This window comes from Ostrinia furnacalis, unplaced genomic scaffold, assembly GCF_004193835.3.
Source record: "Ostrinia furnacalis isolate ACB-3 unplaced genomic scaffold, ASM419383v2 OfSCF4337, whole genome shotgun sequence".
NCBI classification, from domain to species: domain Eukaryota; kingdom Metazoa; phylum Arthropoda; class Insecta; order Lepidoptera; family Crambidae; genus Ostrinia; species Ostrinia furnacalis.
Genome location: NW_021134576.1, coordinates 49,333 through 193,511, shown reverse-complemented (window position 1 = coordinate 193,511; position 144,179 = coordinate 49,333). Strand labels below are relative to the sequence as shown.

Genomic DNA, 144,179 nt, shown 5'->3' with positions numbered 1-144,179 from the left:
TACCAATAATTTCATTAAGTCATGAAAGCATATGGTGAAGATCGCGAGAATCACCTAAAAAAGGTCAGCGCAATACCATACGAAATCCCAGGCCTTTATCCAGCAGTGGACATCTTGGTTGCAATATACCAGTAAAATGTCCAGTAAGGTATTTGTGACATTAAACCGACCAGTGCTTACATTAGCTCAACAAGCAAAGTCATTATAATAGTAATTTTAAGTGCAAAAGTAACAATAATATATAGGGCAGAATAGCAAGATTTGTGGGTCTCCTGCAATCACTGACATCATTTGTCTCATATCACTATTGTACACTGTGCTATAATCTATCTAAAGCATCCTCACCAGAAAAAGGCTCAGCGCAGCACGGGTAGTACTCCTCATTCCTGGTAGCAGGCACCTCCAAGATGTCCCACTCGACCGATAGGTAGAACTCGCTGAGGTCAATGCCCACGTGGACCAGGCTGCTGCCGGGCGACTGGTCCATGTGCTTGAGGTCCACCTGGGCGATGGGATATTTTTAATGCGACTTTTGGTTTCAGTTAATTAACAAATGGATAGAATTATCTAGGTGTTAAACCTAACAGCTAAACGAGCACATTGACCACCGCGGATTTACTAGCTACATGAACTATGTATGCTTAACTTTTCGTTTTGTTTTAATAATTTCCTTGTGTGCTCCAAAAATTAGCATACCTACCTATATTGTAAAACGACCAATTAGAATTCAAACAATTATAAACTGAGAAAATGTAGAGTTTGAATAGGTATAGTTTTAAGCTTTGTAATACGAGCATTAGTTTTCCATTCAAAACAATAACAGTGAGCTCAAACAGCTCGATTTCGTCAATTTTTTCTCGGGAAATTTTCAGTCCTGAAAACTTTTAGATATATTATTTAAGGAAAAGACAATCATGCCATATTTTTTCTCAAACTGTCCTTTAATGCTCATAGCAGTACTGATTTTAAATAGCGTTTTAATACAGAATTTTAGTGTTAAATAATAAAAGAATACCTGAGCTCCATTATAAGTCCACGAGCCGAACTTCATGAAGCAGGTCTGCTCGTCAAAGGGGAAGTACTCCACGTTGATCTCGCAGGACGACTTGTATATCGCCGGTGGCTTCCAGTTCACTTCTCCAGTATACTTGAGGGTAGCTTTGGTCATCAGGGTCACCTGGAAAAATGTATAGTTTATCATTGTAATGACCACTCTAAAATAGACATGATAACAGAAAAGATAGCCAGTTCCTCTGTAGTTGAGGATTCCAGGTGAATCGCGCTTCCGCCTCTGAATTTAAAAGCAAATAAATATTTCTGATTTCTGATTTCTGGCTTGATCATCACTTTACATCAGGTGAAAAGCTTCCTCGTTGTGGATAAAAAAGTATATAAGCTTTTTGGAGTGTGAATGAGACAAACTATAAATATTAAGTCAATTTTTGAGTAAAAAGCGTACCTACCCCATGATTTGTTTCAAACTGCTTTATGACCCTTCATATAAAAATGTATAAATGACACATAAAACGCGTCTCCTCTATTACGTTAGGTCTTTAATTACTTTTAGCTCCGTGGTTTCAAACTTTCACAGAACCCCAAAACCTTTGGTACGAGTAAATTGTATAAAATATGACGATACCTCGTAGTTTCCATCCCAGTTGTTGTACAACACTATGTCCGGCAGCCAGATGTGTTCAGAAGGCACGTACAGCATTTCAACGCCGCCGTAGTCGTCCGGGTTCCAGGTCAGCTTGTAGTCGAACCATTTCTGAAAAATCGTAAAGGAGGCCTTTGAAGATAAGATTGGGAAATGAAAACAAAAAATAAGTCGTTACGGAAAATCGTTTCGAAATAAAAATAAGAAAAAAAAACAACAGCAAAAGTTGCTGATCCCTGGTAAGATAATTAAAATGGCTCTAAAATCATGTTATGATGATTAAAATATCAATGCTGTGATTTCTAATCACTTAACTTACTATCCAGAAAACAATAACGCCTATGAAACGTGTAAGTTATGGCAAAAAGTCCTTGATGACTATAAAATCACAACTGAGTAAAAAAACTGCTGCTCCAAAACTCTACCGAGGTTTGAAATTATACTGAGACATGTAAAATAGCTAAATTTTACGTCCTTATTTCAAATAATCAAGACTTTTTAATATTGATTTTACAACCGTATCATATTTTTAAAACTCCGTGAGTTCGATTCTCACTTAGGCAGTTGACCTTAATCTCATATCAAAGAACTGACCTGCTCCACCCAAAGATTCGTGGTCATGACCTGGTTCTTCAGGTTGACCTCCATCAGCTGAGACAGCTTGAGCCCTAACCGGACGGTCAGGATATCGCTCACGTTGGTAACCGGACGGATCAGCCGGTTGTAGTTGCTGAGCAGGTCATCGTAAAGACGCTTGACGTCCGGGTTCGCTTCTAGGAGCTTTACACCTGAAAACATTATTAATTATCTACTTACTAAGTATTCAATAATTTTAACTATTAAGAAAGAAGGAAAGAAAGAAAGAAAATAACTTTATTTTGGCAACAAAGACACGCACAAAAAACGAACAAAGTTGCCATAAAAGATCAACCATTCAGTAACATCTTGACAGTGTCAAGACACTGATTTTTTATTAATACCTACTCTTTGTATTAATTTCTGTATGCACCGCCTACTCTAATTTTGGCCTTAATTATTTATAGATTTACACAAACCACTACAAAAGAATCAATGTCAAACAATCATAATGTGATTTAGCTTCATTTGTTATAAGAAATACCAGTTTCTGTTGGTGCGGATTTTAAATTCTGTGATATACTTAATACCAAATACTCGTATTCATTATTTATTATAAGTACTTACTATGATAATACTGAACGAATATAATACTCTTTACTCAACTTTTAAAACTTTTTTGTAGTGTAAATTAAAAATTACTTTAAGGTACTTTTACGAGTATATTTCAATTGTAAACAAATCCAACGATTATAATTAAAATATTTCGTAAAACTTTCAGAACTTGCTATGAATACTCGTAAATTTTAGAACAGTCACTTCGCAAAACGTGTCAGTGTGAATATGGTACTTTTTAACAACGGCATAAGAGCTACGAATATGCATAAGTATCCCGAGAATTTAGGATACATTAAAATTACTTACCCAGACAATATCTAGCGTAGGTGAACAAAATCCACACGATTCCGACCCGCATCTTCACAAGTTATAATTTAAAACTTATTTTCACTGGCACATGTTTACAAATTCGGGACCATTCGGGACCTTGTCTCAGTAGGTCGCGCAAGCGCGATCAATACTACGAGCTACGAAACGCCCTGTCGTAGTTGCTCGTAGCAAATCGTAGCCGCTATAGTGGCGCCGCTACGGCCACAGTGCGGTGGCGTTACGGAGCACTAATGTTTTTTTCGTAGTCGACGCTAGCGCTGCTACAAGATGCGCGTAGCTGAACTACGAACTAGTACTGGTGTCAAGCGATAGATGGCTCTGTAAGTCTTAAAATTCGCATTATTTTTAACCGACTTAGACAAAAGAAGGTTTCTCAATTCAGTTGGGGTTTTCTTTTTTCTTCTTTTTTTCTTAAAAACGTGTGCCAACTATGCACGTCAATCAAACTTAGGGTCCGTGCACACCGAGCTTTATTCAGGGACGGCACATGCACATAATAACGCAATGTGTACGCTATGTTATCGCAATCAATGCAGCAAATAAATATAATTTATTATAGCAGAGCAACATTATTTTCTGGGTAGTAAAAATAAAATGTAACACATTTGCAATAATAACATTCATTTATTAACCACATACAAATGTTAAATTCTATTGAATGATTATTAACGTATCTATGTTCTAGACTAGACTTATCAAAAATACAAAAACATGGCAATGTTCCGTACCCTTCTTTATCCACATTGTTATTCGGCATAGTTTATCGATTATTCTATCAAATGTTACGTAATAAAGAGGACTTTCATAAGCAATCATCATCATCATTTCAGCTACAAGACGTCCACTCACTATGAACATAAGCCTCATGAGCTATGAATTTCTAATAAGGTTCTGTCACTCATATAGGCAAGCAACAAAAGGTACCCATACCAACTTGACTATTAATAGACTAGCTGTGCCCGCGACTTCGTATGCGTGAAAATGGTTAAAATAATATTTCCCGTTTTTGCAATATTTTTCTTTACTGCTCCGCCCCTATTGGCTGTCGCGTGTTGTGATATAGCCTAAAGCCTTTCAAATCGGACCAGTAGTTCCTGAGATTAGTGCGTTCAAACAAACTCTTCAGCTTTAATATTGTATAGATTTCAAAATGACTAAAATGTTTAATTACGGTTAAAGCGTAAATAGCCTACATTTGTCTTAATTCAAGTAGGTATACCTTCACCCCAACTTTAGGGTGGCTCATCCCACCACCTCAGGTCATATCCTACCACACGGGTAGATTTTTTTTATCCACAACGAGGAAGCTCTTGGCCTGTATCTTACCTGATGGTAAGTGATGATCAGGTCGAAGGTGGAAGCGAGCTTCACTCGGAATCCTCAACCACAGAGGAACTGGCTATCTTACCTCTAAACTGCTGGAACACAACAATGCTGTTGACATTGTTGTTATGACGACAGACTTAAGTAAGATGGTGGTAGCTAGCCAGGCGGACTTAGAACAAGCCCTACCTACCACCAACCAAACCGAACAGAAAAATCTGCCCCCTCTGGGAATCGAACCCGGAACCTCTGCGTCTGAAGCAGGTGGTCTTACCACTAGACCACAGAGGCGGTGGCGGTGAGAATAGGCTTTATTTTACCCTTTATCGAAAGCTTATAACACTTTTATAACCTGCTTAAATAGTCGGTTGGTGGGCATTCAATATAAATTTATTTACGAATACAAAGTACCACTAATTAAATCTAATGTATAATCTAAAACAACATGAGTCTCTGTTTCGTCGACCCAGCTTTAGAATTTCACAAATAATTTTAAAATTAACAAATCAAATAAAAAACGTTACAAAACAATCACATGGTTCGAATTATGAGCCAATTATTGAGATTCGTCGAAAATAGCAAATACTTTTACTTCGTTTATCTTTTCTTCCGGTGTAAGGTCCTCAACAGCCTCTTGTTTTTGAAGACCTCTGGCGGTTCTTCTACCTCGCTCGCTGGTCGATCTAAAAGATTAAATAATTTATAGAGTACACAACACTATCCATAAAAGTGACCTACACCATAGCCATGGGAGTCAATTTAGATTTTTTGATTATTCTGACTAATTTTAATACCATCATCATCATTTCAGCCATAGGACGTCCACTGCTGAACAAAGGCCTCCCCTAATATTTGGAATGCTGTGGAATTTTGATATAAATGTCAAGAATTTATACTCGACCGACCGATAATGGTAATGGTAAATACAAAGAAAATTAGAATTAACATTCCTTCATAACAGTGTGTTGCAGAAGTAACTACTAGTTCAGTTTCCTAAAATTTTATAGATTTTAGTCATATCATAAACATGGAAAATGTTTTACTAATATAATAAAATAGTTCCTGGAAATATTGCAGACGCTCTAATAGTATTCGGAATATACCTTTGAAAGATAGTTACTAACCTTTTAGCGGGTACTTTGGCATTGGCCACAGGCTAAAAGGGTAGAAGTACGCGATTGGCACCCTTTTCACGGCTATGATCCTCTCTTGTGGAACCATCTTGGTTTCTGAAATGAAGCAAATTCAACTGTTATTTACCCAAAGGATGATACTACGGCAAATAATATCCTGCCAGTCAAGGTAATAAAGAGATAAAAAGATATATTTGCTGTAAAGAGGGGTGGGAGGTGATTTTAAAATATTCAGTTTTTTTATGTAATTAGTTAATATCAAATCGCCCAAAGACTTTAGGTAATGTAGTTCGTTCATTTCAGCCAAATGACGTCCACTGCTGGACAAAGGCTTCCCCCAAGGCTTTCCATAATGAACAGATCTGCGCTGCTTATCCAGGTTCTTCCCGCGATCTTTACCATCGTCTCGATCGTCGGTCCACCTAGTAGGAGGCACACGCTACGCTACGGGCCGGTATTGTAGTAAAGGAATCAATCATTTGCAATGTGAACTTTGATAAAATCTAAAAAAAAGTTCTTACGCTATATACTCTCTGTTACTTACAGAGAGTATAGCGCCATATCTGTAGCCAAAAAAGTAGGTCTCTAACCGTTTTGTCGATCACTGTCTAACCAAAACGTCTACAAGTCAACAACCCGTGTGGATTACATCACTCCAAGCCAAGTGCATTATCAATCCATTTATTGCTGACGATTGGACCGGGAAGTATAGGACAGATGGCAGCAACCAGTATCTTCCTAGGAAGCCGTCAATGCCACACTTAATAGAGCAGAGAAAAATCTTCCATTGGTTCGTTATTCTAATACCTAGCACAAAAGTTTTTGAGGTAAATTTAAGTTACAACAGTTATAACAGCTGCACCTATCTCACAACACAAATTCATAATAATATGTAATATCGAGTGCAAGACCGAGTAATCTGGCAAAAGATTTAATTTTACGGTAAGGCATTTCCTTTACTATTTGCAAATTATCTTTCCTGTCACCAAAAAAGTCGTATCGTGCGTGGCACGTTTTCAACATAATTATGTAGTTAAATTGGTAAATTATCTCGTTTTATATAGGTTCGTAAAGACGTCTATAATTTAAAGAAGTTATTACCTCTTCACTCTTTCTTTTGGATCGCGATTGGCCATTTCTATGCTCTTTTAACATAGATCTGAAACATCGGATACCCAAAGTTGAAAGCAGCTCTATTGTTTTCCTTGACGTCACGTCTCGTGTCATATGTACCTATACACGTCACCAGTTAATCAAATGTTGCGATTGTCCTATTCCCGCGACTTCCCTGTGGAGTGGGAAACTATTTTCCACTTAAGGCGCGATGAAAATGATCCGTTACGTGACGATTTGCAATAATCTGCGCGGTAGTGTCGTGTTGCTGCAACGTGCTCGGTTAGGTGCAAATGCGCAGATTACATGCGCAGTGATTTGATAAAGGATTTACGCCCGTAATCACAAACAATACTATGAGGTCTCACAGGGCGCGTGGATGCACAGGGTCACACACGAACCAATCACAGAGCTCTATTCAACGCTGTGCGTTCGATCTACTGCTTTGCTTAAGCAAGCATCGTTTGGGAATACGGGTGTGAATTTCTTCCGTCACTTCTTCTCAGTGCCAGGCGAAGATGTAAGTCTACATAGTAATAAAGATTTGAAACTTATAATACATGGCTGGGTTGCATTTGTGTGATGTATCATGAGCATTTACTTATGCCTTGTTAATTTGAGATTAAGACTGAGGTGTGGTAAGTGTATGTAATTGATGGAAAAAGTACACATGGTGAAATTGGAATCGTTGGCATCCTTTTATAATAAGACTCTACTCATGATACTTACGTGAGTAGTACTTTCTCCAAATATAAGACAAATCAAATTCGTTTAATATCTTTATATTAAGTAGGTGTAGTAAAATGAAAAATAGTAACAGGCCAGTTCTGTCTGTGACTGTGACTGTTTATTATTTTCTAAGATTTTACCTCTGTTAAGGAAAACATTGGTGAAAACCTCTTTCTGTTGTTTTTAGACAGTGGAAAAGTTACTCATACTTATTTCTTAACAAAATCGCCAGCCTATTAGAACAGGCTGTAGGCAAAACAAGTTCAAAGACAATGCTCAATTTGCGGAGTGCACTAAACCAAGATAAATGGGCGCAATGCCACAAGCAGTATGAAAACGCATGGATACAATTTGTACCAGTACAATGACTTGTGTTAGAAGATATCAACAGAGCGATGACGCTTAAAAACACATAAATAATAATGTCACATTCGTGCAGCATTCAGATAGCAACTTCGGGAATTCTGCCCGTTTTATTCTCTTTTTGATTGAAAAGGGGACATGTGGGATATCAGCGTCTATTGAGCTATAAACTTTAACATCTCGAACCGATACTGCGATGCCTTCTGAAACTGAAAGTAAACATTATCTATAATCGCGGCAAGACAGACAGAAAGAAAACTTTCCTTTAAAACATGTGAGTTAATATTTTATATCAATAACGCGGAAGATCCTGCCGTGCATCTCATTCCGTGTATGAATAGTGAAAAAGAGGAAAGGGATGATCAGACCGTGGATAGAAACGAGCTTCTCCCAGAATCCTCAACTACAGGGGAACTAGCTACCTTAAAACTTCAATTGATATGGACAATATGAAACAATCTTTGTTTCACGCCTATCCTAACAATACAACTTCCCTATTCAACACTAAGCTTGGACACTCCTACGCACATTCTCGCACGTCATTGATAAAATAGAAACTTAAAGGGTAGCCTCACTACCTGCACTTTAAATAAATCATATGAATGAAATACCCGTAATGCCCAAAGTACGGCTTCAAACGGTGGTTTTGTGTCTGCATCTGTCCTGAAATATGCACGTGCCACCTATAATAAAGTACCTAGCTATCAGTCAGTAAGTACTAAGGCTGAGTTGCACCACCAAACTTTGACCGTAACCATAAAAAAAAACTATACTTTTCTTCGTTAATAATTTTGATCTGATGAATTTAAAGCACATATCAAAAGCACCTTAATAAAAAAGGGCTACTATAAAGTTGATGATTATATAAAAGATAAAAATGTTTGGAATGTTTCTACCTAGCTCGCATCAATACTTATGACTATAATTTGTATATTTTAAAGACTGTAAAACCTTGAAAAGGAGGCAGACAATAGTGACTGAGTTTCTTGCGCTGCTTCTTCTCAGCACTGGCCCATTTATTGACCCGAAGCAGTGGTAGGGTTAATATTGGGACGTGTAAAAGCGCTTTTTAAAAGCCTATTTGCAAAAATAAATGAATTTTATCTATTTATATTTTTTAATTTTTTATTTTTATTTATGATCTATCAATCTATCAAACTATCTTAGATAGCTCTAGCAAAAGGATTGTTTATGATATCTCGGATCCTTGCTGATTTCCTTTATAGTCGTTTTGCCGTGCTATTCATAAAACTTTCCATTAGGAAGTCACTGTATCAGCCTACATTGTGTCAGTGAGGAAACGCTCGCGAATCCTCGCAATTGAGTTGTAATGGACGCCAGACGTAAAGGCATAAATAAAATTTCGCATCGTGACAGTGACCCGTTTGCGAAACTGGAGTAGGCAGTGGCCGATTAACGAAGTACTCGGCAGGACTGAATGAGTAGGATGATAATGCAATAATTTGTCTATTGATTCAATACAAAAATATATATACCTAACTTAAACATGTTCTAGAAATCTGAAAAAAAAAACTAAATGACGAATCTACAGCGCAATATTAAAACTTTTCCCGAACTTTTGTAAGTATTTATTCTGTCGTAATATCAAAAGTTTTATGTCGCTACATGCAGGCCTCTCCAACCGTCCAATCTGGAAATCGTTGAGGGAGTCTTATAATTTATAGAATTTCAGCAATTTTAGCTTCAGTGGCTGAAATTATGATGACGTACAAAATTCTCATAGTCTTGTGTGGGAACTTAACGAAGTGATCACAATCTCGAATATCTGTCTACAGGAACAGAGCACGTAAACCAAAGAGAGGGTTCTCTTCAGATTTTCTTATTGCTGGTTAACGAACCAGCTCGATTCTGAGGATTTAGCACAAAGGTATACACCCTTGCTCTTAAAACCTCAGGGCAAACCACCATTTTCGAATGATTTTCTTATTGCTCTTTAACTCTACCATAGAAATAGGGTCTCACAACTTTCTTTACGAACAAACATTACTATCTTCTTCTCCTGTGCTTTTTCCATTTCATCAGGGGATCATCTCCTCATTCTAAGCCGCCAAGACATATAACTACCACATCAAAAAGATAAACACCAAAACATTCGCACGTTAGAAGATTACGTCCGAATATAGGGTGAGGCGGTTACAACGTCCGGTGGCGGTGTTAACTGCATTACTGTTAGTGGGTCAGGCGCGGATCAAACGCGCCGCGAGTCAACGACATGCGCGCGAGTTCACGTAGATACTAGTGGCAATGATCCATATAGATCGGTTACGCTGCATTCTGGGGCGCATGGATCTGTGTATCTGGCGCGGGGAATACGGAGGTGCAATCAAATGCAGATGCAGATTTATTGTTATAGTAAACTTCTGCATTCTTTTAGATCTGAAAACAATTCGTAACGAATAGCGAAAGGCCAACAATCAATTAGAAGCTACGTAAGTACCTCTCAGTCAATTAGGTACCTACTTATAAATATCATACCTACCCTTAACCGTACGTATCCAAATACAGTACAGTAAACATTTTGGCGCGTCAAGTTGCTTGCGCTCTAACAGGGATGGGTATTAATTATAACCATGCTACAATAACTCGTAGCAAGTATTGGTATTGCATTTCCTTAGTAAATTAAGAACTCGTAGATACCTAGGTTTTAAATGTAGCATAAGCACTAAGCAGTCAAAAGAGTGTTACGTGCAAATATTCGTAGGAACTTCTACTTTGTAATTAGGACGCATAATTAGCTACGAAAGTACTTTTACAGTAAAAATAGCTTTGTTATAAGTTCTTTGGGTACTTAAACCATCGAAAGAAATCTTCCCTACTGCACCAGTGACCTCATTGCCAGATTGAGCCCTTTAAATTTCCGTCTGACAGTAACTGCGAAGGATGATAAATCCAGATAAACTGCGGAATACTTTTTGGAATGATTTGCATGTGTGGCCTTGGGGTAGGTTAGTGACGGGATGATTCAGCGCCAATAGTATAGATAAGAACATAATCGTCAGATTAAACTTATTGTAAGTATACCTACTTATTGGTAAGTTGGTAGGTACTTTCGACAGAAAACATTCTTACTGCCGGTCAATTAAAAATTGTGAAAAGTAATGAGGCGTTACACAATATGATTTTTGATCCGTACTTAGTTGTTTTAATGTAGGTAATCCATTGTTTTTTAAAATCTTTGAACTATAAATCATATCTGGTAAAATAAGTAGGTAGGTATTTATTCTGTAGTAAAACCTGAAATCCCATCTCTATGCAGTTAAATAATTAAAATAAGGCACCTAATTAATTAAAGCACGAATTCCGACGAATATTTCCGCATTTCGGACCCAAAAGTAACCGCTTAACTAAAATTGTTTAAGCCCAACAATTGTCGTGAAAATTCAATCTCAATAACCAATTGATGACTATTAGAGAATTTTTAATAACCTTATTCCAATTGACTTTCCGTGTAACTATCCTGAATGTTGTCAAAACAATTTGCAATTTTATTTGATAAATAAATATGAAAAAAAATTACAATTTAAACAAATAAATACCAACCTGTAGTCGCAAGTTTTTCGGGCAGCGCGGCGTAAGCGCACGCGCACAAGAGAAGGAAACCGACGACGCGAGACATGCGTGCTGCGTGGCGAGCGGCGGTGGGCGAACTGTGAGGCTGATTGATAAGCCAGGTCCATGCAGGGAGTGAGGCGAAAAGGAATAAAGGTTCGGCCAAACCAACGCGATCAGCCGGCGTGCAGCGATGGCGACCAGACTTAAGGTACAATTCCAAGACGGGCCGCAGACCGCAAACTGCAAAATTCTATTAAATCTACAGCGCGGCGCGCGGCGTAGCTGCAATGCCGCGCTGCAGATTTCATAGTTAGCCTAATCTTCTAACGTGCGAATGTTTTGGTGTTTATCTTTTTGTTGTTATCCGATCTCTAAAGAAATGGTTTAAAAGCACAGGAGAATAAGAAGATAGTTATTCTTGTCATGTTTTTCTTTGTAAAGAAAGTTGTGCAATTGTCATCTCTATGTTAGAGCTGAACGATAATGAGAAATTCCACCGAAAAAACAGACCTCTTTTGGATTTGTCATGGTGGTTTGCCCTGAATGCTGATTATTAGCATTTCGCTAACTAAAAAGTACTAACTAAAATTGTTTTAGCCCAACTCAAAGAATTTTTGATTTGATTTGATGAATTTCCCGTGTAACTATCCTGAATATTGTCAAAATTTCGTCTGCAATTTTATTTGAAAGTAAAAGAATCTTTAATTTAAATCCCTACTAATCCCTACTATATACAGTGTGAGTCACGTTAAAGTGTACATATGAAAATAGATGAAACTAGACCTATTTTTATCGACAAAAAAGAGGTCAAAAAATTTTTGAGAATTTTTTTTTATTTTTTATAGAAATTTTTTTCTTCAAATTACTAATTGTAAAGAAAACGTAATAACTTTTAAACTAAGCGGTATATCCAGATAAAATAAAAACAGTAATAATGCTAAATAACAGGCGATACTAAAAAAATACATAAAATACACAAAAAAGGCCAACAAATAATAAAACATTATACTTTTTGAAAAAAATCGGCTTAAAAATTCGTGTTTTTTTGGTTATTTTATAAATTTCTCCAAAAAATGCCCCTATAACCGGTGGTTTTTATTACTTTGTATTGTTCTCTATCGTATTATCTTTGTAAAACCAAAAATCGCATGTCTCTATCCCTATCACAACATTTGCTATGATCGTTTGAACAAAGGCCTGCCACAACATTATTCTCCGCTACAGGTAGAGACAATTTTAATTTTAACTAAAATGCTTATTTTACTTCGAAATCTTTTGTTTTTATTTGAAATCTAACTTGTCTTTATCAAAATTACAAATCTAGAGCCATTTTCAGTTTTGTTGTTAACGAAGCGTTGAATGGCGCGCCCGGAGAGGCTTAGTTCAAACGATCATTGCAAACGTTGTGATAGGGATAGAGACATGCAATTTTTCGTTTTACGAAGGTAATATGATAGAGAATAANTGCCGGCTAACCGGCGCCGGGTATCCGGTGGTGAAGTGTATGGGCATGGTACGTAGCTTTCACATGTTCCGGCGTAATTAATCCGGCATGCCCATACACTTCACGACCGGGTACCCGGCGCCGGTTAGCCGGCATCCGGGACGTGTGAAAAGGGCCTAATTCTTCTTCTTCTTTTTTGGTTGATGGCGGTGAACTTGCGTTTTTTCGCCACTGAGGGCACACTTTTCCGCCAATGTCACGTGCGCAGCTTTCACACAATGGTTATTAAAAAATAATAATTTTATAGCTGCAATCTAAGCAAACTTATATACCTAAAACAAACAGACCGACGCGGACGTCACAAATAAGATATCTTTACTGATCAAACACGGTTTCAATATAGTGGCAGCTAAGTTCTTCTTTGATAAAGTAAACCGTTAGCACCAGTTGCAAGTGCATTTCAGTAGCTCTTCTTTGATTGTAAATCTCTTCATTTACACACTTTTATGCACTAAGTAAATCACGGTAGGCGAACTTAATGCCATTAGGCATTCTCCTCCAGTCTACCTTAGAAGACTGAACCAACGTCTGGAGACCGTTTTGTACCTAAGTCTACCTAATTCTGAAACAACTACCCTCATGATGCACAAGGCAGCACAGGTAAACGTTAGGTCTTAATCGACCGAATCAATTTAAAATCGAATTTCAGATCTAGATTCTAAATCGAGGAGAAATACTTAAGTACCTAACATAATGTATCTCTAGTATTATTTAACTACAAAAGCCCAATGTAGAAATCTTGTTGAGTCGATAATTAGCTTAAATTATTGTGGAAATAGTGCAAGCTTTATTTGGGATTTCTATATCACACTTGCACGTCCTAATGAACTACGAAATTAGTTGCGAATTTTTCACTTTAGTTACTGGCATAAAAAATATCGTCTCATTCCACTACTAAGTAGGTACGTGCGTGGGAGTCTGATCTCCCTTGACAATGATCATATATAGGCATGTGATATAGGTATGTACCAGGTATTACCATTACGAGATGCACGATGAGAAAATGAATGCAACATTGTAACACGTTGCGTACGTGTAGGAAACTAATGGTTATATAGTCATAGGCGGCCTTGCAATTGCTTACGTTTCATAACAAAACCAGGGGCATGGATGAGCAGCAGATGGTACGGGACTATTCCCACCTCTCGTTCCCACCACTGCAACTCCTGTCTAGCCAGGCTCTACAGCTTGACCGCCATAAAAACCCAACCAATGAAGGCCAAGTTTGTTCCGGGGAAAGTTAGATTGTCATTGGACCCGCAACGAAATTAATCATAAGAGAAGCAGAGGTGGTAGGAAAGGAAACTATGTAATATAAAACACTCATATAACCTGAGTAATGGCACAGAATAAGTAATAGGTAATGGTCAAGAGATCAGAGAAAAGTTATGATCTCTGCTGTTCAGGCACAAATAGAACCACAGAATGTGTTAGTTGACCTATACATAAAGTTTTCTTTGCCTTCCACAAAAAAAAACATAATTCCCTTGCTTTGACGTGAATCAAAATCAAAATTAAGGTGTCAAAATTGTCAAATTACAGCCCTTTCGCATCAAAATTACCAAGTTACAATTTTAAAGTTATGAAAAAGTACAAATCAATTTATTCTGCGAAAAAGAAACCCTCCGTGTCCAACTTTGCATTGAGTTTGAGAAGAGTGGTGGATGAGAACAGAAAATTAAGGAATCAGTTGGTGGAAGCCACAACCAAACAACACCAGGAGATGTCAAGAGCTATCCAGCTGAAGGAAAAAAATATTGCTCTGAAAGCAGAAATTCACGAAGCAAAAGACGAAGCTTGCAAATTGAGATACCTAAACAACCATCTCAAAGACAGTATTCACAACTCAAGCTGATGAATTGATCCCAAGTATGTACGATTCGAAAATAAAAATTCTTGAGGCAGAGAACGAGAGGATAAGAAAAGAAATATCTTCATCGAGAAAAAAACGCATCGAAGCTGGCAACAATGCCGAAATATTAGCCGAAGAGAACTTCTATTTGGAGAACTGTTTGTGCGAGGTTTGTGTAGAAATTCAGGAGCTTCGGCGAGAAAATCTAAAGCTAATTCTTCAACAACCTTCGACTAGTCGTTCAGGTCGTTCTTAAATTATTGTGGATGTAACATTTACGTCACTTTGTACAATTTGTTTCAGCACTAAAAACTTGCTAAATAACTTTATTTTTTTCATTGCAAGTTCCAAATGCAGCCTACAATCGAAATCTTTCCTATATTAGTGTCTTGTATATTTTATAACGCCATCTAGTGGTGCGTTTATTCAAGTTATTGTGTTAGTGTTGCAACAAACAAATACATTGAAAAGTAATTAAAACAGACTTAATTTTTGTAAATAAAATAAAAATGAAATGCTGTACCTACAGACTATTTCTAGACTAGAATGTATGGTGTGGTCATGGTGTGGTAATATTCATATCTGTACTATTCTCTCTCTACATATTGGTTGTAAAACTTGTGAAAAAAAATCCTACTTGAGATGTGGAATCAAACCAAAAAATTGTGGTAAGTCATTTATTAACCCTTAAAAGCCTATTCCCTCATCATCTTCTCCTTTTGACGCGCAAGCTTCTTCTTGGACAGCTTCTTAGCGGGCGCGTCGTCGGCGGGCGCCGCGCGGGCGACGGCGTCTTCCCTCTCGCTCAGACACACCTCGATGTGGCAGGGAGACATGTAAGGGCGCTTTCACATTAGGGCGTTAGAAGCGCGGCAGCGGCGTTTTTATAATGTAAAAGGCATGCATCTGCTGTCACTCATAGTATGAAACTTTCGGTAGCGTATGTCACACATTTATCGCGCTGCTAAATAGCCTAAATGAGAAAGTGCTCTAAGGATTAATACGACTGTGCGCTCTGTATGTTCCATCATAAAACTTTATTTCAGTGAAATTGACATGACAGAACACTATTTATCCCTTTCTCGCACTAAGATTTGCGTCTTGAATGGTCAGACGCGAACGGTGTTACTGTTTGTACCTCGACTATTTTTCAACTGTGAGAAAATAAGACTGGTGTGGAAATATTCAAAGTCTGTACCTTACATAAAATATAGGTTGTATCAAAACTTTGTAAAAAAAATCCTACCTGGGAAGTTGAATCAAACCAAAGATTGTGGTAAGTCATTTATTAACCCTTAAAAGCCTATTCCCTCATCATCTTCTCCTTTTGACGCGCAAGCTTCTTCTTGGACAGCTTCTTCTTAGCGGGCGCGTCGTCGGCGGGCGCCGCGCGGGCGACAGCATCTTCCCTCTCGCTCAGACACACCTCGATGTGGCAGGGAGACGACATGTAAGGGTTAATACGACCGTGCGCTCTGTACGTTCGCCTGCGGAGGCAGGGTGCGCGGTTTACCTGTAACGAAACACGGGTAGGGTTAATTTCTATCTAGAAGGTATTTCTTTGATGTTTCAGGGTTGACAAATTCGCACTGAAAGTTTATGGTCCTGCTTTTTAGTATTCCTTTGGTCCACTTTTTTTTATTGAAATTGATTGATTTTTGGCAGCCTGGATTTCAACAGGAAAACCATCAACTGGTCCTATGCCAGGGTCTAGACAACAATGCGAAAGTCATTGTTTCATCCTGATCATTATGAGGCATAATTATGAGATATTAACTATAGCAGAGTGATATTAATTTGATTATTCTTAAGAGCTGCTCTTGTTTTTGTCTTAAAGACAACAGACTCCACATCTAATTTAACATAATAGTCAGACATTTACAATCATTAAACGGAACAGCAAAAGTTTCTTCCATAGAATAAATGGTGTCACAGTTAATTTACAGGTTAAAAAAATTATTAAAGATTTCAGAATAAAACCTGGATGTTTATCATAAAATTAATAAAATGAAAAAATATAAAGTGGAAAAATAAAAATTAAACCTATCCACAAAATAAAATTAACAATAAAACAGAAAATAAAAGAATAATGTAAGTAACAAAATAAACAGAAAATAATAATAATTTCCATTAACTAAATATTTGTTACAATTTATGTTTGCCTTTAGAAAACAGTCTGTACATAGGGCAACATCCTGTCAAGCAAAAAAGGCATGATAAAAACTGATGGGAGAAAGTTATTGTCACATTTTTCAACTACCATAGACTTTAGTTCAGTATGTTTTTCAGGTATGCTTACAAAAGTGACTGATAGTTGAAGCTGTGAGAACCAGAGTAATCAATTAACTCTCTAATTACTAGAATATTAATTATTTGCAATGATATCAGAATAAAATAGTATGAGTTTATTCAGCGCTCAGTTTATTCAGCTTGGCATTATAGCAGGCCTGTTCATCTCAGCGAGTTTACATCGAAAACAAAACACGCACGATGGCCCACCTTCAGGATACTATTCGACAAGGCCTCACATACGAGCGAACATTGACTCACGCACGCGTATTCTTGTGTATGATGGAAGAAAATAAAGAAAATGGTGTACTAAATACTGTGCAGTATTTAACTGCCTAAATAATAATANGTTTGTGTGGAAATTCAGGAGCTTCGGCGAGAAAATCTAAGGCTAATTCTTCAACAACCTTCGACTAGTCGTTCAGGTCGTTCTTAAATTATTGTGGATGTAACATTTACGTCACTTTGTATAATTTGTTTCAGCACTAAAAATCTGCTAAATAAGTTTATTTTTTTCATTGCAAGTTCCAAAATACAGCCTACAATAATTCGAAATCTTTCCTATAATCGTGTCTTGTATATTTTATAACGCCATCTAGTGGTGCGTTTATTCAAGTTAGTGTTAGTGTTGCTACAAATACATTTAAAAGTAATGAAAACAGACTTAATTTTTGTAAATAAAATAAAAATGAAATACTGTACTGTACTATTGACTATTTTCAACTGTGAGAAATTTAAAGTGTGGTGTGGTAATATTCAAAATCGGTTCCAACATATTGGACATATTGGTTGTAACACTTTTGTAAAAAAAATCCTACCTGGGATGTGGAATCAAACCAAAAAATTGTGGTAAGTCATTTATTAACCCTTAAAAGCCTATTCCCTCATCATCTTCTCCTTTTGACGCGCAAGCTTCTTCTTGGACAGCTTCTTCTTAGCGGGCGCGTCGTCGGCGGGCGCCGCGCGGGCGACGGCGTCTTCCCTCTCGCTCAGACACACCTCGATGTGGCAGGGAGACGACATGTAAGGGCGCTTTCACATTAGGGCGTTAGAAGCGCGGCAGCGGCGTTTTTATAATGTGAAAGGCATGCATCTGCTGTCACTCATAGTATGAAACTTTCGGTAGCATCTGTCACACATTTATCGCGCTGCTAAATCGCCTAAATGAGAAAGTGCTCTAACTAAGGATTAATACGACTGTGCGCTCTGTATGTTCCATCATAAAACTTTATTTCTGTGAAATTGACATGACAGAACACTATTTATCCCTTTCTCGCACTAAGATTTGCGTCTTGAATGGTCAGAACGGTGTTACTGTTTGTACCTCGACTATTTTTCAACTGTGAGTTTAAAGTGTGGTGTGGTAATATTCAAAATCCGTACCTTACAATATAGGTTGTACCAAAACTTTGTAAAAAAAAATCCTACCTGGGTTGTGGAATCAAACCAAAAAATTGTGGTAAGTCATTTATTAACCCTTAAAAGCCTATTCCCTCATCATCTTTTCCTTTTGACGCGCAAGCTTCTTCTTGGACAGCTTCTTCTTAGCGGGCGCGTCGTCGGCGGGCGCCGCGCGGGCGACAGCATCTTCCCTCTCGCTCAGACACACCTCGATGTGGCAGGGAGACGACATGTAAGGGTTAATACGACCGTGCGCTCTGTACGTTCGCCTACGGAGGCAGGGTGCGCGGTTTACCTGTAACGAAACATAGGTAGGGTTAATTTCTATCTAGAAGGTATTTCTTTGATGTTTCAGGGAAGGGTACATTCACACTGAAAGTTTATGGTCCTGCTTTTTAGTATTCCTTTGTCCCACTTTTTTTATTGAAATTAACATGATTGATTTTTGGCAGCCTGGATTTCTGCAGGAACACCATCAACTGGTCCTATGCCAGGGTCTAGACAACAATGCGAAAGTCATTGTTTCATCCTGATCATTATGAGGCATAATTATGAAATATTAACTATAGAAGAGTGATATTAATTTGATTATTCTTAAGAGCTGCTCTTGTTTTTGTCTTAAAGACAACAGACTCCACATTATTTAACATAATAGTCAGTAATTTACAATCATTTACTGAACAGCAAAAGTTCCTTCCATAGATAAATGGTGTCACAGTTAATTTACAGGTTAAAAAAATTATTAAAGATTTCATAATAAAACCTGGATGTTTATCGTAAAATTAATAAATGAAAAAAAGCGGAAAAATAAAAATTAAACCTATCCACAAAATAAAATAAACAATAAAACAGAAAAATACAATAATAATGTAAGTAACAAAATAAACAGAAAATAATAATAATTTCCATCAACGAAATATTTGTTACAATTTATGTTTGCCTTTAGAAAACAGTCTGTACATAGGGCAACATCCTGTCAAGCAAAAAAGGCATGAAACTGATAAGAGAAAATTAGCGCGACGTTTTTCTAATAGTTTATGGAGTGGCCGTAAGACTAGGCGCAGACCATCGATTTTTAGTTGGCCGATAGTTGTGCCCGATTTTAAATTGTATGAAGAATCAGCCAAATCGAATCAGCGTAATGTGCGCACTCCCATACATGCCCATACTGATCAACTGCCCGACTAAACTATTGGCCGACGAAAAATCAATAGTCTGCACATAGGCTAAATGCATATGAATAAGGCTACCATACTTTTGTTCAATACATTTGTAGGTACAACTGATGACAGCATGTCAACTTACAAAAGTAACAAATCAAAATATTGATTACAGTAGAAACTGTGAGAACCAGAGTAATTAATTTATTACATTAATGCATAGTGCAAGGATAACTTTGGAATAAAATAGAATAAGTTTATTTGCCGCTCATTAATGAATTCAGCAATAATAAATCATAATAGGATCTTAGCTAATTAAATTTAAAAAAAAATGACAGAAATTCAACTTGAGCTGACTCTTTCGACACTGATTTTCAGCAGTAGACCTTTATTTTTATGTTTTTCCACTCATCGGTCTCATAATATGAATGAATATAAATATGTCGGCGCCGGACACAGATGCTGCAAATTATTATTGATGATTAATAGTACTAGTAGATTACTACTTAGTATACTAGTAATAGTAGATTATAAATCTGTACAGCGGAAGGTTTGTGATTCCTAAACGTAACACCTGACTAATGCGCAGAAAAAGGTAACTGTCAATCAGTTGTATCATGTCAAGTGTGAGCAAGCGGCTACGAGGTTATCTTTGAAAGTGTATTGAGTTTGGTGGAACGTTAAATTGTAGGGAACGTGATTGTCAACCATCCAACATATTACCTCCTTGCCCGCTAACCCACGCCAATGGAGATTCCACCCCTAGAGTTCCTTCTGATAGAGACCCAGTGCCTTTAAATATAACAAGCTGGAGTAATACTAATTTATAAAGAAGCTACTGCAATTTTGCACCTTACATTTCTCAAATTTATCAATAACACAGTTAAGCCTAATATAATGGTCAAACTGAGTTGAACACTCTGGCTCTCATACATTCAATTATTTATTTTTAACCTTTAACTACTGACGTGGGGGCCTCTCAGGCCTTCAAAAAGTCAAATTGTAGAATTTCTCCTCTCCCACGTGCACGACACACGCGAATCTTTTAGTACCTTCGAGTTTCATTGCGCCGAGGCTGTCAACAACTGTGCACCTGATTGCACGCGCAATTTCAGTAGGTAAATTAATTTTAAAGTTTCTTGTGGGCCTCTCAGGCCCCCACCTCAGTATTGGCGTAACTTTTTTTGTCTATAGTTTTCTTTTAGTTGTCGTCTGTTCTTAAAATAATTTGAAAAAATCTATAATATGGAGCCCACAGTANTGCAGTATTTAACTGCCTAAATAATAATAAAAACACAGAATGTACTTTTTTAAGTTGCCTCAAGACACTGAGAGGTAAATAAGTAGTTAATATTATTCATGATAATTCATGCTAAATCATGTATTTCCTCCGCCATTTTCCGCAGTTTGGCACCTCACGTCACATCATTTTACCGAAGTCAGCCCTATAGCTTCGGCGCAGTGCCGATCACTGACGTTTGTCAACAAAATGGTGCTTGACTCTTGAGACAGGCTAAATTACACCACATTGTTAATGACATTGAGCATACATTTTTTTAAATACCTTCGCGAAGTAAAACTTCTGTACGTAGTACTTATTATTATTCTGTGATTATAGCATCTTAGCTAATTAAACTTTTAAAAATGTTAAAATGCACATCTTGAGCAGACCCTAGGTCACCTTTGACACTGATTTTTTTTCCATTCATATGTTCCATAATATGAATAAAGAAGTTACTGCTATTCTGCTCTCCTTACAGTATTTCTCAAATAAGTTTTATAAAAACACAGCCTAATGGTCAAACTGAATTGAACACTCTGGTTCTCATACCCTCAATTATTTTCAATAGCATCTACCTCCTTTATCACACAGTAAATCTATATCGTTTTCATCAATAATATCGTTTTCATTGCAATCTAAACATAACACTATAAGGCTTAGTTGCACCATCTTACTTTAACTTTGAACAACAAAAGTGTGTCAAACTCCATAAAAACACTGGATATTGTTATAATTACTGTTAAATTTAGGTGGTGCAACTCAGCCTAATGCCCGTTTTCACCATCAATCCCCAATTTTTAAGTGACCGCTATGTAAACAAAATTCCTGTCATTTGTTACCATAGGGATCACTCAAAAATTAGGGATTGATGGCGAAAACGGGCATAAGTAACCTAAACTGACATAAAAAATAACCTCAACTTACTTGGATGTGATCGATGACCAGCCTGTCAACATCAAGACCTTTGTAGTCAGCGTTAGATTCAGCGTTCCTCAAAAGCTGCAGCAGGNGCAGCAAGAATTCTGCGGACTTCTTGGGCCAGCGTCCCTGTGTGGTTCCGAACTGCTTGGCCTGGGCGCATCGGCCCACCCCACCGTTGAAGCGGCGGAAAGGAATGCACTCTTTCTGGTCAACAACGTTCTTCAGGTAGCGGACAGCACGGCGCAGGGGCAGTTTCCTGATCGCCATCGCTGTCTCGTATGTGTTCTGGAATTATTTGATACATTTCTAAGAAGTTGCATTGTGTAAAAACTTTGATACAATAGTTGGGGGTACTTTACTACATAGGCATTGCAATAACTGCTTGTTTACATGGCAAAACAAATGGCATTTGTTAGTTTTAGGTTATAAATACACAGTAGACTTTAGAGACAGTAAGAACCGATCGGAGTTGGAAGTATCAGGCGAGGATTAACACCACGGCGGTAGTAAACAATACATGTGGAGATGAAAGTCACAAATTATCACGCACCTTGAAGTGAACACGCAGGTTGGAGCCACGCGCTTTGCATGACTTAGCTGGGTTATCCGGTTCCCGAGAGTAACGACCCATTTTGCTTCTGAAACAGAGCGGCTCGAATCAAACACCATACAATAAAGGTTAGGATTAAACTTTCACATATTTGCACTCTTCCACAAAAATAAACACGTAAACTCGTGGGGAACTTTGCTATTTTGAACGCCATGATCAGATTTTGAGAAAAGTTAAATACTTTTTGTGATAAAAAAGGATTTAGATCAACACGAAACCAACCTCTCAGGAGAAAATTTATCAAGGAAAAGGAATAGACAAAGCTATTTGACAGTTTGGATGACAGTGACGTTGACGTAAAGTTTTTAAAAACAAGTACTGGCATTGGACTATGACAACTTTATCCAAACATGAACAACCATAGACAAGATTTGGATGGCGAGATTTTTGATTCCTCCTTTTATTTATTTTTAAGGAATTAAAAAAAATATTACTGGAATATTTGAAACCGTGACTTGAAAAGAAAAGTGTTTTAAAGTCCAATTAAGTTTTTGTTTTATATTTTCTTTTTAATTAGTGGAATGTAGTAATCTATCTATATAAATAAAAATGAATTGATGTTCGTTAGTTTGATTAAAACTCGAGAACGGCTGGGCCGATTGAGCTGATATTGGTTTTAAAAATGTTTGTCGTAGTCCAGGGTAGGTCTAAACGGTGAGCAAATAGGCGCGCGATATTGTTTTTCTGTGACAGACAAAAGCGACAGCGGGCGAAGCCGCGGGCGGAAAGCTAGTGCTAAATAAAACAAAGTAAGTTATTTTATTTTAATTGATACAAACGAACGATAACAAAACCAATAAAATTATTTTCTTAACCAGACCAAGCTACGACATCGCTGACTGTGCCGGGAAAAGTAAACGCAAACGTCTTGTTGCGTAGTCGGACTAACAAGTTCTATCTGTCTGGCTTGCAAACATTTAATACTAGCTTTTTGTGAAATTTTGTTGGTCACAGATCGTCATAAATTATAGCCTATATGTTATTCTGGGTTATAAACATTAATACTGTAAAGTTTCATCAAAATCCGCTGAGCAGTTTTTGCGTGAAAGAGTAACAAACATCCAGACATCCAAACTTTCGCATTTATAATATAAATAGGATAATAGGATTAATAGGATTATTATATACGTTATTTTAAATTGAACACAAACTACATTAGTGTAGATACGTTCGCCATTCAACTTTCGTTGCGCCACCTACGATTGCAGATGTTAGTTCCATAAATGATAATTATTTTACTAAGTCAGATGGTATTAATAACGGTAAAAAAAGGAAAGACGATCTGGGTGATAGTTAAAAAAAACAATATTTCTTGTATGTAGGTGTTTATTATGTGCAACTAGTCTAAATAAATACATAGATAAGTAAGCAATAATACAAAATTACAATAATTTTCACATTAAAGTATTTTGATATGTTTACAGACGATAAATGCTAGTAAGTATCTTTATTCATTTTCTATAGTGCCTATAAATATTACATTTCCCATAAATTTTGTTAAAAAGCAGCATCGTTAACTTAGTATACAAAAAAAACATTGGTTACATATTTTATTGCCAGTATTTAAACGAGTATTGATTTAAGAATATTATTAGGATGGATTAGGTACTCAGTTATTTACATTTTATCAATACCTACCTATCTAATGTATTATGTGAAGTATAATATCGGCTAATCAATGTTAACCTCGTTCTAACCTACATTCTATGTAATAAGTAGTTACTTACACAAAATTGAATTTTTTTTAGCATGGCCCATAATAATTCTACGGAAATACAATATTTTTATAGTGCTAATATGACAGTCTACTATTTACATTGTAATAAATATGGTTTGTAGCAATGTTACAGGAACCTAAATGTATACAAAATAGGTCACAGGTCTTTAAAATTAACACAGCAATAGATTCAATGCGACTAGTATTGACTAGAGTATTTTCATTAAACTAATTACATTTTTACCTACATTTTTAATGAATTCAATTCATTACGATTGCTTTTTTGGTTTCACTATATTAATAATTTAAAATAACGTATCTACAATATTTCTACAAGAAAGTAGCCGTCTTATCACTTCCTGAAAAAGTGCTTTCGAATTAATGTCTTGTCGCAAATCGGATTATAACTATAACTCTTCGCATTTTGTAATAGTCAAATCCTGTACAAATAAATTCTTTAAATATAAAACAAAAAATATGTTGTCATTTTACTGATTCTACAACTTGTAACATAAGCACATAAGCACCAGCGCCATCTGGATTTTGCTTTCATTGACCGGCCAAAGTGGTTTTGTCCAAGGCCATAATCATTGGGGAAAAAAATAGTAATGTCATTGTTTCGGCTGCTTTGGCGCGAAATTTAGAAAAAGTTTCGAACAATTTCATGAAGTTTTTTTAATTACAATGATTTAGTGCTAATGAGGCGCAGGTGCAGGAGGGGGCAGCAGTGGCAGTGGAGCAACACATGCAGCGCAACCGTCTCTTTCTGTAACAACAAAATTAAATCAGACTAGGTAAGTAAAATTAGGTACCTATGTATTAGAGGCGGGTGTTGTAATAAATCTAATTTACTTAAAATTCAATGAACTTAAATAAACCCGTTATTTTAGATCTCAATTCTTTTGTGGGATAATTCAAAAACATTTAATCTTAACTTAAGACATTCTTCGTGTATTCCTGTTGTCCCCTACAAACTTGTTTGGTTTTTATACCTTGGTAACCACGGGGATTTCAATAGCGGATATCTCGCAACTTTTTTTTCCGATGTCCGCCAGTGTAGGACAAATGGAGACATGCCCAATTGCCCATTTTTATAACTATTTCTGGATGGGGATGGGATATTTTCTTCTGTGCAGAGCGCTCATCTCTGGAAGGTTGTAAGAACAAAATTTTTACTCCCCATTGTTTATTACTCCTTCCATGAAGCAGTTTCTGGAAGGTTCTTGTTATTATCTATAATAATAATAAATAAATAATAATAATAATAAATAATCTTTATTCACAAATATCATTTCCTGTGATGTAATAAACCACAGCTTCTGCACTAGGCTCGCAGGCCTGTGTCGCAGTAGTTGTGTTGAGTGAGCATTACAGATTACATTTTTACATTAAATATACAGCTCCGATTCCTTATCAGGTGACTAATATTTGGTATATCTTACCACGATCCCGCATGTAATGCAGCGCGGGCCGCAGGTCGGGCAGCCGCCAGGGCTCCACGCGGGCTTCGTCTTCGCGCTCCACCTTGGGCACGAGGGCGCTCCAGCAAGACTCGTCGGGCCGCGGCGGCGCGGTGTGGCACGACCACGAACACGTCTGAAACAAATTGTAAGTAAAATTAATAATGTACCTTAGCTATTTATAATATGTATTAGAATACTCTACTAAATTATATTCTTACACCAACATTAATTGTATGAAATATAGGAAACTGCGTATTTTTCTGTTGTTTGATGCAAGAGCTGTAAGTAAATTATTAACTGTCACAAGTTACACAGTAAAAGAAATCTTTGCCATTCAATTATAATAAGGCGCTAGGGAGTAGGAATTTAACTACATTTCCAGCTACCTATTTTCGTTTTTTATCTCGCTCTCATCAAATGGAGATTCTTTGCGATAGAACGAGACAACATGTCCGGAAATGGTTAGGACTAGAAGTGTGGCCCTTAAGTTAAATAAACATAAACATTCATTCTTAACTCACATATAAAAATAACTGGAAAGTTAAGAAACAAGTTTATGAGCAGTGCAGAGCTATTTCATAAAAAACCTCAGAATACAGAACAAACTCTGTATTCTGAGTAAAAAACATATTAATTTCAACAAATGCAAAATTCTCATAAATTACAGAAACCTTTTCAAAGTTAAAAAAAAGTGTAGGTAATTATCAAAGCACACTTAAAGTTCAGTTCCACTCCACGATCGATGTTATATTTAAGGGCAATTATCTAAAGCGGAGCGATCGAGTTAAAAATCGTTTGTTGTTACGTGCGCGCGTATCTGATGCCACACGCTCTCTACAGTGCTATCACTTAACTAATAACGACTATTACCCACATTCACAGCGATTTGTGGCGGTTCCCAAACTTATAAGTTCAGTAAAATTAGTTTTATGTGTTTTGACGACTTTGTGTTAAGACGATTCATGCAGACAGGCCCCTCTTTCCCACTGGGCACTCTGGGCTCCGCGATCGAGGAGGCCCCGTTTGTTCTCATAAAAGATCTTTTTCTAGATGAGAAGGGCCTCCCTTGATCCTTATGTGCCCAGCCAGGGCCCCTGTAGGTTAAAAACGGCCCTGCATACAATTAATAATGTAGGTAAGTAATGTAAGGTATGAACGTTCCTTATAAAATACTTATCGTAGTAAGTAGGTCTGTATGTCTACGTTGATGGGAGTTCCCGTGAAATTAACCTTAATGAATCATTTAATGCTTGCATACGTCACAAATAATTATCAAGTGAAGAAACAGCTTAATATGTTTAGGTAGCTGTTTTAATATCATTTAATTAAAGCAAAGTTTGGGAAAGCGTTTTCATACTCCACACGCGTGTGACAGTGGCGCCCACTAGACAAAGCTCGTGGTAATTATTGTTGTTTCATTTAAAAGCAATCGGTGCAACGTAGACTTCATAATGAATAGACATGGCAAAGTTATTATTACAAGAAAAGGAAAATTCACGAAGTCTTCGATATATTATGTAGAGCCGGATTCTACGAATTTTTAAAAATAAGTGCTAATGAAATAGCTGGAAAATGGTAAGTATTCCACGACCACGACGTCTTTTTACCTAACAGCAACCACCAATAAAGGTTATTATATCATGGCTGATAGACTGTGTTTCATTAGCACGAATACCTACCTAACTCCTTTGTCGTTTTTAAGTGTGCGGTGTGGAATGTGTGGTTATCGGCGCATTCAGCTTTCAAAAAGCGAGTAAGTCGCTGATGCTAAAAGTATGCTATGGCTCTAAATTCCACAAAATAAACTAAACTTCTATGTCACCATGTCAATTGCCAGCTCTAAATCTCATTCGCTCTACACCTCACACCTATAAACAATTCATGAGTGGTTCCGTATAATTATTTACGTAACCAACGCGCGCAGTGCTTCAATAATAAATCGCTCGCCGATTACCGTGTCGCATGCGATCCGCGCGGACCAGCTAACTCTATCATGTCGGTGATTTTAAATGTACTAATGCAATTTGAGGCACGCTACATTGTCATACATTGTATGTCAGATACAGATGGATAAGTACAATGGTAGTAGGACAATATTTAAAAAATAATATTCTGTTCACATGTCCCTCTTTTGTAATTTAATCTGCTGGACAGGACCCAATCTGTAGACAAAATAGGGAACACTCGATTGCGATCTAAAATCGTGATTGTTTCTAGCCACCAAATAAAGATCTACCACTAAGTATTCGGACACTTCTTTTAGTGCCATAGATAATTTTATGTCAATGTTAGTCATTCCACTTTATTTGCAAACATTACAAAAATCTATTGGCGCGAACTTTACGCATCAATATTGACTGATACTTTTATCAAACCCCTATCGATGTATACTACATCCACTGAATAGCAAAATTAATGTTCCGCACACGCTGCCACCAATAAAAACGGCAAATGCCACTTCCCAAATGAGTAAATAAAAAGCTCAAATGCCATCGCGGCATTTGACTCGCTGTTAAAACGAACGGAATAAGAATTACGATGTTGACGTAATGATTGTGACCTAATGGTTACAGTTGGACTTTTTATGATAGTGGAGAAACTGGATTGGATTCTTTAGTTAAATAAAATTATGTAGTAAAATATGCAAGTTTTGTTTCATATACTAATTACCTAGTTAAGTGCTTACATTGTGCGATTTTTGAAAATTGGCATCGATCATTAAGCTACATCCAAGCACACAATCATCATCATCTCAGCCATAGGAAGTCCACTGCTGAACATAGGCCTCCCCCAATGCTTTCCATGTTACCCGGTTGGTAGCGGCCTGCGTCCAGCGCCTTCCTGCTCCTTAATACAATAAGGAATTTAGGTAAGTACAAAATCCGGGTTGATGCAAGGAACCATACCCGCTCTGATTTTTAAATTGGCTAACAATAAGAAAATAATTACATTGATTGCATAATAGGTAGTCTTAACATAACTCTAATGTAACTTCATATTTATAATACGCGTATTGTACTAAAATACTATTAATAATCTAAACATAATTATAGTATAACTCAAAGGTGACTGACTGACTGACTGACATAGTGATCTATGAATGCACAGCCCAAACCACTGGACTGATCGGGCTGAAATTTGGCATGCAGGTAGATGTTATTAATGACTTAGGCATCCGCTAAGAAAGGATTAAGAACTCCATCCCTAAGGGGGTAAAACGGGATCCACGCGTACGAAGTCGCGGGCGGCCGCTAGTTTTACATAAAGTAGAACAAAATAACATTACAACTTCAAAAACAAATTCAAAAGCCATTAACATTGGGCATTTAATTTAATCAGATTGTGGCGTTCGGTGACTTTGTATTTCTGAACGCACCTCAAAAACTTGTCCTGTCAAAATCTGACATTTGACAGATCATTTTTCTCGACCGCCACTACTTTTGGCGCCTTGGAAAAACAACGCTACCATCCGTTGATTTCTGTGTAAATACTTGTAAAATACATCACAACTCGCCGTATAACACTTGTGTATACGCCTCGTTAACCAGTGCCATCGCTATACAATCACATGTACGTGTCCTCGTTGTGTAAACCACCTGCTACTGCTGTTTACAATATACACCGTGTAACACTAACCGGAGTTTGATTCGGCTCGGGGAGCGCCGCCTCATCAATCCCCAAACTGGTGACCACCGTACGTTCCAAACGGATCCCGGATCATCTTCATCAGGATCCCGAACACGAAAATCATTCCGGTTACGCTCCGTGGTATCTTCACAACGCGCAACGTGCTACCATTTCGCGCCCCTGACCTGACGCTATTCGCACGCCAGCTTCTTCTTCGTCCATTACGTGCATCGTGCATGAGTGTATTGTGTGTGAAACCTTGTGCTTAATAACAACTGGACGCTAAAATCATAAACCATCTTAATCAAGTGAAGTACAATCAAAGACTGTCCACCAGCATCGCAGCCACACAAGTACCACTTCCATCTTGCTCCGTCTAACTTGTGCATCATGCGAAAACATTGAACTTTACAGTGCTCCGTTCATGTACCATACTTATTTCTCTGTGTCATTGCTAATCTGTGTGTAAAACTACAATATTCCTAACCTAACCCAACTTAATAACATAATTCAATTTAAACTAGGTAAATTTATTCATTCTTATCAACTTGTATTTGAATTATTAACAATTAACTTTCGGTTTACATTAAATACTTTGTTTGTAATAATTAAGCATTTACCAGGTATTTATTGCATGTAATATGTTGGTTTAATTAAGGTTATTGGTTTCTATTGCTAAAATTCCTACCAATTTGATCTAACCTGTCTTATGGTTTCAAATTTGCAACGGCCAAGTGTGTGTATCATTGTTTATTTTATTTTTATCTGCATATTGCATCTAAAATTGATTATTTTTAATATTGTTAAATTGAATTTCCTAACACCTGCGGAGAAGGATATTTTAACCCTTAACAGCACATTTTTTTATTTTTTAACTTTGTTTACTTTCTGCACAGTGGTACAGTTACATTTTCAACATGTCTGACACAGAACTAAAGGCACAGCTAGAGGAACTTATTGCCAAAAATAGAATTTTAGAATCTCAACTCAAAGCACAATCAGAACCCAAACCTGGGACATCCTACGAACAGGTATGCAGGGTGTCAGTAAAACTACCACCATTTTGGACTNATTTTAATAGTTTTTGTTGTTCTGCTAAATTATTTTGTGTATTGTGCAATTTTTAGAAGTAGCCTTTTAGTAAGTGTACTTATTTTTCGCTAGTATGATTTTCTAGATGCCACGAAGGAAAAATTATTGCACTTTCTCATTTCTGCAGTAATATCAAATTTTACTTAGACAGCTCCCGGTAAAGGCCCTGCAGAGGTGGTCGGAGTTGTTGTAGCAATTCCTTTTAAGGAATTGCTATTAACCATATTTTTAGTGGTACGGTGACTATGAAACATGTTTAAGTTGTCAAAAACAACTGTTACGTGAATCCTACAGAAATCTCATTTGATACTCAATTAGGTACCTACTGTGTTTAATATTTACTAATTTGTTAAGCATATTATCATATCGAAACCATGTAGGTAGCATATCGGAAGCATGAGCAGATAGTGCCAATAATAAAAAGTCTATTTTTTTATTATCTAGTAGATATATTAACTACCTGACGGCATTTTTGATCTCAATTTTAATTAAATTTTTGGATGTTCAGAAAAAAGTACATATTACCAAATAACACCTTTGTTGATGAAACGAATTTAGTGTATTTTATTGTTAATCAATTTAAACTATTATGATATAAATTTAACAACATAAATATTATTATTTACAGTAAAAATGTAAAACTGTCACATCCGTGTCATGCAGTGTCACAGTCGTGGTTACGTAGGCTATTTTGTTTCCTTTCCGAGGGCTTTAAGGTTGTCCATATACATTAAAAGTATGCTTTTGGTTTATACTTTCGATACACATCGCAAAAAGTTAAAAAAAATAATCGTTAATTTCTTAAAAAAAATTGGCACAAATTTAAGAATGGCCCAGTTAAGTAGTAGGTAAGAAGTAGGTCTACGTTGATGGGAGTTCCCGTCGATTTGTTCGACTGTAAGGTTTGGCATTAAAGATGCTTGCATACGTCACAAACAATTACCAAGTGAAGAAACAGCTTAGTATGTTTACCTACCTGTTTTAATATCATTTAATTAAAGCAAAGTTTGGGAAAGCGTTTTGATACTCCACACGCGTGTGACAGTGGCGCCCACTAGACAAAGCTCGTGGTAATTATTGTTGTTTCATTTAAAAGCAATCGGTGCAACGTAGACTTCATAATTAATAGACATGGCAAAGTTATTACAAGAAAAGGTTTTTAAAAATAAGTGCTAATGAAATAGCTGGAAAATGGTAAGTATTCCACGACCACGACGACTTTTTACCTAACAGCAACCACCAATAAAGGTAATTATATCATGGCTGATAGACTGTGTTTCATTAGCACGAATACCTACCTAACTCCTTTGTCGTTTTTAAGTGTGCGGTGTGGAATGTGTGGTGATCGCTGCATTCAGCTTTCAAAAAGCGACTACCTAAGTCGCCGATGCTAAAATTATGCTATGGCTCTAAATTCCACAAAATAAACTAAACTTCTATGTCACCATGTCAATTGCCAGCTCTAAATCTCATTCGCTCTACACCTCACACCTATAAACAATTCATGAGTGGTTCCGTATAATTATTTACGTAACCAACGCGCGCAGTGCTTCAATAATAAATCGCTCGCCGATTACCGTGTCGCATGCGATCCGCGAGGACCAGCTAACTCTATCATGTCGGTGATTTTAAATGTACTAATGCAATTTAAGGCACGCTACATTGTCATACATTGTATGTCATAGATGGATAAGTACAATGGTAGTAGGACAATATTTAAAAAATAATATTCTGTTCACATGTCCCTCTTTTGTAATTTACTGACCGTGATTCTGCTGGACAGGACCCAATCTGTAGACAAAATAGGGAACACTCGATTGCGATCTAAAATCGTGATTGTTTCTCTAGCCACCAAATAAAGATCTATCACTTAGTATTCGGACACTTCTTTTAGTGCCATAGATAATTTTATGTCAATGTTAGTCATTCCACTTTATTTGCAAACATTACAAAAATCTTTTGGCGCGAACTTTACACATCAATACTGACTGATACTTTTATAAACCCCTATCTATCTATCCAGCACTGAATAGCAAAATTAATGTTCCGCACACGCTGCCACCAATAAAAACGGCAAATGCCACTTCCCAAATGAGTAAATAAAAAGCTCAAATGCCATCGCGGCATTTGACTCGATGTTAAAACGAACGGAATAAGAATTACGATGTTGACGTAATGATTGTGACCTAGTGGTTACAGTTGGACTTTTTTATGATAGTGGAGAAACTGGATTGGATTCTTTAGTTGAATAAAATTATATAGTAAAATATGCAAGTTTTGTTTCATATACTAATTACCTAGTTAAGTGCTTACATTGTGCGATTTTTGAAAATTGGCATCGATCATTAATCTACATCCAAGCACACAATCATCATCATCTCAGCCATAGGAAGTCCACTGCTGAACATAGGCCTCCCCCAATGCTTTCCATGTTACCCGGTTGGTAGCGGCCTGCGTCCAGCGCCTTCCTGCTCCTTAATACAATAAGGAATTTAGGTAAGTACAAAAATCGGATTGATGCAAGTAATCATGCCCGCTCTGACTTTCAAATTGGCTAACAATAAGAAAAAAAATAGATTGATTGCATAATAGGTAGTTAAGTCTTAACATGACTCTAATGTAACTTCGTATTTATATTAGGTATACGCGTATCTTACTAAAATACTAGTCTAAAAACATATGTAACTCAAAGGTGACTGACTGACTGATTGACATAGTGATCTATCAACGCACAGCCCAAACCACTGGACGGATCAGGCTGAAATTTGGCATGCATGTAGATGTTATTATGACGTAGGCATCCGCTAAGAAAGGATTTTACGAAACTCCACCCCTAAAAACGGGATCCACGCGTACGAAGTCGCGGGCGGCAGCTAGTTTTACATAAAGTAGAACAAAATAACATTACAACTTCAAAAACAAATTCAAAAGCCATTAACATTAGGCATTTAATTTAATCAGATAAACATCAAACGTGTAGCTCCAAATAATTTGATTATTGTTCGCTTGAACGCAAAACTATGAATTATCTATGAAACGTGGAAGTAATTGCTTTTTGTTGTAATGAAACAGGAGCGTTTGTATTTACCGACATTTCTCTAATTTACCATTTGTTTTGGTGTCGGGCTATTAAAATGAATTGGACTTTAATACGATTATTTGTTAGATACTTTTTACATTTAGGTGTAGGTATATTTGTAGTAAGACTGATGTGTAGTCCAGATAGGGTTGCCAGGTGTTTGACTTTTTACGGTCTTGTCCGGCCAAATATTGTGTTGTCCGGCCTGTCCGGCCAAATATTGTGTTGTCCGGCCTGTCCGGCTTTTGTTAGGCTTTATATTTGGTTGCCGCGCCAAGCGTAAGTCGACCCACAGAATAATATGAAGCGCACGCATCAGGATGTTGGTTAGCAACCGATGATGATAGTACTCACTTATGAGCTGAGGTGACCCCACACATGTCCGGCTTTTTGGGTAAAATGTCCGGACAAATAAAGCACAGAGTCCGGCTTTTGTGATTTTGGACATGGCAACCCTAAGTCCAGATGGTAGGTACGCGGGTTATTTGACACTTAAGCAATTCCCAGATTTTCCAGAGCAGAGCCCTGAAAAACCAATAAGTTTTAATTGAACACTTGACAAGTGATATCAACGACCCTAACTAAAAAAGTAGAAAAAACTTTTAAGTCCTTAAAAAACCTAAGCTTAGAAAGCTTAAAAATACAAAAGCTTTAAACCCGCTTATAAGTTCCCAGCAAGCGTTAATTATTCAAGTCCCTATCTAGGCCAGCGGGCCATACATTTTCAGTGGCCTAGGCTATTGTGTAATACGTAAAATGTCCCGGCAAAAACACAATAGGTGTAAGAACGACATATGGCAGCCTCAACGTTACAAATAAAGAGGAGACTTCGTGACTCGTGTGCTTTTAGATTATGATGGAAAATGGTTGAAAGAGTTAATTTTTCAATTAGCTTTTAAATTTACTCTTAAGGACTATAATAAAATAACTCAAAGGACATGATTAAACTATGTCGTAACTCTTTTTTTAAAGAATAATATCTTTCTAATTTTGTAATTTTACATTTATATAATTTGAAGTAGTAATTGTAGCTAAGTAGCTGATATAAACAAAAAATCGAGCTTACTACAATAAGTAAGTACATAAAGTGCACGATAATATTTATTTACACATTCTTTCTCGTAGTATACAATGACTACGAGCAAAACCGCTACGCGTTACTACTGTACTTGTACTACGTAGAATGTGTAGCCGTCTACGCCGCGCCGTAGCGACACCGTAGATATTCTACGAAAGTGTATTATTTAGGTATTGTACGATACGAATACTGAAATATCACAATTCATGCATTTTTTTACTATATCATTCATTCTTAAATTGAATGGTGTACTTATGCGGAGACTTTCATTCAAGTTTTTACCATCAATCCCTAATTTTAAGTGACCCCTATGAAAAATAAAATTCCTGTTATGTGTTACCATAGGGGTAATTTAAAAATTGGGTAGGTATTGATGGTGAAAACGGGCATAATACAAAAATCTGTCCTATATTTAAAAAAACTATTTAAATATGCAATACTAGCTGTGCTTTCCTAAGTCATTACAACAAGCTGCACTGAGTGCGATCGCATTGTCCGTCAGTCTATCGGGCGTGTAATTAAGCGCACCTCGCACGACGCCCTCCCCCGGGGGACAGACGCTTCTGTATGTCATTAATTTGTTTTAAAGCGAACGCTCTTTTGTAAGGAAGATAATAGATTGAGAAAACAGTATTTGTAAACAGAGTTGTACTTGAAGAAAGAAAAAAAAATATTAAAGCAAATTAGTCCATAAATACTCAACAAGTAGGTTGTATCTTGAATAGAAATAATAAAGTTATCTAATTATTAATACGAGTACCAATTAGTTTATTATTTACCAATGAAAAAAATAGCTGTTACAGAACTCCTAAATCACTTTTTTTATCATTGACACCAGTTTTTAAACAGCTAGGTAGGTATACGGGCATTCGTTAGTATTTAGACTAGATTTCTTCGCTGCACTAAGTTCCAAAGATAGGTAGGTAAAGGACTAAAGGATCTATCGAATCTAAATTGATATCGAATGTTACTTTGTAAGTACACAGGCACATCGTGTCGTCATTCTAGTTGACACTTCAATATGGCTTCGATAGTCTTTATTGTCCCACAGAGGCTCAGTCGGTGTAATTCGTGCACCAAAGTTTTACCACACCATAACACAATATGAACACAGTAGGCTTTTATGGTGGTTTTGTTACGCTCTAGATCCGACAGTGTGACTTTATAAATAAACCCAGACCATCGGATTGAATAAATACAAAAGCTCTTACCGAATTCATTCTAACACTACGTGTGTTTTTGTTATTATTTGTCTTTTTATGCTGATATCTCTGTCTATCCCCACTGAAACCACTTCTTTCATTTCTCCTAGACCTAATCCTTGTAATATTTTATCATATCTCTAATTTTCTCGTTGTGTAACTCTACACTGTTTACGCTCGAGAAATGAACAAAACTTACTGAATCTAGTTACGCTGTGGTAACCCTCCTCAGCACTCCAAGCACGTAGCTAATAGATACTTTGGGCGGATTGCAGCAGCGATTCAATTGTTGGATGATGTCGTTATAAATCAGTGCCCGCCTCGGCTGAGGCACGTACGCGCTTTGTATTAGTTGCGATGTGGCGCTTAAGACAAAAGAACAGAGAAAAACGTTCTGAAACTTTTAAAAAGTTCAACATTTGAAGTAAGAATTATGCACCTTTTTTGTAATACCTAGCTATTTTTATGATGATTGATCCATCTTCAGATAAATAGTTTAAATTGTTATTGTTGGATGATGTCGTTATAAATCAATGCCCGCCTCGGCTACAAAAGTTCAACGTTGTTGTTTAAGGAATTATCAATAAGGATGGGTTTTACCATCATATTTTAACTTTAAAAAACGTCAAAAATTTGTCAAACTCCATACAAAAATACCGGCTATTGTCAAAGTTACGGTTAAAGTTAAGGGATACAACATAATGCGTGGATATTTTATTTACAACATTCTTTACCGTATCAGACAGACAATAAAAGTAATTAATAATAGCCCCATTGTTGTCCACAAACGTTACAAAAATTAAGCAACCCGATACGGTACTTTAATCGAATCGCTTGTTCGGAGGGTGATCGAGTGTGTTTGCGAACGCGCCCCAATGCAAACAGCATAAGCGGTGTTAAATATTGTATCAAAACATTACTTCGACTTTCACGTAGGTAGAGTCTGGTACAGTCACATCATACTACATATTTTTGTTGCAATATAGGACGTATTACAATGGCATAAGATGTTCTGAGATTAGCTTGATGTGCTGTCGTCTACTCGAGTGGCACAGTGGGGCGTAATTAAATTTTCGTGATGACCCAAATAGATTATAGTGTTAACACGTCTTAAACGACAATTGTTATTAAATTGATTGTTGTTGACGAATAGTTAAAGAATGGTAGTAAGGAAAAAAGTAATGTGAAGATAAAACACATGCATGTTTTTTTTTATTAGATATTTATTATGCTACTGTAATTTATGTAGGTACCAATAAAAAATCTGGAAAAACTAATTATTTTGTCTCCTATTTTCAGAATATTTACATTAGCACGATTTCAACAAAGTTTTCATTAGATTCTGTTGCATCATCATAAAAGTACCTGTTTCAGACTTAAGTAAAATTAAACAAGTAGCAATAACTTTATAACTTCATAATTCATAAGTCCAAAACGACTGAATTTCAGACACTTCATCAGAATTTAACGTCAAAGCATATAAACAATTTCACATGTTTCTCTTTTATCTCGGAAAAGCTCACAATCCTTCGTTCCATGCGCTAATACTAAGTAATTGAAAAACCCAGCCTAAAAATGGGCATGTATTTATAAACCCATCGTCGACCGGTGGGCAGTACGAACAATGTACTGCAGACAATCACTCGCAGCGCCCGCGGCGCCGGTGTAAGCCGATCTACACTAATCCGATTTGACGAATTAATCTCAATGGTACAGTCCGGTTGATAGAACTAAGAATGTAACTGTATAATTGATAGGGTTTATGGTATGGAATTGAATATTTGTGGAGATGGTCAGTTGCAAGACTTCTTTTTGATTCTTGTTACTGAGGAAAGTGACAGTATTAGAACTTGTGTGAAATCAACTCTCTTAAAAAAGTTACTGTCATGACAGATTCACAGTAGGAAATCGTGTTTAAAAGTAAGTGATTCAGCGAAACGAATTCAAGAATGTCTAGTAGTAAAACACTCTATGTCCTAATTAACCTGGAAGTTTTAAATCAGTGCTTTTTAAAATATTATGTCTTGAAAATCGAACCAAGGACCTTCGAAAGTCATATTCTCTAAGTAACAATTAAGAAGTGGCATTATGCCCACTACTGGTATTAAATACCCTTTAAAGAGACGCTGTTTAAGATAATAAATTAATCACCAAGGGCGTATGAAGCTTTTCATAGGCCGATCTATTTCTGCCTACAAATATTAAATCCGATTATGAAACAATTAAATGTGGGTTAATTAAGAGGAACACACCAAATTGGTGAGTTTATGCAAATCAAATGTTAATTTTAACGGTATTTAAACAACATAATGTGAAAATTACTTACCGACAGGCAATATACAAAATTACTAACCTTACTATAACAATATGTATAAAATAAAGTACTACGAGTGTTATTTTTACAAAGGACTAGCGGCCGCCCGCGACTTCGTACGCGTGGATCCCGTTTTACCCCCTTCCCGCTGTTCTGTTGAAAATTTTCCTGAATTTTCTTTGCTATAAACCTTACGGAGCCCGAGACCTTTCCAACGAATGCAAAACCGTGGAAATCGGTTCGTGCGTTCTGGAGTTATAGCGTCAGGGAGGAAAACCGGACTTATTTTTATGTAGTAGATATTTAGATAAAGTCGACCAAAACACCATTTTCTTGATTTTTTACGGATTCAGTACTAGATGTCGTCGAACTATTGCTGTTAGGTCTTTATTTAATGTAAGATTAATCGCAACGAGAAAAAAAAAGATTAAACACAATCTTTGTCTCAGTATTATAATGTGATAGAGATGGGTTTGTAGCCAGCTAGTTTGGATAATAACTGATTATTATCTGTTAATAGCCATTAATAGCCATCCATTGGCTAGTAACCCTGCTATTAATAGTTTCTTACGTTTTTTCTTCCACCTTTAAAATCAAATCAATATTAAAATCAAATATTACTCAAAGAAACAAAAAAGAACTAAAATATTAAAAAACATCAATGTAATTTATATAAACGACATTGTAGTTAAAAAAGAATCTAAATATACATAAAAGGAGAAACTGACTGACTTAGTGACAGATAAACGCACAGCCTAAACGGCTAAACGTAGGCACTTGAAATTTGGAAGGGACGTAGCTTAAATACCGTAGAGGTGCACTAAGAAAGGAATTACCGAAATTCCCAAGGGAACGGGAATTAGCGGGAAAATCCTTTTGTATGAAAAATCTAAACCGCTTAAGTCAGACGCTTGAAATTTGGCATGTAGGTACATTAGTAAACTTAAAGCTTAGTTACAACAAGGAATTCCCGAAATTCCCACGGGAACGGGAATTAGCGGGAAAATCCTTTTGTATGAAAAATCTAAACCGCTTAAGTCAGACGCTTGAAATTTGGCATGTAGGTACATTAGTAAACTTAAAGCTTAGTTACAAGAGGATATTGAAAAATTCCCACGACCACCTAGATCCAAAAAAATCTAATCTTGATTTTTTCACGGTTTCAGTATACTAGATGCCGTGCTATTGCTGTTAGGTCTTTATTTAATGCAAGATTAATCGCACCGAGAATAACTGTTGATTAAATACAATCTCTATCTCAGTATTACAATTTCAGTGAACTCCATTCAATGACCAACTCCACCGAACTAGATCCAAAAATATCTAATCCTAATGTTTGTGTTAATCAGGTGTTTCGTTATTTAGTGGTTATTTATGTATAACCAGTATGAATAGACGTAAACAAGGCGTCAGCCAGGGCGAGTAATTAACGCGCGCCGAAGGGCTCTCGCGCTAATACCTTCAAAGGACGACGTATAACGACCCAGTAATTATTTAATCACCGTATTGATCGTGAGTCAAGCCTTGGTTTGATTTGTTAATTTAGAAGCGATATAATTGGGGGATTGATTGATATTAAAATGACTGTTCTTAATTTAGCACTAAAAGTGTCGCAGGTTATGTTCAGCTACGGTTTTGAGGTTGATAAAAAGGCAGAGACATTGTTTTCCTCTAATTCTACGTATTTCCTAAAATTTTTAAAGAGATGGATTGAAAAAAAATTCTCGTGTAAAAAAGAAGCGCAAAAAAAACTACCGTGTAAAAAAGTTACGGTACTTAAAAATAAGAAATATTATTTGAGTAATGGGCGCCTTTAACTTTACTGGTGTAAACAATTAAATAAGTTCGTTAACGAACAAAAGTGGTTTGTAAAAAAGAAAACTGTATAAAAAGGTCGTAATCACAGCACAAAAACTTATTCAACGGTCAGTACATAGAGCGAAGGAATAAAAAACAAACAGCCTCGCTTGGTACGAGACGAAAATCCCCAATTAATTGGTCCAAGCGGATCGCTACTAAATTAAACATTTTCTCTTATTTAAAACCGAAATGAAGTCCATTTGAATTCGAACGGGCCAGTAATTACACAGTTTACGACGTGCCAAAGCGTACTGTCGGCCATTTTAGGCGAACGCTCGGTCCGGCGGGAAAACGCGACACCTACAGGATTTAAATTGCGAATGTTTCAAACTGAATAAAATTAATCAATGCATTAATTACACAAGTTTAGGCTGTTGGAAGTTCTTCTTTATATCTATAGGGTATCATTTTTTATCTTCATGTTGTGGCTAAGTGGTTCGTAATTAATGTAGACTCATAAGTTAAACATCTGTTTTAAAATGGTTAGTACTATGTAACCTTTAGAAATTAAGTTTCTGCCATAACTATAACTCTATGTGTGTTATAAAATGCTGTATGTTTTCCTCCTATCAATAAAATAAATAACTGGATGTAATAATTTGTGATTTTGTTTTCAAATTCAAATCAAGTCTACTTTAGAGTTACAAATTCACTATCTACATCGATTTCCAACCGTTTTGTCCGACACAGTTTATCAGAACCATCCTCATTCATCGAAATGGCGCGCCCCACAGATATAAAAGCAAAAAAAAAAACTAATCGCCGATTACCGGCCTTGCAACTACGGTGATTGGAAAAATTTTCCTGCTCCAACTTTTTAAATTGGATTCAAGCGAAGCTCGGTTTGCTCCGAATGCTTGGGACTAGTAGATAATGCGATTCACTCAATACTCCGCCATTAAATTGCATCTTTGAGAAACGTTTACGTGAGTTATAAAGGGTTTAGTTGCGTATTATACGAAATCGGATTGTATTTATTTGATATGATATTGTTCGGTTCAGCTTTTCAGTTGGCTTCACATTTGTTATTGAAGTAGACAGAATGTCGTCGTGCATCGGAGCACGCTGTGTTACGATGTTGTGTCGTGAATTTTTACCATGAAACACCGTCTATGCCGCGTCGTATCGGGGTTTTGTGTAAGAGCCCTTAATAGCGGAAAAAAACCTTAATGTCTTCTATGAGTACATATTATGTACATAATGTTTCATGAGAAGATGTTCACATAAAAAGAAAGATATTATTTAAGCCGGGTTGCACCTTATTACTTTAACTTTGACAAACGTCAGAAATCTGTCAAACTCCATACAAAAACACCGGTTATCGATACATAGGTACGGTCAAAGCTGGGTGTGCAACTCAGCCTTAGAGTCTCTCACTCGGTGGATTGACGATCCAGTGAAGCTAAAGCCCGGTCCGTGAGCACGTAGAATTTTGTCCAATGACCCCTAGCTACCCATCCTTATCGCTCGCGCGTAATTATATTGCTGTCGCGACTGTGCGACTGGCACCTGCAGTGAGTGTGCGAGCGCGATAGCAACATAATTACGCGCGAGCGATAAGGATGGGTAGCTTGGGGTCATTGGACAAAATTCTACCTGCTCACGGACCAGACTATAGCTGTAGTAAGTCGAAAGCACCTGGATACGGGCAGCGCAGGACTGGTCGTTATGGAAATCATTGGGGGAGGCCTTTGTCCAGCAGCAGTGGACGTCATTTGGCTGAAATGAAAGTCTTAGTACTCACCGCATCTCGTGGCTGATCTTCCTCAGTAGTTTCAATGTCGACGCTCTCATCGCTGTCTCTGTCGCTCTTGGTGGAGCGCGCGGGCGACGAGCGGAGCGGAGAGCGGGCCGGCGAGCGGAGCGGCGAGCGGGTTTGCCGCGGAGATGATGTGGCCATTGGCGATCTGGACGTAACACTGAGTTTTAAAGGTGTTAGGTGTTAGTTGATACCTATGTCTTAACTGATAATAATACATTAAGTGTAAAAGTGATATGAACTTTTGTGCCTGTGTAATAATTACTTGCAACTTGCAACCAAAGGTTTTATTTCGTCTTATAAGTATGCTCGTGCAAGGGGCAGACAAATTCTTATTCAGTAATCTCAGATCACAGTCCATGCTGCCCCAAACTCCACTCCCCTATTTATCCTTTCTTTTCTTTCCTTTCACTTTATTAATTACTAGCTTTCCGCCCGCGGATTCGCCTGCGTTTAATTTAGTCTGTCACAGAAAATCTTTATCGCGCGCGTCCTTGTTTCAAAAACCGGGATAAAAACTATTCTATGTCCTTTCCCGGGACTCAAACTATCTCTATGCCAAATTTCATCAAAATCGGTTCTGGGGTTTAGGCGTGAAAACAAGACAGACAGACAGACAGAGTTACTTTAGCATTTATAATATTAGTATAGATACAGTTCATTCAGTCTGCTTGAGCGCCAGGACCGTCCAGGGCGCTCACTCCACTCAAATCCTAACAAATGATGTGATGATGATGATGATTACCTTTCTGGCGACCGCGGTGGCGACAGCGCGGGCGAAAGCTGCGGCGAGTCCAGCCGATGCGAGCGCACTGGACGGAACGCACGTGGTTCTTCCAAAGCGCTCACTCCGCTCAGCGCGGTCAGAGCTCCTGGTAAATAGACGGTATTATTTAACTTAAAAGTTCACCATTCGAGGGCCAAAAAGTTCGAAGAATTTGCTGAATCATCGGTAAACGTCGAGTGAATTTAAAAATAGGCAAGCTACATGAAAATGGCGTCTTACTACATAATCTTAAGTTTTCCGCGGAAAGAACCGCGAGCAGCGCAGGACCGGTCCTTGTGGAAATCCTTGGGGAGGCCTTTATCCAGCATTGGGCGTCCTTTGGCTGAAACGACGAGAAGGACTTTTCATCAGGCCGAGGCCGATGCAGGCCAAGAACTGTGTGGTAATAAAACTCGTTGTGGTGGTAACAAAACCACCACTAACTCTCACCTGGAGTCCACAGCGTCGGTTTAAGCCATGGTATCGCAAACGGCACCCCACACGTAGTCTCCTAGCCATGGCTTCTCAGATTTCCTACCTAGACCACCTGTCTCTTACCTGGGGTTACCTAGACCACCTGACTCTCACCTGGGGTCCACAGCGTCGGTTTGAGCAACGGTATCGCATACGGCAGGGGTAGCCACGCCACGCACCCCACACGTAGTCTAGGTACAGGCCATAGCTAGTACCTATGAAAGTGAGTGAGTAAAATGTGTCGAGACACATTTTCATACCTAGATTACCTGACTCTCACCTGGGGTTACCTAGACCACCTGACTCTCACCTGGGGTCCACAGCGTCGGTTTGAGCCACGGTATCGCATACGGCAGTAGCCGCGCACCTCACACGTAGTCTACTAGCCATGGCTTGACACATTTCATACCTAGACCACTGCCTCTCACCTGGGGTTACCTAGATCACCTGACTCTCACTTGAGGTTACCTAAACCACCTGACTCTCACCTGGGGTCCACAGCGTCGGTTTGAGCCACGGTATCGCATACGGCAGGGGCAACCTCGCACCCCACACGTAGTCGGCCAACCGCGGCACCGGCGCGTGAGCACTTGGCGGGCTGGCCGGCGGCCGCTTCGGCTCACTAGCGCCGTCGGCTTCGGGCCTGCGGGTAGGAACCCTTCTGTGGCACAATTTTAGGCTGAACTTTTTGAAGATGTTGGTTTTACTGTTTTTGGAAAGTTTGACAATGTTGTAATTTAAAAGTAGTTAGGGGTCTCCACAAGTTGCAAGTTGCAAGGTCTATAACGCACGCAGCGTTATAATCGTAGCATTTCGTAGTATTTTTCGTAGCATAACGTAGCGTTGCGTATTTTCTCAAACAAATCGATTAGGTTTACCGCTTAAATCTATGATGATGATGATGAATATAAAATTTAAAAACGAAAAAGTATGTAAAGTGAATCGAAAACGACGTAATAGAGAGGTTGTGTCTACTTTATTCTTGTGCGATTATTTGCTACGACATAGACCAGGTTTATAAAAATTCTCTAAATCTTTATCATCACAAGTTATGCGTTTTAATTATAAAACTCGGCTTCTGTTTCCAGTATATTACCTAGCAGCAGACAGCATCCTCTTCCTCGTACCCCCATTGAACATAGCCTTTACATCTTCCCACGCATGTACCACCTCATCCGGCGGGCTACCACTCAGCTTCATGTGTCGCCTCCAAGAGTTGAAATTGGCAGCATCAGGCTGCACGTACTTGTCTCCAGGGCCCACCCGGTGGGAATGGAAGATGAACTTGTTTGGGGAGAAGAATAGACCGCAATACGCGCACTTGATGCACTTTGCTCGGGAAGAGTTGTACCTTGGGGGGAAAATTAAACTAAATAGATGCTATAGTCTGGTCTGTGAGCATGTAGAATTTTGTCCAATGACCCCAAGCTACCCCGAGCGCGACAGCAATATAATTACGCGCGAACGATAAGGATGGGTAGCTTGGGGTCATTGGACAAATTTCTACGTGCTCACAGACCGGGCTTTAGACCACAACATTACCATGGCACAATGGTTTTAAATAATGATTAGAATGCTTATAGATACCTAAATCATCATCGTTTGTTTAATGCCAAAGCGTTAATGATATTACGAGTAGTGTTCTACGTAATACGGTTCAATTAAGTTTAGAAAACATATAATGCTAAATCACACATTCAGTGTAATCCCAATGAAAAATAGCTCGAGACAAAATAGAATTTCTAATTAATGTCGTCTAGGACTTAGTGACGAATGTAAATTCTACTAAACACACACGTTACACACATCTCAAAGGTGTTTTAAAGTCACGTATTCAATGAAATGAGCAAAGTATAGGTACACTCAGAATCCATCCTCATTTGTGCAGCTGGAAATCGTGTAGACACGTTTTTGTCACCTAAAGATCTCAGTCACCCAGTTAACCAAGGCGCAGACCACCGATTTTTATTTGGCCGATAATTGGGCCCGATTTTAATTTGTATGAAGAATCGGCCGATACCAAATCGGTGTAATGTGTGGCGCAATCGGGCTCTTAGGCTGGGTTGCACCATCTTACTTTAACTTTGACAAACGTCAAAAATCTGTCAAACTCCAAACAAAAACACCGATTATCGTTATAGTTACGGTCAAAGTTAGGTGGTGCAACTCAGCCTAAGAGCCCGACCCAACTATCAGCCAACTAAAAATCGGTGGTCTGCGCCAAGGCTTAGTGTTCGGCTTAATTTTAAGTCTCACCTGGCTGGCAAGAAGGCGCCTCTACAGCCCCAAGCGCACTCATGATGGACAGCAAACGCGAAGTCGTCCGGCAGTCTTGGCGGTGCGTTGTCTCCTAAGAAAGACTTGCACAGCCGCTCTGCTTCCCTTCTTGTTATCATGCCTGGTAAACAAAGTAAGGATGACGTCTGTGTGGTGAAGTTGCGGGTAGAGACTCGTATGTCATCATCAGCATCATCATTTCAGCCACAGGAAGTCCACTGCTGAACATAGACCTCCCACAATGACTTCCACATCGCACGGTAGGTAGCGGCCTGCATCCAGCGCCTTCCTGCTACCTGGTACGCAGAACTGACAGCCGATGGGGCAGCAAGGTTCTGGAGTGGAGGCCACGTTACGGAAAACGCAGCGTGGGACGTCCATCCACAAGGTAGACCAACGACTCGTATGTATTTGAGAATAAATATACTCTTTTTATGATGGCTGTATAACAATATTAATATTGTCGATAAATACATAGTTACAGTTAGTAAAAATTCTTAACACTTTAGTTAGACGGTCCTCATGTCCATCTTTAGGCATTCATAGAAGACCTGAGCTAGGCGGAATGATAAGGCACTTCTTTTACAAAAAGTCTCCAATCTTTGCTGTAGACGCAAAAAGTTACCACACCTCCTTGAAGAGGTGATGCCTAACGCCACTCTTCTAATATGGATCTCGTTATTACAAGTACTACNAAGAACTAGTTATGGAATATGTTAGGCAAAGTTCCTCTACAGTTCTACACGCCTTTAATGATGAAACACTTCTATCCTAAAAGGTCGCAAACGACTGCTTTAGACACAAAAACTCACCACATCTCCTTGAAGAAACCGGCATAGCTCCTGCCCGTCTCAGTATCTCCAGCTGAACTGGTGTGCATTGTACACAAGTGATGCCCAAAGCCACCCGTCTGTTGTGGATCTCATTATAAGAGAACTGCTTGAGAAGTGTGTTGGAGATCTGGCTAGGCAGAGCCGCTCTACCCCTTCAATGATGAGAGAAACAATGGGCACTCCGTAGAGAAGAACTGTGCCGACCTGGAAGAAAATATGGCATTNATGGCATTAGGGTTTCGTAATCTTCATCGCATCACAAGATTTAGGACTGAAATTGGCCTTTCGCTTACTGGGATCACTGAAGGGGATGATTGAGAATTGGTATTTGAAATGCATTATATTTTTTTTATATTATTTCATATTCGATCCACATTTCGTTATAGCGATATTCAGCTGATTAAATTAAATTAATTTGGGTCGGTAATTAATTTGCAATAAGTAGGCTATTTCAATTAGTTTAGTTAGAAGCTTATTCAAACTTAAGTTCTTGTTAATTGATATGGACCGGTAGCGTTTGGTTGTAGGTATCTCTCCTATTTTTGATTAAATAAATGGGCGAATTATGCTAGAGTTAAGTATCTAACATGTATACAATAAGTATTGCGTAGGTGACCCTTAAAAGCCAACATCTTGAAAATGTTTAGTTAATTGGACGCAAAAGTAAACTAAGACGGTGTTGGTGGGTATTAAGTCAAGCCTCTTAGGAAAATTCCGTTCGAACTGTAGGATATTATGAACTAAAATATCGATCTTGTACATTTCCTTCGAGCTTAAGGCCACCAAAACAAAATTTTATTTCATTTATTCTTACAGTATTGTGCAAAAATTTTTATCGTAATGTTACGTCATATTGTGCGGGCTGATCAAGTAGGGGCAAACTTCATCCGTAACATGCATTACTTTGTGGATATCACGGGTGAAGTTCATAGGAATTGATCTTAACTGAAGGTAGCAGTTGAAAATGCCTCCATTATTATGGTGACAACTAAACAAGTNAAACAAGACATTAGCTAGGTGGGCTTAGAACAAGAAATGTTTTTACTTACTTGATTAGGTTTGGAGTTTAACTGCATGGCTTTGTGTTCCCCTCGTGGCTTGAGGGAGTCCCTTGGAGGCATCGCCAAATTTGTAGCCTCCATCCTACAAGAAAAAAAAGATAACTTGACTTGGATCACGCAATATTTGAGTGAATGATAACCAAATTATCACGATAGTATGTAATATCTTCCTTACACTTATCGAAATATAATAAAACAGATACAAAGTTATTAAATTCCACTTTTCTGATTATGGTTCATTTGAGTAATTAACATTCATAATAATTACAGCATCCTTCCGCTAGTGGAAAACAATATTTAAATAAATTAAATAAACAGACCTCATCATTATATTCGTACAAATTAAATACGGAATGCGTTTAATAAAAGTAACAAAAGATCACAAACAAAGAGAGACATTACGGGAAAAATGACTACATTTACTTTTGCCGCCCAATAAAACTGCACAGTGGGGAAAGGCGCAATAAATTGGGGCAAAAGTGATCATTTTGTATACAAATAGGCAGTTTGCGTGTGAATTTACTGTATCGAATATCAATTGAGCACGGCGAGGGTCGGGTGAGGCTAATGTAGGAGTGATGCCCCTCTGTGCGGTGCAAGCGTTTCGGAAATTGTGCCGCTTTTTATCAATTTCAACAAGTGTTATTTTGGTTAAAAAAATGTTCATTTAACTTGTTATTGTTACTTGGTTATTGCTAGGTTTTCGCTACAATTAGGCATCACTATTAACAATATTACAAATATTAAACAGTCTTTGTTGGAATAGTTAAAACCCATTCATAGAACTAAGTGTAAAATACAATCGAAGTAGACAGGTATTTCTCAATGTTTAGTTATTATAATAACAAACCTTATTTAATACACTTTTAACAAACAATTAACATAAAATAGTAATTTAAAAGTTAACTGTTTGTTTGTAGTATCCAAAACTGCTCTGTTTATTAAATGGGACAGTTGAAAAGCTATAAATTAAAGCATATCTCGATCCAACAACACTTTGAAAAGTCATTTAAACTGTGACCTTTCGAATCACCCCAAATAAATGCAACAAAAACATGTCACCACTCTCGAGTGATGGATGGCCACTTTAAACAACCATCCTTAATGTCAAAAATCAACATAGGGTTGTCGGCGACGAGAACGGGTGACAGATCGAGCTGGTCATTAAGGGGTGTGATTAGTTAATATGTGTCACCCCTGCACAGTGGGCCGGGGCGCGCGCCAGCCAAAATAATTGATTAAGTTAAACGACATTACATTATTGTAATAACTGCATATGTTACTTTTTTGTTAAGGGTATTCTTTCTTTTTGTGGTGATTTGATAATATCGGTCGCAGAATGGCGTGTTACCGTAATGGTACACGGTTATTTATTATCATTATCGTTATTGGTTGATTTGGAAGGCTGAATATGATTATTTTATTAGTCTGATGTGAACTAATAAAATTAATGTTACTTACTTACTGCCTGCATGTTTTATTTGTAATTTGAGTGAATTCAATCAGATATTGACATGTTATAGATTTATCTAATTCATTCGTTTCGTATTTTTTAAAGATTTTATTAAAAACCTTTCTAATAATAAATTGAGAGATATTTATTAAAAAATATTCTATGAAAGGCATTGTTTTGTAACAACTAGGTACTTAAAAATAAATTATTATTCTGTGTGTCTTAAAATACCAACATTTTTGCGCGTTCTAAACTCAACTTACGGTAATTTTATGGAAAACTTCAAATCAAATAAAATCCTTCTGCAATCTGTCAGCGCATCTCCATTATAAATCATAATTTCCACGGTTCAGCGATCGCTGACAGTGCGCACAGCATCACTTGTAATTATAAGTCCCTTACGAAGGCCATATGGTGTTGATATCATATCCCGAGGGACGGGACGAGCACATGTGCACTTGTATCGGAACTAATCGGTTTTTTGGTCTTGATGCGTGGAGTATTGGACTTGCCGGTTTTGTAAAAGCAGAATATCTTTAAATGAGACAGATTTGGTTTGTATTTTGGTATTCTTTGTCGGTAGAACCATATCTATTAACAGTAAGAAGAAGTTTTACAGGCAATTAAAAATTATTTACTTTGCAACCAAAATCGCAAGTCTCTAGATACATTTTTCTTACTCTTATAAGGCTTTCCAAGAAAGAGAGCATACTTAAACGTAGGTTCTACGAAAGGTCGTTTCATAATAAGTCAAAATATCTAGGTCAAAATTGAATAGACATTTCATTTCAGATTAAAATTAAGATTGCAACTTAGATCTGCAATGCACTCGTCGGTAGAGATTTTCAAGAGCCAATAAAAGGACGTAAATATCTGTTTTTGGACTCTATTCAACTATTACAATCTTTTTCTTGTCGTGTCGACAAGAAGCCTACACAGCGTCGGCCCAAAACTTGATTGGCGCCACAAGATTGGCGTTGTCAGTAGCCATCATGAAATCTTCCTGCGTTTACAATAAGCTTCATCACTTCAGCCACAGGACGTCCACTGCTGAACATAGGCCTCCCCCAATGACTTCTACATCGCACGGTTGGTAGCGGCCTGCATCCAGCACCTTCCTGCTACCTTTATCAGGTTTACAATAAGCTTAGCATAGCTTAATATTGTAAGTATTATTGTACAGACAACAACACATCTGTCTGACTATACATTTTTATTGCAAATACACTCGTAATTACAGTCACAAAGTTATCCTACAGTGCATAAAGCTTGATGTGCTGTAATCAGCTATCACAAGAACCACCAGCCGTTTGCATTCTGTGGAACTATAACTAACATTACCAGAAAATAGTCCGATTTCACCCCAAAATACAGGGTGACCAAACAAATCGACGCGCCGGGACCGCATTGACAACATGTTGTGCACTTGCCGGATAATCCGCAGCTAAAGGGACACCCGGTTATCTATTTGTGGCGAGTAAAGCTTTGGGGTGACTATGATTTCAGTGAGTTTTATTTGGGTGATTGTGGACTACATTTAGGAATTTTGTGCATCTGCAGATACTGCTTACGCCAAATTATTTAACGATAGAACGGTGAAATTATTAGCATTTGGCAACATAATGCGTTGTCTTCAAGCTTGAATGAGAAAAGAAATAATTCAAACATGTTACGGGGTTTAAACTGTCATATTCACTAACATAATAATAATTACTCACGGGATTGCTACGTGACCATGGCGCTTGCAACAGTGCCGAAATATCGGAAACTCAAAATATTAAGATACATGGTAGCAATCCCGTTAGTAATTATTATTATGTTATGGGTTGTTTTGACTGTTTTAAAAGATTTTAACAAATTTTAACAAATGATACAGCTGCCTGGAAGTTCCTGTGTTGGAAATCCCTTCCTAAAATCCAATCGGAAAATTAGAATTCAGGAATCCATATAAAAAATCAACAATAACAATCTCCTTAATAAAAAAACTTTAACATGATGGTAAGATACCGTTGAGGAAATTGGTTATTAGGAAGAAAAGTCTACAAACATATTCATTACGTGGTCACCTCCCAAATACGAATGGTCACAGGCGTTCCTTGAAGTACCTTTGAGTCCCCAGTGGTGCTTTGGGTGCTTTGTTGGTCCGATGCTATTTAAGGCATGCCACGATGCCACACTTTGTCATCAATACCAAAGCTTTTCATTTCATCTTGAGGGACATTTTTTGATAGCAAACATTATAAAATATTACCTCATTGGGTATGCGGATTATATTTGATTTTTCACATAATACTTATCTATGCTATGCAAGTTAATTCCAAAACGTGTCGTAGGCTAAATAGAAAACATATAAGTAATAGGTAACTGCTGCAGCAGATACAAGGAGTAGGTACAGATCTAATAAATTGCGTTGTAATTTTAAAAGAAAGTGTTACAACAAGTGACAATTACAATGAATTTGTTGATCCTTTTATTGATGATCTATTGTTTAATGTAGAGCTTATTATTTATTACAGCACTTGCCGTAGTTAAAATTTTATCCCCCAACTTTTAATATGGTTAATTTAATGCTAAAAATACCTTTGGTAAAACCTACCTATTCAAATGCATAAAAATATAGCGCTGGTAGGGTACAAAGATGATGAGACATGTAGATGTTCCTTAAGAGCAAAATATTTGACGATTTGTATAACTATATAAATAAAGAAATTTTGACTTTGACTTTGACTTTCATACAGAACGAAGTTTACTTCACTGTAATCAGTAACAAATCCGATTCTTCTGAAGTGTACCCGTGAGATGTTTGTGACAAGCAATATTGCTTACTTAATCTCTTCGGACCCTACAGCCTTTGGTCCTTCGTCACGCTCGGATACTTATTTGTTAGATAGTTCGGTAACAAACGGTCAAGGGACATTCGGTTGTAGTTATATTTGTGTATCATTTCTGTCATCTGAACATGATTTTCCAAGGAAATTGAGTAATGCTTGAGGCTAAATCAGTGAGCCACCGTTTGTCATATTTTTCATGATAGAGTTGCATGGATGTAGTGTCAACTTTTGCGCTTAAGTCCTTTTTTAAAGTCAAATCTATCATTACAAACTAAACTAAAATTATGTGCATTTTATCTTCTCTTAATAGTCCAGTCAATGAATGCCTTAACGACGGTGTAGAGAGAAATCCATGGAACACAATTTCTGACCTCGGGACTTTATTTAGCCTAGTTAGGTGGTGAACATAGCAAAAGTACCCGCCCTTAGCCCTTGAGCCGGCGGGGAGAGGGGGGTTTAAAGGTTCCACTTTTCNCAAAGGTGTTAATATGTGTCACCCCTGCACAGTGGGCCGGGGCGCGCGCCCGCCAAAATAATTGATTAAGTTAAACGACATTACATTATTGTAATAACTGCATATGTCACTTTTTTGTTAAGGGTATTCTTTCTTTTTGTGGTGATTTGATAATATCGGTCGCAGAATGGCGTGTTACCGTAATGGTACACGGTTATTTATTATCATTATCGTTATTGGTTATTTTGGAAGGCTGAATATGATTATTTTATTAGTCTGATGTGAACTAATAAAATTAATGTTACTTACTTACTACCTGCATGTTTTATTTGTAATTTGAGCGACTAAATTCAATCAGATAGGTATTGACATGTTATAGTTATTTCCTAATTATCATTCGTTTCGTATTTTTTAAAGTTTTTACTAAAAACTTTTCTGATAATTGAGAAATATTTATAAAAAATCTTCTCTAAAAAGGCATCGTTTAAAAAGTACTTAAAAATAAATGATTATTCTGTGTGTCTTAAAATACCAACATTTTTGCGAGTTCTAAACTCAACTTAAAGCAATTTTATGGAAAACTTCCAGTCAAATCAAATCCTTTTGCAATCTGTCAGCACATCTCCATTATAAATCATAATTTCCACGGTTCAGCGATCGCTGACAGTGCGCACAGCATCACTTGTAATTATTAGTCCCTTACGAAGGCCATATGGTGTTGATATCATATCCCGAGGGACGGGACGAGCACATGTGCACTTGTATCGGAACTAATCGGTTTTTTGGACTTGTTATGCGTGGAGTATTGGACTTGCCGGTTTTGTTAAAGCAGAACAACTTTAAATGAGACAGATTTGGTTTGTATTTTGGTATTCTTTGTCGGTAGAACCATGTCTTTTATCAGGTAAGAAGAAGTTTTACATGCAATTAAAGTTTATTTACTTTGCAACCAAAATCACAAGTCTTTAGCTAGTTGATAAATTTTCTCTTTCTCTTATAAGGCTTTCCAAGAAAGAGAGCATACTTATTTGTGAATTCTACGCAAGCTCGTTTCATAATAAATCAGATCTAGTCAAAATTTAATAGCCATTTCATTTCAGATTAAGATTGCATCTTAGATCTGCAATGCACTTGTCGGTAGAGATTTTCGAGAGACAATAAAAGAAAGTTTTAATATTTTATCTATCGGTTTCTGGTTTCTATGCAATAATTACAATAAGCTTGGCATGGCTACAGCACATAAGGCACAGTTTTATTGCAAATTCACCCGTATTATAACTCCTTACGATCCCACAGTGCATAAAGCTTGAATTATGCTGTAATCAGCTATCACAAGAACCACCAGCCGTTTGCATTCTGTGGAAGTATAACTAACATTACCAGAAAATAGTCGGATTTCACCCCAAAATACAGGGTGACCAAACAAATTGACGCGCCGGGACCGCATTGACAACATGTTGTGCACTTGCCGGATAATCCGCAGCTAAAGGGACACCCGGCTATCTATTTGTGGCGAGTAAAGCTTTGGGGTGACTATGATTTCAGTGAGTTTTATTTGAGTGATTGTGGACTACATTTATTTAGGAATTTTGAATTAGAAAAGAAATAATTCAAACATGTTACGGGTTTTAAACTGTCATATTCATTAACATAATAATAATTACTAACGGATTGCTACGTGACCATGGCGCTTGCAACAGGGCCGAAATATCGGAAACTCAAAATATTAAGATACATGGTAGCAATCCCGTTAGTAATTATTATTATGTTATGGGTTCTTTTGACTGTTTTAAAAGATTTTAACAAATGATACAGCTGCCTGGAAGTTCACGTGTTGGAAATCCCTTCCTAAAATCCAATCGGAAAATTATAATTCAGGAATCCATATAAAGAATCAATCATAACAATCTCCTTAATAAAAAAAACTTTAAGATGATGGTAAGATACCGTTGAGGAAATTGGTTATTAGGAAGAAAAGTCTACAAATACTTCATTTTGTGGTCACCTCCCAAATCCGAATGGTCACAGGCGTTCCTTGAAGTACCTTTGAGTCCCAGTGGTGCTTTGTTGGTCATATGCTATTTAAGGCATGCCACGATGCCACACTTTGTCATCTATACCAAAGCTTTTCATTTCATCTTGAGGGACATTTTTGACAGCAAACATTATAAAATACTAAGTTTATTGGGTATGCGGATTATCTTTCAAATTGTCACATATCTAGCTACGCTAAGATAATTCCAAAACGTGTTGTAAGTATCTAAATAAAATAAACATATAAGTAGTAGGTACCTACTGCTGCAGCAGATACAAACTAGTACGAGTAGGTTCAGATCTAATAAATAGCGTTATAATTTGAAAAGAAACAGTGTACAACAAGTGACAATTACAATGAATTTGTTGATCCTTTTATTGATGATCTATTGTTTAATGTAGGTAGAGCTTATTATTTATTACAGCACTTACCGTAGTTAAAATTTTATCCCCCAACTCTTAATATGGTTAATTTAATGCTAAAAAGACCTTTGGTAAAACCTACCTATTCAAATGCATAAAAATATAGCGCTGGTAGGGTACAAAGATGATGAGACATGTAGAGGTTCCTTAAGAACAAAATATTTGACGATTTGTATAACTATATAAATAAAGAAATTTTGACTTTGACTTTGACTTTCATATAAAACGAAGTTTACTTCACTGTAATCAGTAACAAATCCGATTCTTCCGAAGTGTACCCGTGAGATGTTTGTGACAAGCAATATTGCTTACTTAATCTCTTCGGACCCTACAGCCTTTGGTCCTTCGTCACGCTCGGATATTTGTTAGATAGTTCGGTAACAAACGGTCAAGGGACATTTGGTTGTAGTTATATTTGTGTATTATTTCTATCATCTAAACGTGATTTTCCAAGGAAATTGAGTAATGCTTGAGGCAAAATCAGTGAGCCACCGTTTGTCATATTTTTCATGATAGAGTTGCATGGATGTAGTGTTAACTTTTGCGCTTTAGTCCTTTTTCAAAGTCAAATCTATCATTACAAACTAAACTAAAATTATGTGCATTTTATCTTCTCTTACTCTACGTCGTCCTTATTTATCTATCTCTACCTAGTTAATCTCCCAAATAAATTAACATTAGTCTAGGACTCTAGGTAATCTAAAACTACAACAAGATTGTTTCTGTGGTGGTTTAGTGGGAGTCGTTTCTGTAATAATAATAATAATTTACTTAGATTTGATTTAGGTTAGTACATTGTATAGCCAATTACATATCTCCTTTAGTTTATAATTTAGATAGTATACAAATTATTCACTTCGATTTCAACAGTGTCGAAAATGTCATGAAAATTATGATAATCTTCACCATAACCGCTCCCCGAATCTAATCATTAACCCTTAACTCGCACAATACCCGAGCGGAGACCTTTAAACAAACGGGCTGCCAAGCTTGTACAAAATTAATTCGAAACGATCTCGTTATTTACTTTGGCAGTGCGCTTAATTGGAAGCGAGAAGACGTTAACGCGACGGTTAATATTTAAACGGGCGGGGCGGGTTTTGGAAACGTTTAATATTGCACGATGTCGCCCGACGGTGCTGCGACGAGCGCTTTGTGTTACAATAGAAATATGCTCGAATAAATGGTTAATAGCTTGATACCGTTAAAAAATTGTTTCTAAAACAATGTAGCGTTATGAAAATTATTCTGATTAGAGAGAGAAAATAGGTTTAAATAATTTATTAAATGAAAATAATGAAATACATTACTGAAAGTAGAGAGAATGTGCCAATGTGTCTACTTCCAAAGAAAGTAATAATGGTAAACTGCGTAAATATGCTTTTAATAGTTTATTAACTCGCATAAAACCAAAGTATTCTATCGTATGCCTTTGATTATGGTAACGAAATCAATTTTGGACCACATTTTTTTAACAAAAACATGGTAAAATGTAAATAGACACAGACACAGTTTTAAAAAAATGGAAAAAATCCTTGATTACACAAGTTGCAGACAGATGCAAACAGACTCCATGTAAAGGGCTGAATCTAAACCTTTGCGTTTGTTTTGCAGACAAAGGTGTGTTGACTGCAGCCGAGTCCAGCGGCAGGCATAGTTTTTTTATTTTTTTCGAGATAGGCAGTAGAGAAAGATTATAATTATATGAATTTTCATCGATATCGATGAACGATGATCGCTGGGCGAGACAGACCTTGGAATGATAAAACCCGCGGCAGAGGAATATCGCCTAAAAGATGGACAGATAACATCCGGCAAAAAGCTGGAATAAACTGGTTGCGAGTGGCCAGGGACAGAAGTCGGTGGAAACGTCGATCTTAACTGCAGAAAAGGACACGAGAAACAGGCATACCTAATCTACTATACATAGGCATATCACTATCACTTTTGTAAATAACGTTCACCATTTGCTTGCCAATGTACAAAATGAACACCTCTCCAAAACTAAACAAGAAAACAATTGTTAACTTTTCTAATCAAAAAGTTTAACTAAACAACCGAGGACGTCGGCATAAACATGCAAATGCGCCCGGATTTGCTTATAAAAGTAATTGAATTGTTCTCGTCGGCATCTGCCATTTTGACGAGAGTCGAGTTTTATTAACCTCCCCTGTCTATCGGACAGGGCACTTGTGCTGCGGCTTGTAGCTGTAAGTTATACTAGGGGAGCATCATAATTATTTTTAAGTTAATACATTTGTAGTCGAGCGGAAAATAATTTTTTAAATGGCTGCATGTTGTCAAACACAATGTCAAAATCTAAAGCTAAAGTTTACCAAATATTTAAAATGTTTTGAACGCCCTGAAANGTGCTGCGACGAGCGCTTTGTGTTACAATAGAAATATGCTCGAATAAATGGTTAATAGCTTGATACCGTTAAAAAGTTGTTTCTAAAACAATGTAGCGTTATGAAAATTGATTCTGATTAGAGAGAGAAATAAGGTTTAAATAATTTATTAAATGAAATAAATTACTGAAAGTAGAGAGAATGTGCCAATGTGCCTAGGTACTCCCAAAGAAAATAATAATGGTAAACTGCGTTAATATGCTTTTAATAGTTTATTAACTCGCATAAAACCAAAGTATTTTGTCATTGATTATGGTAACGAAATCAATTTTGGACCACAATTTTTGAACAAAAACATAGTAAAATTTAAATAGACACAGACACAGTTCTAAAAAAATGGCAAAAAACCTTGATTACACAAGTTGCAGACAGATGCAAACAGACTCCATGGAAAGGGCCGAATCTAAACCTTTGCGTTTGTTTTTAGACAAAGGCGTGTTGACTGCAGACGAGTCCAGTGGATGGCATAGGTTTTTTTTTCGCATCCAGGTACTTCCCGCGAGTTTCACCAGATTTATCAATAAAATTCGTTCGATCGTTCGTTCGTTTCAGCCGAATGACGTACACTGCTGGACAAAGGCCTCCTCCAAGGTTTTCCACAATGAACGGTCCTGCGCTGCTCGCATCCAGGCTCTTTCCGCGACCTTCACCAGATCGTCGGTCTACCTAGTAGGAGGCCTGCCCACGCTACGTCTTCCAGCCCGTGGTCGCCACCCGAGAACTTTTCTGCCCCAACGGCCATCGTCTCTACGAGTTGTGTGCCCCGCCCACTGCCACTTGATTTTAGCAATTCTGTGAGCTATGTCGGTCACTTTGGTTCTCCTGTGGATCTCCTCATTTCTGATTCGATCACGCAGGGAAACTCCAAGCATGGCCCGCTCCATCGCCCTTTGGGTGACCTTGAGCCTTCTTATGAGGCCCATAGTAAGCGACCACGTTTCTGATCCATACACCATCACTGGCTATCCATACACAATCAATAAAACACATGCCATAATTAAATTAATTAAGGGATATTTTAATTGTTCAAACGTAACCTTTACTGGTTGATTGGCAGTTAAGTTATAGATCTTGAATAAATAGGGGTGCGGAAAAGGACACGAGAAACAGGCTAATCTGCAATAAATAGGCAAATCACTATCACTTTGGTAAATAACGTTAACCATCATGTACAAAATGAACTCCAAAACTAAACAAGAAAACAATTGTTAACTTTTCTAATCAAAAAGTTTAACTAAACAACCGAGGACGTTGGCATAAACATGCAAATGCGCCCGGATTTGCTTATAAAAGTAATTGAATTGTTCTCGTCGGCATCTGCCATTTTGACGAGGCTCGAGTTTTATTAACTTCCCCTGTCTATTGGACAGGGCACTTGTGCTGCGGCTTGTAGCTGTAAGTTATACTGGGGGAGATTATAATTATTTTTAAGTTAATACATTTTTAGTCGAGCGGAAAATAATTTTTTGAATGGCTGCATGTTGTCAAACACAATGTCAAAATCTAAAGCAAGTATGTTTACCAAATATTTAAAATGTTTTGAACGCCCTAAAATAGTTTTTGTTCGCTTTGTAAAATAATTTTACATAACTAAACCTAACACTTTAACATCAAATACTTAAACTGCTGTGATCTACTTGCCTGTTAAAATTCTTATTTTGTGTGTATTTAGGCAAAAAATTGACTAATTGATCAACTGGTAACTAATAAAAAAACTTACGCACATCTGTCTGTCATATTAAGATACCCAACAAAAAGTTCGAGTTCAAATATTCAGTTAAAAACTCTACCCAGCTCCCGGACTACACATTTCGATTCTCATCAATTCTTCCAAGCAAATTGAATGAAACCAATCATTTACATCGCGAAGTCAACAAACAATTCGTCGCAAAGCTCTGTAAACGCAATTTTAGTACGAGTTGAAGATGAAGGAAACTCGTAAAGAACTCGGAATAGACCGGGAGTGTGAGGAGATTTTGTTAAAAGTTAAATATAACGTCCTCCGAAGTTAAATTAAAACGCCGCGTTTGACGGAGCCGGGTTCTTATTGTTTGCGTAATTTGTTTTTCGTTTTACGATAAAATAAGTATTTTTCTTTCTGTGTTTCAATGTAGAGTATCGTAGGACGACGGCAGATCAATCTAAAAAGTGTAGCATATTTTATTGCTCTAATAACGCAGGTTTGCAACAAAAATTACCAATTTAATTAACGGTTACTCTCCGAACTTTAGCTTGAAAAAAAGTCCCGTCTTAGGGATTCTTTTTTTCCAAATTATAGTTGAAGAACTGAAAAAATCTAAAGTAAATCAAATCAAAATCATATTGTTATAAATTTTCATTACTTTTTAAATATGATTTGATTAATTCAAATGCCAAATAAAATACCATTTACCTCCCCATTATATTTATAACGTTCAATCTTTCACCTTCAAAACGACTTTTCATCTCCAAAATACGAAATCAAAAGTAAACTAACTTACGCAAACACGAGCGAAAATCCGACGAAGTCAGGTGGCATAAAGTTAATGTAGAAATAATGAATTCGTTGTGAATCGCCCGTCCCCTATTTGTCTTTCAATTATGGGGCCCCCAGGGACCGCCCCACCCCCTTTAAACAACGGTACAGCGCTGCCATCTATATTTAACGAAGTCAGAAATTAAATCTTACGATTATCTTTCGGGCGAGAATGTAATTTTCGCGTGCAGTGATTTTCTCGAGGGGCCTTAATGTCACTGTTGTTTGTTGGTAGATTCGTTTTTGTAATGATGTAACGGTAGGTTTGTTTTTTTGGCATTTTCGTGTCATTATTTATTCTTTCAATGCTCTAGTTGGTGACTACTAAAGGAGGATATAAGACTGAAAGATGGCGGATAGTAGGTACTAAGCTTATCTTATCTTTTATAAGGTACTAAGCTAGTAAAATATTTATTATTAAAGAGTATACTTATTTTAATAAATAGAGTGGTCCAGATTCCCCGCTATTGTCCACAACGACCTAAAAAATAATAATTTTGTCTCAACTTTGGTAAAGTGGGATAAATCTAATTTGGCCATTTTTTGGCCACACAGTCAGGAGATATTTCTTTCTCAGTGGCACGTTTGGAAAAGATAGCATAACTTACGCAGTGTAGTACCATCTGACTGTGATGGCAACTAAGGTAAAGATGCCTTTCTTGCTCTTTCCTATAAACGGCACCAATCGTAACTCAAGCCTAAATAAGGTTAAGGCAATAATATTTTTGTACACACTAAGTAGATGTTGGTGTAAGACATTTCTTCTAGAAGTTAATATTTCGGCCACTTTTTTGCAAATCAGTCAACTCAGATTTTCTTTCTTTAGTTTTCCTTTCCTACGCTTGGCGTATTTGGTAGCGTAACCTAAAGCACTTATTCGTAAGTACCTACTTGTATTGAAATATTTATAATCATACCAATATAATACTAAGTTCCACTAGTATTTTTTACTCAGTTCCCCTTTTTATTTTTAAACAACCAACTCTCTGAGTTATCTTGAAGATATTGTTATTTAACTAAGACTTGTTGAACTGTGCCTAAGGCCTTTTCAATTTGAATTTCCTGTTATTGCTACTAACTAAAGTTTCAATAGGTAAATCTACTTATTCATATGCTAAGCGGGCCCGACGGCTATAACAAGATTCGTTTTAAAAGAAGTTTAATTGCTATCCATTGCCCTATTTTGATCCCATAAATAACACTTTAAGGTATTCTTGAATGACGTCTAAATAGCTTTCTTTGGACTCTAAAATACTTAAGGTGTGGCAAATCCTAAGTTTTTTTTTGTGAATAGACAAACAGTTAGGTACACGGGTGATTCTATTCGGTGATTTTATGACAACCTTAAATATGTACCTACTTAAGAGGTAGGTACACAGGTTTCCTACTAGTAGGTACCTAAAATGTAAGCAATAAAAGAAATTGTCTTTCTTGTAGTGGAACATAATTAATCAAAATGCCACTTGGAAAATGTGCGAAAAGGAAGTTATTTTTGCAAATGTCTTAAGATAACTTTGCTGCTTCCAAAATGCAAAGCAAAATACAGATAAAAATAAAATATTTAGAAATCTAAGTTACAAAAATGTTAAAAGTTAAATGAAATCAAGTTTTTTTTTGTATTTTTAAGTCATTCCTAGGTAAAATAAAAATTTATTGTAAGATCACAAAGAAAAGTAATAGACAAATAGTTACCAACGTCGAACATCTAAAAAAATATTACTATGACAATCAGCTGATTGAATGACCAGAAAAAAACTTAAAAATTAAATGAAATATAATAAATACTTTTAAAAAATATGAATAAATAAATAATAATTAATAATAAAAAAGTAACACTTAAAAAACTCACCTCACTGCCGTGCACACCGCAAAAATGGCACAACTCAAAACATAACTTTTCCGAGCGCTACACGACCGAGCGCGGCCAAAGCGGTACTGCGGCTCGCCGTCGCGGCCAATCGCGCCACGCCTCGCTCGCCCCGCCTCCACGCGAATGCTCGCCCAACCCGNTGTCATTATTATTTCAATGGTCTAGTTGGTGACTACTAAAGGAGGATATAAGACTGAAGGAGGATAGTAGGTACTAAGCTTACCTATCTTATCTTTTATAAGGTACTAAGCTAGTAAAATATTTATTATTAAAGAGGATATAATAAGTAGAGTGGTTCAGATTTTCCGCTATTGCCCACAACGACCTAAAAAAATTTTTTTTTGTCCAACTTTGGTAAAGTAGGATAAATCTAATTTGGCCATTTTTTGGCCAAACAGTCAAGAGATATAATTCTTTTTTAGTGGCATGTTTGGAAAAGGTACTACCTTTTCCAAACATGCCTACCTTTAAGGTAGCATAACTTACGCAATGTAACTAAGGTAAAGAAGATGCCTTTCTTGGTCTTTCCTATAAACGGCACCAATGAGCATCGTAACTCAAGCTTAAAAGGCTAAGGCAATAATATTTTTGTACGCACTAGATGTTGGAAATTAAATTTCTTGTAGAAGTTAATTTTGGGCACCTTTTTGCAAAACAGTCAAGTCAGTTTTTATTTCTTTAGTTTTCCTTTCCTACGCTTAGCGTATTTGGTAGCGTAACCTAAAGCGCTTATTCATATTTGTATTTAAATATGAAAACTTAGTAAACTAACTCTTCTTTTTTCAAACAATCAACGTCTCTCCGAATTGTCATGAAGATTATCGCTTTTTAAAGACTGCTTGTACTGTGAATTTTCAATTGTTATTTCCTGTTATTGCTACTAAATATCTGTATTATCTTAAGCGGGCCCGACGGCTATAACAAGATTTGTTTTAAAATAAAAGTTAAATTCCTATCCATTTTCCTATTTTGAACCCATAAATAACATTTTAAGGTATTCTTTCATAACGTCTAAATAGCTTTCTTTGGAGTCTAAAATACTTAAGTTGTGTGAAATCTTAAGTTAGTTTATGTGAATACTGAATAGTCTATCAGTTACACGGGTCATTCTATTCGGTGATTTTATGGCAACCTTTAAATAATTATGAGGCAAGTACACAAAAAACTTACTAGTAGGTACCTAAAATTTTAAAAATAAACGAAAATGTATTTCTTGTAGCGGAACATTAAGAATAAAAATGTAGGTGTGCCACTTGGAAAATGTGCCAAAGGGTGATCAAACGAAAATCACTTTATTATTGCAAATATCTTAAGATAATTTTGCTGCTTTAAAAATGCAAAGCAAAATACAGATAAAAATAAAATATTTTGAAATCTAAGTCACTTAATTGTTAAATGAAATCAATAATTTTATAAATATTTTTACGTTATTATGTAGGTAAAATAAAACTTTACTGTAAAATTACAAAGAAACGTAATAGACAAATAGTTACCAACGTCGAACATCTAAAAAAATATTAAGTACTATGACAATCAGCTGATTGAATGACCAGCAAAAAAACTCTTTTAAAAACTAAATGAAATATAATAAATACTTAAAAAATATGAATAAATTTTAAATAATAATTAATAATAAAAAGTAACTCTTAAAAAACTCACCTCACCGCCGTGGTCAGCACACCGCAAAAATGACACAACTCAAAACATAACTTTTCCGAGCGCTACACGACCGAGCGCGGCCAAAGCGGTACTGCGGCACAGAATAAGTAATAGTACAGATACAGAAGGATTACTCCGCAAGACGATTTAAATAAATGCGAGTCTTGCTACGACGCGATACAGTGGAATTCAGCTCGCACAGCACTACGTACCTACAATTTTATTCACCTACAAGTTTTGTCTCTTTCTATCGCGTGCCTCTGAACTCTTCTTACGCTGTTAGGGTTGCTGTCTAGTGAAAAAATAATTAATCTAGGTACTTATTTGTAATGAGGTACGTATGTAGGTAAGTATGCATTCATTATGGAAAACCTTGGGAGAGGCCTTTGTCCAGCAGTGGACGTCATTTGGCTGAAACGAACGAACGAATTCTGAGCAGTAGTCATGGTAGGTTAGGTTCCTATAACTATCCTAAGAATTATTTATTACCTACATGGCCAACATACCTTTCAGCATCTTTGGGAAGCGAAAAAAAAAAGATAAATCCGGTAGATTTCTTTTCGAATTTTAACACCCGAACGCCGCACAATATTTCTTTCTCTTTATGTCCATTTTTAAATAATACTTCGATCATAGAATTATAATCATACTACAACGCACGCCAGCGTCCTGAGGGGCGCGCGCGTGACACTCGACTGATATAATACCCGCCGGCGGGGCGCTTCGCTGTAGGTAATTATCGGATGTACCGCGCGGAGTGAGCCAGGCCTGACTGCGGCTCGCCGTCGCGGCCAATCGCGCCACGCCTCGCTCGCCCCGCCTCCACGCGAATGCTCGCCCAACCCGCGCTCGAGCAAAACCTTATTTACCGATAACGCCCCAACCCCCCCACCTCCCACCCTCTTATCGATCCCCACACTTATTTAAGGCGCCTGAATTAATTTTGTGATTGAAATTACAAGTATGATGGCATTAATTTGTTGGTTCGATTAAAATACGGCCCCATTATGCGGTGTGATATTCAGGGTTGTTTCGCGGGAAGTACCTACTAGCACGGGGTAGTGGGCGTTGAGTATCTATGTATTGTTTTATGCTCGGATTGGAGTTACAGTTTCAGGGGATTATGTTTTTCTCGTGGGAGGTTATTTTGAGTCACGGCTTCAAGTTTCAGGGTTTGATTTCAATTTTGCTTAGTCCACTTGATCGCAACATTACAGATAAGTATTTTTTGCCCTCTTTATTTTAATCTTCTGAAATACCTTTTCTCGTTTTTAATAAGTTTTGTTTTCTGTCCTAAGTTATTACTAAAATAAATAGATAATGAACTATATGTATATCGCTATCTTTAGTTAGATTATCATAACAGAATAAATTGTTTTTTCAAATTTGAATGATCTAGATAAAAAANATAAATTTTTTTATTTCTTAAAATAAACTGTCGTGTTGCGGAGAGTGGGTAATAGATATTCTAAATAAATTCATTGAAATATGCTTGAAACAACTAAATAACAAATTGAATCAAAGTCGTATGTTAACAAGCCACTCTGAAGTGTGAGTAGGTAGCAAGCAGTGCTATTGAGCAGTATTATTGAAACTTTATAATTGGTGCCCACAATCATTGAGTAAACTTTTAATTTAAAACACTAGATTTTAAGTTTTAATATTTTCATAATATTTTATCTAAACTCGACAGATTTGACATAATATATCTTTAACCATAAACTTTTTAGATGATAATAATTAATTCGTATCGTATCGTAATATTTTATCTAAACTCGACAGATTTGACATAATATATCTTTAACCATAAACTTTTTAGATGATAATAATTAATTAGAGTTTTACTGCAGAGGGATTAACAAGATTGTACAGTTTTGAGGTATTTATGTACATAATATTACTTAATTTCTTCTTGTATGGGCAGTCGTATATTAGCCTACCCAGATTACCCAGATACCTACCTACCTCGGTTTCATAGAAAATTCTCACCTATTACAACTAAAAAAGCTACAATTCTTAACATAATGTATTGTGTTGTACGCCCATTCAAAAAACACTTGCTGAAAAAGACATTTTATTCAGCTTGTTATTAAATTCTCTTGTCTTACAATCACAAATAAAATCTCTAATCTCTTAACTACCAGCCATAAACCTTTCCAATATCTAGCCAATTAAAGCTCTACGCATACAAAACTATATTCAAATGGCATCAAGATAAGGCGGCGACCGACTGCGGCGAAAATCATGAACTGAATAATCACGTGTCATAATAAACAGCGCCGTCTGTCGGCAGATTTAACCCTCAATTATAGAATTAAGCCGAGTTGAAGGGTTGCGCGCCCCTGTTGCGTCGCCAATTGATGTTTTATAGAGCCGGGGAATGTCTGTAACTATTGATGTCGATTCAATATTCTTCTGTTTGGCCCAAAATATGACTACGAGAATTCCGCAGATAATTCACCATGCACTCTGCATTGTACGACCGATTCTTGATTGTGGTTTTTCTTGGTCTTTGGTTGGTTTTTGTAAGTCTGATTCTGAAGGTGAGATTCTTATACCCAAAATTGTAATAAAACATTGGATTTATCTTATAGGTATAGGGAATGTACTGTTATGTATCATGAGTAAGATCTCAAATTCACCCTGTAGAATAATGTTGATGTTTCTCAAAACATCGATATCGACTCTGTCTCGCCCCTGACGAATTGATGCTCAATACTGTCATAATGAAGAGTCGTCACGCCGCACGCGCTGCGGTGGCGCCCTTATACCAGCAGTGTGTGCTGCCCTTATAATGCTTTCACGGCCGATTTCATACAAAAATATTGGCAGTTTAAACTCGGCAGGATTAGGAATTTTGAATTAATCCTCTCTCATTTGCTTGTTAGGTAAATAATAGACACGTTTTGTAATTATTTTGATTATTATTATTCTAGATTTGTTTGATTGTTGTTAAAACAGCGATGCAAAAATTCCATTAGTAGATGACCAATCACTTTTTAAAATTAATTTTAATACAGTATTTATAACGCATCTAAGTAAATAATTGTCACTTTTTTAACTTTAGCAAAATTCATCATACTCAAAGAGCCAGATACAGATACAGCCACTTTTCAGTTCGTGATAAATAATAAAAATAAATAAAAAGATGTTTACTTCGTACACTTAAAGAAAATCCGCTTTTAATCAAAGACCGAAAAATACACAGGTAATTACTCGCACGCGACCGCAAAAATACAAATATTCTAATATAAAGTTTCCCATTTAAAAACAGACTCTTACATCTTCTAATACGGTTCATAATTCAATGTACTTTATGAGTAATTCATGTTTTGAAAGGTTTTTTAAGAGGACGATAATAAAGCGATCCGCAGACGTAATCTGCCTAAATGTTCGCCAATTAATTTAGGATTTTTCTTTCGCTCACATTATAATGACCCCGCAGCTTTGCTCAGTGTGCGTTACGGCTTAATTGGCGGTTGCTACCTGGTTTGGCAATGGTATTGGGGCATATTGTTTAAGGGAAATCCAAAAATGTGTCTGAGATCTGCCTTATATAAATCTACATGGTATTTCCAACTTTTGACTTTTACAGATTGGTATTGGTACTTTAGTTTTTTGTATAGAAGCGTTACGATTATAAGTACACCAGATTTTACATTTCTGTCGTCAATCTCCTGTTTAACCACTGTTTTATTTTCGCGAAAAAGGTTGCTTTTTTAAGGTCGATAAAATGTCTCTTTATTAATTTATCAAGATCGGCTCTTAAGTTAATATAAAATAAAAGAAATGCACACATAAATCTCAAAATTAGAGCAACGTAGAAAGATAAGTAAGTAATTGTATTCTAATAAAGACTTCAAAGCTCCATTGTATAAAGTACACGCACTCACTACACCTACAGAAACCATAATGCCACTTCTAGAAACTAATAGGACAGGCAATTAAACCAAAACCGACATAAGGGTAAGGTAATTCCAGACGTCCAACTATCAGGCATAATGAAGCGGAGTCGGGTTGCAACACAAAGTGATTAAGGTAGGGTGTAGTAATTTCAATTATGGTTTGTGTGGCCTTTTTAGGCTAGTTTATTAATGTTGGTTGTTATTGAGTTTCGTTAGACACTTTCGTTTGTTTTTTGCAAAATTTCAGTTGGGACACTTTTGTTACATTGGTTGAACTATTTTTTTTTTGTTTTGTTTTGTTCAATGTTAACGACTATGAATAAGAAAAATTACATGTAAATAATTGTATCTACCTAAAAGCATTTTTATTATCTTACTAGCTTTTGCGCGCGACTTCACCCGTTTTCGGTCCGTCACAGAAAGTCATTTTTCTGCCTCTAAAATCGAATCACAATCATGATTGACTGCGCAAAAGTTATTAAATTAATTACAAAACAAATTCGTAAATCATTTACTCAATTTATGTGGTCGTAATAAGGTAAATGTTAATGCTTACACCGACAGCGAGACATAACTAAAAGTGTGGAGGCTACAACGGGCCTCCACTTAATTGAATAACTGCCCCTACCACTGAAATGTTTGAGAACTCGACAAGTCCAACGAATAAAGACATTCTCTTTTTTGAAGCATTTTTCAAGAAACAACGGACGCGAAGCTGTCAGTGGATCTAGTCAAAACGCACTTTAAAATCGCAAACCAGTCGCAAACAAATCGCAAAAGTGGTCGATAACAAAAAAGCAAAAAATCGAAACGCAAAGCCCTACCTATCGATAATCGAAAGACTGGATTGAAATTTCCCATACAAAGGCTTAGCCAACATGCATTTAAGACTCAATCAAAATCTAATCGAAACACCCGCCATTTTCATTGCGATTGGTGACGCGGCGCTGAAATTATCGAAAGCTTCCTATTGGTTAGCGATGGCATTTTGAATAGACCCACTTGAGGGCTTACGCACGTATTCACAAACGATGCTTGCTTATGTGAATTAGAAAACGGAACGCACAGCGCTGAATAAGAGCTTTGTGATTGGTTCGTGTGTCACCCTGTGCGTCCACGCGCACTGTGAGACCTCTTAGTAATGTTTGTGAATACGGGCATTAGTGTGAGTTTACATCAAACGTCACTGGTGAGCGCATTAAAAAAATACATGTATGACGGATAGTACAGTGTCCCTAGCGGATACTTTTAAGAGCTAAAATCTTAATAGATTTTTTAAACGCACTCACTATTGACGACGTTTAATGTAAACTCACACTAGCCCTCAGTGACCCAAAAAGTAAAAGTAAAGTTTTTCTATTCTATACAAAAAGTAGAGCCTATTGAGCTTCTTTTTTTCAAACGCATATACCTACTTAATTGAACTGCTGTACAGCAAGGTTCTGGAGTGGAGGCCACGTACCGGAAAACGCAGCGTAAGACGTCCACCCACAAGGTGGACCGACGGCCTCATAAAGGTAGCAGGAAGGCGCTGGATGCAGGCCGCTACCAACCGGGCGGGAAATCATTGGGGGAGGCCTATGTTCAACAGTGGACGTCCTGTGGCTGAAATGATGATGATGATGATGAGTTACTTATTATTTTAGACTGTTGCCCCACTCAGCCTGAGCACAAGGCTGGCTACGCCCATGTTCCACATAATGTAAAACGACGGATTAGCAAGCTGACGTGGCAATGGGCAGGGCACATAGTACGCAGAACCCCTACTTACAGGACGCTACTAACCAGGCGATATGGAAATCATTGTGGGAGGCCTATGTTCAGCTCGCCTACGTTCGGACATCCTGTGGCTGAAATGATGATGATGATGATAACTATGTAGAACAATCATGAAAATACAAAACATGGATTAATATTTTTCCTTAGTAGTGGTAGCGCCGGCAGCGGTGCGGAAAGTTAAAACGCGCCCCACTCCTCCGGGCGGGCGGCGGCGCAGGGCGGGCGGCGAAAACTTGCTGCGAATTAAATACGTACGTTATTCCGCCCTTTTAAATACCAGACAGATGCGCTCTAGAAATATATTTGTTGGCTCACTTGCTTAAAATGTTACTCAATGAAATTATAGCGAGACATGTTCAAAACAATGAACTTGGAAAACATTGGGGGAGGCCTATTTTCAGCAGTGGACGTCCTATTTCTGAAAATTAAATGATGATGATGATGATGTTCAAAACGAAAGTATAAAGTCAGAGCTTTAATATGACTTTAGTCTATCGTAATATCCAGAGATTGATATGAAATGAAATTAAATAGTTTATTCAGTACATAGGCCCTTTCCAGGGCACATATACATACACTTCCCAAATGGTACTTACTATGGTACCTTATCAAACGGAACTATCAATCTAAGTTTATATCACCCTAATTGGTCTAAGTCTCTAAGATAATCGATCTCGTACTTATAACGGCGGAGGGGGCGTATTATTGAAGCATTCGAATTCAAAGTAGCAAGAGAATTCTCATAAACCAATTTATTATGTTTTGAATGTATTATAGCTACGATAGCCGAATGGTGAATGGGTCGGACTAGCCGACTCGAGATCCGAGGAACGCGGGTTCGAATCCCACCGCTGCTCGACTATTGTGTTGAGCCCGATCGTAACACAAGCTTATTTAGCTTAACACGAGGGGCTAACGGGACTAATAGTAATTTGTGCAATACAAATTGCTAATAACCTTAATAAAAGAAAATTCTTCAAAAGTCGAAGATGCGTTAGTTACACAGTAAAAGAGTGATCCAAAACGAATCGAAAGTTGTCCTGAGCAGTTGTCGAAAAATATCGACTGTCTCTTTGTCCAACATTGTTTAATGTCTAGTTATTATCAGTACCTCTAGTAGGAAAAACTTTCGAGTTCGTTTCGTTGCGTATTCAAAGTGTCATCGAAAAATTTTGTATGAAAAATTAAACAGCGCCCCCTATATTATAGCCGCCCTAGGGGGCGCTGTTTAATTTTTCATACAAAATTTTTCGATGACACTTTGAATACGCAACGAAACGAACTCGAAAGTTTTTCGTACTAGAGGTACAGGCCTGTTCATCTCCACGAGTTTACATCGAAAACAAAACACGCACGATGGCCCACCTACAGGATACTATTCGACAATGCCTCACATACGAGCGAACATTGACTCACGCACGCGTATTCTTGTGTATGATGGAAGCGGAAGAAAGTAAAGAAAATGGTGTACTAAATACTGTGCAGTATTCAACTGCCTAAATAATAATAAAAACACAGAATGTACTTTTTTAAGTTGCCTCAAGACACTGATAGGTAAATAAGTAGTTAATATTATTCATGATAATTCATGCTAAATCATGTATTTCCTCCGCCATTTTCCGCAGTTTGGCACCTCACGTCACATCATTTTAACTGACTTTTGTCAACAAAATGGTGCTTGACTCTTGAGACAGGCTAAATTACACCATATTGTTAATGACACTGAGCCTTGAGCATACATTTTTTTAAATACCTTCGCGAAGTAAAACTTCTGTACGTAGTACTTATTATTATTCTGTGTTAGTACCTACATCTCACGTATGAACTGCAATAAATGGATGTAAGAAATATAATAGTTCTTATAATCACAGCTATTCTATTATACATGAGTCTTCCTTCAGCCAGTGACTACCGAACCGTCTCGTTAAGTTGTACATTATACTTACGACGAAACTTGGTGGAGCGGTAAATAGCGTTTGTGGTAAAGCGATTACTGGCGAATGATTACCGAAAAAGGCCTTCTTAGTTAGTGAGAGTCTATGGAATATAGGGTGCGCTTAAAATTGGAGTGAAATGGAATTGAAACTTGCGTTCATGTAATAGAAATAATGTTATGATCGGGGAGATAACTGTGAAAACATATTTTGACTATTCTCAGCAGAAAAGTTCTCGAGTGGCGACCACGGGCCGGAAGACGTAGTGTGGGCAGATCTCCCAGTTCAGGTACCGACGATCTAGTGAAAGTCGAGGGAAGCAACTGGAGGATGGAAAAATAGACGTCATTTATATTAGTACAACTTCTGTGTGGTCAGGATTTACAGCTTGACCGGCAATAACAACCCAACCGGTGACGGTCAAGTTTGTCCCGGGAGAAAGTTAAACTGTCATTGGAACCGCAACGAATAATCAGAACAATATAGGAGGAGTTCGTGGTACAAAACCATACAAATATTATGGTGGTGACCACTAACACGATTACTGTGCGCAAACGTAAAGGCAAATATTGTGGGATCGCTTTGTGGGGAAATAATGGACGTTTCGATGCTCCCGCAATCGGTTTGCTTAACCGTATTACAGTTTAAGCTGGTTATTGCAGTGGAGAAATAATTTACAATGGCTGGATGCAATTACAATACGTTCGTAAATATAAATTTGGTCGAGGCGATCTCCAAAGCCAAATGTATCACTAGCCACTTTTATTGAATTCAGTACTTAGCATAATATCTCAAATGCAATGCTAATCTTTACTTATTCCTTGCTTATATTTGCTTAAAGCTAAGATTAGTTATTTTGTGTAATAGAAAGTATAGTAGAAGTACATAAGTGTTCAATTTAAACGAAAGATAAGTTACCTACTGAAAAGATTTCATAAGTAAGAAGCACACTAGGTCTACAAAAGCTTCGAAAGAAAGACTAACCAAGTGTTTTTAGGTCCAAACTAGCAAGACTAACAATTTCATAAACTCTTGTTGTTATAACAACAATAAAAACTTAATTCCGCGTAAACATTCAATTACAATAGGAAACGTATGTCAACCCTATAATAGGCATGTGCAAAACTAACCTCGGCCCGGGTGAAATGGGTCCCATTCAAAAAACTCGGCACGCGCGCAATAGAAATACGTCGTTAAACAAAGAACCTATTGTGCCCGGAGCGATCCCAGGCGGGCAGTTATTGTACAAATATAGCTGATTCGTGGAATACGGGGAGACGCTTAAAATTTGCGGAAAAAATGGCACGCTCCGGCGAGCGCGGTTGCGGGATATGGTAGGGTTGAGATGCTGGAGATAAAGTTTTTTGGTACAATAGAGGTTGATTGGTTTTATATTGTGATTGATCAACAAACAAGAATCATCAGGTAACATCGACGCAGTTTTTACGGTGGTAGAGTTAATTGCCTTTTGAGATATGTGGAGTTTAATTGCATTTGTGGTCAAAGGTTTTGAGAGCGATTAAAAATGTCTATGCTATCGTGGCGTAAAAATAATAATACTTTAATAACACACTAACAAATTTTCGACCAATCATCACCTCAGTAGTACCTACAATCGGCCGGCAAGCAAAATTCCAAAATTGCTCTTTTTCAATGGAAAATGTTGTTAAAGTTTTCCTTCTACAAGAAAGCCTTTACTTTACCACATTACTGCTACAATCCTTTACGGGCAAGCCATATTAATAGAGTGAAGATTTTTATTTAAACTCAATAAATCTGTAAATTCTGGCACAGCCCTGCACCCCACCGGAGTTATTAATAACGATACCATATTACAATTCAATTTAGCGGCCGGCGGCGCCCGTGTAATCCTCTAAGCCTCAGATAAACTGATACACAATTATATTAAAAGCAAACATGAAAATCTGTCAAACATCATAAAATTGGACAGTGGGCTTGCGGTTTTAAAACGCACAAGTGGATTTAAGATTGTTGTTCGACTTAATTTGACTTAAGGTCCTATGTCCCCTAGATGGGGCACAGCAGGGCGTCCACAACAGTCCTCCATCGCGTTCGAAGATTGTTGTTTATTGTTTTAATTCTTTCATACAGGAGTCTCTTGCGGACCGGTTATGGGATTAACCAGACCCAGCTCTATCTAGATTGAACTGGATAAAATCGCAGTTACGAGTAAATCACATCTACACCTGTAGGCCTAGGATGCGCGCCGCGATGTCTCATATTTGGCAAATGTACTATGTATCAAGAGTAGTCTTATTTTAAAGGATGCCAACGATTTCAAAGTCACCCTGTATAGCTCATCGCAGCTATTCTAAGTACTCGTAGCTATTGCGCTCAAGCAAATTCAAAAAGTTTATTTAATACTTAAGCCCTTTCCACATCACAGACTTCGTACGCGTGGATCCCGTTTTACCCCCTTATCCTTTCTTAGCGGATGCCTACGTCATAACATCTAACTGCATGCCAAATTTCAGCCCGATCCGTCCGAGTGGTTTGGGCTGTGCGTTGATAGATCACTATGTCTACTACGGCTACTATAAAGTCGATGATTATTTAAAAGATAAAAATGTTTGGGATGCGTTACTGCCTAGCTAGCATAAATATTTATAACTTTGTACATTTGAAAGCCTGTAAACCTTTGAAAAAGAGGCTGACAATAGTGACTGAGTTTCTTGCGCTGCTTCTTCTCAGCACTGGCCCATTTATTGTCCTGAAGCAGTGGTAGGGTTAATACTGGGACGTGTAAAAGTGCTTTTTTAAGCCTATTTACAGAAATAAATGACTTTTATGAGTTTTTTATGTCGTGCCCTGAGTGCCCAAGCAACTGCACTCAGGAGGATTTGATGAGTGCTGCTGACAACGCCACTCTTGTGGCGGAGTTTTGGGCTGACACTGTATACATATAGGTTTGTTGTCGACACGAAAAGAAGAAGAAGACTATGTCAGTCAGTCAGTCACGTTTGAGTTATACATATATATTATTTAAGATGAGCCTACTAACTCCACTTGTGCTGTATCAAATCACCAAACAATGCTATTAAGCCGTCGTAATTGCAACGTCAGCGGATTGCAGCAATACAACCGATCGGCTTTGTAAACGTACGATTTGATTTAAAGAAACGACAGATTTTCTGATCGGCTTAGCGTTACCTTTACCTTTTATTACCTTAATCCAAATACTTCATAGTAAGTAAAAAATTTAAAATTCATAAAATTCATTTATTTTTGCAAATAGGCTTTAAAAAAGCGCTTTTACACGTCCCAATATTAACCCTACCACTGCTTCGGGACAATAAATGGGCCAGTGCTGAGAAGAAGCAGCGCAATAAACTCAGTCACTATTGTATATTACTGAATATTACTGAACAAGCTTAAATAGAAACGACACAAAGAGTAAGAATCACACAAGAAACAAAACACACAGAAAGAGAGTTTAGGATATATATATGTATATAGGTATAGCTACCTATCTACATTTAAATCACTATCACTACATAGTATAAAACAAAGTTGTCTGTCTTTATGTAGGACTTAGGTATGCTTGGAACTTTAAAACTACGCAACGGATTTTTAATAAGTAGGTAGATAGGGTGATTCAAGAGGAAGGTTTATAATACTTAGCACCCGTGCGAAGCTGGGGCGGGTCGCTAGTCATCTATAAAATATTGTCGTGGCGAAAATCTAAAGTTAATTAAATCTTTGTCCACTAATTAATTTAGATAAACTAATGATGATAGCATGGTATACAAACATTAACAGTAGCAGTTTTTTTGGCAAAATACACGTATTTAATTAGGCTTCATTGATTAAACTCGATCATCAATTTATTATTAACTTAGCTTTAAGAACCTAGAAAGTACTTAAGTAAGTACCTAGGTAGTAAATAAGCACTTACAGGGCAGATATGTACCATCCTAGACTGCAACCCACTTAACATCAGGTGCGATTGTGGTCAAATACCTGCCTTGTTATGCATAAAAAAAAAGGACAAGAAACTAATAATCGCGCTGTTATGTAAAACTGCATTTCAAAATAAATCGGTAAAATTATTTTTAAATAACTTGTAAAAATCGAATAGCCTGACTGAAAAAATCAATCAAATAAACCCACGGTATCAAGCTTAGGGTCGCACANGCATTTTGACTAGACCCACTTGAGGGCTTACGCACGTATTCACAAACGATGCTTGCTTATGTGAATTAGAAAACGGAACGCACAGCGCTGAATAAGAGCTTTGTGATTGGTTCGTGTGTCACCCTGTGCGTCCACGCGCACTGTGAGACCTCTTAGTAATGTTTGTGAATACGGGCATTAGTGTGAGTTTACATCAAACGTCACTGGTGAGCGCATTAAAAAAATACATGTATGACGGATGGTACAGTATGTCCCTAGCGGATACTTTCAAGAGCTTCTTCATAGATTTTTTAAACGGGCTCACTATTGACGACATTTGATGTAAACTCACACTAGCCCTCAGTGACCCAAAAAGTAAAAGTAAAGTTTTTCTATTCTATACAAAAGTCAAAGTCAAAATTTCTTTATTTGTTTAGACTAAAATTAAGGAGCCTCTAAGTCTACATGTCTCATTAATCTTTTTACCCTACCAGCGCTTCGAGACCAACATTTGGCAAGTGCTGAGAAGAAGCGCCGCAACAAACTCAGTCACCACTGTCTGCCGGTTGATATATTAATAAATAGAAATACTTAGTAGTAGTAGGTACATTCGATTCAGGAGCAGTTCGCTGAATTTACCACGCATTCTTGTATGGTGTATCTTATAAGAATGGGTATACAAAATTGCGTGGTATATTAAACAAGGTAGTGACGTGCTAATATCTAGACTTACATATTAAGATTCTAGTAGAAATAACTCGCATACATTTTGAATAACTTGGATACAAAAAGTAGAGCCTATTGAGCTTCTTTTTTTCAAACGCATATACCTACTTAATTGAACTGCTGTACAGCAAGCTTCTGGAGTGGAGGCCACATACCGGAAAACGCAGCGTGGGACGTCCACCCACAAGGTGGACCGACGGCTTCATAAAGGTAGCAGGACGACGCTGGATGCAGGCCGCTACCAACCGGGCGATATGGAAATCATTGTGGGAGGCCTATGTTCAGCTCGCCTACGTTCGGACATCCTGTGGCTGAAATGATGATGATGATGATAACTAGAACAATCATGAAAATACAAAACATGGATTAATATTTTTCCTTAGTAGTGGTAGCGCCGGCAGCGGTGCGGAAAGTTAAAACGCGCCCCACTCCTCCGGGCGGGCGGCGGCGCAGGGCGGGCGGCGAAAACTTGCTGCGAATTAAATACGTACGTTATTCCGCCCTTTTAAATACCAGACAGATGCGCTCTAGAAATATATTTGTTGGCTCACTTGCTTAAAATTTTACTCAATGAAATTATAGCGAGACATGTTCAAAACGAACAACATGGATAACATTAGGGGAGGCCTATGTTCGGCCTGAAATGATGATGATGTTCAAAACGAAAGTATAAAGTCAGAGCTTTCATATTAATTAAGTCTATTGTAATACCCAGAGATTGATATGAAATGAAATTAAATAGTTTATTCAGTACATAGGCCCTTTCCTGGGCACATATACATACACGTCCCAAATATTTATCTATATTACTATGGTCCCTTATCAAACGGAACTATCAATCTAAGTTTATATCACCCTAATTGGTCTAAGTCTTTAAGATAATCGATCTTGTACTTATAACGGCGGAGGGGGCGTATTATTGAAGCATTCGAATTCAAAGTAGCACCCGAAATTTCACAAACCAATTAGGTATGTTATGAATGTTTTCTGACATTATTCTTCAAAAGTCGAAGATGCGTTAAAACAGTAAATGAGTGATCAAAAACGAATCCACAGTTGTCGAAAAATACCTAATGTCACTTTATTTTCTTATTTTGTCCAACATAATTAATAATGTACCTACATCTCACCGCAATAAATGGATGTAAGAAATATAATAGTTCTTATAATCACAGCTATTATACATGAGTCTTCCTTCAGCCAGTGACTACCGAACCGTCTCGTTAAGTTGTACATTATATTTACGACAAAACTTGGTGGAGCGGTAAATAGCGTTTGTGGTAAAGCGATTACTGGCGAATGATTACCGAAAAAGGCCTTCTTAGTTAGAGAGAGTCTATGGAATATAGGGTGCGCTTAAATCATTGCAATGAAATGGAATTAAGCTTGCGTTCAAGTTATAGAAAAAATGTTATCTCCCCAGATACCTAACTGTAAAAAAATTTTTTGAATAGTCTCAACAGTTCTTGCTACGGGCCAGTACACGCAGTGTAGGTCTGCCTACACTACGTCTAACTCCCACTAGGTGCACCGACGAGCTAGTGAAAGTCGCGGAAAACACCTGGATGCGGGCAGCAACGACCGGTTGTTATGGAAATCCTTGAGGGAGGCCTTTGTCCAATAGATGTCATTTGGTTGAAAAGATCGTAGGAACGAACAAACTTTGTTAGTACAAAACCAACGGGACTATTTCCACCGCTGCAACTTCTGTATAGTCAGAATCTACAGCTTGACCGGCAATAAAAACCCAACCGGTGACGGTCAAGTTTGTCCCGGGAGAAAGTTATTAAACTGTCATTGGAACCGCAACGAATAATCAGAACAATATAGGAGGAGTTCGTGGTACAAAACCATACAAATATTATGGTGGCGACCACTAACACGATTACTGTGCGCAAACGTAAAGGCAAATATTGTGGGATCGCTTTGTGGAGAAATAATGGACGTTTCGATGCTCCCGCAACATACATTATAACTCAATGTCCCGCAATCGGTTTGTTAACCGTATTACAGTTTAAGCTGGTTATTGCAGTGGAGAAATAATTTACAATGGCTGGATGCAATTACAATACGTTCGTAAATATTTAATTTGGTTGAGGCGATCTCTCATCGACATTTCAGCTAAATAAATAAATAGTACATCACCTTTAGCCACTTTAAATTCAGTAGGTACTTAGCATATAAAATGTAATGCTAATCTTTACTTATTCCTTGCTTAAATTTGCTTAAAGCTAAGATTAGTTATTTTGTGTAATAGAAGTACATAAGTGTTCAATTTAAACGAAAGATAAGTTACCTACTGAAAAGATTTTATAAGTAAGAAGCACACTAGGTCTACAAAAGCTTCGAAAGAAACACTAACCAAGTGTTTCCACGTCCAAACTAGCAAGACTAACAACTTCATAAACGCTCATAACAACAATAAAAACTTAATTCCGCGTAAACATTCAATTACAATAGGAAACGTATGTCAACCCTATAATAGGCATGTGCAAAACTAACCTCGGCCCGGGTGAAATGGGTCCCATTCAAAAAACTCAGCACGCGCGCAATAGAAATACGTCGTTAAACAAAGAACCTATTGTGCCCGGAGCGATCCCAGGCGGGCAGTTATTGTACAAATATAGCTGATTCGTGGAATACGGGGAGACGCTTAAAATTTGCGGAAAAAATGGCACGCTCCGGCGAGCGCGGTTGCAGGATCTGATAGGGTTGAAATGCTGGAGATAAAGTTCTTCGGTACAATAGAGGTTGATTGGTTATTTATAAAATATGTAATTTATTAACCCTTAAGAATGATGCTACGTTTAACTCTATGCAGTTTTTACGGTAGGTAGAGTTTTGAGATAAATAGAGTTTAATTGCCTCTGTGGTCAAAGGTTTTGAGAGCGATTAAAAATGTCTATGCTATCGTGGCGTAAAAATAATAACACTTTCGTCTTACAGCTCAGTAAAAAAATAGAACAATCGGCCGGCAAGCAAAATTGCTCTTTTTCAATGGAAAATCTTGCTTAAGTTTTACTTCTACAAGAAAGCCTTTACTTTACCACATTACTGCTACAATCTTTCACGGGCAAGCCATCAACATCATCATTTCAGCCACAGGACGTCTACTGCTGAACATAGGCCTCCCCCAATGTCTTCCACATCGAACGGTTGGTAGCGGCCTGCATCCAGCGCCTTCCTGCTACCTTTATCAGGTCGTCGGTCCACCTTGTGGGTGGACGTCCCACGCTGCGTTTTCCGGTACGTGGCCTCCATTCCAGAACCTTGCTGCCCCATCGGCCGTCAGTTCTGCGTACTATGTGCCCTGCCCACTGCCACTTCAGCTTGCTGATCCGTCGGGCAAGCCATATTAATAGAGTAAGATTTTCCTTTAAACTGAGTAAATCTGTAAACTCTGGCACAGCCCTGCACCCCACCGGAGTTATTAATAACGATACCATATTACAATTCAATTTAGCGGCCGGCGGCGCCCGTGTAATCCTCTAAGCCTCAGATAAACTGATACACAATTATATTAAAAGCAAACATGAAAATCTGTCAAACATCATAAAATTGGACAGTGGGCTCGCGGTTTTAAAATGCGCAAGTGGATTTAAGATTGCAGTTTTTTGTATTCACTATTTCTTATAAAGACTGGCCTAGGATGCGCGCCGCGATAAGCTTTTATTGCGACATTTTATCGATTTTACGCGATAAGCCCATACATTTGTCGTCTAATTTTATCGATAAGATTTTATCACGGCGTTCATCCTGGCCCTTGGGCTTGGCTGGGTTTAAACTAAGGTTCAAGCCGGGCTATGGACCAGTCTTCAGCGAGTATAGAGCCATAAAAGATGCTTTTTGGAAGTATAGTTCACAAATTCGTCAGTCTTATTTACATCCACATGCACGTTGTCTGAAATTAATGTACCTACTAATAACACTATAATCCGGGCCTTTTCAAGACGAGAGTGAATAGGCACTTACAGGGCAGATAATATGTAACCACTGATATAAGGCATAAACTGTGAACATTGTAACTGGTTCGTAGATTTATAAGTGATTTGCAGCTGTATTTTTCCTTTAAGTGATATTCTATGTACTGTAACTGTATTAATAGATAAGTAAATGAGCCTACTAACTCCACTTGTGCTGTATCAAATCACCAAACAATGCTATTAAGCCGTCGTCTAATTGCAACGTCAGCGGATTGCAGCAATACAACCGATCGGCTTTGTAAATGTACGATTTGATTTAAAGAAACGACAGATTTTCTGATCGGCTTAGCGTTACCTTTTATTACCTTAATCCAAATACTTCATAGTACCTTAAGTATCCAGTATGTTACTGCACAAGCTATAATAGAAATATTATCACGTTACAATGTCGACGATTTTTAAGTCTCAGTAAACGACACAAGAAAAGAAACACATAAAGACAGTTTAGAAATATAGCGTCGTTTAAGTTCTACCACCACGTAAGTCATTTTTTGCAACTTTTCAGGAGATTGGGCGAAACCGCGTGTCTTTCAATTCTCTAACGAATGGCATCGAAATGGCATAACCGCCAAAAAATTACTTACGTGGTGATAGAACTTAAACGACGATAGGTAATAATTATCTAAAACATATTGTCGTGGCGACCTGGCGAAAATCTATAGTTAGGTTATTCTTTTTGAACTAATTAATTTAGATAAACTAATGATTATCGCATAGCATACTAGTCTAGTGATCTGGTTTTAGTCCGCATTACGATAAAGGACTTAGTTTTAAAAAAAATATTAAGAGTAACTAGCAGGTACTTCAGTAAGTAAAACTTTTTTTTAATTACACGTGGTTTCATTGATTAAACTCGATCATCAACTTATTATTTATTTAAGAGCCTAGGAAGTACTTAAGTAAGTTAGTAAATAAGGGCGAGAAACAAAAAATCGTGCTGATAAATGTAAAACTGTAGTAGTACCTATTTCTTGGTGAATTTTAAATAACTTGAATCGCCTGAGATGGGAATCGAACCCACGATGTCATAAGTGAGCAAGCGAAGGGTCGTGGGTTCGATTCCCACTATACGACTTTTAACGCAAACTTTATTTTGTTTGACTATACTTGAATTTTGACAACGCAGTGGCAAACTACTCCTACCATTAATCCACATTGAAAAGGTCTGCCTAGCAACAGCACAACTTGACACCAAGACATGGGTGGATAATATAGCCTCTCATAAAAATGTATGAGGTGGGGCCACGAAATGCGCGACTAACGAGAGCCGTTGTGTGCCGTCTAGTTATTCCGCGCGAGCGGTAATTTTGACAAATGTATTCCTTTATACTTACAAAATAGGGCAGTTTCGCGCCACCGAGTGTAATGGCTCCTCGTGTTGAAGATAAACTCGCAGCGTTTATTTGTGTTTATGTTTTCGACGAATGAGGTTTATTGGAAATAAACAGAGAAATAAAGCACTTTAACTAAGTTTTCAAAATGTTGAATACCTACTTTTAAATATCTATTTAATAAATAACACCAAACTCCAAAGCAAAGTATGTAATAATAAAAATCATAAAAAGAACGCTATAATTAGACAATTGGAAACAATGCTAATAATTAATCTAGATACGACAGTCTAATTATAGGAAACTTCAAAGTCGATAAGGGTACCACAAAAATAACCATAAGCGAAATGATGAATGCATCATAAATACATTTATTGACTGTTTCCATAAAACTGTTTCTTTTCCAAGCGAGTTCAACCAACTAGGCTTTTGATAATCGAGTCCGAATATAAATTGAATGAATCGATTACATCATTGGACGCGATACCACAACCCAAGTCGATTATCAGCTTTTAAAAACAAAGCACTACGCAGGGTAAGTACTGAGCATAGAGCATAGCAGGCATAGAGTCACGCCGCTCCCGTCTCTCAAGTAATAAAGCGCTTTTGTAAAGCGCAAAATTAAAACGTGTTAATTATAGAATGCTGGATGAAAGCGACAGCTTGTTAAGATAAGAATGGCCACGACTGTTTGTAGCAATACAATGCCATGCCATATTAGCTAATGTTTTGTATTTTAGAGGTATTTATTAATGTGTTCGTGAGTCATTCAGTCTGTTCACAGATTAGAGAGTGCTTCTGTTTCAAGATATTCGACAATTCGGACGCAGTTTTGTGTATTCTGTGCTATAACACCAAAATAAAGTTATTTTGTAGCTGTTCAGTGAAAAAATCAGGTGAGTTGCACTTTTTCATTAGAAGGCCAAAGTAGGTATCAATGTCTTACATACCTAACTTTTTATCAAAAACAAACAAAGTGCTATTTTTAAACTGATAAATAATAACACACATAGTAAGATTAGTAAGTAAACAATAATGATTTTATCTATTAAAGAAAGTTAACAAGAGTTTTATCCATTTAACTAACTTTCCTTGAAGTTAATTCGCGTTTTTGTCAACAAATAAGTAGGTAAGTAGGTATAGTGTAATAAGACGAATCTCATATTATTGACACACGGAATTGATGTTTTATTAAACTTTTTAGCGAGATCTAACTTATTTTTCTAGTTATTTATTACTTCCATCCTTTTAACAATCTAATAAACATTTTAGTCCTTTCACAATAGTTACCTTTATTTTATAATACTCGTAGTATAATGCGCTCAGTTAAATGTTTACATTTAACTCGCACTTATGGTGTGCAGTGAGTGGGAATCAATAGCACTTATAACATTTTATTTATACGATAGAGGTAATTCGACAAGTAGGTACAATGACCCTTGGTTATGAATAGAGTACGTAAACATTCTTATATTTTGTGTAGAATGTACATAGTGATAGTTAAGTATTGTATCGAGTAGGTACGATTAGTCAGCAGAAGATGGCGTGTCTAAAATTAAGTGCTTGCTTAGGTACGCTTTTATGTTAGTTACACTATCTCTTTCTTTTCACGCATCAGCAGGCTTACTGCTCCATAATTTCATTGCATTAATTTAAATAAGCCAATATTATTGAGGTCAGGCATAATTATAGGCAGGGCCGCCGCAAGCGGGCGTGCAATGCGTGCACCGCACGCGGGCGGCACGCCCAGGGGGGCGGCAAATCGGGCGCTCAGAGCTTCCGAGAAGAGAAGCTCAGGGCGCTTAGAACAGCTGGGATCACGCAGCTGTTCCCGTCTGACGGAGGAGATGGTGTGTGCAATGCAGGCGGGGGCACCCCCACACTATCAGCCGCTGACCATCATCGTGGAGGGGAATCAGAGGTGGAATTGTGTAAAACAATAGTTATCATTTGACAGTTCATATCGTACGATAAAGTCAGTTAAACAAAGCGTTTGACAGAATAATCGTACGTTATGAACTGTCAAATGATAACGATTGCTTTACACAATTCCACCTCAGGAAGCGATCATATTGTCCCCTCCTCTGACCCCTCCGCCGCCGACGGAGTGAGGGCGCGTTTGGTTCGTCCTCGTGCTCTCGCTCCGAGGACTCATTTTGCAACATGACGTTTTCGCAGAAGGAGGCTATGGCCGCCCAGCCCTCATTACTGTCCAGCATTGCTTTGACTATGCTAGCCATCACGAGGTCCCGGCCCAGCGCCTCGAGCCCACGCCGCACACACTGCGAGGGTATCGTGCGCCTCGTCCTCCGAGCCACGCGGCGGACCACCTCTCTTCTCGAGCGGGCCTCTCGACTTTTGTCGAGGATGTCAACCCATATGAGAGCCCCGTAAAGCGCAATGCTTTTCAAAATGCTGGCGTAAAGGAGCCGCCATTTGGCTTTCAAACCCCCCCTAGATAAAGCATCCGCGGCCTTAAGCAGGCGCTATGACAGTTNATTCTTATCTTTTGTGTAGAATGTACATAGGTAAGTATTGTATCGAGTAGGTACGATTAGTCAGCAGAAGATGGCGTGTCTAAAATTAAGTGCTTGCTTAAGTACGCTTTTATGTTAGTTACACTATCTCTTTCTTTTCACGCATCAGCAGGCTTACTACTCCATAATTTCATTGCATTAAATTAAATAGGCCAATAATATTGAACAGGGTGTTTCTTGTAAAGGTTGACAAGGCAGTGAGAGGTGATAGATACATAAGTATCGGAATATTCGGGTATTGTTTGCTCAAGTTTTCATACTATAATTTTTGTAAGTGTAGCTTAGTTTCGAGCATTTTTACTCCAAGTGACGTCACGCGACATATCAATTCGATTAGCACTTATTATTTAGTTATGAAAGAAAATAAAAAGACAAGTCTAATATTTGCTAATTACCTACCTGTCTGACGGACAAATAATTAAAATTTTGTCATCTAGCCTATTGCTAAGCATGATAAACTAAACAAACTTTAAAAGATAACTCAATAACAAGGCAATGTAACTGAATATAACTCAAGTTTTCAATCGATACGTAATGATAGGATAAGATGTTTCTCATACCTATCGATTGCCGGTGCGAGGATCGTGCGAATACTTAGGCCACGAGAACCATGACAAGTGTGCACCATTTGCACCTTAAAACAAGAAACAACCTGTATACTAACTACAAATGAGCGTGTACCGATAACAGTCAAACATTCGCGGGAAATGGTGGGGCGCGGGAAATTTAGATTCCTTACAATGTAAGGAATCTAAATTTGGATTGGCTTACATCAAGGTGTATCTAGATCACCCCCATGTACTCGTATGTTTTACGGTTTTGCTTAGTTTAGGAGATAAGAGTTAATTTTGTGATTATTTTCAACTTTCACCTGGTTGGTTTCTAATCTATTTCATACTGGCCACCCTGTATTCTACCAATCGCAACATGTATTTGAATGTCTACAAACCTATTTCTGTTTCCACAGAAGCATGAAGAAATTCGAGTTTTCCGACAAAAAGAAAGAGACAACCAAGTTCATTGGGTCTACTTTCTACGCCGTGTATAGAGAGGCCGAGTTCCTGCGGAGTAGCGAGAACATTGAGAAGATTTTGGCCAGGGGACACGAGCTAAGGCTGAGCTTGAAGACCGTGGAGCCAGGGGAAAGCGTCATGGTAGACAAGATGTATCTAGAAAAAAAGTTAGTACCTCTATACTTCTATACTAATATTATAAATGCGAAAGTAACTCTGTCTGTCTCGCTTTNGGCGTCGGTGTGTGTAGTCTCGTTCTCTATTCAATAACATTTCTTAAACCCACAATGACCGGTTCTTTCTCTTTCGTCGACGACGACGTAAATGCAACAACAGTGTTTCTTCAATGAAATCAATTTTCAACTGGCTGGCTCCTGTACAAAGACGTACGCCGACACGGTCGCCGCAGCAAGCTGTCGACTCGTCGACGTCTGCCGTCGACGTGTCGACAGCTTGCTGCGGGCACGTCGACGGCTAGCTGCCGACAAGTGACGGCGACTGCGATCGCCTTTGCTGTCGTCAATGTGCTGCTCGTGTGTAAGAGCTCTAACCGCGCGACTAGCGAAAAATCATTCATTTCATCTGCCTGCTATCTAATGAAATCATACGAATCATGACAAGGAAATCTAAACCTTACTCCTTTGAGTTTAAAGTTCATATTTAAAATGCTCAGTTTCATTCGTCATCACATCTCTTGTCCTTTTCTAACACGCACATGATCAAATCATTCCTTCTTACTCGCTCGGTCACTTAGCAGAGCAGCGCTCACGGACTTCGCTTGAATCAATGAATGAAATTCATGTGATTCGTGATTTCGTTGACTGCGAAATTATAGCAGTCTATGTGAAGAAAAATAGCAGGTGTGATTAATGAAATTCATTTCATATGATTTTTCACCTGCTATTCATGAAATGTTCCATGCCTACCCCAAACTACCCATCCTTATCGCTCGCGCGTAGTTATATTGCTGTCGCACTCGCACACTCACTGCGGGCGCCCGTCGAACAGTCGCGACAGCAATATAATTACGCGCGAGCGATAAGAATGGGTAGCTTGGGGTCATTGGACAAAATTCTACGTGCTCACGGACCAGGCTTTACAAACCTATTTCTGTTTCCACAGAAGCATGAAGAAATTCGAGTTTTCCGACAAAAAGAAAGAGACAACCAAGTTCATTGGGTCTACTTTCTACGCCGTGTATAGAGAGGCCGAGTTCCTGCGGAGTAGCGAGAACATTGAGAAGATTTTGGCCAGGGGACACGAGCTAAGGCTGAGCTTGAAGACCGTGGAGCCAGGGGAAAGCGTCATGGTAGACAAGATGTATCTAGAAAAAAAGTTAGTACCTATATCCATACTTCTATACTAATATGATAAATGCGAAAGTAACTCTGTCTGTCTCGCTAAACCACTGAACCAATTTTAATGAAAATTGGCATAGATATAGTTTGAGTCCCGAAAAAGGACACAGGATAAAATTATCACTTCACGGGATTTTGCAACAATATCTTATTTACCGTTAAAAAAGATATTGTTGCAATAAGCCCCGTGAACTGATAATTTTATAGTAAAAATGCAACATAATAGTTTAATATATTATAGGACATAGGATAGTTTTTATCCCGGTTTTTGAAACAGGAACGCCGCGATAAAGTTTTTCTGTGACAGACAAAATTCCACGCGGGCGAAGCCGCGGGCGGAAAGCTAGTGAATCATAAATGCCTACTTGAATATACACTCGTCGTCAAATAAATCGCACCTCCCGCGACAAGCACTTTGAAACGTATGCATCCCCACTTCCCACCAATATTGGCACCATTTAAAAGCCTAGTTCTAAACTTCATTTCATTCAAGGAAAGGTTTTTACCCTAAAAATGTGTCTTTAGAAGGATCCAGTTAAAGAGGACACGTGTAATCATTATTTGGTTTTATAACCATAAAATTTGGTCTAATTGATCCCAGAGGTGAGCCCAAAGTAAGGTCTTCTTTCAAGTCACATTAATATAGTATGTTAATCTTTTATTAAGAAATTAAATGTGTTTTTCTTTAAGGATATTTATTGAGCTTTCAATTAACACCAATATTGTCGGGGTACCATGAGTGTGTCAGAAGAAAATCTTTAAAGTTCGCGTCGCGGAAGGTGCGGTTTATTTGATGTTGAGTGTAGTTGCATTAACAACTGTTACACTACTGCAATTCGTCTCTTTAATTTTAATATTATTCTTTGCAAATAAATACTTTGACTTTGACTTTAATATTGCATCTTTAAGTTAACTTGCAATATTAAAAAATTAGTTGTTTCTCCACTTTAGTGGAAGATTTTGCCGTAATTACCACGCTTCGCAGGCGGGTTGGAGATCGCAGTTTAAAAGATTGATGTTTCTCAGAGAGTGCTGCCCGTTCTCTGTTTAATGTGTAGTCCCTGCTCTCTAAGTCGCCTCTTACGAAACCCGCGGGAAGAGTAAGAGTAAGGCCCTTTTCACATGTCCCGGTTGCCGGCTAACCGGCGCCGGGTACCCGGTGGTGAAGTGTATGGGCATGGTACGTAGCTTTCACATGTACCGGCGTAATTAATCCAGCATGCCCATACACTTCACCANAATAGGTCAAGCCCCAAATTTAAAGTATTTTCACCGATACAATTGTCCATAGATTACGCCCTTAAAGTTTGATCACTACATGCCCGGACACACTGTATATAGTTTGAGTCCCGAAAAAGGACATAGGATAGTTTTTATCCCGGTTTTTGAAACAGGAACGCCGCGATAAAGTTTTTCTGTGTTTACTGACAAAATTCCACGCGGGCGAAGCCGCGGGCGGAAAGCTACTTAATCATAAATGCGTACTTGAATATAGTTGCATTAACAACTGTTACACTACTGCAATTCGTCTCTTTAATTTTATTATTATACTTTGCAAATAATACTTTGACTTTAATATTGCATCTTTAAGTTAACTTGCAATATTAAAAAAATAGTTGTTGTTTCTCCACTTTAGTGGAAGATTTTGCCGTAATTACCACGCTTCGCAGGCAGGTTGGAGATCGCAGTTTAAGATTGATGTTTAACTGCCGTGCTGCTGCCCGTTCTTTGATTAATGTGTAGTCCCTGCTCTCTAAGTCGCCTCTTACGAAACCCGCGGGAAGAGTAAGGCCCTTTTCACATGTCCCGGTTGCCGGCTAACCGGCGCCGGGTACCCGGTGGTGAAGTGTATGGGCATGGTACGTAGCTTTCACATGTACCGGCGTAATTAATCCGGTGTATGGGCATGGTACGTAGCTTTCACATGTACCGGCGTAATTAATCCAGCATCCACTTCACCACCGGGTACCCGGCGCCGGTTAGCCGGCAACCGAACCAGGGGAAAAGGGCCTTAGGGTTAACTTAACGACTATAAATACTTACAAAAATTTCTTGCAGTACACCGCTTCTGGTGAAGAACACATCTGGTGCTAACATTCCAGTGGAAGACTACGAGTTTACCTACAACCGCTTGACTGGTCTCGTGGCCGCGTACGCTTTCGAGAACCATCTGCGGTTCCCAGCCATCGTGGCAAGCGAAGCCGCTGCCCTTGGCCTGGTATGGAACAACGAAGACCTCATCGGCTGCCAGCTATATCTCTCAGCCGTATCAGGAACAGAACACTTCCCCCAATTCACATTCTTCCCCTTAGTATGCGCCCTAAGAAAACTCCTGCTCAAAAAAATCACTCTACCGCTCGTACTGAAAATCGCGAAGATTAAAAACACCGACGGCGTCACCATGGCAGCCGTTCTGATGCAAAACTATGCAGCGGTGACCAACGATCTGTGGACGCGATTCCCAGGGTCTCCGAATACCGACTTGAGGACTTTGCTGGCAACTGCCCCGCAGGAATTGATGAAGGTTTTTGTGAAACCGAAATGAATTTATTTTTGTATGAAATAACTGGTTTAATCACTTTGTACGCTTTTATTAATCAGCGTAAAACTTTTTATTAACATTATACATATTGTGTGAGTACACAAATATTTCATATATTACAAAATATTACATTAAGCTATAATAAAATGAATTATATTTTCATTTAATTTGCTATATACAATAAAAATATAAAACAACAATGATTTGTATTATTTTAAACTTACATACAATGTAAAATAGGACTAAGAAAGAATGTAAAACGGTTCAAAGTGCGTAAAAATGAAACAAGATATATTTTAAAGCATTTTATTTAATTTCAAAAATAACTAGTATCATGTAATCACGCAGTATTACTAAATTCAAATATACTATGACAAAATACACACAATATATAGCATACCGCTCATGACAATTAAAATATAAAATTAATATTTTTATTTTCGAATCAGTTCTAATAGTTTAATTTGTCATATTACCCATCTAGCTAATATACAATACCAATTTATTCGTATAATTAAAATTTCTAATACTCTACTTACTTTTCTAATTTGTTTTTACATCGATATAAACGCGTTAAACGTAATTGATCACTCGGTGACACACATAAAGTTCAATTTCGATTAACCGAATTAAAACGTAGACATTAACTATTTTACCCAGAATGTAGTAAGATACAAAATAGGACTAGAGGCCGATAACACACGAATTGAACGGTTATTCTAGTCCTTAGTGTAATTCGTGTGTAAATAACCTAATAGAGACTGGAGAGGCTCAGTAACTAAAAGCAAATATCACTTGGTCGCGAGACCGGTTTCGATCTTATACACATGGCATAGCGTTTTGGCATATACATACGCGCGGGCGACGTACTTTAAGTATTATGTTTGAATTATGCCCGGCGGGCAAGTCTGCCACCATACCTGCCCGTTAATATTTTGTCATTTACTATGGTGCACATTACGGTCAGCAAGTTATTCACAATCAATGCCAGTTACATAAAGATATTTTCAATTATTGGGCAGTTGATAAATGACACAGTTTTGAAACTCAAGATGAAATTCGTAGGTTTAGTAGCAATAGGTATTTATGACGACAATATTGTTAGTAACTGATTCTACAGTTTATAGCTTTTTATTATTAAAATCTAACAATCTAACTGATAGATGAATGGTAAACTGCCCAATTTTGTAAATCTTTATTTTTTAGATTATGATTTATTCGGCCAACTATAATTATATTGTAGGTCTAAATTAAGTGTGATGCAATGGGTATCCGTCAAAAGTTATGTTAAGATAAAAATATTTAAGTTTGTGCCCAAATTAAAATAAGTATCTAATTGAAATATTGCGAAAGTTGTTTTAAATCCCCAATAGAACGCGGATAACTTTGTAAACATTATAACATTGATATTTTAATAGAACTTTCTGGAAAAGTAAAGAAATAATGCTTTTCCTGTAACATTTAAAGGATCCATTGTTGTGTTATATGGGTCAAAAAAAACAAAACGACAACAGCTATCCTGTTTCATAGCCGGTACAGTAACTCACACACAGAATAAAAATGACGCAACTTCGACCGACTACACCATAAGCTTGAGCATTATTACATTGAGTTAGCTTTAATATCATCGTGATGGCGGGTTCACATATTCTTACTATGTCAAAAAATATTTCGTTCCGTCACTAGATACAGTCGCCAACACATCAAGTTACAAATTCTTGTCGAAAAATCACACGTATTACAACTCACTACGTGGCACAGTGTTATACTTGATGTACCGTCGTTTGTACATAGTTAAGAAGCTCCAAATACACAGTTTTATCTCTATCAAATAAAGACTCGACTCTACAATGCGATGAAATAAGATTAATATCAACATGACTTATACGGCACAGCACTGAAATTTACTATTCCACAATAATATACTATTTACAATACATTCAATTTGCAATTCCAGTAGGTTATATCCTAATACAATAAAACTATTATAAAAAGGATAAAGTTAAAAATTATTAAATAAACTTGTCTAACAATCGTCAATTCCTGGCAGTATTAAAATTTATAAAAATATAAGTAGGTAAGAAAAAATAAAGTTATTGCTCAAAATGATATAAATCATCAATGCTTAAACATATCAGAAATGTAAAATTCAAAATCAAAAAGATCTATGTCGACAAAATGAAGAATTTATACAAATTTAGCTTCTAAAATTGCACAATCATAAATAAATACACTGAAAATTATAAATAAAGTGCCTAGTAATCGCACAGTGCGTACCGTTAGGATATTTAATATCAAGCTTGCAAAATTAATATGGCTTTTAGATAAACACGCTTTTTCCAATGCTCCAATTTTCAAATCAAATTGGTCTCAAAAATTCCGTCGGCATCGGCACTAAAACAATATAATAGCCTCAAAATCAATTTTCAAATTCTAATACACTACAACCGTTTCGCTCGCATCTGCATCTGTCAAACAGGGTGACATGTTGACATCTGTCAAAGTGGAAATTTAACCGACCGACCAATCCGGTGCTTTGAATTCGTTGAGATCGCGCTGACGTCATCGCTTCTCACAGCTACAATTTTAATGAGTGGTTGACTTGAAAGATCTTGTTGATCGCAGGACAAATCTCTGGTGGTGCTAGGGACCATAGAGGTCACTGACCTGGCGGCTCAGTGCGTGATGATGGTGGAGTGTAGGCAGGTGGGGACCACGTGTCGGTAGGGCAGGCGGTAGTTCTTCACCGTGCGCGCCGCTAGGCATTTGAGGCTGGAGAAAAAAAAGATTTATTTAATTATCAGCGAGGACTAGCTGCTCACAGATCCCTTATACGGTTCAGGGGTGAGAATAACTCGATGAGGGGTGAATTCACCCCTTGTGACGTAGGAGGTTGATTATTGTGGCGAGGACTAACTGACCATTCCTGACACTGACCTTCATTGACCACTTCTGCAGGGCAGGGGTTGACCTAGGGGCGAGAATAAAGCCGCGGACGTACATATATCTAATACTCGCGGCTTCGTTTCAATGGCCACGGGGGACACCGTCGGGTTTTAGTGGGTAGGCCCTCCCGGCGGGGAGTCCCACATAACCCGTTGACTAACTGTCCCCATCAGCCAGGCCCAGTACCCATGCGCAAAGCATTTCCCGACGCAAAAAAGGGGGGCAAAAATAACGGGGTGGGGTGGTAAACTTACCTCGTGTAGCATAGGGGGATGAACTCACCTCGTGTAGCGTAGGGGGTTGAACTCACCTCGTGTAGCGTAGGGGGTTGAACTCACCTCGTGTAGCGTAGGGGGTTGAACTCACCTCGTGTAGCGTAGGGGGTTGAACTCACCTCGTGTAGCGTAGGGGGTTGAACTCACCTCGTGTAGCGTAGGGGGTTGAACTTCCCTCATGTATCGTAGGGGGTTGAACTCACCTCGTGTAGCGTAGGGGGTTGACNTGTCAAACCGGGTGACATGTTGACATCTGTCAAAGTGGAAATTTAACCGACCGACCAATCCGGTGCTTTATTCGTTGAGATCGCGCTGACGTCATCGCTTCTCACAGCTACAATTTTATTGAGTGGTTGACTTGAAAGATCTTGTTGATCGCAGGACAAATCTCTGGTGGTGCTAGGGACCATAGAGGTCACTGACCTGGCGGCTCAGTGCGTGATGATGGTGGAGTGTAGGCAGGTGGGGACCACGTGTCTGTAGGGCAGGCGGTAGTTCTTCACCGTGCGCGCCGCTAGGCATTTGAGGCTGGAGAAAGAAAAAAAATTAAAATATCAGCGAGGACTAGCTGCTCACAGATCCCTTATACGGTTCAGGGGTGAGAATAACTCGATGAGGGGTGAATTCACCCCTTGTGACGTAAGGGGGTTGACTATTGCGGCGAGGACTAGCAAGACTAGCAACCACTTCTGCAGGGCAGGGGTTGATCTAGGGGTGAAAATAACGAGGTGGGGGGTGAACTTACCTCGTGTAGCGTATGGGGGTGAGTATAGCAGCGAGGACTAGCTGCTCACAGATTCCTTATACAGATCCCTTATACGGTTCATGGGTAAGAATAACGGACGAGGGTTTGAAATTACCTAGTGTAGCGTAGGGAGGTGAAGGTGGCGGAGAATACTAGCTGCTCACAGATCCCTTATACGGTCCGTGTAACGTACGGGGTTGACTGTTGCGGCGAGGACTAGCTGCTCACTAACCACTTCTGCAGGGCAGGGGTTGAGGGTTGAACTCACCTCGTGTAGCGTAGGGGGTTGACGATAGCTGCGAGGGACTGCTGCGAGGCGCGCAGTATGTCGTCGGGCGTGTCTCCCTCGTAGTTCACCGTGTCGATATGTCGTGGTCCAGTAACTCATTGACCACTTCTACAGGGCAGGGGTTGAGGGTTGAACTCACCTCGTGTAGCGTAGGGGGTTGAACTTACTGTGGTGTACTACTACACAAATAAAGAGTGTGCGCTATGGCAACACTAACTAGTATGGCGCGGTGGGGGGTCAGTCGTAGTCGGGCCGCCACACGGGACGGACGTCAGTGCTTGCACTAGCTTACACAGTGAACATATACCAGTGTTTTATTTAAGACACCACACTTACCTCATGTAGCGTAGGGGGTTGAACTTACCTCATGTAGCGTAGGGGGTTGAACTTACCTCATGTAGCGTAGGGGGTTGAACTCACCTCGTGTAGCGTAGGGGGTTGAACTCACCTCGTGTAGCGTAGGGGGTTGACGATAGCTGCGAGGGACTGCTGCGAGGCGCGCAGTATGTCGTCGGGCGTGTCTCCCTCATAGTTCACCGTGTCTATATGTGCGCCGTGGTCCAGTAACTCGCGGACCACTTCTGCGGGGCAGGGGTTGAGCTGGGGATGAAAATAATTAGATTAGTCTTTATAGTATAGTTGTGCGGTGTGATATATTCAAACGACGATAGAAAAAACGACTCGAGATCTAAGAAACGGGGGATCGAGTCACTTTTACTTACTTTTTTTAATTTTTTAGAACCTCAGAACTTGTGAACGGGCAACTTTGTACGCGCGCTGATAGTGTAGGATTATAGTCAACAAGCCATAAAACAAGGCTCAAGTAGTTTCAAAGCAAGATCTGTCAAGGCTTAGTCGAAATCGACTACTTTATGTTTCATTCCATACAACGAAAATGGAAAATATTTTTTTCCAGCCAAACTATTGGTTTTAGATAAAAACTTAGGTATAGGTAATTTTTTCAAATAGAATGTAAATAAATCGCAATTTCGATCTATAGTGCGCCCGCTCGACTATTGTAGTGAGCCCACACTGACTATTAAGGCAACACAATCTTATTTAGCTTAGCACGAGGGGCTAACGGATCACTTGATGAGTAGACCCAGCTGATAACGTCACGTGACGTCACGAGCGCGGGCGCTATCAGGTGACGGAGCGCGATAGATCGAGGTGTGACGTCATACTGAGAGCACATACGGCTGCGGAATAGCTCGTTTTATTCCAAAACCCACGTGACCGCTAGTTTGTTTACGCAGCCGCCGCGGTTTCGTTTGTCACCCGCAAACTTGGCGGACGATTATCGCAAGACGGGCGGCTGGTAACCGAGTCCCTAGCCCTACCTTGCAGACGAGGTGCAGCGGCGTGTTCCCAGAGGCGTCCCGAGCGCGCGGCGAGGCTCCGAGACGCAGCATGAGAGCTACGAGCGCCGCGCAGCAAGGACTGGCGTCTCCTGAGCAGGCTGAGAGCTAGCTGTGACGTCACATGGCAGGCACGTGTTACTTAGCAGACGAGGTACCGGGCGTAGACTGAGAGCTAGCTGTGACGTCACGAGGCGAGCGCGTGTTACCTCGCATTAGAGGTACAGCACTGTTTATGTCGCCGGGCATGAGGAAAATCAACAATGAAAGTAGTCCCCAGCCTTACCTTGCAGACGAGATGCAGCGGTGTGTTCCCAGAGGTGTCCCGAGCGCGCGGCGAGGCTCCGAGACGCAGCATGAGAGCGACAAGCGCCGCGCAGCAAGGACTGGCGTCGCCTGGCGCAGGCTGAGAGCTAGCTGTGACGTCACATGGCAGGCACGTGTTACTTAGCAGACGAGGTACCTGTGACGTCACGTGGCAGGCACATGTTACTTAGCAGACAATGTACCTGGCGCGGGCTGGAAAGCAGCTGTGATTTAACGTGGCGGGTGCGAGGCTTTGAGACGCAGCATAAGAGCGACAAGCGCCGCGCAGCAGGGACTGGCATCTCCTGCGCAGGCTGCGAGCTAGCTGTGACGTCACATGGCAGCAGGCACGTGTTACTTAGCAGACTAGGTACTGGGCGTAGACTGAGAGCTAGCTGTGACGTCACGAGGCGAGCGCGTGTTACCTCGCATTAGAGGTACAGCACTGTTAATGTCGCCGGGCATGAGGAAAATCAACAATGAAAGTAGTCCCCAGCCTTACCTTGCAGACGAGGTGCAGCGGTGTGTTCCCAGAGGCGTCCCGAGCGCGCGGCGAGGCTCCGAGACGCAGCATGAGAGCGACAAGCGCCGCGCAGCAAGGACTGGCGTCTCCGGCGAAGCTGTGACGTCACATGACAGGCACGTGTTACTTAACAGACGAGGTAACGGGCGTAGACTGAGAGCTAGCTGTGACGTCACGGCTGCATGTTACCTTACAGACGAAGCAATGAAAGTAGTCCCCAGCCTTACCTTGCAGACGAGGTGCAGCGGCGTGTTCCCAGAGGCGTCCCGAGCGCGCGGCGAGGCTCCGAGACGCAGCATGAGAGCCACAAGCGCCGCGCAGCAAGGACTAGCATCTACTGGCGCGTGCTTGGGAGCAGACGTAGTAAGAAGTGGCATCTCCCGACTTGGGGGCTGAGGGAGCCAGCTGTGACGTCACATGGCATTCACGTGTTCTTAGCGGGCGCGGGCTGAGGAGTAGCTGTGACGTCACAAGCGCCTGATACCTCACAGACGAGGCAGTGAAAGTAGTCCCCAGCCATACCTTGCAGACTAAGTGCAGCGGCGTGTTCCCAGAGGCGTCCCGAGCGCGCGGCGAGGCTCCGAGACGCAGCATGAGAGCTACGAGCGCCGCGCAGCAAGGACTAGCGTCGCCGGCGCAGGCTGAGAGCAAGCTGTGACGTCACATGGCATTCACGTGTTACTTAGCAGACGAGGTATTGGGCGCAGACAGAGAGCTAGCTGTGACGTCACATGGCGGGCATGTTATTTAGCAGACGATATACCGTGCGCGGGCTGGAAAGCAGCAGTAACGTAATGTGGCGGGCGCATATCACCTTGCAGATGAGATGCTTACACTTCACGAGCTCTGTGAGGCAGACCCAGCAAGAGAGTAACAAGGGCAGGCAGCTAGATGCCAGTCCTTGCATCTACTGGCGCGGGCTTGGGAGCAGACTATGACGTCACATGGCAGGCACGTGTTACTTAGCAGACTAGGTACCGGGTGTAGACTGAGAGCTAGATGTGACGTCACGGGTGCGTGTTACCTTACAGACGAGGCAATGTAAGTAGTCTCTAGCCTCACCTTGCAGACTAAGTGCAGCGGTGTGTTCCCAGAGGCGTCCCGAGCGCGCGGCGAGGCTCCGAGACGCAGCATGAGAGCTACAAGCGCCGCGCAGCAAGGACTAGCATCTACTGGCGCGTGCTTGGGAGTAGACGTAGTAAGAAGTGGCATCTCCCGACTTGGGGGCTGAGGGAGCCAGCTGTGACGTCACATGGCATTCACGTGTTCTTAGCGGGCGCGGGCTGAGGAGTAGCTGTGACGTAACGTGGCGGGCGCATGTTACCTTGCAGACGAGGTGCAGCGGCGTGTTCCCAGAGGCGTCCCGAGCGCGCGGCGAGGCTCCGAGACGCAGCATAAGAGCTACGAGCGCCGCGCAGCAAGGACTGGCGTCGCCGGCGCAGGCTGAGAGCTAGCTGTGACGTCACATGGCAGGCACGTGTTACTTAGCAGACTATGTACCGGGCGTAGACTGAGAGCTAGCTGTGACGTCACGGGTGCATGTTATCTCGCAATAGAGGTGCAGCACTGTTTGCGTCGTCAGGCTTGGAAGAAAACCGTTTCGTAAAGCCCAGAACAGACGGTGAAACGCAACTGAAACGAAATTGCAACTTTCTGATGGTTCTGATGGATGAAACTGAAACTGAAAGTTTCAAACTGGTCGCGTCATGTGTGGTCTCTCAACGGACGCTATAGCAGAAACTTAGATGCAACTCAAAAGTTACTAGCAGTTGCAGTTTCGTTGCAGTTGCGTTTCACCGTCTGTTCTGGGCCTAAATCCCTAGCCTCACCTTGCAGACGAGGTGCAGCGGCGTGTTCCCAGAGGCGTCCCGAGCACGCGGCGAGGCTCCGAGACGCAGCATGAGAGCCACAAGCGCCGCGCAGCAAGGACTAGCATCTACTGGCGCGTGCTTGGGAGCAGACGTAGTAAGAAGTGGCATCTCCCGACTTGGGGGCTGAGGGAGCCAGCTGTGACGTCACATGGCATTCACGTGTTCTTAGCGGGCGCGGGCTGAGGAGTAGCTGTGACGTCACAAGCGCCTGATACCTCACAGACGAGGCAGTGAAAGTAGTCCCCAGCCATACCTTGCAGACTAAGTGCAGCGGCGTGTTCCCAGAGGCGTCCCGAGCGCGCGGCGAGGCTCCGAGACGCAGCATGAGAGCTACGAGCGCCGCGCAGCAAGGACTAGCGTCGCCGGCGCAGGCTGAGAGCTAGCTGTGACGTCACGAGGCGAGCGCGTGTTCTTAGCAGACGAGGTATTGGGCGTAGACTGAGAGCTAGCTGTGACGTCACATGGCAGCAGGCACGTGTTACTTAGCAGACTAGGTACCGGGCGTAGACTGAGAGCCAGCTGTGACGTCACGGGTGCGTGTTACCTCACAGACGAGGCAATGAAAGTAGTCCCTAGCCTTACCTTGCAGACGAGGTGCAGCGGCGTGTTCCCAGAGGCGTCCCGAGCGCGCGGCGAGGCTCCGAGACGCAGCATGAGAGCTACGAGCGCCGCGCAGCAGGGACTGGCGTCGCCTGCGTAGGCTGAGAGCAAGCTGTGACGTCACGTGGCAGGCACGTGTTACTTAGCAGACGAGGTACCGGGCGCGGGCTGGGGAGCAGCTGTGACGTAACGTGACGGGCGCATATTACCTTACAGATGAGATGCTTACACTTCACGAGCTCTCAGTGAGGCAGACGCAGCAAGAGAGTAACAAGGGCAGGCAGCTAGATGCCAGTCCTTGCATCTACTGGCGCGGGCTTGGGAGCAGACTATGACGTCACATGGCAGGCACGTGTTACTTAGCAGACTAGGTACCGGGTGTAGACTGAGAGCTAGATGTGACGTCACGGGTGCGTGTTACCTTACAGACGAGGCAATGTAAGTAGTCTCTAGCCTCACCTTGCAGACTAAGTGCAGCGGTGTGTTCCCAGAGGCGTCCCGAGCGCGCGGCGAGGCTCCGAGACGCAGCATGAGAGCCACAAGCGCCGCGCAGCAAGGACTAGCATCTACTGGCGCGTGCTTGGGAGCAGACGTAGTAAGAAGTGGCATCTCCCGACTTGGGGGCTGAGGGAGCCAGCTGTGACGTCACATGGCATTCACGTGTTCTTAGCGGGCGCGGGCTGAGGAGTAGCTGTGACGTCACAAGCGCCTGATACCTCACAGACGAGGCAGTGAAAGTAGTCCCCAGCCATACCTTGCAGACTAAGTGCAGCGGCGTGTTCCCAGAGGCGTCCCGAGCGCGCGGCGAGGCTCCGAGACGCAGCATGAGAGCTACGAGCGCCGCGCAGCAAGGACTAGCGTCTCCTGCGCAGGCTGAGAGCTAGCTGTGACGTCACGAGGCGAGCGCGTGTTCTTAGCAGACGAGGTATTGGGCGTAGACTGAGAGCTAGCTGTGACGTCACATGGCAGCAGGCACGTGTTACTTAGCAGACTAGGTACCGGGCGTAGACTGAGAGCCAGCTGTGACGTCACGGGTGCGTGTTACCTCACAGACGAGGCAATGAAAGTAGTCCCTAGCCTTACCTTGCAGACGAGGTGCAGCGGCGTGTTCCCAGAGGCGTCCCGAGCGCGCGGCGAGGCTCCGAGACGCAGCATGAGAGCTACGAGCGCCGCGCAGCAGGGACTGGCGTCGCCTGCGTAGGCTGAGAGCAAGCTGTGACGTCACGTGGCAGGCACGTGTTACTTAGCAGACGAGGTACCGGGCGCGGGCTGGGGAGCAGCTGTGACGTAACGTGACGGGCGCATATTACCTTACAGATGAGATGCTTACACTTCACGAGCTCTCAGTGAGGCAGACGCAGCAAGAGAGTAACAAGGGCAGGCAGCTAGATGCCAGTCCTTGCATCTACTGGCGCGGGCTTGGGAGCAGACTATGACGTCACATGGCAGGCACGTGTTACTTAGCAGACTAGGTACCGGGCGTAGACTGAGAGCTAGCTGTGACGTCACGGATGCGTGACGAGGCAATGAATGTAGTCCGCAGCCTTACCTTGCAGACGAGATGCAGCGGCGTGTTCCCAGAGGCGTCCCGAGCGCGCGGCGAGGCTCCGAGACGCAGCATGAGAGCCACGAGCGCCGCGCAGCAAGGACTAGCATCTACTGGCGCGTGCTTGGGAGCAGACGTAGTAAGAAGTGGCATCTCCCGGCTTGGGGGCTGAGGGAGCCAGCTGTGACGTCACGTGGCAGGCACATGTTACTTAGCAGACAATGTACCTGGCGCGGGCTAGAAAGCAGCAGTGATATAACGTTACCTTGCAGACGAGATGCAGCGGCGTGTTCCCAGAGGCGTCTCGAGCGCGCGGCGAGGCTCCGAGACGCAGCATGAGAGCTACTAGCGCCGCGCAGCAAGGACTGGCGTCGCCTGCGGAGGCTGAGAGCAAGCTGTGACGTCACATGGCATTCACGTGTTCTTAGCGGGCGCGGGCTGAGGAGTAGCTGTGACGTCACGGGTGCCAGTGACGTAACGTGGCGGGCGCATGTTACCTCGCAGACGAGGCACCGGGCGCAGGCTGAGAGCTATCTGTGACGTCACACGGCGGGCGTGTTACTTATCAGACAAGGTACCGGGCGTAGACTGAGAGCTAGCTGTGACGTCACATGGCAGGCACGTGTTACTTAGCAGACTAGGTACCGGGCGTAGACTGAGAGCTAGCTGTGACGTCACGGGTGCGTGTTATCTCGCAATAGAGGTTCAGCACTGTTTGCGTCGTTAGGTGTGGAAGAAAACCGTTTCGTAAGTTCGAGGCAATGAAAGTCCCCAGCCTTACCTTGCAGACTAAGTGCAGCGGTGTGTTCCCAGAGGCGTCCCGAGCGCGCGGCGAGGCTCCGAGACGCAGCATGAGAGCCACGAGCGCCGCGCAGCAAGGACTGGCGTCGCCTGCGCAGGCTGAGAGCTAGCTGTGACGTCACATGGCAGGCACGTGTTACTTATCAGACAACTTACGACAAGGTATCGGGCGTAGACTGAGAGCTAGCTGTGACGTCACATGGCAGACACGTGTTACTTAGCAGACGAGGTACCGGGCGTAGACTGAGAGCTAGCTGTGACGTCACGAGGCGAGCGCGTGTTACCTCGCATCGCAGAGGTACAGCACTGTTTATGTCGCCGGGCATGAGGAAAATCAACAATGAAAGTAGTCCCCAGCCCTACCTTGCAGACGAGGTGCAGCGGCGTGTTCCCAGAGGCGTCCCGAGCGCGCGGCGAGGCTCCGAGACGCAGCATGAGAGCGACGAGCGCCGCGCAGCAAGGACTAGCATCTACTGGCGCGTGCTTGAGAGCAGACTATGACGTCACATGGCAGGCACATGTTACTTAGCAGACAATGNTCAATAGACTGTTATTTATTATTATTTATTATAAACATAAATCTACACACAAGAATTCAGATCTTTGATCGCCCGATTTAGCACTTAAGGTTTAATCCACATTTCAGCCTGCCTCTAAGCGAGGGGCGGGCATTTCTAATGCGTAACGTAGTAAGAAGTCTAAAATCAAGTGGCAGTGGGCGGGGCACATAGCTCGTAGAGACGATGGCCGTTGGGGCAGGAAAGTTCTCGAGTGGCGACCACGAGCTGGAAGACGTAGCGTGGGCAGGCCTCCTACTAGGTGGACCGACGATCTGGTAAAGGTCGCGGGAAGAGCCTGGATGCGGGCAGCGCAGGACCGTTCATTGTGGAAAACCTTGGGGGAGGCCTTTGTCCAGCAGTGGACGTCATTTGGCTGAAACGAACGAAACGAACGTAGTAAGAAGACAAAAGAGCGAGCTCGCATCATTCACTGCACAGAAAAAAATTCATGAGATAATTGAGACTTATAACCAAACCATGTCGTTCCATTTACAATGGAAAGACACACATTTGGTATACAAAGGAGGAAGTCAGGGTGGAAGGTTCTAGACTCTTGACCTACCTGCTGAGGGAGAAACAAAAGAGCGTGCGCACACGTCACTTATTTCACCTGGCTTAATGGAATGTTTTAGACTATTCCTTCGAATTACCTCTGAGCGGGGGGCGTGCTCTCTCAGCCAGCATGTAAGAGAACAGCTCTGCGAAGCTGAACAAGCTCGATTGAGTCAGCGGCGAAAGTGGTGGTAGTACAGCTCTCTGCATGTCCAACGCGTGGTAAGAAACAAAAGAAAGTACGCACGCGTCATTTGTTTCATTTGACTTAATAGAAAGTTCTAGGCTTCTAGACCTCAGAACGGGGGGCGGGGTGCCGTGCGCACGCTGTCATTTGTTTCATCTTGAGTGGAATGTTCTAGTCTAGACTATTGACCTACCTCTTGCATGACTAGCACGTGGTGAGAGAAACAAAAGAGCGTGCACACGCCGCACGCGTCATTTGTTCTTCCCGACTTAATGGAATGTTCTAGACTCTTGACTTGAAGACTTACCTCTTAGCGGGGGACGTGCTCTCTCAGCCAGCATGTAAGAGAACAGCTCTGCGAAGCTGAACAAGCGCGATTGAGTCAGCGGCGACAGCGGCGGCAGGACAGCTCTCTACATGTCCAACGCGTGGTGAGAAACAAAAGAGCGCACGCATCATTTGTTTCTTCAGGTGGAATGGAATGATCTAGAAACTATTGAGCTCTCAAGAAAGTACGCACCCGTCATTTGTTTCATCTAGCAGCGCGGGAGGTTCTGGACTCTTGACCTAACTGAGCAGGGAGCGGGCACATTGCATGACTAGCACACGTGGTGAGAAACAAGAGCGTGCGCACGCGTCATTTGTTTCTCCAGATCGAATGGAATGATCTAGAAACAATTAAGCGATATCATATCGCTCCATTCCGCTCCCAAAAATATTTCCAGAATTGGACGTACCTCTTAGTGGGGGGCGTGCTCTCTCAGCCAGCATGTAAGAGAACAGCTCTGCGAAGCTGAACAAGCTCGAATGAGTCAACGGTTACGGCGACAGCGGCGGCAGGACAGCTCTATGCATGTCCAACGCGTGGTGAGAAACAAAAGAGCGAGCGCACGCGTCATTTGTTTTAAAAATAATGTTCTAGACTTTTCTCCTACCTCAAAGCGGGGGGCGGGACATGAGAAACAAAAGAGCGTGCGCACGCCGCACGCGTCATTTGTTACTCCTGGTAAAGCCTGGTCCGTGAGCACGTAGAATTTTGTCCAATGACCCCATGCTACCCATCCTTTTCGCTCGCGCGTAATTATGTTGCTGTCGTGCTCGCACCCTCACTGCGGGCGCCCGTCGCACAGTCGCGACAGCAATATAATTACGCGCGAGCGATAAGGATGGGTAGCTTGGGGTCATTGGACAAAATTCTACGTGCTCACGGACCAGGCTTTAGAGTAGAAGAACTTTCTAGACCTACCTCTTAGTGGGGGGCGTGCTCTCTCAGCCAGCATATAAGAGAACAGCTCTGCGAAGCTGAACAAGCTAGACTGAGTCAGCGGCGACAGCGGCGGCAGGACAGCTCTCTGCATGTCCAACGCGTGGTGCCATAGCTGCCGGCACCGCGCGAAGCGACCGGCGTCCGCGTATACTGCTCCTCTGTATCGGACGTAGTAAGACGTGTCTGGGTGCGCTGGGCCTGAAAACGATATGTTTTAAATAAGCAACTTTATTTTGCATTNATTCATGACGTCTCACCAGCTTGTATCTATAAATAATAGATAAAATCTAAGAGCTTCCTTAAACTGTATCGGTAATCGGTACATAAGATGACGTCATTTTTTCTTGTATTGGAAAAACATTATTATGTAGGTTTGTACCTACTAATCAATGTTTGATTAATGCTAATAATACTATTGATAGTCTTACAAAGTAAGGCTTCATCGTCACCATTATTATCTATTTACTAAAAAAAAAAAAAAGTTCAATTTTCACTCCATATTCTGTTTTAGAATTGGTTCGTATAAATTATTTATGTAGGTATAACGTTAGAATTCTCATAAGAAGAGATGCGACATCATGAAATACATTGAATCATTTCTTATCTTGCTAAATCTTTTAGACAAGCAAAGTATCTTATTATGCGTTAAAGCGATAATAACTGTGCCTTTATAAATATAACACAATAATAATTACACTGTAATCAATGTAATAGAAAATTGAAGCATTGGGTGCAACAAGGGCGTATCTTGCAAAATCGAGTTTCGAGAAAATTGATGTTGAAAGTTTTAAAGTCTCTTATCTTTATAATAATAATAAATAATAATAAATCTTTGGACAATTTCACACAGCGCCAGCTAGCCCCAAAGTAAGCAACTTAATGCTTGTGTTATGGGTTCTAGCTTAACGGATATACTACTTATATACTTTTTTTATATATATAATACTTATAATACTTATAATTTGACTTACATTTACTTTTTTATTTATTAGTCCTATTATTTAGCAAAAAGGTTAAGGTATTATAATTATTTTAAAGTAATCAGAAACATCTTAAAATCAAGTTTTTTTTACCCTTGTTATCCGCCCTTGTTGCACCAAACTGGTAAAACAGATAGGGCGTTAATTTTATTATTGATTTTTAAGGAAAAATAAATAACAACTTGAATATTTATGTAATAACTTTTAATTAAAATGTAACTTATACATGTCTGTCTATTGCAATCACCGTTCAAATAATCAAATTTTCATCATTTTTTCCGACTTTCGTGTCTTTAATCAGTTTCGTCTAAATCATCACTAGACTCAAGGGAATCATCTGAATCAGCTGCAACTGGCCTCCTGGATGATCCAGCCTGATCCTCCAGATCTGCATCGAAGGTTAAGACCTGTTTTAACCACTCAGCATTTTCAGGTTTCATGAATGGTGTCAAGGATAAAACGTCCCTAATTTTTACGTCTTTTGCTCCAGGTTTTTCTACCTGCTGCAAATTCAAATCATGTTTGCTGACTGGCAAAACATTCTTCTTAAATATAAAATTTAGATCTGGAGATGCATAAAATCTTGATGTCGTTATCACTCCTTCAGGACTAAAGTCTAGTTTGACATATTGTTGTATAGCAAACCGAGCTTTGTTTTTTCCGGTGGCTGTAGGTGTCTTAGACAAAAAGACCTGTAAACCTTTATTCCAATCTTCAATAAGGTAGCTAGCCATCGATACGTTGAACGGGCTAGGATTGCTTCTTGCTGATGACATCACTTTCAAATCTTGTTCAGCTGTCTCAATCGTTTCCAAAGACTTTAGCAATATGCCATACCTTCCGAAGTTTCTGTCACATTGGTTATAAGAGTGGCCTCTTACTGGAAATATGTGTTCAATTGGCATGTTTAAGCTTTTGGCCAACCATGTGGAGAACATTACCATTGTTATATTTTTGTTTTGGCCTCCACAAGCATCAGAAAAAAATACTATCTTCTTTATATTAGGCAAAGCTTGTAACTTTTGTTCAACAAAATGATGTATGAAAGAACAGACAGTATTGGGGCCCTTTTTGGAATCTATTTCCAGAAAACAATAAAAGGAACTTGATCCATCATTGTGACAGTGAATGTTGAAGTTGAAAAGCCATAATAATCTTTTATAAAATTGTGAAGTTATGTTAAGTTTTGGTATGGGCAAATTTTGAGCATAATCAAACTCCAATATAAGTGTTTCTGTGTCAGGATTATTCTGAACTGACTCCAAAAGATTTTTTTTCAGCGCATTATATGAGTCTATTTTTTTCAAATGCAACATGTATTGAATCTGACATGGATCTTCAGGTTTAGTTTCTAATAGAACTTTACATTTAGTACAGTAGTCACAGACATCTGTTCTAGGTTGTCTAAACGAGTAAATACTGTTTTCACGAAAATATCTGTGATAGGTGTTGTACCTCATTTTTAAGACAGTACTCGTTTGCTCAAAATAATACTGCTGAAAGGCTTTGTAAAGTTTCAAAACCGATAAATCCGGATTTTCAAAATATCTCCTTTCACTGGCTCGACCATAGTGTGATTTCTTGCTAGGAAATAAAGCCCAGTGCTCTTTTATCATATTATGGACGTCCTGACCAATTTTGTTGGGACGATTGTCATGTTTTCCTCTCATGTCACGAACTGGTTCTCCTGTCAATTTAGTTTTTTGGACTACTCTTAACCGTTTTTCCGATATTTTCAGTAGCGACAGCAATAATTTTCTGCAAATATTGATCTTTATACCATCTACAGTTAAAAAGTATTTCCATTGATTATCTCGTTTCAACTTGTTAGGTCCAACATTCTCTCTCAACTTTAAAACTTTTTCTAAACACGTCATTAAGAGGGTATCTTGCTGCGCTTTGTCGCATATATTCCAAAAGTCACGAAAAAATCTTCTCTGTGCATTTTGATCGAGGTTAATACAACATTTTTTGGAACAACACGTAGTAATGTGTTTAAAAACTTTCTTAGGTACCTTCTTTCCTCGAGCTGATGTGTATTCTTCACCCAAACTTCTGTTTAACTTTCGCACATTTTTCTTCCACAAGTTTGCATTCCTGACCTTCTTTCTCCCCTTTTTCTTGGGTGGCTCATGTTCACTCTGGCTAGTATCTGATCTCAAGTCACTTGAATCACTCGTTTCATACATTTTTTACATCAATAACTTTTTACTAACTGCAGACACGTCGTTACGTGTTCCAATTCAAACGCACTTTTCTTATCTATGCAACAAGGGCGTAGCGCCACCTTAGACATTATTGATTCTCACGCCACCTAGAAGCGTTAGATCAAAACGAGTTTTTGGGATATGATACTAGATGGATCTGTGCATGCTTTGGTGTAATAACATCAAAACGGACTTTGGGTGCCGAACGCCCTTGTTGCTCCCAATGCTTCAATTATTGATGCATCAAAAAAGAATTTGGGCCGCTTGTAATAACAACCGGACTAGTGGACTTTGGTCAGTCGAAGAAAGAACCGACCACAAAAAATAAACTATGTATTATGTAGGTACCTACCAGTACTACCACTACTTGTAACCTTTAGTTTAGATTAAGGACATTTTTTAATAATACCAAAAAATAATGCGATTTTATTTTACGAATCGATGACGCTGCCACAAACTCATAATAATGAATGAGTCTTTCTTCCCTTTCTATGAAGTATAAATTGAGAATTTATTAGTATTTTCTTATTTCTTCTTTGCATGATTATAAAAATTCAATCATCACAATACTGAAGCTGACTGAATCAAGGTGTCTGAATAAAGACACGGAGTAGGAGCTTGGTTTAATATTGTCTCAGAAAATGTTAGACGCTTTGGTTTCAGTACATGACATAAACCTATTTTTTGTTTCTTGAACTTTGTTTGATATTTAGTCATAATTCATATTTTATCGTCTGGCGTAGAGATTTCTACACGATTAACATGAATTTATTCCAATTAATTCGCCTTAGAATGGCGACCTTTTTTTTTAGACGTCAATACGATTTTCCCTAAAAAAAAAAAAAAAAATTGAATGCTGGGGCAACAGGTACATCAGTAGTACCATATTGCCCATTTAAGCTTACCTTTCCTTGGCAGTGAGTTTTGTATTTGGCAGTCGTGGATCAAACAAAACGTACCAGACTCCGCTATACACTCCGCAAATAATAAATAAATATCCTTCCTTGGACATTACACTACGCTTCTAGTCCTAAGCAAAGNCGACGAGCGCCGCGCAGCAAGGACTAGCATCTACTGGCGCGTGCTTGAGAGCAGACTATGACGTCACATGGCAGGCACATGTTACTTAGCAGACAATGTACCTTGCAGACGAGGTGCAGCGGCGTGTTCCCAGAGGCGTCACGAGCGCGCGGCGAGGCTCCGAGACGTAGCATGAGAGCCACAAGCGCCGCGCAGCAAGGATTGGCGTCGCCGGGTGCGGGCAGCCAAGCACCACCGCCGCGAGCTCCCCGGCCTTCGGCTGAGCACGCTACGTGGAGTGCAGAGCGACCTTGCCGTACCTGACGATAAAAAATCTAAGATAAAAACAGAAACACACACCATATACAGCGCTCAGCACTAGCTGGAACTAACAATCAAAAAATTCAAAATAAAAGAACGGTGCGTCCGCTAAAACCTACGGGTACGGCCGCCTTTTAATGCATTGAAATACCTGCGTTCACTGCTTTTTCGGTACGTACACAACTGCACGCGGGGTTCGTATCAAACTTAAAATTAGCGAGTAGACACGTACACGCTTACGCTACGCATTGGTTCCCAAAGTGGGCGAGGCGCAAAGACCTCTAAAGGGGGGCACGGGCCATCTGTGTACTTAAGTAAAAAAAACCTGCGACCGCTGAGAGAATGCATTCCAGACTGCTCGATACGACCTATAAATAATCTTGACTGGAGGAGGGGCGGGGCGTGGATTTTTTTGTATGGTCGAAAGGGGGCGCGTTTCAAATAAGTTTGGGAACCAAAGCGCTACGGGTTTGTTACAATCTTTAAACCTTGTTGGATGTATCACAGGTCAACTGAGTTCAAAAAAAATTATGTAATCTATTACATAGTTGTCTACAACTATCAGATCATATGCGAAATTCAGGGCTCCTCAACCCGTCTAACCAGCGTGTGGAGAATAGGCCATTCTTCCTTTTGCCTCTGTAAAACCTTGCCGTAAAGTCTAAATTAACTAATTATGAAATGGTAGACATTGCTAAGTAAATCAAGCGCTCACCTTAATATCTAACTTAACGAGTGAGTACACTGCCTTGTGGATATTGCTGGATACTTCTTCCGTGCACTCCGGGTCTTCCAATAGCCGCGCCATTAGCGTGGCCAAGTGTAGAGATATCACTAGTACCCTGTAATAACGGACATTTGGTTTGGTTAACATCTACGAGTTAGGCAAATGCAATGTTTTTAAAAAACTGACTCTAAAAAAGTCTTATCAAAAATGAACTCCATCTCGTAGGTCAAAACGAGTCTTTTGGAGTATTTTTTAAAGGATTACGTACATCTTGCTTTTTCATGAACTTTGTTGTCACTAATGAAGACAGGCAGAGTTCATTGGAACTCTTCTAGTGATAGAGACTGAAAAGTCAGGTTTTTTTTTTTTCATTTAATACGAATTAAAAACTAAACAACAGAACCAATTTAGATTAAACTTAGGCCGAGTTGCACCATCTTACTTTAACTTTAACAAACGTCAAACAACTTTCAAACATCCCTTATGTCTATTCTCCGTGGCAACGTTCGCTGCTTCCCCATGTCTGTTCGGTACACTATATACAACTCCTTAGTGAAACCCCACCTGGATTATTTGATCGAAGTTTACGGTAGCGCTCCCAAAACGAACTTGAAAAAACTACAAACATCGCAAAACAAAATTATAAAACTACTGTTCCAATTTCCCTACTTAACACCAACAATAGAAGTCTATAGGAAAACCGGCTTAATGTCAATAGCTCAAATGTATAAATTTAATACATGTTTACTTGTACATAAAATATTAAGAAAAACTATTCACACACAACTATCATTTATAACAAAATCACAATCACAAAATCGTTCCTTAAGAAGACCTTACGATATTCAATTACCGTCACCCAGAACCAATTATGGCAAGAAAAATATAATGTACGAGGGGGCACAACTATTTAACGGGCTGCCAAATGATATAAAAAANGAGTGAGTACACCGCCTTGTGAATATTGCTGGATACTTCTTCTGTGCACTCCGGGTCTTCCAATAGCCGCGCCATTAGCGTGGCCAAGTGCAGAGATATCACTAGTACCCTGTAATTATGAACATTAATTGGTTATTATCGATGCATTTGATATGAGTGAGCTTTACACGCTTGTAAATTGGCTCCAAAAAAACTATATGCACCAATGCTACGGAGAGAGCGTTTTTGTCACCAATCAAAATCGGCATAGTTCACTGGGACATTAGAAAGTGATAATAAATATCACTGAGGAGTCACAGGAAAGGAAATCAAACAATTTCATTGACATGGATGACATACTATTTTTCCACTTCATCATCATCATCATTGTTTGAGCCATAGGACGTCCACTGCTCGACATAGGCCTACCCCAATAATTTCCATGTTGATCGGTTGGTAGCTACCTGCGTCGAGCGCCTTACACCTGTATTGTTTTTCCACTTAATATGAGTTAAAAACTAAAATACTGAGTCAATTTTGATGAGTATATCTTTTCAAATAACTTTAAGGATATATTTTTGTGAACAGAGGACCAATCTCTTTTTGAAGTCTCAGTAGCATTGTAACCTTACCTTTGCAGCGTGGTCAGCGTCTGTTCCCTGTCGATGCTGAGCTTCGAGTCTAACAGCTCCATGCCGCGGTGGATCTCTGACAGCGCCTTCCTGAACACCGGGTCTACGTCGTCGAACGTCACCGGAGGGACTATGCGACCTGGCGAAGAGAAATAATACTATTGTATCCTTAAAAAGATCAATAGAGTTCGTATCCATAAACATAAATCTACACACAAGAATAAACTCAAATCTTTGATTGCTCGATTTAGCATCCAAAGTTTTTTACAGATTTCAGCCTGCCTCTGAGCGAGGGGCGAGCATTTCTAATGCGTAACGTAGTAAGAAGACAAAAGAGCGAGCTCGCATCATTCACTGCACAGAAAAAAAATCATTAGATAATTGAGAGACTTTTATAACCAAACCATGTCGTTCCATTTACAATGGAAGGACACACACATTTACGGGTGGAAGGTTCTAGACTCTTGACCTAGCTGAGCAGGGAGAAACAAAAGAGCGTACGCACGCGTCACTTCTTTCATCTAGTTTAAAATAATGTTCTAGACTATTGACCTACCTCTTAGTGGAGGACGTGCTCTCTCAGCCAGCATATAAGAGAACAGCTCTGCGAAGCTGAACAAGCTAGACTGAGTCAGCGGCGACAGCGGCGGCAGGACAGCTCTCTGCATGTCCAACGCGTGGTGAGAAACAAAAGAGCGCACGCGTCATTTGTTTCATCTGGCTTAATAGTATATTCTAGACTCTTCACCTACCTCAGAGCGGGGGGCGGGGCATGACTAGCACGTGGTGAGAAACAAAAGAGCGAGCGCACGCGTCATTTGTTTTAAAAATAATGTTCTAGACTTTTCTCCTACCTCAAAGCGGGGGGCGAGACATGAGAAACAAAAGAGCGTGCGCACGCCGCACGCGTCATTTGTTACTCCTGGTAAAGCCTGGTCCGTGAGTACGTAGAATTTTGTCCAATGACCCCAAGCTACCCATCCTTATCGCTCGCGCGTAATTATATTGCTGTCGCGACTGTGCGACGGGCGCCCCGCAGTGAGGGTGCGAGCACGACAGCAACATAATTACGCGCGAGCGAAAAGGGTAGAAGAACTTTCTAGACCTACCTCTTAGTGGGTGGGGGGCGTGCTCTCTCAGCCAGCATGTAAGAGAACAGCTCTGCGAAGCTGAACAAGCTCGACTGAGTCAGCGGCGACAGCGGCGGCAGGACAGCTCTCTGCATGTCCAACGCGTGGTGAGAAACAAAAGAGCGCACGCGTCATTTGTTTCATCTGGCTTAATAGAATATTCTAGACTACCTCAGAGCGGGGGGCGGGGCATGACTAGCACGTGGTGAGAAAACAAAAGAGTGAGCGCACGCGTCATTTGTTTTAAAAATAATGTTCTAGACTTCTCTCCTACCTCAGAGCGGGGGGCGGGACATGAGAAACAAAAGAGCGTGCGCACGCCGCACGCTTCATTTGTTCTTCCTGACTTAATGGAATGTTCTAGACTATTCCTTCGAATTACCTCTTAGTGGAGGACGTGCTCTCTCAGCCAGCATGTAAGAGAACAGCTCTGCGAAGCTGAACAAGCTCGACTGAGTCAGCGGCGACAGCGGCGGCAGGACTGCTCTCTGCATGTCCAACGCATGGTGAGAAACAAAAGAGAGAGCGCACGCGTCATATGTTTCTCCTGACTTAACCCACTTGTTACTAGCGTTCTTTAAAAAGAACGCTAGTTTTTACATAAATATTTTTACTAATGTGGGTAGTGTAAACAATTTTTATGTGCAACATTTGAAAGATGGGGTGTGTCGCAGTACTGTCCAAGTCTTATAAGTGCACTGACGTAAATAACTATAAAGTTTTGGAGCGATTGTTTTGAGATAAATTTATCATGACTGATTTAAGGTAAGTGATAGAAAAAGTGAACTCCGTAACAAGTGGGTTAATGGAATGTTCTAGACTTTGGACCTACCTCTGAGCGGCAGCAGGATAGAAACAAAAGAGCGTGCGCACGCCGCACGCGTCATTTGTTTCCCCTGGTGAAGTAGAAGAACTTTCTAGACCTACCTCTTAGTGGGGGGCGTGCTCTCTCAGCCAGCATATAAGAGAACAGCTCTGCGAAGCTGAACAAGCTGGACTGAGTCAGCGGCGACAGCGGCGGCAGGACAGCTTTCTGCATGTCCAACGCGTGGTGCCTAGAGTGGAATATTCTAGACTAGTCCTTTCACTTACCTCTGATAAGAAATAAACAAAAGAACGAGTGCACCACGCGTCATTTGTTTCTTCGGATTATGTCAAACTTCAATTATGTGAGAAACAAAAGAGCGTGCACACGCGTCATTTGTTTCACCTGGGTTAAGGGAATGTTCTAGACTCTTCTCCTTCATTTGTTTCTCCGGATTATGTCCAGCTGGTGCATGGTGAGAAACAAAAGAGCGCACGCGTCATTTGTTTCACCTAGTTTAATGGAATGTTCTAGACTATTAACTTACCTCTGAGCGGGGGGGCGGGGCTTGACTAGCACGTGGTGAGAAACAAAAGAACATGCACGCACGTCATTTGATTCATCTTGAGTGGAATGTTCTAGACTTACCTCTTAGTGGGGGGCGTGCTCTCTCAGCCAGCATATAAGAGAACAGCTCTGCGAAGCTGAACAAGCTCGACTGTGTCAGCGGCGACAGCGGCGGCAGGACTGCTCTCTGCATGTCCAACGCGTGGTAAGAAACAAAAGAGCGCACGCGTCATTTGTTTCTCCAAGTGGAATGGAATGATCTAGAAACTATTGAGCTCTCAAGAAAGTACACTGCTGCTGCTCAGTTTGGTGAAGAGTACACTCTTCACCAAACTGAGCAGGGAGCGGGCACATTGCATGACTAGTACGTGGTGAGAAAACAAAAGAGCGTGCGCACGCCGCACGCGTCATTTGTTCTTCCCGAGTTAATGGAATGTTCTAGATTCTTGTCATCTTGAGTGGAATGTTCTAGTCTAGACTATTGACTTACCTCTTAGTGGAGGACGTGCTCTCTCAGCCAGCATGTAAGAGAACAGCTCTGCGAAGCTGAACAAGCTCGACTGAGTCAGCGGTGACAGCGGCGGCAGGACAGCTCTCTGCATGTCCAACGCGTGGTGCCATAGCTGCCGGCACCGCGCGAAGCGACCGGCGTCCGCGTATACAGCTCCTCTGTAGCGGACGTAGTAAGACGTGTCGGGATGCGCTGGGCCTGGAAACGATATGTTTAAATAAGCAACTTTATTTTGCATTCTTGGAATGGAACCTAAACTGGAGCAATGTTGCTTTTAAGACATATAATATTTACATGAATCGTATGCCCGATTTCACTATCAATTCCTAATTTTAATAAGTGACGCCTATGACGCAACAGAAATTTTGTTTTCATAGGGGTCATTTAAAATTAGAGATTGATGGTGAATCGGTGCGAGCGATCGATGGGTCGGAAAATATTAGGCTAAGCTCAGATGATCATGAGGCGAGGTACATTCTAACGTGCGTAAAGAGACTCCGCGAAATGAGGGTTTGAGAAGAAGAAAATGGTCCCCCCCTGAATAAAAACCATGGAATTTGCCACGGGCCTCGGATGGTATAGTTAAGCCACTATCTCCGGTCCAAAAGACGTTAAAGGAAACTCAGCGCAGTCTGCGCAGTAAACAATCATCTTATAATCACTTTTTATTAGTCTCCTCCCTGAATTGAGCTAAAGACATGAATTAAGGATCATAAAAAATAACTAGCAATAAATTAAGAACCATTAAACGAACCACGTGTTGATTTCTCATGGTCAGGGTTTTCCTTTATTGCCAATAAAGAAAAACAATTGCAGGCTTCTCCTTTTGCGTAGTTTTTGCGTCATACCTATATGTATAGCCTGACCAGGAACATAAAAACCCTGGCATAGAGGCGCTTCAATTGCATTTGATAGTGCAACACTGAGTACAGTCGTACCTGTGTTAAATTAATAGGCTAACTTTATGTATCAGGATTCAGGATTACAGGCTAATTTGATATTTTCATAAATTAACGAAAACATATTATTATAGGTAACCTAGTTTAAATAAATTAAATGAAACCATCAATCGAGGTAGTAGGATTTATTTTATTATTCATCAATAATCAAAATCAGAACTTCAATATTCAACTGCAATGTCTGCTCATGAACGCTTCAAACTCGGTACTTCTTTCTCATATCCATAAAATTCAACACTTAGAAAGTGACAAAAAACTTTAAAATAGGTAGTTGAAACAAACCACAGCTAATTTTCATAGTGGACTGTACTATACGATAAACATGTCAGTCAATTTGACAACCTTTGTCGGAAACATTATTCAATGAAAATATTGTCCGAACCCTTAGTATTTCTCTTCGACAAATACTTTAACACATTGTGAACCACTTTTCTTTCACGACTATAAAAAGATTTTAGCAATTTAATTCACAAAATCAATTGCGCACATTTAAAATAAAGTTTGTTTACACTTTGACAGCAATAGACTGACATGCAAGGTGACATGTCAATGAAGTTTTCAGTTACTGTTGCCATTAAAAGAAATTAGTACCATTAATTTTCCGCATCATGGCGAGGGTTTTTATGTTCCTGGTCGGGCTATATTTTAAAGATTCGGCCAAACAGTCTTGTCTTTCGACTTAAAACCTTCTTTGTTTTTTTATAGCTTAGCCTTTGCTCGCGACATAAGTATAATATAAAGCCTGGTCTGTGAGCACGTAGAATTTTGTTCAATGACCCCTAGCTACCCATCCTTATCGCTCGCGCGTAATTATATTGCTGTCGCGACTGTGCGACTGGCACCCGCAGTGAGTGTGCGAGCGTGATAGCAACATAATTACGCGCGAGCGCTAAGGATGCGTAGCTAAGGGTCATTGGACAAAATTCTACGTGCTCACAGACCAGACTATAGTATAGGCGAAGTTTATGTTTGACAGTTTCCACGTACCTAGAATCCTATAATAACGAGAGGATTTGGCCTACACTTCCCACGCTCTAAGTAATCTACCAAATATCAGTGTAAAATTTGAAAGTTTAGTCGTACCTAGAATCCTTTCTCTAATGACGAGAGCTTGCATCCTCATGGCATCAGGGTCGGCTAGTATTTCCTCCAGTTGCTGTGCGTTGCTGGGCTCGACCGCGAAGTCGTATGCTTCTATGCGCGGCACGTCTTTCGGCTTTGGAATGGGTTCCGTGCCGTCGGCGGGAAATCTGGAAGAAAAAAGAAAGAATAATTTTAGAACATGGTAACATCATAATATGTACCGGAAAACGCAGCGTGGGACGTCCACCTACAAGGTGGACCGACGACATCGTAAAGGTAGCAGAGAAGCGCTGGACGCAGGCCGCTACCAATCGATCAACGTGGAAAGCTTTTGGGGAGGCTTATGTTCAGCAGTGGACGTCCTATGGCTGAAATGACGATGATGAACATCATATTTGAGGACTTTTCGTTTCGTTTTTCAGCCGAATCCGTCCTCTGCTCGATAAAGGCACGGTAATACTATTATTACCGTGATAAAGGCTTTCCCCACGGATTTCCATAACGACTGGTACTGCGCTACCCGTACCCAGGTGCTTCAACCCACCCGTGAATATGATTCCTTGTGGGCAGTAAACGAGTGTCCCGTGAGGCTTATATATGTGACTCAAAAGTGGACAAAAAGAACTATGTGACTTCATCTTCAGGTTACTGCAGGAACATTATCTCTAATTTACCAGAAGCAAACGGAGAACTTGGCATACACTCCTCACGCTGTCTAGACGGGTTAGGTAGACCTAGCGTGCACATGTTGGTTCCTTAGTCGCTTTATCGACATCAAAGGTGATTTTAATGTAGGCGAAAAGGTATCTATTTCGCCGACCATTAGGCCTCAGATGCGCGCCGCGATAAGCGGTTATCACGCCATTTTATCGATTTTGCCCATACATTGATGTCGATAGAAGTTATCAAGGCGCGCATCTTAGGCCTACTGGTATCTTCTCTTGTCGACGTACGTCACTAAACCGTACTCCACTTTTATTACTGGGCAATAAGGTATCTATTCCCTCACCTGTCATCCATCGCTCGTTTCCATAGTGCTAAAGCCCCGACCATGTCTCTTCTCTTGTCGACGTACGTCGCTCCAAGGATTTCCAACGCATCGATACGTTGCTGCCTCGTCACTAAACCGTACTCCACGTTTATCACTGGGCAAAAAGGTATCTATTCCCTCACCTGTCATCCATCGCTCGTTTCCATAGTGCTAATGCCCCGACCATGTCTCTTCTCTAATCGACGTACGTCACCTCAAGGAGTTCTAACGCGTCGATACGTTGCTGCCTCGTTACAAACCGTACTCCACGCTTATTACTGGACAATAAAGTATCTATTCCCTCACCTATCATCCATCGCTCGTTTCCATAATGCTAGCGCGCCGACCATGTCTCTTCTCTTGTCGACGTACGTCGCTCCAAGGAGTTCCAACGCATCAATACGTTGCTGCCTCGTCACTAAACCGTACTCCACGTTTATTAAATGCTCGACTATGTGCGTGTGACCCGTTACTGATGCTGCTAGGAGTGGTGTCATTCCTGAAAGATGAAAAGGATTTGTTTTTATGAGGATCAAGTGATATGACTTAACATTGTATAAAAATGTGCAATAAACGAATTAAGTTTTAAGAAGTGCTGTAATCAAAACTACTAATCTGAAAAAAGTTGCAACTAATCTCGATGCAATTTTCATAATGTTGGCTTCACCAGGATATATCTTAAAGGTTAAATGGAAGGATAAAAAGAGCCACAATTGGCCTAAAGTACGGACATCTGGTTGTAAAGAAACCTTAAGTATCATTAATACGTTCAAGCGGTAGATGTTAACTATGATATGCAATAAAAGCTTTGTGGAAGCTTTGGGATAGCCAAAGCAATATTAAATCATTTTTAATTGAGTTTCCCTATTATTTAAACAGCCCAGCCAAGTCTACACTTCCAGAGGCTAAATCAATTAACAGAAATAGCCCAAACCTTAGATGGAAAGCAGTATTGATTAAAGTTAAAGACTAAAGTTCACTAGAAATCTGCTAAACTTTACCACGATTGTAACAACCACTATTATAGGTGTTTATAATGCGACATAATACTGTATTTTCATCAGCCATAGGCAGGGCCGGATCTACCTATGGGCTGATTGGGCTGCAGCCCAGGGCCCCGGGGTTACAAGGGGCCCCCAGATCCCGCTAAAAAGTAGGCCATAATTTGAAAAAAAAAAATAGTTGTCTGTAAAGTCGGTTTACGGACGATATTTTTACGTGATAACGTCATAAGAAGTTTCAGCCCAGGGCCCCACAAATTCACGATCCGGCCCTGGCCATAGGACGTTCACTGCTGAACATAGGCCTCCCCCAATGTTTTCCATGTTGCCCGGTTGGTTCAAGGGTTGATAATAGTGACTATTTATTGTCCCGAAGCAGTGGTAGAGTTAATACTGGACGTGTAAGTGGTTTTTAAAGGCCTAATTGCAAAAAATAAAATGAGTTTTATGAGTATTTTTGTGTTAGACTCTCCCTAAACTTACCATATGAATCAACGTCCATCGTAGCGCCATGCCCTAACAGCATCTTCAGTATATGCAGCGACCCGCTTTCAGCGCAGTCGTGTAGCGCTGTATTGCCTTTAACACTCTTTCTGTTGACATCAGCGTCCAAAGACAGCAGATACTTGGCGATTCTGATATGGCCCTTGTAACACGCGATCATCAAACACGTGTGCCCGTGCCGGTTGGCTATTTCTATGTCTGGAATGCGAATGGCGTGTCAGTAATTAGCACACTTGACGAGATAATTGAAAAATAACGGGTGGAACAATTGTAATGAATTTTTGCTGTTTAACGGACAGTTTAATAGCCACAGATAAAAACGTGATATTAAAATCAAGTGACTGTAAGTGAAATTGACCATTATTATTGACATGTATAAACTTTTATCAAGGCATTTTATCGATTTGCACGATAACCCCATACATTTGTCGTTGATAAGATTTTATCACGGCGCGCATCCTGGGCATAATACATAACTACATAAGCATGCAGTAGACCAACTCACCAGCGCCGTTCTCGACTAGGAACTTAACAATATCGTAGTGTCCGTCAAAGCACGCTGCCCTGAGTGGCGTGCTGTGCGTCCGCGTCGTAGAGTTCACATTCGCGCCAGCGCGAACCAGCAACCTGACCAGTTGTAGGTGACCTGCGGCCGCGGCGCACCATAGCGGTGGCGCACCTTCTATTGTTTCGCCGTCAAATGTCACTGGAACAAAAAAAGGACTTATTGTATCTGTCGTAATACGTAATATTTTGCATTATTTCAACGCACATGATGCCGTAAAGCCTAGGGAATGGTTCACCAGGGTTCGCGACAAGATTTTGCATATGAAAGTAATGAATACACTAGCTGCTAGCTCACGCGTGCGGAACGCTCCAAAAAATATTTTTTTTTTACATTCAGCCCGGTGCATACAAACTCATGCATCCGGCATAATGTTATCAAGATTATCGTTTATTCAAGGATTTTATCTATATTTCAATCATTGCAATTGCATTTACTTATAATAAATTGTGATAACAATATGTTATATGTGGTTTGTATCCATGTGCACTTGGTATGCACTTGCAATAACTTAATCAGATTGAAAATTTATAATAAATAGATTTCATTGAGATGAACGTAATATTCAAAATCAAATCTTAGCTTGTTACTTGTTACATTATAGGCGAACATTCCATTTATACTTCAATCAAAAGGTAGTAACAAAAACAGCCGTATTGTTTTATTCATCACTTCTGTTAAGGGTTAACCGCAATCAATACCCAAGGACAAGGTTATAAATATAAATAAGCTTTGTAAACGTGCCCTTGAGAGAGCCTTGGGTAATCAGTGAGCACGACCTTCACACCATTCTAGAATAATTCACGTTTCAGTCTAGCTTTTGTTGTAAGTCCTCGTCAATCACCGGCCTGGAGGAGGGCTGACAAATTGACAGTGACAAATACAGTAGAAATGTCTACTTAGTGCTAATTTTAGACATGGATTCTATGGAGAGTATAAAAGTTGAACGGAAAACAGGTCGGTCTGTAATTCTTTAATTTGTAGACCATGGGTTTTTTACATTTAATTTTGCGTTATTTTAGGTTCTAATAAGTAGGTACAAATTACCTTCACTGTTTCGAGATTTTATTGGCAGTCAAGCTGGCTACACAGGAGTTGCAGCGGTGGACACGAGAAGTGAGAATAGTCCCGTTTTTAGGTACAAATTAGACTACAACCCAAGAGCTTCCTCGATGTAGATAAAAAAAGGTAGTATTAAAAAAATCTGCTTAAATCTATTCTTGAATAGTTACTTGAGTGGCATTCTAATGATAATTCACATGCATCATGTGCAAGCGACATGTTGCGTGGAAATCTGGGAAAACTTGCTTTGGGCTCGATCGATGGCGCCTTGAAACCTGTTACCTGAGACTCTCCACTATAAAGCAATACCTAGGTAGTATGAAAATTAATGGATTATCCACTCATGGAACAATTTTAGAATTCGTGACGGATTCGGACGGTCTGCGTCCAACCCGTTTCGTTGCAGCCAATTGACGTCCACTGCTGGACAAAGGCCTCCTCCAAGGATGTCTACTGGTTACCGAAAAATAATATATCTGTTATTCGGTATCCGTCTTGAAAACATAGCATGATGCCTTATTGAAAACAGTAACTATAAACCTCTGGCTTGCCTTAACCGGCCGGCCAGAGTGGAGTCGCTAGAGCTATATGCTCCAGGGGTGGAAGTGTTAAAGGGCATAACGCCGCGAGTAACTTCGGAGAAAGCGCAGCACACCTCTCTACACCCCTGAGCTGGCAGACGCCAATGTTGCCCCTCAGTCCGGTCTATACGACCCATGACGCCAGGAGGGGCCCATTTAGTCGCTGGCTAAACACCGCCTGCCATTTTTTCAGTCCGAGACTATGAACCAGGCAGGTGTCCCGTAGTCTCCATCCATAGCCCAGTAACCAGTCCACCCATCCTTCATCCATAACCCTAGTCCATTCTCCAATAACTGCAATAGCTCCTGTGCACAGGCTGGGGATGGTCTCTGGCTACATCCCATGATATAGTCAGAGACTAGATCCAGCATGTGCACCACTTTCACTTTTGTCGATTATTTTGCGCTTAGAACGGCCTCTACGTGTTGGATCTGTATCCCCACGCAAGCCTTATAAAGGACAGGGCCACTTTTGACCCGTGAGCTCCAAAGCGTACAAACAATTCTGATAATACCGGATATTATTACAAGCAAATCGAAGGAAGAAGCCAACATTGCTTGATAGCCTATTATCTTCACTTCCTATATAATTCCTACAAGTTTACATTAGCGTTGAAAATTTATGAAATGCGTACACATTCTTTCCTCGTTTTTGCAATCGGCAAAACTCAAACATCTCAGGCACATTGTTTACAGCACTTCTATTAATGATGATGTTCACAATTTACACAATTTCCTTAAGAAAATTAATTAATATTTGATTTTAATTGAAAACATGATGTTTTGTGGTAGCATTTCGCCGACATTTTAAGACAATGACTTCTGACAACTTCTGTCATGCTTTGCCATGTTGTCGTTGAGAAACCAATTATTTTTTATCGAGTTAACTGTCAATCAAAAAATTCGATTTCGATCAAAAGAATCGAGATGTGGAGCAGACTGATCGCAAAATAAATCAAAGAAAAAATCGATTAAAAGTTTAAAAATAAGACTACAATCTTCCTTACTTTCAAACCAAACTTCCAAACAATAAATTTTACTACGACTTTGTAAAATGCTGAGTTCTTTAGCTGAGCCTATTTAAATTTTACACACATTTAGCTGCTAACAATCCACAATATGTAATCAATTGCTCACACGTTTGTCAATTGCCACATTTGCCAGAGAGTTGAGCGAGTCGCAACCGCGGTGTTTATTTAGTAAGGTGAAATGGCCAGCAGCCAAACTATTGACGCAATAGGAAAGTCATCANAGCCATCGCGAGCATTCGACAAAGAAATGTTACAGAGAACATAATTACAACAGAATTAAATGTTGGAATTACGAGAGCAGTTTTACTATTATTGTGAAGACGTAATTTTATTGTAATAGATAGTTATAATGGAGAGTTTGTGTACAGAAATGAAAGTACTATTTGAGCTGTTCTTTATCAACCTGCTAGTACTAGAATGTTTGTAGACTTTTGAGATAAACAACATAAATAATATCCACTTAATAAGACTGATATACGGGTATATTAATAACTACATAATGAACATAATATGCTCTACAGAAAAATTTACGACGCAGCTATTTCGTTTTCGGAATAATACATGCTAATTAATTAAGACAGAGAGTACGGAAGCATTCTCGTATACAAACATTTCGCAACACACGCATATAAAACAGCTGCCTATCTTCTGGGTATTCATTCAGTACTTTTTTTAAATCTCGTAGATAAAGTAGATTTCTTAGAAACAGAATGACGAATCACTAAATATTTAATACGAGCCCCTTTTCTCCGAGAATAAATAACCTTACCTATCTAAATTGAATACTTAGAAACGCTTTAAGATACCATTTCTTTCCTCTCTTTCGCACATAATCAACTCCTGTTTAGTCAGAATCTAGAGTTCTACTTAGCAAGCTATTTACCCGACTGCGCCAGAAGGAGGATCACATCCCCAAGCAGGCTCTGGATTGGAACCCCCAAGGAAAACGCAAACGTAGTCGCCCCAAGCAAACTTGGCGGCGCACTGTGGCAGACGAGGCGAAGAAGATCGGCAAGACTTGGAGCGAGATCAAACACATAGCTCAAGACCGAACGCGATGGAGGACTGTTGTGGACGCCCTCTGCCCTATCTAGGGGACATAGGACTATAAGTCAAGTAAGTCAAGCCAGAAGGAGGGTTATTTAGACTAGCTTTTTTCCGTAGCTTCACTCAAAATTCAGAATTTAGAGCTTCATCTTTGAAGCTGGCATGAAACTATGAGATAATGCTCACCTGATCCAGGCTGCTCAATATCCGCCTTGCACCTCTCAATGAGGTACTCAGCAACGTCGTAATGCCCGTTCCTGCAGGCGATGACCAGAGGTGTCGCGCCGCCGATCTTCGCACCCACCAACATGTTAAGCTCGTCTGCGGAGCGCCAACTGTGTAGGTACACCTGTGGACAAAGGAAATTGAGCTTTAATTTAGGTGCTGTAGAATTGATTTTTGTGTTATGGTGCGTCTAGACTGGGCGAACGGGCTCGCGCGGCACGCTGGTTATCCCGCTCACCCTGCTCTTGAGTGAGCAGGATGTGGAGTTTGCCGCGCGAGCCCGTTCGCCCAGTCTGGACGCACCATTACAGAAGTGAAGTAGATAATTTAGGCAACCTACAGACTACAGATTTTTAGTTGGCTGATAGTTGGGTCGACTTCAAATTTGTATGAAGAATCGGCCGATAACAAATCGGTGTAGTGTTCGCACTACCATACATGCTCGTACTGATAGCAGCAACATTGGATCGGGTTATTGACTTTCGTTTATTTAGACGACTCTTTTGGTGTTTCGTGAAACGGTTGTTTTAACATACGGTACTACTAACAGCAATATGCACTTAGATCTCAAAATTTATTTAACTAGGATAAATAAATAAGATTAAAAGAACCGAGGAAATCGTGGTGAAACTAGCACTGTATATTGCTGTCAATCAAAAATGTGTAAATCCCAACAAAGAAGTATTTATTGGATGAAAGGTCAAACGCATACATAGCTATTTGAACTATGACGTTCACAAAAAAGTTGTAAAACTTTCATTCTGAAAGAAAATAAGAAAACATACAATTTACCTGTTGGCAGAAAAACTATTCAAATTCGTGTAACGAAAGATATTCCATCTTTATCTTTAATTTACAAGGCGTAAAGCATGTTATAAATGTAGCACGAGTTTATGGGCGTATAAACAAACAAAATCATCAGTTCATCGTGCATATTTTTAGCATCTCGACCCAATGACCTGAGGATGGTCTGTAAAACTTTGTATGTGTTCATTCAAGCTAATTTATTGTCATAAAATATTATGTCTGGAAAAAAGCCAAGGTACAGGTTTTTCTCTTTTGAGAAAAGAGCTAGAAACAAAATAGACGTGATAGGTAGAAAGAACATAAACCTAAAATTTATTGTATTCCAAGTTCATTTGCCCCATTTTTACAGGTCAGCAAGTCAGCAATAATATTATCACAAAATACAGGGTGACAGGTAAAGCGATACATTCCTTGAAAGGNTCAATACCGGATCGCTGGTTTCGATTTTTGCCATGTTAGAAACTATATAGTTGAACGATGGTGGCGCCCCCCTGTCAATGAGTTTGGTGGGACAGTATAGTGTATTGAGTCTTTAATCGATTGACTTTTAACGTTCCATTTCACGTTATCTTAGATTAAATCATTAATTCGTTATTATTATTGTATACGACTTACGACATCAGTTAAAATTATCATTTTTACCGTAAAATACTCCCTAATGTATGCGTAATATAAAATCAAAAACCTACCAATGTACAACTCTGTACAAACTTGGGCCCAAAATGGTTGTTCTCCTTTGTATGAATAATCGGCCGATAACAATCGCACTACATACATGTTCGTACTGATTAGCAGCAACATCCGATCGGGTTATTGACTTTCGTTTATTTAGACAACTCTTTCGGTGTTTCGTGAAACGGTTGTTTTAACATACGGTACTACTAACAGCAATATTCACTTAGCTCTCAAAATGTATTTAACTAGGATAAATAAATAAGTTTAAAAGAACTGAGGAAATCGAAGAAATAAACTACGTTCGTCGTGGTGAAACTAGCACTGTAGATTGCTGTCAATCAAAAATGTGTAAATCCCAACAAAGAAGTATTTATTGGATGAAAGGTCAAACGCATACATAGCCATTTGAACTATGACGTTTACAAAAAAGTTGGTAGATAAGTAAAACTTTCATTCTGATAGAAAATAAGAAAACATACAATTTACCGGTTGGCAGTAAAACTATTCAAATTCGTGTAACGAAAGATATTGCATCTTTATCTTTAATTTACAAAGCGTAAAACACGTTATAAATGTAGCACGAGTTTATGGGCGTATAAAAAAACAAAATCATCAGTTCATCGTGCATATTTTTAGCATCTCGACCCAATGACCTGAGGCTGAGGATGGTCTGTAAAACTTTGTATGTGTTCATTCAAGCTAATTTATTGTCATAAAATATTATGTCTGGAAAATAGCCAAGGTACAGTTTTTTCTGTTTTGAGAAAAGAGCTAGAATCAAAATATGTAGACGTGATAAGTAGAGAGAACAAACTTACAATTTATTGTATTCCAATTTTATTTGCCCCATTTTTATAGGTCAGTAATAATATTTACAAAATATACATTAAACACTACAGGGGAATTACAGTTTCAAAGAACTCGCTAAACATTTACATAATGCCACAGAATAAATACTAGTTACATACTAACATTTAAACATTGAGGTCTAATATTTACCTGTAAGAATGACTCAGTAAGAATCTAGGTCAGAAGAAGACCTTAAAAAGATACATGACATGCAAATCTTGAGATCCGAGCTAAGTCGGATCCGGTTTTTAAGAGGTTGATCTAACTGCTAAATTTTGAGTAAATATTACGTAATTATAAGTGGTTAAGTGCTGCATTTTTATTTCATCAACTGCAGAGAAAACGATTTCGCCAAAATTTGGTAAACAAACTTTTTCAACTCGGCCCACATTCGCTCGGGGCAAATCCGAAGATGAAGAGAATCGCTAGGGTTGCCAAATCGAATGACCCTATTATCGGAAAAACTGTTTTTTCTTTTCGAAATTTTGGGACTTTGGTTCGAAGAAACAAAAAAGTAAATGTATTAAAACAACAGCATTAAACATTGTTACAGCCTAAATGTGGCGGGATCACTAAACTAAGTTGTTTTTCGGGAGTCGGGAGGAAATACAGATTTTCAGGAAGAATCCAGCTAAATCCTGATCATCTGGCAACCCTGAGGAGAGCACGTGTAAGTAAGTATACTTCAAGATTCGCGAAGTGAAACCGGCGATATTATAACAACGGTCGAGTTTGGCAACGCGTGCGCGGGCGCACCTATGGCGCAAGCGGTCGCTTGCAAAACTTACGCGGGGCCACGAATTTTTGCTATTGATACGTTGTTGGTAAGTGAAAGAGAATCTGTTTAGTAAAAGTACCTAACCTACCTCTTGGAAAGAATACCAAGAAGTAATGATAATCGTGATAAGGGGTGAAAAAATGTCAATGAACTTTGATGGCTCTACAATTTTAATTTTGTTTAATACTTTTCATAATCCACAACAAGAGACGACGTATAATCAGTTTTTACAACCTACAGAAACTTTCTGTGACATTTCGAGCATTTCAGACCACGACAAGAGAAAAATAATTAAACTGTAAAATTAGACCTCACCCTTACTTTCATCTCTCCAATAAAACATCTTAAGCTTTTATTAATCATAATACAATTGTATTTTATTGTGTACTTAATTAAAATTCTTGTCCTTTGATGTCTACTTACATAAAATTCAATTAGAGAATCTACGTAGACTTTATTAATGTTGAAGCCCGTTTTAGATTTTTAGCAAACAATAAAATCTTAAAACCTGTGTAATACAGTTTATTGACATTGGAATGTACTTTAAAGTATGTAAGCACTTAATTTGGAAGACTTTTTACTTCTACAGAACAAGACTAAAATAAAGTAGAGGTCAAGTTTCGTTTATTAAAATTTTGTAATTAAAAGGAACTGAATTATATCACTTTTTAAGTGCACCTTATCACTAACAACGGATGTTTTATCAACAACGTAACTGGGGCAGGGTCAACGGTCGTGAAATGAAAAAAAATGCAGTGCTTAGTAAAACTTATAAGTTCTTACAAGTAGTAAATAATCGTCGTAAATAGTGTCTTATTTGTATCAGTCAATTGTAAACTTAGTATGAATGAATGAAATCTTGATACTTTCATTCCTATATTGAAAAAAAAAATATTTCAGAAATTTCTCGAAATATTTTTGAACTATTTATACTTTAGAACAGTTATCTTGATACTATAAAATGTAAACAAAACATGAAAAACTTACTTGACAATAAGAGCTAGCGCAGAGCGTTAGAGACGATTCACTAAGAACAACTGACAGTGCATCTAATTAAATACTAATAAAACAATGCTCAGTGGACACTTCGATCTGTTTCACAACCCCAGCCTTTTGTGTTTCGTCGTATTGCACGATACACAATGACCGATGATTCTCCGATTTCGCAACTCATGTACGATTGATGACATTCAGAAGTCGAATTTAAATTCAATAAATAAATATCAGTTTAGTGGCGTGAATTACCTATTGACATTGGAACGTTAATACTTAAAAATGTTCACAAACCTGTGAAAACAATGGTGATTGTTTATTCGATTCAACTCTCAAAAATTTGTGTTGCTAACAATAATTTGTAATAATATTCATTAAAAAAAAGAATATAAAAATGTATATACAAAAAATTATTATAACTTACAAATAATTACTTTACCGGGAAATAATATTTTTCATAAAGATAAAGATAAAGATATTTATTTACATAAACATGTGTGAAAACATATTACAAAGCAACATGATTTGGTCTTACAGTTATAACAGGTGATAGGTACAACATGTTTTACCAAGATATTGGCATGTAAATGATATGTCAAGTAAGAATGTCAAATAATACATTAAAATTCATAATAACAATAGGCACATCTGATAATTGATAATAAAAGTAAAATTAAAATTAAAATTAGTCAAATTTTGTCACTCAAGAAGTCTTGTACAGTATAATAGGCCTTGTCAATTAGAAAATGTTTAAGTTTCTTTTTAAACATAACATTATGTAATTGTTTCAAGTTTTCTGGGATTTTATTATACAGTGTGTCCGGGCATGTAGTGATCAAACTTTAAGGGCGTAATCTATGGACAATTTTATCGATGAAAATACTTCAAATTTAGGGCTTGACCCATTTCTCGCAAAATTACAAGGATTTAAGTTTTGAATTTTAAGTTTTCACCTCTTCCTTCAAAAACAACTGATAGCGTGGGTAGCTTAATACTAATAAGCTAAAATTTTATATCATGCGATAGCCAATAAAATTATCTATTAGTAGAAGTAGAAAGCAGGTACAAGTTTCATACATTTTAAGGGAATAAGAATGGATTTAATTANCAATAATTTGTAATTCAAATATGGATCCTGTCTTTTAAAACTTCAAATATGGATCATAATTCATAATATTCATTAAAAAAAAGAATATAAAAATGTATACACAATACAACAAAAAATTATTATAACTTACAAATAATTACTTTACCGGGAAATAATATTTTTCATACTGGATCGATCTAGAATTTACAGTTACATCTTCATCTCCGGTATTGCTTATGCGGTTATTACAGATTGGCTGTCATTACCGGCAGTTTCAATGCTGTTTTTATTATTACTATTTATCAACTGTATTATTATTTCCTGACTGGAAACAGTAGCTGTTATTATTTCCCATATCAGATCTTTTAATGACAGATTACCTTCTTGATTCTTCTGAGGAGTCGTCTTTGCCGACGCAGCAGCGTCTTCCCACAGTGCCTCAACGTCTCAATCCATCGGCATCGCACCGGCATGAGATCCCATACACCCGAAGACATTATCACCACATCACTTATCACTCACAATTCAAAATAATTCAGTATCACTTCAACTGCAAAGACAATAACATAAACATCTGAACGGGAATGTGTCACCTCTCCTAATTGTCCGCATTAATATTGCGCGCAAATTTTCCACAGAAGCCTTTCAGTAATCTGTATAATTGAATTCAGGCATCGACCTTCGTGAAGGTTGGAGGTATTATTGAAAAAGCGGTCTTGGAGGATATTGACTCGTACCGGTTCCACTGGTTGCACCCCAAGCGGTGGAAAGCAATTTTACGCGGTGCGATCTTGGTTATCTGCATAGGCCTTAATGTATTTTAAACGAGATTACGAGACCACAACATAAACGACCGACTGCAATGAAAGCCAAGGGCGGTGTGACAGCTTCCACATTGAGGCTATTATCCGTAGTTGACCCCTGCAGTGTAAATTCCCACCAGCTCAACGCAGTGAACGGCGCGGAAAATATTGAACAATCATTAATTGGTTTCTAAGAAAAAATCTGATCAATATGCAAAAATGTTGCTTTCAGGGTTCTTACAATAACACAATATTGTGAAATGAGAATACAGTCAGATACATACAATAAGTATAGGTACAACAAATTACGAATGGATTGCAAAATTTGGAACTATTCAAAAACACAAAAGTGATAATCTGCAAATATTTTGGCATAATAAACAAAACACTTTTAAAACAACTTCCAAACTATTTTTAGAGAAATAAAACTTAAATTAAAGATGTATATCTGGGAAAAACAACATTAACATACTTCTCGGTTAGAAGATGTTAGGACGATAAACAAAAACGTTTAACACACTTTCATGACTTCGGCGTATGAGCACGCAGTCAGTCGGACATGTAGTCATAGCATTGATTTATGAACATAAATAGATGATAATTATTTTAGATGGTGCTGAAACATAAATCATTTTTTACATCTTTTGAACTGTTTCGAAAATTGGATGCGATGTTTATTAAAAAGGAGGCGGAGTAGAGAGTGGACTTTCCATTAAACATTATTTGATATTAACTTTCAAAAAACGTTTATGTTGCTGCAGGCTCGATTCGATTTCCTACGTACTAGTGGGCCAGAGAAAACCGAGTAAGGCTGGCGGAACTGTTTCGAAAGCCGGTGCGCATGAGACGCCTAACGGATCGACCTTGCCTGTCTTGTACGCACATCAATGCTCGATGAATGGTAAAGTACAGGCAACAGACCAGACCATACTTTTCAATTGCAAAATAACCCGTATTGCAACAGCATAAGATGCTAGACAATGTTTAACTAGCTTGAAGAGAGCAAGCGAGCTGGGCTGCACTACACTGTTGAACCGTATTAAAGGAATGCGTGATACAGATCTTATGCGTCATTGAGAAGAGAAGTTTAATGATGTGATTAATTAATTTGAAATAATAAACCGATATAAAGAGAAAGCCAATGAACAATGAATAGATCAAACAAGTCTGCTCGTTGAGATGAAAAAAAAGAAACTATTTGAATTATTAAATATGTTAATCATGCAAAGGAAAAACTCGACAATGGACAAGATTACACACAATCGCAATCAATGATAAATGCATCGGAAAAGTACATCGTTTCATACAATTGTTTTAGATTGAAAGCGTGGTGCGATTGGACTAAATCAAAATAGCGATACAAGACGTCAATTGGAGATCACGTTTTGTCGATGTCACGTTCCATTTTCCTCGGGATCACGTGAGACACTCATATGGCTTTAGGACGTACTTTCAAATGTTTGCTTTTAGCCTTCGACAAACTATAAGCCTTGAAACACGAGCCTAAAGTGACACAATAACGCCTGTGTCATCATAAGCTTCCTTTACTGGAAAACAGCATAAGTGTACTAAATTCACTTACTCGAAAGAATAAATTGTGGTTGCAACTTTTTGGTTGACATTAATGACATCATTATGTCTTGCAATACTTCCACAAAGTACACTAAAGTTCAATGGTGTAATTACAGTGTGAAATATCCCAAGCAAATGTGTATTTGTAATAGTGTGAATGAATTTTTTTCTTGCTGTTTACAGATAAATTGAAGTTTGGTTGTACTTATTATTATTCTGTGGTATTAGTGAAGAATCCCAGTAATTTAAGACGAAGTCTTTCACAATTTGTTATATCAATATTCGAGTTAGCAGTCACTTGTTTGTTTTCAAGGAGACCTTCGATACCGTGCCTTCGATTAAAATTATTTTAAATAAATATCGAACGGAGTTGCATCAAGAGACAGGTCACGTCAGCCGTCAGTTTCGACCATGAGGTTATCTCAGATCTTGGTCTCTGGGTCGTTGACCTGTGTAAGAGGGAAATCTGACATTGAAGAAAAGACTTAATTGGACAATTAAGATATATTTCAGTTAAACTGACGACTTTTGACGATCTCTCGGGTTTTTTCCACAATTATTGGACAGAACCTTACTGCAATTACTTATGATGAGCCTTAATGACGAATTTACGCGATATTTACTTTTACAAATGTGTAAAGAGACGTATTTTTTATTTGTATGCTGATGACATTCCATAAAAATTTCAATGTGATCTGCCATTTCAACATTATTGTTGTGTTCAAAGAATTAATAGTAGAGTATTTTATAGTATTGCTACTTATTTGTGCAGATGTAACAAAGACATAAAACACATTTATGGCACTTTTTATTACGTCTGTTGCAATAGGTCACATTATTGAATGAGGCAGAAATAATTTGTTACTATCATCAGACAGATTACAATATTATATTTATAGACTGAAAAGGTATTTAATAGCCAGTATAGATCTTTTCATCCATAAAGACGCGCCCCGCCAATTTTTGGTCGAAGGAAGCGCAGGGTGCGAGAAGTTTGATTCGAACAACACTCATGAATAATAATTTAGCGTGTACCGATAACACCCAATCATTAGCGAAAAAATGGTAGGGCGCGTCTTCGTGGATGAAACGGTCTATACCTTCTATGTAATTTATACAATACATGTTAATTAAACAAAATTATGCCACTGTAAATGATTAGACATGACAACATGACGAAAATGCTTATCGTTTGATTGATAGGTAAGGTTGAAAGTAGATAATTAAAAACATAAACAGAATTTCAGTGAGGATTTGAATTGTTAATCACGAAAATGTGTGGTATGAAGTTTTAATTGGGCAAGATATTTCGCAAGATCGGCAACAGCTAATGATGTAAACAAATCTATTAACCTTAAAGGGCTGTCTTATACTCTAACGACCCTATATGGATCCGAGGTAAACGTAGTTTTCGACGCCCACTATGACCGTTTTGTTTGGTAAAAATCTTTTTTATGCATAACGAACGAGGCAGGTATTTGACCACAATCGCACCTGGTGTTAAGTGAGATGCAGTCTAGGATGGTACATATCTGCCCTGTAAGTGCCTATTCACTCTCGCCTTAAAAAGGCCCGGATTATAGTCTTCGGGAAAGACAGCAGCAGGCAGCGAATTCAGTTCCTAGATGTTCGCATTATAAAAGAGTCATCGAAACGCTTAGTGCGAGCTGGTGGAATATCGACAATTAGGGATGGTACGCTAACCTGCGTCTGGTTCACCGGTGATGGAAGGGGGCTGGTGGAATTGGCTCGTTGTCTATTAAAGTTATGTATGTACCCGGCAAAATAGAAATGTTGCAGAATCTGGAAGCCTTCACTTTTACGCGCAAATATAAATTTAATGAAGACAATCAACATCAGCCGGTCGATGTGCGTCTACTAAGAAATCGAATTTCTTTCACTATTGCTGTTATCAGAATCTAGACTTTTTTACAGCGCAGCAAGATTTCCATTGCAATGGCAGTTATATTTGTGATTGCATTTCGCATAAAATTTTAGCACGTGTTGAAATGCCGGTAGTGTTCTTTCGTTCGTGATGATCTAGCTCATTAATTATCTAATGCATAATTGTTTCTTGGCATTATTATGTAAATATTGTCATTTTAAAGTTTTAAAGCTGTCTTGTAATCTCGCTTTGAAAGTCGAAAAATNCGAAAAACCACGCATTGAAAATCAAGCTTTAGATTAGACTAGGTTTTATTTTGAAAATTATAAATAACTTGAAAAAATCAAACTGCCTAAGGCGGGAATTGAACCCACGACCTTCCGCTTGCCGGGCGACTGCTCTTCCAAGGTTCCAAGACTAGGTTTTATAGGCTAGCCAATATTTAGATAAACAAAATCACTTATGATTAAATTTTTGCTAAAAGCTAGAGACATGAAAGTGTTTTACTTTTTAAAATGTTGATAACATTTTACAAATGAAAATAGAAAAGTTTATAATCAACTTACAGGCGTTTGTTTCGCGCACAATATGATATGATGAATAAAAAGTTATTGAGAAACTAAACTATGAAAACTCCCACGGAGTGCCATGTAGGGAGATAATGAACTATTGTCTTAACCTAGGACCGTAAACATTCACAAACTATTCTAGACACTGACACAAGTGGTGCTAATAAAATGCAAACATAATTGTCATCTTCAAACAAAATAAATGAACGTGACAGACAGTATAACATAAGCGGGCGCTATTAGTTTTTTGTATTTGGATTTTAATTTAGCACTCGGTATCTTATAATTTGCAATGTTCATAAGATAAAAAAACTTCTTGCTTCATCATCAGATCATTGAGTCTCTATTCAGAAGAACGAGCCTCTTTAATTTCATCATCATCATTTCAGCCATAGGACGTCCACTGCTGAACATAGGCCTCCCCCAATGCTTTTCATGTCGATCGATTGGTAGCGGCCTGCGTCCAGCGCTTCCCTGCTACCTTTACGATGTCGTCGGTCCACCTTGCAGGTGGACGTCTCACGCTGCATTTTCCGCTACGCGGCCTCCATTCCAGAACCTTTCTGCCCCATCGGCCGTCAGTTCTGCGTACTATGTACCATGCCCATACAGAGCTTATACAGAAGCTCTTTAATTTACTAAAAGGCAAATAGGAGATTTGGCCTACACTCCCCACACTGGCCAGACGGGGAGGCTAATTTACGTAGGTACTTTATAACGCAACTATTATTCTACTTCTATTCCTTATTTATTCTACTCTAAACATCATGTAAACCGTTTTAGCTACCGAATGTATTTTCATTTTGTTTTGATGTAAAAAAGACAAAAAAAGCACAGTGTTTCAGAATGAAACAATTCATACTCTTTTAGTGTATATGATTCAATGTTTAATTTTAATGACTTATTAATCAATGTTATTTATAATTATTATATCCTGACCATACTTAGCATACTAATGAGCTTCTTAAATTAGCGTTTGTAGGCCCCTGAATATTGAACTGGTCCATAAATTATGTTGCAACTATTTCAATCACATGACAAAGTTGAGTGGCCTGATAGTTGATAGTTAAAGTTAAATTGAATCGATGGACTTTCTGCCTTGCCCAAGCTATAAATAACTATCTATCTAAACTAACACTTAAAAGTAGCCACTTGATTATAAATTATGAAGTATTTTAAGTTCTTGACACAAGTAACCTCTGGTGTATTAAATGAACATGGTTCAACAGGTATCATTAGACACAAGTGTTTTGTTTAATGTTAAATATCATCCACAACGAAGTTACAGGCGGTCGAAAATGGCCTGAATTGCTTCGAGAAAAGGATGGTACGGCCGTGCCGCTTTTTTGCTCGACTTGGTGGGGGCACTGCCGTGCCCCCAGATCGCAATTTAATTGGTAAGAGGAAAATGACAAAATCTATTGACGAAATATGCTATTCGGTAATTAGGGAATGTTCTCACAAAATCACGTTTATGCAATTTATCAGTGAAGTTGTCTCGTTATTTTGATATTGAACCAAGAGAAATACATCAAAATAACTGCGGAAATATTAAAACAAGGAAGGGCGCTACATTTTTAACTTAAAACTGACCTTTATTTGTAGGAAATAAAGTTCACGGCTATGCCTACATGAAATATGACAGATGCTGTACCATACACGTAGACCAAACTAACGATGTTTATCAGAAATGATAGGAGACGTTATGTTTATGAGGTTAAAGTTCTACTTGGAATATCACACAGTGTAGTTTGCCAAAGATGCGTGTTTTAGACTTTATGCCAACAACTTATGCCAACATCGGCCTATTTACAAAACGTCTTTATGGAGTGAATATTTAGGAATTCGTCGTATTCTGTCGTAAACAATACGAATATGGTTCTCGTTGACTTCTCTTTTTTCTTTTAATTGAACAGAATTTTGGGTGTCAGAATGTTACCAAAAAGGAGACCAGCCTCAGAATAAATGAGGCAACGGTCAAGTGAGAAAAGAAACAACAATATTGTACATAATGTAAAACTGGTTGTCTGGTTTCATTATGAAAGAACGCTGACCCAGTTACGGTACAAAGATTGGTCTGAGAAGCCGCAAATCTGCTGACGCATTAATTAAGGTCATCATGACGTAAGAATAACATTTTAAAGTAACGATACAATCGATTACTAAAAAAAACTTCGATCAATTAGTCGAGTAGAAACTGTTCATGTGGGCGTGAATGGGCTCTACGTGATTCGAGTCGTATAACAACAGTATAGAGTTGACTTTGCAATAAATACATGTCGCATCCACAGGCTTCTGTTATACAATTAAATCCTATTATGGCTATTATAAATAAATGATCATGACAATTTATTATCTACTAGCTGACCCGGCGAACTTCGTACCGCCTTAGCGTAGAGATTTTCTTAATATTTTTTTCCGTAAGAACCATCCTTGGACTTCCACAAACATTTAAAAAAAAGAATTATCGAAATCGGTTCAGCCGTTCACACGTGATGCCGTGACAACGCGAAACGGGTTTCATTTTTATATATATAGATTGATAGTCGTTCTGTGTACTGTTTTTACAAACTAAGTTAGAAAATAGAGATCTTTACGTGATGATGAAATTGAATAGAGTAGGTAGAGCCATAATATAACAGTAAGGAAAGCGTCAGTAATTTTTTTTTCCTAAGTATTCCTCAAATTTTCTACAAAAAACCTTTTTCCTCATGATTAATTCATGAAGGTATTTTGCAAAGGATTGAGGAAAATGTTTTATGAAAATTCGTTAGTTAACATTCAAGATAGTGAAAAACATTTGGAAATATGCGAATCTGGGGTCAAAATAAACAAAAAGCACTCAAGAGTTTAAAACTTGGACGTAAACCTCATCCGAGTGACCATAAGCTCCTTCGCAAACAAAAGCAAAAGAGGCGACGTGCTTTCTAAACAACTCCACTTTAGGTCAAGCATTGATACCTAAAAATCCACGGCAAGGAGGGGGTTAGACACACTCCCGTCAGGTTTATTAAGATTAATCACAGTACCACGGAATGTTTTGTTTGAACTGGGTTTAACGCGTGGCGCGATACAAGTCGCGCAGTCGGCTAGTCATGACCATGCCGGCTGCAACACTGCAAGCCCGCTGGTGAGACCACTTCTTTCACCGTGCGGTTACACAATTCCGTTACGTAATTCAACTTTTGCCTTTCCATTGCTAGTGCAGACCGTGTAGCAACCGCTGAATTGATTTACAATGCTGCCGTATTCGGGATTACGTTTTGAGTTCTTTTTATAGACGGCAATGATACCGTTTTCGCGGTTTGACGTTTTATTATTTATGGTTTTATGCGATGCTCATTTTGTTTTTTTTTTATACAAACTTAGATTTTTTTTGTTTTTTTTTCAAATAAAATTTGTATATTGCTGATGTCAATAAATAACCACTTTTATATTGAGGCTCTGTCAGAAAAAGATTTACCAATAGCAAGCTAATATGTACGTGATCTCTATAAATAATATTTTTCCATTATATTTATTTTATTATTAAAAAATTTCCACAAAAAAACGTTATGTTTAGCAAAAAGTTTTATATGACGCATGAGACACACAATACACAATAATACACAATACACAATAATACGCACATGTTTTGCTAAGGTACGTTAAGCTAGCTATCTGGTTTCCATCGCTTACAATCTGACCCAAATGAATAAAAAATAACAAATAGACGTTTGAAATTACGATATCATCAAAACAATCGCCGAATGTGCGTCTTACTTACCAAACAAGTTTGACGTTAGTGCGTCAGATAGCCACACAATATAGGGACTTACTGACGTCACAATCTAAAATCCGTATTATTATAATTTATAATTAGCATGTTTTTAACAGGAAGCGATCTTAGGACGATTACTATTTGCTAAACCTGAACGTTTATTTATTTTACAATGATGTCATCGGTAAACAGAATATTCAATCAGTCAACGACATCTAGTTTGGTGCCGATATTGATGATGTAATGACAAAAATTAAAATACATAATGATAATAATATTTTCAAGGCTAGTATTTTTCGCGATAGCTAGCTAGGAAAACATACACAATGAATCAATGATAATATTTTCAAAGCTAGTTTTTTTTTCGATAGCTGGCTAGGAATATATTCTAGTCTACTTTTACATCAAATGAAAGAAAGTGTAAACAACTTTATTATAGGGATATTAACAGCTTGGACACAGCAAATTGATATAAAATAAGAACTGACATAAAATGAAATTTTGCGTAGTAGTAGATGGAAGTCATAAACCTAACGATATTAACGATATTTAAAGTGGAGTCAAGGAATTTGTATATGAATTTGATTTAACACGTCACTGTGTTTCATTCACGCGAATTTACTGTTTAGTGTTTAGTTAGAACTTCGTTATGCGACCGCAACCGTTAATTTCGTGANATAATAATATTTTCAAGGCTAGTATTTTTCGCGATAGCTAGCTAGGAAAACATACACAATGAATCAATGATAATATTTTCAAAGCTAGTTTTTTTTTCGATAGCTGGCTAGGAATATATTCTAGTCTACTTTTACATCAAATGAAAGAAAGTGTAAACAACTTTATTATTTAACAGCTTGGACACAGCAAATTGATATAAAATAAGAACTGACACAAAATTAAATTTTGCTTAGTAGTAAAAGTCATAAACCTAACGAACGATATTTAAAGTGGAGTCAAGGAATTTGTATAATGCGAATTATTTACTGTTCAGTGTTCAGTTAGAACTTCGTTATGCGACCGCAACCGTTAATTGCGCGAGTCAAAGTCAGAATTAGGCATCAACAACACCAGCTATAATAACAAATCCACATGTTACGTTAATTTGGTAATAAAACGTGAGTACCTGCTTAAATTCAACACGTGACACAATCCACTTGGCGAATTTGTTAAGTACGATACAATCGTTCACGAACTGTACTAACAGACTGACCATCTGCCAAACATTGAGCATCAATTTTTGTTGATAACATGACATATTTCCTGATTAGGTCATGGCCAAATTATACCGTATCAGTAAAGAATTTAACAGTATTGACCGAGTTCCAACTGTCATCTATAAATACATCATCACGAGCCACAAATCATCACAGACACGAAAGAGAGCGTGAAAACTGTAAACTAATCTCTAATTAGGCATCATACCAACTTAGCCGATAAAAATCTAAGCCTTGTATAAAGAGATGTAATTATGTAATTTCGAAGACAAAAATAGACTACTCTGCACAACTGTCTATTAAGAATTCGTTTAGAAATAGCTGTCTAAACGTGGCAGTAAAAAATTAATGCGGCTTGATTGGCGTAATGAGGATATCGTTGCGCAGAAGAACTTGATACGCGATTGTGGCTGTCAAAAGACTAATGTAACCACTAGGACTCAAACCGTTTTTGTTAGATAATCTCATGGGCATCATGAGAAGACGAAGCTTAAATTAGTCAGAGAAATAAAGCAACAGTCTAGCCGCAAGCCATGTAGCTACGCCGTGGATTGTTATGGTTAATAAAAGTGCCGAATGTGCCATTTTACTACTGATACTGACTACTAGAAATTCCTAGAATATTAAAATTAAAATCGCAACCTCCTTTCGGCAGTGTATCAAGCATCATTAATTTATCTCCATCATCAAGTTAAATGCAGGAGTTGATAACTCAAACATTCAAGATGCTCTTCTAAACGAAAATGTAGAGCGAGCAAGCGATGCGTTGCGTGTGACGAACTGACGAGTGACAGCTGCAGTGCACTTTCCAAACTAGTTTTTTCAGCACCAAACACCAAAACAAAACGCTCATAGCAATCGTAACATCTGATGTTGCATATAACACACGCACGCTGATGACATTATTGTTTAAAAAACAAGCCGATTGCGGAATTCAATTTATTATTCAAAGCAACAAAGAAGCGAAAAAAGAACAATGAATAATTTATGATCCCGACAGAGAATGTGAGATAAAAGTATATTATGTTTAACAAACCAAACAATGTCACAGTGCGCAATGAATAACAAAGTGAGCGAGCGCTCGTTTTATTAACAACAGCTACTACCGCTATTTGACGAAAGCAATTAGTTTACAGCACAGTTTTGCAAAATCTACTCTAGACTTCATCAATCTGGCGTCAGCTCTTCAGTCAACTTCATTACCTCTTTCCAATGGTCAATTGATCTAAAGAGATATTCAGCTGGCACCATTTCAGTTTATTTTTAGAAAATAATATTCGATCAACCAAATCGAGATCACTTAACCGTTTTAAAACGGCACCAGTTTTCTAAACAACTTTCATTAAGTCAGAAGTTAAAGTTACTCACTCCTAAGTTGTGTGCAAGTGCAAATTTACCGAGTCAGATAACTTGGCCTTACTTAAATGATCAGGCGCTGTGAAGTTGGATCGCAGAAAGTACATTTTTATCTCTATCGTTTAGANCGTTTAGGTAGGAAAATTTGCTAGCAAAGTAAGAAACGAGGTCAGGATAGCAAAAACACAAATACTTTGTAACTAGGTTAACTAAGTAAGACGGCGGGAGATAATAATCATAATCTGATAAGGGGCTTTAAGCATATTCGAATTTCGCAAAGAAAAACAGAAATTATGGATATATATGGTTACTGTTCCTGCCAAAGCAATTAAAACTAAAATAAATCCCAGCTTGAACGAACGACAAACAAATCTTTAAAACCATTAAAGACATGAAAGCAATTCATAATACGAGGTTAGTTTAATAAAAACAAATAACGATAAGATCTACATTACTCGTATAAATTGAACGACAGCCACTTCCCGACATTTCACGGCGGAAATTGTCGGTACTTTCTAGCATTCCATGCTTCTTTCCCAGTCATTAGAAAGATTTCAATCATCATTAACGTAAACGATAACACTGAAAGTTAACATATCATTACAGAGGTATACCGCGATGATTTCAGCATACCAGAGGAGAACGGAGTCGAACATGTAACAGGTTTGATTAATAAGGTACAAAAAGACTTATTTAAACTCGGTCTCAAACATGGATGCAACGTTCGCGTACCAGTTACTCGGATGGCACATATAGATGTAATTCGTTTGAGCAACATCAACGTGCCGCAACTTCGATCGTGCGATGAAATAATTGACCGTTGTAGTGACCTACTCGATAATAAGGTTGAAAGTAAGATTTTGAAGCATGAGCAATAGACAGCACATAATTTATAATGAGATGATCGTCCACGTAATCCAGATTAACTGGGGTAATTTTAGTATTCAGTTCGCAATAAATCATTCTACTCAAAGTAGGATACTTAATAAGTCAAGGAAATATTTCCTCGACAAATTGGTGCACGATTTTTTATAATCTGTGAATATTTATCCAAATAGGTCACCACATTCATATAAACGATCATACTTGACTGGAAATTGGCTTTTAGTCAAATCAAATGTAATTTAATTAATTTACGGTTCTCAATTTGTTGTACTGTCGCGAATGGATCCGGCGCCCTTATTTCAATTATTACAAAGGTCAAATCACCGTGCTAGCTTTCAGAAGGTCTGATAAACGGGTAATCAGGCCCCAGTCTGGTTACCTACTTGTAGATTCTCTTCACCCAATGGCCCGGTTCTCGCTTCCGTGGTCCACTTTCGAACGCTCTCTAAATCCGATCGCCCAAACAGTGTCGAATGGATTGCGCAACAGAATTGGTATTAAATTTGTATTGTCAATTGTCATCGCAAACGGTAACGAGACGGCTAGACGAAGACGTAACGCCAATATTGGCACGAATAATTTTGTTGTCAAATTCATAATAATAATCGCCTGTCACGGTGTTTATCTCGTCCTCCTTCATTCTTCGACAACAACTGGTTTATTTGATGATTAAACTATCAGAACCGGCGAGTCTATTTTGAAACATAAAATTTACATGGATTCAGTTGGAAGAATTTTAGATCTTTCTAATAATATATGTTATGGATAACAATATCGACATTTCACTGTATAGTATCGAAAAAAGATTGATTGCTTTATTCCGTGTAGAATTCAGTATCAATTAGAAACACTCGAGCTAAAACGATTAAAGGAAAATTGTCTTGACGTATAAAAAATATAAAGCGATATAAGTAATGTGTATTTGTCTCCTCTCTGACGAAGCGCAAGGTTTCAAAAGAATATGTAATGTAATTAATTGTAAATGCTAATTGTAACTTCATAATAAACTATGCTTGTCTGAGGCTTTCATAATTTGCATAATTAATTGCTGGGAGAAGATATAATTAAATCCTCTATCAGTTTCAAATTAGTTTAATGATACAATGAAACTATGTTGGCACCAATCTTAGCGTGATAACAATCGACTGATCAAATAAACAACAAGTGTTTAAAACGGTGTTTTACAATATTATCAGCAGCTGTTTGTTTATCTAGAACTCAAATACCAGGTCAATAATGATGTAGAAATATTGAAAGTTAAAATTGCTTTTGCCAATATAATCACTTGTACTATTAAAAGTAACTAACTCTAACGATAAAATTATAGTCAGGATTTAAGTTTCGTCGTTACAAGTGTTACAACATGCCTTACGAAAGCTGTAATCGGATAGGTACTGATGTCATATAAGATTACCTTTCTGCATGTTACGACGACCTTCTGTCACTAATACGACGAAGATCGTCAAAAATTTCTTCATAGCAACCAATGAAGATGTCAATATTGTGCCTTCTGTAATTTCCTTAGCATCCTTTAGGATTATTTCTGTGTCCAGATCGTTACGAATTCAGGAAAAGGTGTTAGACCATAAATTGGCAGTTTCACTGGCGATACTATTAATTCTCGAAGCGGGTGCAGTTACTGTCACGAGTGGTGACAAAGTTGCGGAAGGGTTCGCTTTGGTTACGCGAGCCATATTTATGTCCAGAGAAAGGTGACGTGTACCATTGGTGGTGACATTCGCAATATACAAGTTGTCCCTGTAAGTATTTACTGTGCAAAATCCAAATGCAATTTTCTACAGGAACAACATTCTCAGAAAAAAGGACGTCCCCACACCCACATACTAATGGCCAATTTATATGAAAAGGTTTAACATTTTTGGAAGATTTGAACTTCCTTCTCTTGGAGAAAGTTGTTGCATTTGAGCCGTAGAATCAATCCTTTTTGTTTGATCCTTACTTACAGCAACATCCTGTATACCGAGCTGTTCTGTTCCCGTTTGTGATCGAGGAACAGTTGCGCAAACGCTTTCGCCGCGATTTCACCGAGGTTCGCGTTTGTCGCTAACGTTGGGTAATTGAATGCAGGTATTGTTGAGATGTTTGTGCGGTGCGACGAAGATGTAACATGACTGAAAGTAGAAACGAGAGTGGCATTTGCATATTTCAGCGGTGTACAGTGGAAAACAGAAATTGTTGGTGTTTTAACAATGAATTCAGTTTCCGTTGAAGAATAGTAGAATAAGAGCGAAATTAGAATCCCAACTTAATATTATAAATGCGAAAGTAACTCTGTCTGTCTGTCTGTCTGTCTGTCTGTTACGCTTTCCCGCTTAAACCTCGCAACCGATTTTGATGAAATTTGGCATAGAGATAGTTTGAGTCCCGGGAAAGAACATAGGATAGTTTTTATCCCGGTTTTTGAAACAGGGACGCGCGCGATAAAGTTTTTCTGTGACAGACAAAATTCCACGCGGGCGAAGCCGCGGGCGGAAAGCTAGTAAATGTATAATCCTTTTGGTAAAAGTTATAAACGATGGCAGCAGAGTACCTTTACCCAATTCGTTGTTGAGATAGAGACGCGATGAATACGCATACCATATCACGATGTTGAAAATCATAAGAACTTAAAAAAGCATTAGCACAGTTTTCTTGGCTTCATTGTTACGTAGTCTGTGACGTTATGTAGTGAATCCCCACAGGAAAACATGGCAGATAAGATTAGATAATTAACTACTTGGATCCTATGGTATAATTTGCTTTACCGCTCACGCAGCCACCTCTAACGCTGTTACCCTGTTATTCACCGTAACGGTATCGTAATATTGAAAATGGGCTGATGAAATATGAACTCTAAATAGATCCCAATTGCGATAACCAAATGGCATACTTTCTACGCGTGACCGTAAAATCATGACCGAAATTATTAAGAGTGTAGCAAATCATGCAAATACGCCCAACGTTATTGGAGCTCTGATGATTCAGAGATGAATCTTCATTCGATTGAGACGAGGGCAATTCTGACTATAATCCTGCAAGATTTGAATCCTATTACTTAGAACTCAATCTGTATCTGATATTAATAAATAGCCAATTTCATTTTTATAGTCCATAGCAGCTCTGAGTCACTCAAACATCTAAATGTTTCTTTCAATGGAAATTTTTTGGAATTCTCCAATTTGCGGTGTCGTCGCGGGGTGAACATTAGGTCCATAGCTCAGACTAAATTGGTTGTGTGGCCCACTCGGCAAAACCTTGGCTATTGTAAAACGATTTCTCCAAGCTATTCACAGTGAAAGTGCTAATGGGCTGGAAACAATACAGCATTCAGTATTGATCCGGTTGTTTATGAGCTACAAAAGGATTCGAATCGTCGCATAGGTATGTGGGATTACGTAAATAAGTTCCAATTTGGAATCGGTCCAGGAATCCAGAGATGTGGCAACACTGACAAGCGACATGGAGAAGGTATTAGGGACGATTTTAGTAGGAATTTTATATCAGCGAAGACTGCAATCCATAAAAAACCTGTATCATTTCGAATGTTACGTATCTGGATTACATTCCTGACATCTGATTCTAAATGGTTTTAACATTTAGAATCAGATGTCAGGAATGTAATTTAAAAAATATCGAAATGTCTAATAAAAATAACATTATATGTATATCCGTCAGTTTGAAACTTTTTTGCCGCATTTACCGTGGAAAATGTAACAAAAAATAACAAAAAAACAAACATAATTCCAATTAAATAACTTATATTTGATTAACTTTATAATGAGTATAAATTATGTACCGTCTTGTTTTATACATACATACAAGCAACAAATAAATTATATCATTAATTACAAACAACAGAACCAATTTCATTCATTAAAGGACACTGTTGAATTAGTCACACTAATGAGTCATAATAATTATGCTATTTTATTTACGTTTGATTTATTACTTTAGAACGATTATGTAAAGGTGTCTCAATTTTTTTAATGTTTATGTTATGACAAACTTCGAAATACATATTTAAAAAAAAGTATGAATAAATAGTAAAGTACGTACATATCACTTACTTCAAACGAAATATTACAACACATTTTTTGTTGCCCAATTGGCCTAGTGGTACGAATACTATGCTAGTAGTAGTCGCGAGTTTAATCATAATAAATTCAGAATAATAAATGTGCGTATGAATCTGTTTGAAATGTATTGCAATATGTTTAATATATTCATCGTCAGATTTTTCGGGAATCTACTTTATAAACAAGCTTTGCTTAGTTTAGTACTAGATAGAGCAGTATTAAAGAGCGTTGGTTATATTAACCCAGACAAAGTCTGGACGAGCCACTAGTGCAAAAACACTTGGCAACAAATGTTCAGTATCGGATTTGTACCAAACAAAGGCGTACGCCCGTGTGATACATAACGAAACACGGACAATCAACAATGAAATTAATTTCAGAGCGTAGACAAAAGACATTCGAATGGAGGTCAATGTCATTTCCCAGTGGGCTGGGGAAAACGCTCCGTTATTTGTTCGTGTGATTTATTATCGCCGTTATTATTAGCTGTGGAAGGTGCAGTACTGATTGTAGCCATTCCGTAACGATACGATTTGTGTGAAGTATGGGAACTGAACTGGAATGTTTTCAAACACGTCTCCTGCTTCCAGAAAAATCTTGATGGTCGGCCCACTGTGCGATCGTTTGTAATTTACACCTAATGGAAATTTAATAGAGCATGTCTAGCATGAAATTATTATTCATATCAGGAAGCAGAATATTGAAATAACTGCTGCCGTTTACTCTCTGTTTTTTCATAGAATAAACTGAAGATATTAAAATTAATAAAACAACCAGTTGAATAATTCTACACCCTACTAGTTGAATAAATAGATACAGACTATACGATGAAAAATCGCAAGGTATGATGTCCAATTTTATATAACGACTTGATAAACATGATTTATGTCAAAACACTAAACTAATTACCTAATTATTTCGTATTTCCGAACTCCTCCGTTCCTAACTGCATTAAACTTTAGTATGTTAACGATACGAAATTAAGGTAAAAACATAGTAGCACCCTTTTGTGTTAAGGGCGCTTTTGCAACGAGAATGTATAGCTTGTTGCGCTGTTAACTGTACCTAGTTTGATAAACTGTTAGCAAACACTCCACAGAACATTGAACTTTATTGTGCAAATTTGTGTGCAATTTTGTATAGTAAACAATACAAAACAAACAAAAGGTGAAAGTAATTGAACACGAACGTAACGTAAAGCATTAAATTAAGTGATTAATGTGTAAATAAATATTTGTCAAAGAGATTTAAGTATTAAGGTTTCATTTTAATTGTTTGTGTCTAGTCTATTTAAATTATTTCCTTAATTACTTACTTAGAAGTTTAGAACATTTTGTTTTTACTATCCATTTTTTTTTTCTTTCATAAAACAAATACGTTTCTTTTAATATAATATGAAAGAAAAAATAGTTAAAATAAAAATTTAAGTAAGTAATGCTTTTGGAATTTATTGTCATGATTTTGGAGCATTATTTTGTCCTAGTCCAAAAACTATTAAAAAATGTAAAATTTGCTTGTACTCGTAGTCAAAGGTTTTTAAGTAAGTTGTTTCGCTACATCTTTGCGGTTCTTTATGTAAATTCTCTTCCTTTTTATTTCCCAGTCAGCTCTGAATAAAACAAACGAATAAATGAATTTGCAAACTTAAAATCAGCAATTTGCAGTCGTAACTCGCAATTATATCCTTTGTCAAAATCCGGATACGAGATAATACATTCGAATACTAATGTTCTGGTTTGCACACAATGTGCTAGCTATAAATAAATCATTAATCATACCAATAAATGAAATAGGACCGCGATTTCGAAACAATGACATTGTGTGACAAACAGGAACACATGTTTACTACTTATCAGTTTTATAAACATGCCATTTAGAAGCAATTTATGTTAATTTTGTTAACTGCGAGTCTGAAGAGTTTCGGTAGCCTTACTTAATTTTGCTTTCATTATTTAGGTTCCTTTTCGTGTATTTTTTTTAATTTTGTAATAATAAAACTCTTTTAACGCGCGATTTAACTATGGTTTAGAAAAACTTGGATTTAAGACCAGTGGAATCTAAATAATAAAAATACTTATAGAATTTTTGCCCTACTTAGGTACCTACTTATGAAGAAATAGAAAGTAATTTATTTTCAATGTTAATATTTTAGCGTGAATCCTTTACTCAACACAGTCATTGTTCCATAATAGTAATTTCATGGTGAATCCGAA

General features: G+C 38.9%; 4 protein-coding genes across 7 annotated transcripts; 1 reads left to right on the top strand and 3 right to left on the bottom strand.

The window, feature by feature from the left end:
* Positions 1–16,042: 16,042 nt before the first annotated feature.
* Positions 16,043–22,764, bottom strand: RpL17 (ribosomal protein L17). 2 transcript variants are annotated; one of them, XM_028313755.1, is made up of 4 exons: positions 22,657–22,764; positions 22,375–22,462; positions 21,828–22,109; positions 16,043–16,284 (listed from the first exon to the last, which is right to left on the bottom strand). In XM_028313755.1, exons 2-4 carry the CDS (start codon positions 22,453–22,455, stop codon positions 16,075–16,077), a joined length of 573 nt encoding a protein of 190 aa, XP_028169556.1. In that variant the 5' UTR covers positions 22,456–22,462; positions 22,657–22,764; the 3' UTR covers positions 16,043–16,074. The 2 variants fall into 2 exon arrangements, with proteins under 2 accessions (XP_028169556.1, XP_028169555.1); XM_028313754.1 differs by lacking the exon at positions 16,043–16,284 and adding an exon at positions 18,515–18,756.
* A 1,923-nt stretch (positions 22,765–24,687) lies between these two features.
* Positions 24,688–61,072, bottom strand: fuss (SKI family transcriptional corepressor fussel). The gene is given in 11 exon segments (XM_028313762.1): positions 24,688–24,917; positions 25,594–25,747; positions 41,611–41,773; positions 42,371–42,497; positions 43,354–43,526; positions 43,962–44,216; positions 45,122–45,263; positions 45,955–46,107; positions 46,110–46,179; positions 47,025–47,118; positions 61,004–61,072. Coding segments are annotated over 10 exon segments (1,401 nt in total). The 5' UTR covers position 47,118; positions 61,004–61,072; the 3' UTR covers positions 24,688–24,846.
* A 20,063-nt stretch (positions 61,073–81,135) lies between these two features.
* Positions 81,136–88,038, top strand: LOC114359380 (uncharacterized). Of its 3 annotated transcripts, none has more exons than XM_028313759.1 (3): positions 81,136–81,371; positions 83,980–84,192; positions 87,442–88,036. In XM_028313759.1, exons 2-3 carry the CDS (start codon positions 83,984–83,986, stop codon positions 87,926–87,928), a joined length of 696 nt encoding a protein of 231 aa, XP_028169560.1. In that variant the 5' UTR covers positions 81,136–81,371; positions 83,980–83,983; the 3' UTR covers positions 87,929–88,036. The 3 variants fall into 3 exon arrangements, with proteins under 3 accessions (XP_028169560.1, XP_028169562.1, XP_028169561.1); XM_028313761.1 differs by lacking the exon at positions 81,136–81,371 and adding an exon at positions 81,509–81,604 and having other exon boundaries at positions 87,442–88,038; XM_028313760.1 differs by lacking the exons at positions 81,136–81,371; positions 83,980–84,192 and adding an exon at positions 85,116–85,360 and having other exon boundaries at positions 87,442–88,035.
* Positions 88,039–88,388: 350 nt separating this feature from the next.
* LOC114359379 (protein fem-1 homolog CG6966) lies at positions 88,389–133,801 on the bottom strand. Its single transcript, XM_028313757.1, has 13 exons — positions 133,637–133,801; positions 126,227–126,396; positions 120,619–120,781; positions 116,652–116,852; positions 116,126–116,344; positions 114,948–115,140; positions 113,612–113,778; positions 111,549–111,767; positions 108,557–108,695; positions 106,995–107,121; positions 106,081–106,278; positions 92,629–92,780; positions 88,389–90,697 (listed from the first exon to the last, which is right to left on the bottom strand). Exons 2-13 carry the CDS (start codon positions 126,341–126,343, stop codon positions 90,601–90,603), a joined length of 1,992 nt encoding a protein of 663 aa, XP_028169558.1. The 5' UTR covers positions 126,344–126,396; positions 133,637–133,801; the 3' UTR covers positions 88,389–90,600.
* Positions 133,802–144,179: the final 10,378 nt, after the last annotated feature.

Excerpts from the sequence above, each read along its gene's own strand:
- LOC114359380 (XM_028313761.1), top strand. The coding sequence starts at position 83,984 with ATGAAGAAATTCGAGTTTTCCGACAAAAAGAAAGAGACAACCAAGTTC. Across the intron at positions 84,193-87,441 it reads AAGATGTATCTAGAAAAAAA|TACACCGCTTCTGGTGAAGA; the intron begins GTTAGTACCTCT and ends AATTTCTTGCAG.
- LOC114359379 (XM_028313757.1), bottom strand. The coding sequence starts at position 126,343 with ATGTCTTCGGGTGTATGGGATCTCATGCCGGTGCGATGCCGATGGATT. Across the intron at positions 120,782-126,226 it reads TCCTCAGAAGAATCAAGAAG|GTGTACCTACACAGTTGGCG; the intron begins GTAATCTGTCAT and ends CTTTGTCCACAG. Across the intron at positions 113,779-114,947 it reads AAACGAGCGATGGATGATAG|ATTTCCCGCCGACGGCACGG; the intron begins GTGAGGGAATAG and ends TTTTTCTTCCAG.